The sequence below is a fragment of the Lygodium microphyllum genome, chromosome 7 (genome assembly GCF_053477565.2).
Source record: "Lygodium microphyllum isolate KBCC chromosome 7, Lygodium_microphyllum_v1.1.10, whole genome shotgun sequence".
NCBI classification, from domain to species: Eukaryota; Viridiplantae; Streptophyta; class Polypodiopsida; order Schizaeales; family Lygodiaceae; genus Lygodium; species Lygodium microphyllum.
Window position 1 is genome coordinate 132,421,670 of NC_141141.1, and position 144,179 is coordinate 132,565,848.

Here is a 144,179-nt window from a genome sequence, read left to right on the forward strand (position 1 = left end):
ATCGACTTCCTTCACACATTGGGTCTCCATCTCGGCAGCCATAGAACCGATCTCCTGAGCTTCCGACACTCCCCAGCTTCCCGAGCTCCCTCCCGGCATTGTTGGACTTCTTCAGGGCCTTGCCCTTGAGGTATTGCATCAGAGTTTGAAGGGTTTTACTTCAGTTCTCAATTTTAAACAGGTGGAAGAAGAGGGGCAGCCATCATTTGAAGCTTCCCCGGGTAGCCCGTCAGTAGTTCCCCCTTGTGCTCCATTAGTTTGAGCCCACTCAAGGCTGCTTGGAGCACTACCAGTGCCTACCTACCCTCCCCATTTGCCTTCCCCAGCACACGTGGCAGTCCAGGCCTGCTCTGAGATCACGCAGGCTGCGCCCTGCTGTGGCAACACTTTACACACGTGGCATTCCTCTTCCTCCAGCTCCACTTCCTCCTAGAGCTCATTGGGCACTCAATAACCACTTTGGCCTTGCTCTATGCCCTTTGATACTGATCTATGGCACTTAACCTTTGACCTTTGAGCTCCACATTTTTAGATAGGCTAAAAATCACAGGTCTACATGCTGTAAAATAGGGCAGCCCCCTGCTTCTCATGCCTGAGATCAGTGGTGATGGTCCGATGATGCCCCTTTTGAGCTCGGTAAATGCCTATATGGTTGGGGATGCTGTGCCATTGTTTGGATAGGCTTTTGGAGCTGGATTGAGCCCTTGTTTGCTCAGATTTTTACTGTTATACAGTGTTGGAAACAGGGCAGCCACACTTGGCATTGGCATTTGATGCTTATACTCTACTCCGGTTACCTTGTTTGATGCCCATATGCGGCCTACATGATGCCTAGTGCCTTGGGAATGTATGCACATGATTATGCCATGATTTTGGCCTGAAATATTGGCTGAAATTTCTCAGTTTTGATAGTCAAACTTGGCTGTAATAATAGTGGGCTGAAGGTACTTTGGATGCTTTGTCACTTACCTATTACCGGATGTATGCTTTGGGATTTGCCATCATGTATCTGACATTTGGGGACGACTTTGAGCTCATGTTTGAATCTATGGAATGTATTTGAGCTACGCATAAGCTCCATCTTGGTTGGCATTCACTGGCATTTGGACCGACTTGGCATGCTCTTGGACCGCTTATGCCTCATGTCTATGCTTGACAGTTAGGCTTCATACATTACATGCTTTGGTTTGTGATATATGCCGCTTGGTTCTTCTATGCTTTACCGACATTGGGAGCTTTGCCTTGGATGTATTTGAACATTTCCAACTCAGTTTGATCATTTACTTGGTTGCTATCAGATGTCATTGACTTGACAGAGATCTTACTTTGGAATTATGTATTGCTCCTTGATTGCTTCCATCAGTTGCTTCATGTATGTCATGCTCTTGGGATGCGTATGACGCATTGACTTGGTCATTTGTCACTGGTACTTTGTCTTGGGTTGCTTGAGCCCTTGAGCTCGTTTGTACGCCTTTTGTGCCAGTGGGAGCATCTTGCATGCTTACTTGACCTTGAGCAAAGATTACATGCTATTGGAGCAGTCTATGTCATTGAGCAGTTACAGATGTATTAAGACTTTGGGATTATACTCCGACAATTGGATGTTTCATTGAGTATATGTCTTGGTTCACAGGATGCTTATGAGCCGAGTCTCAGTTTTGGATCCACTTTCTTTTGCGCAGACACCTAGTTGTGTTAGGTTTTGGCAGTTGCAGGTACATTTTGTCTAGATTGTCTGGGGGTGTGCCTCTTACTGGCAGATGCTATTTGACATCTCTCGGTGTTATGCTCATGTAATTTCACTGTCATTTGGCTTTGCTTTGTCCTCTTTATGCCGGCTTTGGACCTAGCATTGTTTAGTTGACATTAGATCCAGTTTTGGGACAGTTTGCTCTCATTATTGCAGTTCTGAAATCTATTACAGCAAGCATTTATTGGTGGACTGAGCAGTATTTTTTATGCTGAAATATCCTGATTTGGTGTACCGCACCTAGTACTAAGTGGGCAGCATCTTTTGGCACACTTTTCTCGCCATTTGAAGCTCATTTCAGTGGATTTTGGGCATTTTCTGCAGTAAAACAGCCAGCAGTTTTACATTGTCTGTGCATTTTCACCCTGCATTATGGCGTCCTCTTCGACTGATAATGCCATATCTAACATCACAAAGTTGGATGGTACCAACTACTCTTATTGGAAGAGTCAAATTTGGCAGGTCTTGGTGTAGAAATCTCAGATTAAGCCACTTCGGTTGAGCGGGGAGTAGCCTGAAACTATGGACAATGACGACTGGCTTGAACTTGATGAGCTATGCAAGTCCACGATTGTATTGTCTCTCACTGAATAGGTACATTATAATGTATTTGAGGAAGCACAGAGTGCATGGGATCTATGGAATAAGATCAAGAATCTTTATGATAAGAAAAGTCTGGCGAGTCAGATGTACTGGTTGAAGCAGCTTATGGATCTGCACATGAAGGATAATGCGAGTATGTCTGCTCACTTGAGCCAGTTCCATGCTATACTGAAGAACTTGACTTCGTAGGATATCACCTTTGGAGAGGAAGTAACTCCTCTTTTCTTGCTTGGGACTCTGAATGAGTCATGGGATGTATTCCGCACTGCCCTATGTGCCTCTAGTGCTACTCTGAAATTGAATGATGTTGAGAGTGCTCTTCTGCAGGAAGAGGTTAATCGCAAAAACTTGGATGCCTCTCATGTTTCACATGCTTTGACAGTTAGAGGTAGGAATGACAAGAATGATCGTGGTCATGGCCGTGGCCGTGACTCACAGAAGGGTCGGTCTAAATCTTGTGGAAAGTCGCGTAGTAAGTCGCGTGGGCGCAGCGCTAATGTCACTTGTCATCATTGTGGGAAAAAGGGCCATATCAGACCACAGTGTCATGAGTTGTGCAATGAGAAGCGCAAGGACAAGGGGAAAGAGAAAGTGCAGGAGAAGTCCTCTGATCGCAGCATAGTACCTGCGAAGTCCAGCGTCAAGATTGAGGAAATTAATGTCACGCAGACCGAGGATTCCGATGGTGGTGATGAGTTCATACTTGCAGCTAGTTCTTCTGATGCCTCACACTTGACTGAGACACCTAGTATGTATGCACAGTGCTGGTTATTGGATTCAGGCGCGTCCTTCCATGTGACGCCTTACCGTGAGTGGTTTCACTCTTATCGTACTGTATCTGGATCAGTCAGACTTGGAGATGACAGGTCTCTTGATATTGTGGGCTGTGGAGATATTTAGTTGCAATTTTCCACTGGCAATTCCTTTTTGCTCAGGGATGTACGTCATGTACCTGCGCTTACGCGCAGTCTTATGTCTGCAGGACAGTTGGATGATGCAGGGTTTCATGTTTGTTTTGGGGATTCTGCCTGGAAGATTACCAGAGGAAAACTTGTGCTTGCTAAAGGCGCCAAGGCTGGCAGCCTCTATCCTCTTGTTGTATCTGGGTCTTCTATAGACCATGTTTTGGCAATGGGTTCTATCCCACATGTATTACTTTGGCATGTCCGTTTGGGGCATATGTCTTTGAAGGGAATGAAAATGTTATCTGGTTTGCAGTATCTTCCGCCTTTGGACTATGCACGTTTTGACTCGTGTGATCATTGTCTTTATGGTAAGAAGAATAGGTCTACGCATAAGAAATCGGGTAGGCCATGCATGAGTGAGCCCTTGGCTTTGGTGCATTCAGATGTTTATGGGCCCATGCCGTGTATGTCTATGGGTGGCGCGAAGTACTTTGTTACCTTCATTGATAATTTTTCTAGGAAAGTGTGGGCTTATCCCATAAAGCAAAAGTCCGATGTCTTGGCAGTCTTTTAGCGTTGGCTTGCTCTTGTTGAGAACCAGACTGGGTATAGGCTGAAATGCCTTAGGACTGCCAATGGGGGAGAATATGTCTCACATGCTTTTGAGCAGTTTTGTGATGACAAGGGTATTAAGCAATAAATGATTTAAATCACATCACTACAATAATAACTTATCACATGATTTAAACAATAAATGATTACAAAAGATACTTGCTTATTTGAGACCAAAGTATATGAGACCAAAGTATATGATTATAAGTATATATGATTATAAAAGCTAGTTACTAGCTCAAATGTTTATATCAAGTAGATGAATCCAAAAGTCACTCCATTTCAAGCATTTTCTAGCATTAGGTTTTTACAATCTTGGGTCAATATCATGAGGACATGAAATTTTGACTTAATGATCTTTGGACACTTGTTGTGCACATGCAAGGTGCGCATGTGAGATTAAGATGAATGTGTGTTACAATGATAAACAATCCTAGGTTGAGTAGTGGGGGACATTGGTAGAAAATGTTGTGTACAAGTGCTAGTGGGGTACTTAAGATAGATATTGGTTAGGGACATTAAATAGCCTCTTTGAAATGACTTTTGGTGTCATCGAGGTTAGAGATTTGATTCATTTAATGTCTATAACTATGGTCTATGGAAAGTTTCAACATTTTCAAGTTCAAAGAGGTTAGGATTCTAAATTTTAGACTAGGTATGGCCCTGGAGAGCATGTATGACAAAGAGACCTAATTTTAGGGTTGAAAACCATAAATTCATCTCTCTTACTTTTTCTCTCTTATCCTAGTTAGATGTATATGCAATCTAGCAATGGAAAGTAGAGGTTTAAGCCTTGGATTTGAAGCCGTTGTGTTGCTAATTGGGAACTTGTTAATCCCAATGTGAAACCAATAAGGTTAGGATAGTCATGGTAACATCAAGATGTGTGCATGTACCCCTTAGCAATTGAGGAAGCTTGCTGATTTGCAGGCAATTAAAAGAGGATTCAATTTGGGCTTCCTTGGGATGTACCTTTCCAACATTGTACCTCAGGGGGACATTTTGTAGTCACCCAAGTGCCTATCCTAGTTAGCATTATCTAGATTCCTTAGCATTTTTAGAGTTAGTTGATTGGACACGCTTTAGATCTATCTCACAATGAAGCATCATGACTTCAACCCATGAGAATCGATATGAGGTTCCTATGACTTTGGGTCTCTAATAGCAATCTAGCACTTAGTCAATGAAAGGTCACTTTGCAACTAAACATGGATGAGAGAAGACTATCACCACACTTGGTTCAAAGAGGGTGAGAGATAAGGGGGACCTAAGCATTGACCCCTCTAGCTCAACATCCTAGCTCCTTGAAATGATACTAGTCGAGTTCTCAAACTAGATCCTAGATACTCAAGTGTTCAAACCTTTTTCTAAAACTTTATTTGGGTCTTCTTTATGTCTTTAGAAACTTCTCTTCACTACTAGGAACTTTGAGCACCCTTTGCAGGCAAAGGCCAAAAGCTTCCTTGGCCTCCGCAAAATTAGTGGTGTTGGTTTTTATGGGTGGAGAATTCCTCATTTGTGTCATCCACTATATCTTTTTGATCTTGATAACACTTTGCAATAAGTCTGATGCACAAGTCTTCCTGATCCGTGTGAATTTCTAGATATTATTGAGTATCAAGAATTCCTTTCCTAGAAAGGATATGAAGCGGAGATTTTCCAAACTGAGAACTCAATAGCCATTGTAATTTTTCATAGCTCCCCGTATTTTTGTAGGTTAGCCAATTTTGGGCTTTCAATGACAAGCTCCCTTGACATTGCCTCCTCCACCTGAGTAGCAAGGATTTCCTCATTTTGGTAGCTTTGTTGGATTTGAGGGTTCCTCCTAGTAAGCCAAAAAGCTAACAAGTCTAGAGTAAAATTCATAAAAGTTACAACTCTATATATGGTGTGGGCAATCCAACGCCTTCTTGCACTCCTTAGGAAGTTGCTGCAACCTTTTTCTTTACAATTCTTCTTTGGTTGTATATCTTTCCTTGTAAGGGATAATGTATGAAGATTTTTGAATCTTCAACAATTGCTTTTCATGCCACCAGGGACTTGAAGGCCTTGTACTCATCTTCATTAAAATCCATGTTTGCCAAAACGACTTCCTTTATGTTGAGTGTTGAAATGACTTGTTTTTTGGCTGTTTTTTGTTGTTTTTGAGAGCTGAATGGTTGATTTTATGGGATGATTGGTTGATTTGGAAGTGGTTTGAGAGTGTTTTAGATGATATTGATTGTGTTTTGGAAGATCATGATGCTTGTTGATGGTTCTGTGATGTTCTGATAGGTTCTGAATGGTTCTGTATACCTTCTGTTTTGTTCTGTTTTGGTCTATTTTGTTCTGATTGTCTTCTGTAAGGAGGGATGAAGTATTGATTAATGAAGAATGAGATATTGTGAAAACTTAGTGAATGGTTTGTGAGAGTTTGGAATGGTTTGAGAATGAGTGATGTGGTTTTGATGACCTTCTGTAACCTTCTGTAGGTCTTCTGTAGAGCTTCTGCTTCTGTTCTGTCTCTGTTCTGTTCTGTACTGTAGCTGTTCTGGTACTGTTCTGTAGACTGTTCTGTATGCTTCTGTAAGTGTTCTGTGGAATGTATGTGTGACTTTGGGGAAAGTTTTCTAGCCTTGGAAAGAGGTGAATACAAGTGCAAAAGAGCTGAAGGAAGTGGAAGAAGTAGCTGCTGAAGACTCAAGTGAAGACTAGAGTGAAGTGACAGTAGTGAGCTGTGAAGAGACACTGTAGTGGCTCTGGTGACCCTTCATATCAGACATACCTCTTGGAAGGGGTATCCACGACCTAAGAAGGATTATTGAGAGTGAATTTTGAGAGATTGTAGTGAGGATATGATGTATTATTGATGGAGTGTGTGAGACAGAGTCAGAGATAGCCAATTCTACTCAAACAGAGTGATTGTATATGAGAGATTGAGAGAGAAGACTATGAAGATATTGAAGATGAATACTATGTGATGTATTTCCATTCAAAGATGGTGTATTTCTTTGATTTCTTTGTTTTATTGATGGATTTTATGAGGATGTTGAAGAATATGGTTGATTCTATCAAAACCGTGGAAGATTTACATGATGCTGCATGAAGATTTGTTGTGCCTAGTGTTCTTTTCTTCATTGTGATCATATGAAACATGATAAACAAGCTTGTTGATGTTACAAGATAGATTTTCTTGCAAGAGAATTCCCTTTTCCTTGGTGTTCCTCTCGGGGCTCCACTTTATATTGAATGGAGCATTGAAAATCTCTCTCACATTTTCAAAGAATGTACTTTTCCCAAAATTTATATAGAGAATTGAATATATTCTTAGCAAGAGTTTCATTTACACAACAGAAAGTTCTTCTACAAAAATGTCCTCCATTTCTTGATTTTCAAGCTTTGATACAGGAAATACTCTTATCTTCCTCTCCAACACTGGTTGTGGTCTGGTTATCCTTTGCAACAGTCACAATTGGCTTCTTTCCTTCAAAATTTGGACTTAAGAATTAGTTGTGCCTACTCACCAATGTCAACATCATCAAACTCTCCAAAAACAAGTTTATTTTTCTTCTTGGCCTCTATTTACACTCTTTAAAAAGGAGAGAGGAGGAAAATTTCCATCGTCAAGGCTTGTCCAAAATATGCAAAACCAACACGGACCTTATGATATGCAAATTGGGTCCCCAAAGTGGCCAAAATGCTCAAATGCATGCTGTAGGGTTTGGCTACATAACATTAAAGGATGAATGCCATAAGCCTTTCTTGTATTTTTTATTTAACTTAACATCTCAAACCAATTGAAAATATGATCAAAGCCACTTCAAAATGCAATGGAAGGGCATGAATCACAAGAGGAATCTACAACAATAACAAAATTAACACATTGAACCGATGATGAGATGCAGACCCTACTATGTATAAAAAGGGGTTTCTAATAATGGCAGAATCCCCCTTTTGCGTTGCTAATTAGAGAAGGGTGAATGGACCTAGCTATGCATGCAGGTAGTGTTGCATCAAAGTTTGGGTTGTTTTGGTCTCGATAACGGCATAGTACAAACAAGCCACAAACCACATTTTATGCTAAGAGGAAGTGTTTGCTCATGTGGCAACCATACATGACTTGCAAAGGCTCGGGAGAGAGATGCATGAATTAAATGCCAATCTGGGCTTTGATAGTCTACAAATTGTGAGACCGCAAGGAGATATTGAAGTGTTGTGAGATTGGACTCACCTACTATAGCATGGACCCCTCAACTCTCTTCGCAAACAATGGCAAGACTACCACCATGTAATAATGGTTGCTTTTATCTAGCTCAATTCTATAATTGTGAGGACCCAGTCATTATTTTCTAATTTTATTATTAATTGTAAATGTACACTTTTGTAACTTTCAGGATCCAAAGGTGTCTTATAATAGATTAAAAGCACCTTCTATAATATTAGATTGATGACTATTGAATGCATGCAAAAAATTGTCAAGGTGAAGAGAACTTTAAAGAGTTGCAAAGTGTTTTTAAAGGTCAAAACACTTTATACATATCGAAGCACTTTCTTAACTACAAGAACTACTTTGTATAATAAAATCCTTTTAAATATAGAAAAAGTGCTTCTAGATATCTCAAAAGTTCTTTATCATGTCCATAATATCAGTTGGATGTCCTTTGAATCTTAAAGTGCTTTCTGAAATGTTTTTAGTGATACAAAAGTATTTCCGAATTGTTTAGGGTGAGAGTGATCCAAAAGCACTTTTCAAGCTCTTAAAAGTGATTTTTTTGCAACATCTACTTTGAATCTTAATGTGCTTTTAAAAATGTTTTCAGTGATTTAAAAGTGCTTTTCAAAATATTTAAAGTGTTTTTTCAAGTTCATAGTGTAGTTGGTTGCTTTATGGCATTTACTTTACAAGAACTACTAAAAATAATTGGTTTATTGTATTTTCTTATAGAAATTGTATAAAATGGATGTTGCTAATGTTGATGATGTAGCTCAATATTTCAAGTTTGTAGAGGCCATGTTGGATCAGGTGAGGAGAAGTGTGGTGCTAACCATTGCTCCCACCTCATAGGTCCAGGATGCTTCTAGTGCTAATGCTCATTTGGGTGGAATATGTTTCGAGTGTGGATTTGTTCTAGATGCGGCATATGCCGTTGGGATGTACATGCTTGCATGGATGTAGAAGTGCCACCCATTATGTTTTTCTAGCTTGTGTATGTCTAGAGAGACTTATATGCACCAAAATTGTGCCCAGTAATACCACAAATTACAAAAGCATAGGTCCCTACGATTGGTAAGGAATTTATATCAGTGGATGATTATCCACTTATTGAATCCACAGAGCGGGACCTAGGTACGTGCTTGCAATCCCATTGATTTTCTCTATCCACATCGCCTAGCTTGACCTCCGAGAAAACCCTATTCACATTGTTGTTAGAAAAGCTTGCCCTCAAGAAAGTAACAAAATCCGAAGCACATTTGAGCACACATCCATTTTGTTTCTATTGTTCATGTGTCAACTCTCATGTTATCACAACGTCTCCACCATGCTCTCCCTTTTCATATCCCGAGCATGGATAACTCCATAACATCTCTAGACTAGTCATAGCAAAGTATCTTGCTACACCACGAACATAGGTTTATATGTATCAATATTGTCATAATATTGGTGTGTATATTGTATTTCATTTTCTTCTTTGAACAACACAAGTTGAATAAATGGAAAATTTCCACATCTCTCAATAACAAAAACTGAGACTACGGGCTTCAACAAGGAAGCTGCTTATCCTAATCTAAGAGACCACTCAAAGATATCGAGTCTATGAAGCAAGTAGTATCCCTTTCTTGAAGAGATGTATAATGACTTCTAGAAAGATTATGCACTTTAGACATTTGTTTAGTATATTAATCAATGGTTTCCACTAGTTGTTTGTATACCCATCTAACACAATCATGAAACCATATGAAGAAATAAAATACAACATGATGACTTTGTGGTACTTTAGCTCCCTAGCATTATGTAGCTATGTGCAATGTCATTCTTCATTACTTTTTAGGTTTCCATTTCTTAGCATGTTTTTGATAGAGGTTTGGTAAACATGTATATGCAATGTATGTAACTCTCCATTGCTTGCTAGGTTTTCCATTTCTTAGTATGTTTTTCATAGAGGTTTGGTGAACATGCAAGTCTACTTAAAGAATAAGTTTATTGAGTGGAGATACTAAATTTAAACCTACCCTAAAATATCTAGTTAAAATATTAACTCTCTTTATCATTTTATTTATTTATGTTTCTATAATTTAACTTTTAGTTTATATGTATTGCTTTGTGGATTTAACTCCTTTTGTTTAGTAGATAATGCATTTTCTTTGAATCTTTATTTTTCAATAGAAAATTTAGGTACCTTGAGGATATATTCATAGTTTCTTAATAGTGTACCAAAATAGCTCAATTTGACATTGATTAGCATCAATCGATCAATAGCAATTGTTCATTGGCATGCACGTGCATGTGTGTGCGCGCACACACACACACACACACATACCATGTGTCTGTATATAAATTACAATTTTACTAAAAATAAATAAATAAAGCGAAGGTTTTGGAGTGGTGACAAGTAGCTCGCCGCTTGATGCCCCTCCAAAACCTTCCAATAATATATACTAGCCACTCCATGCCTAGATTCTCTTAGTGCTTTGCATCGGTTTTATGCTAACGCTTCATATTGGTGTTAGTAACAATTAGGGCACTTAACGTCCTAAAGCTCACTTCGTGCCACAAGAGAGTTTACACTAAGGTTTCATATTTTTGTTCTCTCTCTCTCTCTCTCTCTCTCTCTCTCTCTCTCTCTCTCTCTCTCTCTCTCTACATTAGTCTTTTCAAAGTCAACTATTCATAAAATATATTTATATATAGATATACACATAAATATAAACCATGCATATAAAGACAAAGACAAATATCAATAATGCATATTTATATTTATATTTTAAATGTGCATACATATAAACATAAACTATATATATATAAACATATAATTAATTTAGGTATCAATATACATATATACATACTAAAATATATAATATAGCTATGCGATATTATACATATGTACACATCCCCTAGATACATTATATATATGTATTATCTATAGCCATTGATAATGTATACACATACATGTATGCGTGCACTGTAATATTTTATTATGTAAATATAATAAAGTAACATGTGTAATTTTAAATAATGTATTAATATTACTATTTAATAGTATTGAATATAGCATCATTTACGTTAATAATTACATCAATTATTTTTATTAATAGTATTATAATTATATTACATACATAATAACACACACACACACACACACACACACACACACGTATATGATGTTAATCATGCATAATTCGATCTTGCAATATAATACTACATTGATTACACAACGTATAGTAATCATATATCATATATATATTACATATATATTATATAGTTATATCGTATATCGTATATATTCTCGAACACACACACACACACACACAAAATTCTCTCTCTCTCTCTCTCTCTCTCTCTCTCTCTCTCTCTCTCTCTCTCTCTCTCTCTCTCATTTTTCCAATATCTGTTCCCCCTCTATGTATGTGTGCATGTGCATTGTGTGTGTATGCATGTTTTTATAGTACATGTATATTTGTGGGCATTTTAATAATATGTACACATTTCATGCACATGTTCAACCATTAAAATATATCATTTCATCTCATCCCATATATTCAAATAGAAAAAAGTCATGAGAGAGAGAGAGACACACACACACGCACGCACACATCATCATGCTATCCTTCAAAAAAAGTCTTTATTTCTTGAATACTAAACCTCTCTCTAGCTAGAGAGAGAGAGAGAGAGAGAGAGAGAGCTAAGTACAACTTTTCAAATACTCATCTTTTCCCATTTTATTATCATTTCCCTTTAGGGTATATGCTTAATATACAATGGTGTAATGACAAGGTGGTACAAGTCCCAAACAATTACCCATTGTTAACTTTGATGTAGTGGTCCACTTAACCTTGAATTGTGTGGATATCTTGGTTTTCAAGAATTATTTTAGAAAATGAAAGAAAAAGGTCTCTCTCTCTCACACAAAAAGGGTGCCCTTGTTATCATATCACCCTTCGAAAAGACCATGTTTATTTCTTGAATATCAAATGTCTCCTCCTTATGCCACATGGGGTTGAGAACCTTACAATTGATTCAAGATCTCTAAGGCAAAGCTCTAAATAATATAAAGAATAGATTAGAGATTTGTGTATCCATATCAAGTGACTAGTAATGGTAGTAGTTAGGCAACCCTTATGCTAGGGCATCCTAAAACTATAAGCAGATTTCACCCCTAACCAATCCCAACCTAAGTATCAATCTTATATTTGATTGTGTAATTCACCAAATTGCTTTATTTTCCTTTGTCTTTGAGTTTAATCCCTATGCCTAAAGACAACGTTCATTCGTAAGAAAGATTCTCTTACATGATATATTAGTTCTAATTAGTGTTTAATCGAATTAGTGATCCCAATACTTGATGACATGTCATTGCACAACACCCCATATTTATTAAGCATGTTTCATATTTTATGTCGAATTTGTGGAGTTGTACCCATATGGTTCAACTTAATTGTTTAATAATTGATAGTATGATTTGTAATAATAAGTCCTCAACAAACCATGAGATAATCAAAGCAAAGCTTTGCAAAACCCCATGCTAATGAAAGCTCTATTCCAAACCATGACCTACATTAGGCATATAGTTAAGAGTTACATGATGCACTTGAATTGTTATAGAATATGGCAACTCATGGCCACCACCTATCATTGCAATGTTGTAGTATACTTGATGGTTTCTCGAAGAACAAGTCACACAATAATAGGTTCTGACTCTCAAAGAACAAGTTGGACATTGATAGATCATGACCCTTCCCATGTTATGAGGAAACCCCATAATTTAGACTCTTTGAAGTAGAGAATTGGCAAAGATTTTCGAGGGGGGATCTAAAACACGTTTACACTAGAGACATCATCAGATCCCGTACCCACCAAGAAATAGACCTAGAAAGATTAGTTTCTCAAATCAACAAATGATGGGTTTTATCCAACAAAAACTAGACGAGTAAGTTATGTATGTATGTATGTCCCATGCTATCAAGGGTATTGGTGCCCACGTGAAAAATCAACTTTAAACAATATGGACTAGACAAATAAGCTTATTTTGAGTTTGAACATTGGTGCATGTATCTTACTTGGAGTTGGGAGCAATCAAAACAAGTTGTTTATGTTCAACGTTGTACCTACAACTTGAACATACATCATACTTATGGATTGTATAGGTACATGGATTCTCTTTCAAAGTTTGGATTCTCTTTCAAAGTCTTGAGTTGAATTTTCAATGAGGAATTATATCAAGGGGAAGTGATTTGTATCTTGTCCTGGAGTTTTGTTCATGATTAGAATATTTCATAGAGTATCGCATTCATACATAGTATATTACGAGTTCCCGGACCTTGTTTAGTTCATTTAAAGAGAGAGGATACATTGAACATTTTGATTATATGATTTTCACACACAAACACACACACACACACCCCTCTGTGTGCGTGCGTGTACGTGTGTGTGTGTGCACGCACGTGTGCACATGGGTGTCTCATTGAGATCTAGGTAAACCATCCAACATTGATTTTACAATAGTTGAACCACCTTATTTCTCAAAATTCAAATAATATATTGCATCATCTTGATTGAGAGATTCAAAAGCGAATGGCAAGAGTAATTGACTTTTCAATGGTTGATCTTACTTCTCTTATTTCAAACAATAGATTGCATTGCTCAAATTGAGAGACATCCAAAAGTGAGTGGAAAGGATGATAATTTTTCTCTTCCTCCATCTTAAGATATTCTTGTTTGTTTTAGATCTGGAAAATCGGAACCATAGCATGTCACAAGAGCAGCAAGATTGAAGCCAACAAATCTCATTATTCCATGAGGTCAAGATACGAATTGATATTTTCATTGTAATGTGATTATGATTGAGATTGATAATGTCATTGTGCTCGAGATTGGGACAGCTTGGGATGTTAGAGTGGTTCAAGCTCCATTATTCTTGTAAGTGCTCCAAAGATTTGGAAACAAGGATTCATCAATCTTTTTGCATTGTTGTTTATTAACAACCTTCTTTCTAACCAAGTTGCATCTTCAATTGGAAGTGAGATTCTAAAATTTTCAAGTTTCGTGATATTTTCTCAAGGGCAAGGCACAAGTTTAAATCCCTATCACTTGTATTTTACTTCACCATGATAGCTTGGGATGGTAGAGTGGTTCAAGCTCCATTACTCTTGTAAGTGCTCCAAAGATTTGGAAACAAGGATTCATCCATCTTTTCACATTGTTGTTAACAACCTTCTTTCTAACAAAGTTGCATCTTCAATTGGAAGTGAGATTCTAAAATTTTCAAGTTCTGTGATATTTTCTCAAGGGCAAGGCACAAGTTTAAACCCCCTATCACTGGTATTTTACTTCACCATCTTCATCCATAGCCTAAATTGAGGCTATGTTTTCTTGTATAGAGCAACCACAAGTGATTATGATCTTGCTTATGATTCAAAGTGAGCTGTCACTTCTACATGAGATTTATGCAAGCAACCCTGGGACAACTCTCTAATGGTGAGACTCAGGTCTTTCTTGGACAATGACCTCCACATATAGACTATGGGGACTCCACATCAAAGATACTCCTAATTTTCTTTTGAGTCGTTACTCGAGCCGGTGTTAGACATCCACACACAATATTGGCATTCATGGATAAGCACCTAGTTTGGTATGCATAGTTTACATATGGATAGATACCCCTTGGATCTCAACCACATAGAGCTGAAAGGAGATCAAAGCAAAGATCAGCAAGGAACATAATCAAAGCACATGGACCACATCAATTTAGCCACTAGACACGAATATGGCATTCTATTAAGATTATTTTGTCCACTCAGTGCATGATGTGTACCATATTCTCTCACTACATGAATATGCATGCCTATCACATGCTTTGAGACTTATAGCCCCAGACCTGCACTTCATTCCACCAATTGTATGTGGACGGCCAAATATAAAGTAAGAGTGGCAAACCCAATAGACCATATGTGCCACTTACACCATGTAACAATTAAGAAGGACATCATTTGCAACTTAGTATGAAATGTGTAGGAGGATATCATCTACATATCCCAACGTAGTATGACACTTGTAGAAGTTCACCTCTTATGAGATGATTTGAGAGACCACCAGAGGAGGTGATCCTCAATCCAGCTTTGCAGATCAGACCCTAGTGCATGAAGCCTTGAAGATACTAGGGTAAGATTATTTACCATAGGAGTTGGACACCATGCCACCTAGAATCAAATACCACCTCCTTTATGTTCCAATTCCCAATGATAGACAATATAGAATAGTACCCATTTGACACCAAAGTAGCATCCCCTTTTTTTTGTGTACCCCTATATGGTCATAGGCACTAGCTTTCATTTTTTTTCATTTTGGAGATCTCTAGATAAGGCCCTCAACAGCAACCAAGATAGCATGGCAGATCCATGCCATTTTTAATTACCATAAGGATTAGGTGATGCTTGACCCAAACACCTTGCTCTCCACAGTATAGTGATTGTTGAGATAGATTATAGCATGCCATCCATCTAATACCAAAGTTATACCCCCTAGATAGTTTTAGGGCATATATTTTGGATCTTGGGTCATTTTGGCCCTTTCAAGATGTTACATATGTGTACATATACACAACATATACAGAGACAGACAGACAATAATTACAGGATGACATCCATCTACTATCAAAGTTACATCCTTGGATTATCATATGCCACATGTGTTGGGTCTTGCATGTGTGTCTACACATGCATTATGTTTCTATTTTTATATGTTAGGTTGTACAAAGAGAGAGAAAGAAAGAAACTCACATACTGATGCTGGCAAGCAAAATGAGAGTAAAACTGACCCATGGTATGTGATGTCATGGATAAACAAGAGGAAAAATCATGATGTTATGCTGGAGGGATATTGAGTCTTCTATAATATCATTTGATGAAGTGCATCCCCCGAGAATGTTTTGACTGTCATGAGAAATCATAGCCTGGATCCCTGGATCATCTTGATTCTCATGGGTGCTACTCAACTGGAGGATGAAGCCTCCTACCTTGCATAGCTTTGTGGCTCTAGTGGTAGTAACCTCAAAGGGTCTTGGTATTTGGGTGGAGCCCATACTAGTCCAACTTGTGCCAGTGGTGCTGTGAACTGAAAAAATCTTTCAAGTGTACATTGTCTAATATCCTGCAGACCCACTAATACCGTTGCTCTGGGCCCGGACAATGCATCTGGGGGCAGTATACTACAGAAGGAATTGGGAAAGCCTAGGCTCTTACCTACAGATCAAAAACACTTAAAAGCTTCAGAAATTCCACTACTCAGTGCAAAGGGCTTTAAATTAGGGCTAATCTTTGTCACATCTGGAGGACATGAAATGCATTCAATTTTTATTCAGCATCAGGTCTCCATGGTCATGCGGGCCATCTTTGAGGACTATCATTGTGGCAAGTTAGTTCCATGGTTTCTGCTAGTGTGGTCCTCAAAAGAGGTGAATGTTCCGCGGATGGAGGTCATCCGTTCCACCCCAATCGTACCTCCCTTATGATATCCTTCTCCTGTCATTGTAGCCTTAGTGGCATCCTGTGTTGATTTCTACCCGTCTTTGAGACCATTTGGTTGGTCAGACAGCCCTTGTAAATATTTCAATTCTTTTAATTCAAAATCAAAAAAGAGAGAGAGAGATCTTGGTAAACATGTGTTTTGTTAAAATAATCAGATCAGACTTCATCAACTGTGCTACTTGCATCTCTGTGTACAATCCATGGTTCGTTCAGGATCCTTACTTGTCATCAATTTTCGTTGACATATTTTAGTTGCCAATCACTGTGTTTTTATTGCAGCTTGAAGGAGATCATGGTGATTGCTATTTGTGATACAAAGGAAGAGGATACTGTTTGATACAAACATCTGTTGACTGCTTCAACAATATCTAAATCCTGACCTAATAACTTAAAATTTATGAGAAAGGTATGCATTGAAGATAACTGCATCCAAGCAAAAGAATGACATGCAGATACATGAGCATATAATTGCCTTGATGAGATTATCAGACATCATAATTAGACGATACAATGATTACTCCTAAGCAAGAGATGCTTTCATTTGCCACTTAGTGCATACACCTAAGCAAAGCATGTTGCAGGAGTCATTTGAACATGTCAAACCAGTATATTAGTCCACCTGAGTAAAGATGACTCTTTAGAGTGAGCTATCTCACTACCACAATTTTGCTATGTCACTTTTCTCTTTAGAGTAAGCTATCACCTTCTTTTCGCTTTCGAAAGAGCAGCCTCTCTCTCAGCTGCCTGTTTTGCTAGCCTTTCTTGTCTCTCTCTCTTCTTTTGATCGGCCTTTTCAGATTTGGAAGGCTTCTGCTGACAGAATGCCAAAAAAGGGAGTAAAAGATCAGTACAATAGCAGTAAACTAGCGTAATGCGGGTATTAATACAAGCAAAGTTTTACAGCTGACAATACTTCAGAGCTTGCATTATTTATCAGATATCCCAGCATTTGCCCATTCCAACTTGAGTTTGATCATGTGAAAATTAATCGCTGCATTACACACTAGAAAACAGAGATTATCACATTCAAACCTGAGCAACTTTGCTTTCCACTTGTTTTGCAGCTGCAACTGAAGTTCCTCCTTTTGTATCCTGACTGTGTGAGCCATCTCTCAATCGTCGTAGTGACTTCCCTGTTTCTTCTGCCTCAATATATGGACGAATTTTTTCATGCACCAATTCTTCACATTTTTTTAGCCTCCATTCACTTGCCCATGCTGCATCTAAAATCTCATCAACAAGTTTTTCTTCGGTATCCAAAAGGTTCCGCACATCTTGAACCCTTTTAGCAAGCTCCAGCTCTTCATCAGTCCAGTGAGATTTTAAAAGTGGCCTGTACTTCTCCTGCAATGTGACACTTGCTTAGCTGTTCCATGACTACCCAGACAGTGTTTCATCATACATGATACTACCACACAATACATAACACATACAGTCCATTCAGCTGGTCTTGGTGGCACTGGCAGGAGGGCCACTTCAGCCTCTAACTTTTTCCGAGCCTTGTAATAGGGCATATCCTGTACAATCACAGGATCATGCTTGGCTGCCTCTGGATTTATAAGATACAAAGCCTGCAAATTTTCACAGATGTTATGTCATTCACATGTAGGCTACGAGAATCTCAGAGTTGAAATGTCAATTTTGCATAGAATGCTAAACATCTTAACAGCCCCTGTTTATGCATGAAACTGTGCCTTGGAGATCATCATTTGAAAGCAGTACACAGACATAATGGCTCTATTCCAGATATTCTATGGCACCGGCCTCCTCCCTCCACCACAATGGAAAAAGCAAGTTCTTTTAAGCCTTGGCATTGAGACCAACAGAAGACTACACAGGGTTTCCTTTGCCTCTTTATATTTGCTTGGACGTACAAGTATACTATACCACCAAGACTCTGCTGCAGATCAAAAGGGACTGCTTCAATGGATCTCTGGGCCGGCTAACATGAGCTTGTGGTCCCTTCTTGTGCCATATTTCACTTTCAATAATGCTAGGAGTAATGACAGCATAAGAGTGGTCATAATTTGGAGCGGAATATGAAAATAGAAAAAAGGAATTACCTCCTGCAATTGCTCCCATCCTGGTCCTCTTTTGGCCACCTCCTCCCGAACAAGATCATACTCCAGAGCATTCTGAAACAGAAATAAAATCAGAAAATAACTTTTTTAACAATGCTACCTCATACATTTCCATTATCTTCTGTTGAGGCCAAAATAAAACTCCCAAAATAAGGCTTTTCAATAGCACCTGGTAGCTTGTCATTATCCTCTGTTTTGCATCCTCATCATACTTGAAACCACCTTCAAGTTCATCTCGTTCAAAAAGATAGAAGGCTGCCAAATCAGGGTCTCTAACAGTCTTATGTATGTCCTGCAAGCGCATTCAAGGACATTAACACATGCATCCAATCTTCAGTGATAGTAGCTACATAAAGAATATCAAGATAAATTATCTTGATTTGCTGTTCCACCTGCAAGGGGGGATGTGTTTTCTGATATGCATCCCAGGTTTTCCAAGGAGCATCCATAACCTGCCGGAACAAAACCATCAGGCCATCTGCATTTCACAAAAACTATGCAGTGCTGCTTTCCTGTGACCTGTGTATGTATAGAATGCTGCTGTCCAAATGATGCTAAACTGGAATATAAATAAAGCAAATGGAAAAGAGAGCATACATTATTCAAGGAGAACCTGTTTCTCCAAGCATCACCTTTACACTCTGTGCATTTCATGACCCCCTGCCAGGTAATCAACATACTTTGAACATTAACTTGGTTCCACTGTTGTCCTCACTGAGGAAAAAGGAAAAATAAATTCTTCTTGAAGACAATGCAAACATAATGGTGTAACAAATGCTATAGGGTTTCTGTATCTACCCTCTTGCCAGGCCATGCATATTATCAGAAGTATGAAAAAACCAGCTATCTCCCATAAAGCTTCCAAATCAAAATCAAGTATGATGTGAAAAAGAACTTAGAATCTTAGATATGACTCTTACATAGGTCAAAATTACATTGGTTGTACTCACATTGCTTCCATGCACAGCTACACATATTCAGCTTATATTGAAATATCAACCATACTCTTATTCTTGCACATCTACAAACACAAAATGCATATCCTAAAGACATTATTCTAGAAGATTTTATGGGAATACTTGCTGAATATTTTCTATAGAAGGGTATCATCAACAAACCACTTTCTCATCCCAATATATCCCTTTTACTATTGCTTTCATCACCAGCTTCCCATCACTCACAACTATCGCCATCATCTGTCCCTGTTCAGCACACATCAGCGCCCTGCTGTCAGCCATCCCTGCATGCTTAAGACAAGGATAACTACCACTACTGCCAATCACCATCATCTGCTGCTGGTAGTCATCACATCAGGCGTTTTTGCTGCTAGTCCAACATCCAAACCTACATTTTGCATTCCTATCCTGGCACTTTACATCCACATCCCTAGGTACTCCTCCCTAGACAGCTGCACTGTGCAGCATCCTATTGCCACACTGCCAGTGTAGCATACCTCGCACTGCTGGTGTAGCATACCTCAGTGCTACATTTCAGCCTCAACATCCTCCCGCAGTCAAAGAGCTGCAGAGTTTTCAGTCTGCATTGCCTTCCTCAGCCTCAGCCACATCCTTTGCTCCAAGGGCTGCTGCATTTGGCTGCATTTTGCTGCCCTTCTTGGCTGGTTGGTTGACATCAGAACCCATCAAAGTACAACACACTCCTTCAAGATCCTTCAATCCACTCAATTGAGAGAGAATTGCAGACAGCCCTTCACTCCTTGAGCATCCTTTATATCACACTTCATACACTCAAATTCATTGAGTTCATTTATTCATTTAGTTCATTCTCATTCCAATCTCACATCGTTCTATTTCAATCATCCTGATTTGTACAGTATGCTCTTTATTAGCCCTAGGATTTGTGGAGATACATCAGGTTTTACAAAAGAAAGCACAGAGTGTACGATCACATCTAAAACACAGTGAACTCGAACAGTAAAACAAAAGCCCCAAAATGCAAAATGAAGATAAATGAATAATGAATGAAAATGTACAGAATGCTCAAAAGGAGACACTGTCCAACAGCCGGTGGCTCTCGTGGGGGCAAACTGAGGGAGGTGTTGATGTGTGTCATCCACCGCAGTCGGATCTAGAGTGCAGTAACCATTAGTCAAAGTATAGTCTGATGAATAAAAGTGCTGAAAACACAAAACCAACCTGCTGCAAATGATGATGATGTCAACAAGCTAGGGCAAAACACAACATGTAGAAGTCGCCAAGCTGAAGGGAGACAGCTGGAGATAAGCACAGTACTAGACTGCATGGAGATAGTAGCAACTAGGACAAAATGCAGCCTGAAGAAGTCATCAAGATGAAGACAACAGCAATGGATGGCCATCGTAGGAGTTGGAGGTGATGGGAGCTGCCAACTGGAGTGAAATGCAAGCTGGTGAGTCGCCAAACTAATGACACCAGCTGATGTTCACCACCGCACAATCTAGATGAGGCGCCTAATGGATCAAGGCTAAGAAGAACTAGGGTAACCTAGAAAACAAGGGATAGTGCAAGTGGCTGGGTAACCTCCTATTTATAGATGTGGAGGCGCCCACCAACGTTTGGGTGTTTGCTTATGGGGCATAGAAAGTTTGTTAATTTTTTAGATTTGGGGATGTTTTAATGAGCTAATCAAGGTTTAGTATATAATGCACCTTCTTTAGCTTTACATAGATCTCATGATGCTATAAATTCCAACTCTTTGGGATTATTTCCTCATATGGTATAAAGGATAGGCGCTCTTGTAATTGGAGTTGTCTAGGACATCTAGGGTTTTCAAGAACACACAAACTAATGTTTCATGCATTGGATTTTTCCATCACAGAGAATAGGTCACACTCTGGAGTGTCTGTAGAACATTTCATGAGGCTTATTCCCCCTCCTCCACATATTCTCCATCTTCTTAGGCCCAACTCCCAATTGACACATCCAAACCTAGGTCGAAAGAAGCTGCATCTCAATAGAGGTAATATATACAGTTCAGTTTGGACGAGTCATATCCTTCCTATGTTGCTCCCAATGTGGGAAAATGTGTTATAAGTCTCCTAGGAGACCCATACCCATGCCAAGATGATAAAGGTGGCTCTAAGCCACTCAATCAATTATACTTGCAGCTTCTGAAAGTATATATTGTACTTTCATTTGAGCATGGTTTTGGTGCTTCACAATCTTAAATCCCACATCAATGGCATCTCCTATGAGTTATGCTAGGGTTTGCATCAAGAAAACATAGAATGTGCGAACATGACTAAAACACAATAACTCAAACAATAATGCAATAAATGCAAATCCTAAATGCAAAATGCAAATTCAAAACTCAAAATACAAAAAACACAAACACAAACAAAGAGAGAAGAGAACTCTAAAGTGAATGAATCAATGCAATAAATGAATGTAAGAGTGTACAAAATGCTCAAGGGTAGAGTAGCAAATGATGTTGGAGAGGGTGACATCCACTAGAGATGGTATTGAGACCACTAATGGGAGCTTTCGAAGTGTGGCAATGTGCAAAACGCTAATCACCAAGGTAGTAGACAGTTAGGTGATAGTAGGAGGTGTTTGATGATGAAAGGAGCAGCAAATCTGCAAAACATGGCAACTGATGGAGTATCGAATGACATGTCGGGGCTTGCACTACAAAACGCAGCCGACTGATGCCAAGCAAATGTCTAGACAGCAAGGCAGCCTCCCTAATTAGTAAACATAGCAGTTTGGAGAGGCCGATGATGTCATCAGCAACTGGGTGTGATGGGTGGCAGCATTGGACAGGTTGCCAATGGCTGATGATGACGTGGCAGCAATCTGGAGTAGCCCAATAGCCATGGAAAGAAGGCTGATGGCTCAAATCTACACGTGGAAGTGAAACCTCCACACAAGGATAGGCTGAATGGTGGGCATCCTATCTATTTATAGATGCAAAAGGATCCTCCCAAATTAGGGTTTTGCATATGGACACAGAAACTCTCTATAGAATCACTCCTCATTTAATGAAACTCTTGGTAATTCACATGTTTTGGAACTGTTTTAAAGAGCTAATCGATATGTAATGAATTTTTAGCTCAACAACCCCTCTCACGCCCAAAACTAGAACCAAAAAAGGGATTGGAAGAAAAAGCTCAAGTCCATTTTTACCCCAAGGCATCCCACCCAAAAGCAACCAAAGCATTGGACAAAGGGTGCACATCAGCTACCCAATGGCCTACCACAACTACACAAGCGATGGTTATATTACCAAGAGAGTCCAAGTGATCACCCCAAGAGGCTAAGGCATTGGATAAAGGATGCTCCCAGTGGCCTACCAGGGCCTACAAAGGCGGATAGAACAACATTGAACTTTTTCCTTTTTAGTTTTTTTTTTTTTTTTTTTTAAAATCTTTTGTTGGAGAATAGATATGATTTGCAACCTTTCAAGTAACTATGCCCCGTGGGAAGAATGAAAAGGGATGGTAAGACCCAACACATTATAAAACAAACAAGATAACCCAACCACTCAAGGGTGTTGATAACAACAGAAAGGGGGATGAAGTATGGTGAGGTGGTGCTAAGGTGGTGAAGAACCATTGGTGGACACAACTCAAGATCCGCCCAAGTGTGCTCTACACAATGAGATGTACAATAATGTGCTATATGATGAGAATGCACATGTAGAAGGTGTCACTTAGACAATGTCGATCGTAGGAAAATTGTTCACTTACCCAAGCACCCTTAATGATGAGGATGCAATGCAAAGGGGAGATACAACATGGGAGAGAGGCCGATGTCGAAGACAAGTGCCGAATCATTTAGAATATCAAGAAAGAAAGTGTAGGAATCCCCTCTCAACCCTGGATGTGGAGGCTGAAGGAGAAAGAGGAGCCTAATGTTGGTCTTTGTGTGGTACTAATGAGGATGAAGAACCCTCACTAGAAAAGCAAAGTAGAAGTCACTGTTATGATAGCATCATGGAGATGCTGTACAATTTGCCTCAAGAGGTGAAGCCTCTATCCTAGTAGAAGAGCAAATCTCCAAGGAATATGAAACCACAAAAGAAACGGTACGCATCCAATGTCTCCAGCTCACACAGAACCAATGCAAACCTATATGTTAGCCCTATACTGAAATACAAAGACCATACAAGAGAGATCAAAATCTGTAAAACAAAGGTTAGAAGTGAGATGCTCCAAAGGAAAAAAAAAAAAAAAAAACCTAAATGAAGGAACAATTAATTGTGTGTGTATGTGTGTGTATGTATAGTGAGTGTAGCAAAAGACTAAAGACTAGAGGAATGCTAGACTAGCCTATTGAGCTAAAAATACATTAGCTTGACTAAAACAACCCCAAAACACGCTTAGTTAATGAAGAAACCTTCTTATTTCAAAAAGAAATGCGATCCTAGAGAGTTATTGTTTCCCACATGCAAACCCCTAATTTAAGTGATCCAAACTTAATATAATGGGCATGCAACCCACCACTCTCCCTTAATCTCGTTTTTGCAGGTTTTAGGAGCCGTATCTCTGCTACCCACACCCTGTTCGCAGAGAATATCACGGTCAAAGCTTCCCATAGTCAACTGCTATCACTTGGAGCTTGATTTCAGCCTCCATCTCCTTCATCCATTGCTAGTGACTACATCTGGAGGTTGTTCTACTATTGGCAACTGCTCTACACTGCGTTATGTTGTTTTCACCTGTCACACAGCTGCACACATCCTTTTGGAGGCTGTGTTTACAGTTTGGAACTACCCCCCAACATTCTCTCTCCTCCCTAGGTCGTGTTTACAATCTGGAGGAGCTAGCACCCTATCTGTGGCTGCCGCCCTGACTTTCTCTCTCCTCTCTCTACTGTGTTTGCATCCTACAATTGTCGCCTAGATTGTCTCTCTCCTCAAGTACCTGCGTTTTAGTCTCTCTCTCCTTACTACTTGTTTGCATTAGATCCCACCTTCCTGGTTGTGTTTGCCATTGTTCGATACACGGAAGCGACCTTGTTGCGTTTCAAGATCCATTCAGAGTACAACATACTCTCCAGCTCATTACCTCTGCCTTGATCCCAGAGATAGGAGAGTTCGAGGTTCAATATTTACTACATAGTGTGTTTGCTACATGAGCATTGTATATTTAGTAGTCATTGTGTTGACTGTCTTTGAGTTACCCTAATCCTAACTATGTTCTATGTTTATCAATTTGTGCTTTGTCGTACGATTGGTTTTGTGTTTTTTGCATTTAGAGCATTTCTTCACATGGCATTAGAGCTGGATACTCTCTAAGAAACCTTGGCCTTTGATTGGAAAGCTCATTCTCGAAAGCAAGAGTAATGAGAAAGACATGTATTTCTTTATGAACTCAAAACTAGATAAAAAGTTGAAAGAAGAACTTGTAAGTATTCCATCCCTTCCTTTTCCTTCAAATGATTTTATTTCTTATGGTCAATTTCGAGTAGGTGCATCTCCATCCAATGCATTTAATGGACAAAGGAACCAATCATGTTTTCCACAACAACATCCGTCACAAATCCATTTGGGCTCCCATTCATCCCTCCCTCATCTACTGCACCTTCATTTCCACTTCCATTAAGTGCACCACATTTATCATCACACACCACATAAGGGGGTTCTGCACATTTAGGCACAACCTGTAGGACCTCTACATACCCATTTCCGAGTGGTGTATCTCTGACGAAGGCTCCACCTCCCACACACACTCTTTCGAGTTATCCCTCTAGGAGTGCATCCTAAACATACTCAAGTGTGGATCATTTGGTATCGCAATTTGCCTCTATGGTATTACCTAGTGGACCATCCGGTCCTTATGTTCTGTCCAACTGACATTTGGGCACGGCTATCGTGTCCCAGTGCTTCCACCTCCACCTATGGTATCCTATGGACTTATGTGTTTGGTACCTCCGCAACAATCAACACTCATTGGACATCAGCAACCTATTTCTATCTATCCACCATTATCCCTTCCTTCTCCTTATCCACTACCACCACCACCAACTTATCATCCATACTACCCCACCTATCCATCTTCATAGACACCTCATGGTTCTAGCTCCTCATCTGCCAAGCATGCTTCTAATGACAAGACTCGTTTCAACGGGTCAAACTACACCACTTGGTCCAATTTGATGAGGCATGTCTTAGACTCTCAAAACCTATGGGATTTAGTACAGGGGTTGAAACCCCAACATGATCCCGCACTTGTCCCATATGAGGTCGTCCACTCATGGAAAACTCATAATGCCTTTGCTAATGTCAAGCTTATGTAGAGCTTATTGCCTTAGTTCCACTCTTAGCTTCAACATCCCGACTTAGCATCCGAGCGTTGGGCACACTTGATTGACCACTATGCAGCTTCGCATCAATTTGGATCATGAGCTCCAAACTTTTAAAATCATAGACAAGGATGACTTGAAAGTAAAGTTGGCTAAGTATCGGCATCTCCTCACTGAGTTCTCAACCACTAGGTCTCCTAAGTCCTCTAATAATTAGGTTACTCTATTTCTTAACAAGATGCCAAGAAAATATTTCCATTTTGTACAACAAGTGACTTCACAACCTTAGATGCAGACATTTTATGAGTTCGAGTGTCAGCTATTGCATTATGCACCGTCATTCGATCAATTTCATAATACATCCTCAATAGAGGGGCTCTAATTGCATCTTCTCAGAGGGGGCAACAAGGCAAGGGCAAACAAAACTCAAATGAAAATCAAAACAAGATTAGTAAATTCCAAGGAGCCACTCAATCTACTCTTAAACCTAGATGGCTAAATATACCTAAGAAAAATAGATATTGTCAACATTGTCAAAAGGCTGGCCATTATAATGATGAGTGTCGATCTAAGGCATGAGACACACAACCAAAATCCAAGAATCAGACCCCCCCACATCCGTCGGGTAACCCCCAACAGGGGAAGTAGGGTGGTGGCAACCCCCAACAAAAGCAGTGGTGAGGCCAAAGACCCACATTGCCACCGATCAACCATAATAGTCGATGAACTACTTCGTAAACTACTCAACTCCAGACAGCTTGCCTGATTGGTCTGCAAAGACCCACATCGTCTCCTTAGAGACAGTGGATGCGAGTCTCATTCACATCTATGTACTGCCTCCTGGTGACGCACCTACAGAGACCCACTCATCACAGTCGAGCACCTCAGCACTTATTTGGCTTGTGGACAATGGAGCTAACCATCAAATCAGTCCTATAGCAAACATTTTCATTTCTTGCACCCCTACAGCCGAGAGTATCTACATAGAAAATAGCTCTCCTATCAAGATTTAGACCCAAGATCGGATCAATTTTCCCACTAACCAGGGTCAAATCTCGCCTCATTGGATGATGTCTATCATGTCTCCTAGCTTGGGGTAAATTTGTTGTCCATTCAGTAGCTTTGCCAGTTGGGCAAGCAATTTTCTTCACCGCGATCACAATCAAGGTCCTAGACTCTCAGATTGATCTAGTGATTGCTTGCAGTAAGGCACGGCCTAATGGCCTTTACCACATTATACATTTTCTTACCAAGACAATTGGATGGTTGAGGGCCTTCCACTCCTAAAACTATCTCGAGATGTCTATAAAGCATGTCAACTAGGTAAGAATTATTGTACATCCTTTCCTCAACAACCTATCACTCGTACTGCGAAACCCCTTAGGCTCATTCATATAGATCTTTGTGGTCCCACATCCACTACCACCTTAAATAGCACAATATACTTCTTTTTTACTGTGGATGATTTCTCTAGATACATATGGATGTACTTCTTGAAGCACATGTCAAATGCCTTCACTTATTTAGTGCTTGGGTGATACTGGTCCATAACCAAACTGGTCATCATGTGGGTCCTATGAGGAGTGATTATGGTGGCAAGTTTACCTCCCATGAGTTTTTTGAGTTTCTATAGGAGCAGGACATTACACCCCAACTCACCTCTACCAACTCCCCCCCACACAGAATGGAGTTATAGAGCATAGGAACCGGACAATCATGAATATGGCATGCTCTATGCTATTCACAACAAATAGAGCTATTCACAACAAAGCTCCTTGAGTATCTTTTGAGGCTATCAACACTTTGATGTACATCCTTAACCAATATCCAACTTCAACGGTCCCTAAAAAGACTCCGTACGAGGCATTTTTCAACTCTCGACCTATTATTTCTCACTTCAATATTTTCAGTAGTTGTATCTATACGCACACTCTGAATGACAAGAAAGGAAAGCTCACCCCTCAAGCAAATCTCTTGATCTTTGTGGGCTATTCTTCCAAAGCGAAAGCCTACTCTTTGTTTGATTCTCGAACGAACAAGGTGATCGTTAGGAGGGATGTCATTTTTAATGAGGGACATAGTATAGTCTTCTACACTAAACTCTTCGTCCTCCCCTCCATTCACATCATTTGAGATCATGCCTCTTGAGCCAAGTCTACTACCCGCTCATGATCTTCCTACAGATACTTCGGCTCCCAAGTCTCCTCTGGGAGACCCATTACCTTGCTGGTATCAACAGATCATGCAAGATTCGGGGATCCTTTCACCACATTCCACTTCAAAGGGCCCTAGAAGGTTTGCTCAGCTTGCCCCTCAAGCTTCATATGCATCGTTGTTTACAGTTGATTACATTGCGCATTCTGGACCAAACAGTTGTTGGCAAGAGGCTCTCCAAGGCCCTCTCTGGCATGAGACCATGGAGAAGGAACAGGATAGTATTGATCGAAACGGGACCTGGACATTAGTGAATCATCCGCATCACAAGCCGGTCATCAGAACAAAGTGGATTTTTAGGACCAAGCTAAAGGTTGATGGTACTTTAGACAAATACAAGGCTTCCCTTGTAGTGCAAGGTTTCAGGCAAAAGCATAGTATTGACTATGAAGAAACCTTCGCACCTACCGCTCAATTGGAATCATTTCATATGTTGATTGTGCTCATAGATTGGCTTGGGTACACCCTCCTCTACTTCTTCCCTCTTACTACTCCTTCCAGTTTGAGAGGAGGAGGTTTCCTTCTCTTAATAGTGACATTGATTATGCTTACAAATTTTCACTTTCACATGTTTATTTTGTATTGTACATTATGGACATTTTAAACTTCATCTGCACTGTCAGAATGACAAGATTGTAAAAAAACGCTTGGACAAGTAAACAATTCCCCTGCGAGGGCATTGATATCATTGCATCACATTCTGCATGAGCATAAAACCCTGTACTTTCCTTTGCATTTCCCTATACATTGACAATCTGTTCATGTAAGCATCCATCCGTGCACATTTATCTCTTTTCAATCCCCCTTGGAGTGATCGCCTTCAGATCCACCATACTCGTGGCATTGCACATGGCAATCTCCAAAGGCAATTTTTCCCTATACTTGCATGTTGGCTTTGCTTGTCTTGCTTGCTCTGCCGCCATCGTGCTTGTCTCTCCACATATTCTCCACATGATTGGCACACACATACACTCCCTTAGAAATCCCTAAGCACTTATCATAGTAGTATGTGGACTTATTTTGCCTGTTTTATGAAGGTAGTGGAGCTATCCATCCCTATTTTCCGTTCTTCAGGAGGGCATAGTGACTCAATAGGACAGACGCTAATTTGAAAGCCTCACTTAATGCTAAATATTGTGAACAAAATAAAACAAAGCTCTTTTTTCTAAATCCATTGTTGTTTCCATCTGCCTTTGGAAGACTTGGTAGGCCCTGGGACAACCGATGAGCACCCTTGGTCCAATGTTGTAGCCTCTCTGAGGTGATCGCTTGGAATCTCTTGTAAGATAACCATTGCCTTTGCAAACTTGGTAGGTCACTAGGCAATCAACGTGCACCCTTTGCCCGATGCCCTAGCTGCTTTGGGGTGAAACACCTACAGCATACCTATAAAAATGCTTCCTCCTTATGGCTCAGTTTTAGGCCCAAGTGGAGATGTTGAGCTAGAAATGTATTAGCCTGATTTAAATAGCCTCAAATCATGCTTAATCAATGAAAAAACCTTCTTATTTTAAAAAGAAACGCGATCCTAGAGAGTTACTATGTTCCACATGCAAATCCCACCACTCTCCCTTAATATTGTTTTTGCACGTTTCAAGAGCCATATCTATGTTGCCCACACTCCATTCGTAGAGGACATCGCAGTCATAGCCTTCCACAATCATCTACTATCACCTGGCGCCTGACTTCAAATATCCATCTCCTTTATCCATTGCTGGCAACTGCATTTGGAGACTCTTTTACTACTGGAGAAACTGCTCTACACTGACGTTCTGTTGTTTTCACCTATTGCAAGCTGTACACATCCTTTTGGCGGTTGCATTTACAATCCCGATCTGCCACCCTAACATTCTCTCTCCTCCCCAAGTTGTGTTTACAGTTTGGAGCTGCTACCCTGACATTCTCTCTTCTCCCTAGGCTGCATTTACTGTCTATGGCTGCCACCTTGGCTTTCTCTCTCCTCTCTTTGCTGCGTTTGCATCTTACAACTATAGCCCAAATTTTCTCTCCTCAGGTACTTGCAAGCTGCGTTTTTAGTCTTTCTCTCTCCTCACTGCTTATTTGCATGAGATCCAATCTTCTTGGTTGTGTTTGTTGTTGTTCGATACATGGAGGTTGCCCTGCTGCGTTTCAAGATCTGTTCGGAGTATAACACACTCTCCAGCTCACTATCTCTGCCTTAATCCCAAAGATACGAGAGTTCGAGGTTCAATATTCCGTATAGTGTGTTTGCTACATCAACATTGTATATTTAGTAGTCATTCACTCATTATTTATTTTGTTCACAATCTCTAAGTCCTAACTGTGTTTTGTGTTTATCAATCTCTGCTTTGTCGTACAATTGGTTTTGTATTTTCTGCATTTAGAGCATTTCTTCACATAGCCTAGGGTGACTAAAGGGACCTAGAGAATGCTAGCCTAAGGGTGTGGCCACCAACATGTATGGCAATCAACAGGTCGCTGCCAATGAAACGCATGATGAGGTGGGAAAGTGTGCCTAGGGTGGGATGTAGGAGGAGACCATGGAATGCATAAAAATAGTACAATGAGTGAGGAACCAGTAGGGCAATCAACTAATCATTCTGTGGTATTGAAAGATATAGGCTATTGAGGCTGTCCATGTGCCACATGTTCAATGGTAACTGTGCCAAAAGGCCACATGGGGCAGCAGCAAGAGACATAGCCCCATTGGACTATCCAACACGAGTGGAGGCAGTCGCAATGGTTTGCTATGGTTTCTTAGGTGGAAGACCATGGACCTTGATACAACACTCCTCGTCCACGTGGCCTAATCTCTGGTGGTGTGTACAAAACCTATTCTTTTAGGTAGTTACTGCCAAATAGGCTTAGTTTCTTTGGTTACGTCTAAGGAAGGGATGTCACCCTTGTTTTAAGTTCTTGCATCCTCCAGATTTCCCTTGCAAAGAAGAGACAACTAAACCCCTCTCTAAGAAAAGAATGCGGAGAGAACTTCTTATGGACTTGATCGTGCAGCCTCACGAAACACAAGAACTAACATTCAAACTCATAGAAGGTTGGCAATCGAGACAACAAGATGATATGCTAGATGAAGTGAAAATACTTTTCAAGAAGCTTGTCGTATTTAGAATGTGGGGAGGACTTCTTGTGGACTTAATCATGCAACCTTACAAAATGTAAGAACCAACTTTCGAAGTCGTAGAAGGTTGGCAATCGAGACAATGAGATGATGTGCTGAATGAAGTGAAAATACTTTCAAAAAGCTTGTTAAAAAAGAATGTAACTTGATTGTCATCTGACTTTAGTAAGCCAGTAGTGGCAAACTCAATGAGTAATTGCCAATATTCAGGCAAGTTGACTTTCAATCATCCCCTTCCTTCATGGAAAATTCTTGAAGCTCAATGTCAAGATTGGTACATTGAGTGCGATCTCGCACCTCATAGCTATCAATGAGATCACTCCAATGCTTAGATACAAGGGGAAAATGTTGTAACTCGTAGTGAAACTCAAGAAGCAGCTCTTGCATTAACTCAACATTGGCCCTAGCATTGCAAGCTCTCCATTGACGGATGTGATTAAGGCGAGTCAGTTGAGAATCCAGCATAGACTCTAGACCAACGACTAGGTCCCAAAGACCCTAGAATTCAAGCACTTCTTACATGAAGTTCAACCAAGTGGTGAAATTCAACCCATTAAAACAAGCCTTATGAAGGCATCTCCTTGGTCTCTAACAGCCGTATTCTCTCTAACAATGGTTGGAATAGACTTCCACCAATCCCTAAAAACGTTTTTTCCACTTGCATGGGCAAGTTTTGTTGCCAAGTGGCAGCCATTGAATCCCATTTTCCAACATTATCCATCTTAGTATATTAATTTTGAAAATTAATTTAATAATTATTCTAGTGCTCAAAAAATCAATTTCACCAACCAATAATTAAATTAGCTAGGCCAATTTGTTTTCCAAGTATCCTTGAGTAATTGTTGACCCTTAGACTAGCATTAATTACTTAACTAATGCCTAGTTTCTAATGTCACTGCTAACATTTGTGACCAATAAATTCGTCTAGGCCAAAATCTGATAGCAAGAACTACCTAATACCTATCAAACATAACGTATTACAACTTTTATCTTTGGCACCCACTACATCCTCGAGGTCCTTGGCCTATTACCATAAAATAACAGCCATGTGCATCACATATGCTAAATAACCTTGCATATTTGATTACTATCTTAATCAAATGTTATCTGCAAGATTAGAGCATCTCAAAATTTCATGTCCCCATGACAAGGTGAGTAGGGTGGATAAGATAGGGGAGTGGAGCATACTTGAAAATGAATCCCACAATGCCCACCATGCATGCATAAAGTATACACAATGGATCCAAAAGTGGGAATGGACTAACTAGGCATGGACAGGGTGACCATATGAGTAGCCCATGGAGGAGGGATAGGGACAGATGGGACGGAGGATGGAAATCCTTGCATAGGAGTCACCCATGGAGTATATGATAGCACATCATAAGCAAAGGATGTAAATCTGTGTGCCTAAGGGGCTAATAATAGGTGAGGAGGTGAGTATCCAAGGGAAGTGAGAAGGGTACCTATTACCATCATCCCACGTTAAACAAATCTGCTCACTTGCGGGTGTGGGTAAGGCACAATGTTAAAGGGTGGCATTTCCCCTTACAATGTACTAGGATGCAAAGTGGCATTCACCTGAGAATAGGTAACATGGGATATAGAGAAAGAGAAGGAAATAGAAACATAGATGGAAGACCCAACTCACAAAATGCAAAAGAAAGAGATTGGGGAGATATGGATGGAGTGGGAGGAAAGTGTGAGAGAGAAGTGCCAACTCCATGTGCCAAAAAAACAAATGATACAAAGCCAAGTATACATGTAGATGTATATCTACATTTAGAGCCTCCTCAATTAAAATTGACATACTGAAAATTATCTAGATCTTGCATACCAAAATGAGAAACAGAAGAGGATTTCAATTCATAATACTCAAAGGGGTGACAGCAAGAGGTGCTTGATGATGAAGGGAGCAGAAAATATCTGCAAAACACAATAGTTGATGGAGAGTTAGATGATGTGTTGGGGTCTACACTACAAAACACAGCTTGAGCAAATGTCTAGACAACAAGATGGCCTCCCTAATCAGCAAACACAGCAGTTTAGAGGGGCTCATGGTCTCACCAGCACCTAGGAGTGATAGGCGGCATCAATGAATAAGTCGCCAAGGGATGATGATGAAGTGGCAGCAATCTAGAGGGGCTGGACAGCCACGGAAACAAGGCTGATAGTTGAAATCTGCACATGGAAGTGAGAAACCTACACACAAGGATAGGCTGAATAGTGGGCAACCTATCTATTTATAGATACGGAAGGATCTTTCCAAATTAGGGTTTTGCATGTGCAACCTAGAAACTCTCTAGAACTACTCCTCCTTCAATGAAACTTTTCTCATTTACATGTTTTGGGGCTGTTTTAAAGAGCTAATCAATACGTAATGATTTTTAGCTCAACGTCTCCTACTCCAAGTTTCCCTCCATCTCCTCATACAAGTTCTTCTGCATCTTCTCAAAATTAGCCCCATTTCCTACTACATGTACAGTTAAGTTAGATTTAGGTCCTAGTTCAACTTATATCTACTCTCAAGTGAGTATTACTTTGGACTTTTCTACTTTGTTTGCCAGGAACACCACTCATGCAGTAAGTAACCACAATCCTAGATCTCAAGTCATGAAAGCTTGTGTGCTCATAGCCTCATGCACCTCTAATCCATCCTCATGAGAGTACCACTATGATTCATGGTACTATCATGCTAGGAATCCCACTCAAACATATTGCACCATCCCATGAAGCAAAATATAGGAATTTTCCTATTAAGCTTTTCCAACCCCTTCCACACCTGGCCACTTAGTTTGGACAATTAATAGCTACTTCCATTGTGAAACTAGCCTTCCTTCTCAAATAGGGTGGTAAAACTTGATCAAGCACTTAATTATAGCAATTAATAACAAGCATCAACTGAAATACACACATTATCTTAACAATCTTGGACACAAGACATCCTAGTGGCCCCAAAACTAGCACTCTTTTCAGTATTTCTTTAACTTTGATTGCTGATAAAATGAGTACAGACTAAGATTTCACAATTGCCTTTGCTCTTCCAAAATCCCCTTGTTGTAATAACAACCAAGTAATTTGAGCCAATTCCCCCTTGATTTATGACTTGCACAAATGGAGCTACCAACTAGCCAAGTGCTGCCCCAATTTACAACGGATGGATTGGCATTTGAAATCCCTATCAATTCCACGAATTTCAGGTGCTGATTTCAGTGTAGGATATATTCTCCTGTTGATACGGGTCCCAAGGTGGCTATCAAACCCTAATTTTTGCAAAATTTTGGGTTTACAGCAAAAATCCTCTTGTTGTCCACCAAATATGGCTGAGATCTACTCCAAATGGTTGAGATTTGCTGAGAAAACCTGAGAATGGGCTAGAGAAGGTGCGAGAATACTAAAGAGAGAGAGAGAGAGAGAGAGAGAGAGAGAGAGGAAACTCACGAATCCTTTGCAAAGAAACCCTTCAAAATGGTTGTTGCCTCTCAAAAACTGCTTCAAGAGCGATCGCCTATTGCCATAGATGCCAAGAATTGTAATTGCCAACCATCAACTACTATTGCCAACTCGTGTAGACTCCAAAATTGTTATCACCTACATCAAATGGGTTGATTGCTATTGTTCCAACCTCCAGAAGGTCACCCACTGCAGGAAAATCAAACCAGCAACCTATTCTCTCTCTCTCTCCCCTTCAGCTTGAATGAATTGAATCCATCTCTCCAAGCACCAAAAAAAAAAATTTCAATATTGCATGGGCATTTTTGCCAAGTGGCAGCCTTCTTAACCCATTTTCCAGCATTATCCAACCATTTAATTACTTTTAAAATTAAATAATTCTAAGAATTAATTTCATTCGTTTTGACCCTACCCAAAATTAAATGTGCCCATCCATAATTAAATTGGCTAGGCCATTTGCAACCTAGAGTTGTCCCCAACCTTTGTTGACCTTTAGACTGGCATTGAGTAATTAATTAATTTATGCTAGTCCCTAGTGTCACTATTGGCACTTATTGGACAAACAACTATCCTAGGGTCAAAACTAACACCAACTGACACCCAAAGCCCAACTAGCACAACTTATCATAACTTTTGTCTTTGACACCCATTGCATCCTCGAGGTCCTTGACCTGTTACCGTGAAATAATTGCCACCTACATCACATGTGCTAAACAACCTCGCACATTTGATTAATAACTTAATCAAATGTTATCTACAAGATTAAAGCATCTCAAAATTTCATGTCGCCGTAACACATTGCATATCCTTCTCTAATCCCTCTCACATAGTGGCCATTCTGAGCCAATTCTTTAGTGTACTCCATTCCTAAACCCAAGACACTTCCTTATATAACAACCATCAAGAAAATCAATTTTGTACTTATTGTTGGAAACCTAGGCAAATTGATGGCCAACGTCATTTAAAGGCCAAGGATACCTTACCCCAATCTCAAAATTCTAAATACAATCCCATATCAACTCCATCCTACAACGGTAGTGCTACTCCACGGACTCGCAAAAAGGATGTTGAGTCTAGTCCTAAGCATACATCCCAACGAGGTAGCAAGGTTCCTCCACCTCTAGTGGCCAAGGAGATCGCACGATCTCTTCACCTTGATGACCATCCTTACTAATGAGTTATGGCTAATGTGGTTTTTGGACAATCCCCAAATTAGAGCCTTATAGCTTGTCTCACTAGATTGCCAAAAATCAACCTTCTAAGACACCTTTCCAAAATTAATACTTGCTTAGGCTAGGAAAATAAGGCTAATCTCCCCAAGGTTAATAAGGCTAGTATCTTTACAGTTTAGCCTAATATCTAGGCATGTGCTAAGGCTAAGTTCATTTCTAGGAGCTCTTTACTTCTTCTATACCATTACCCTTAGTTTGAGCTTCATTCTTAACCTTGCATTAGACTACCTCTCAATATAAAGCAATAGTAACATGCTAGGCTTATATTTCACTACAAGACTAACCATTCAAGCTCTAATGGTTCCAACTAGGCTAGAGATACAATGTTTTGTCCTTCCTTGTGTTGAGCTAAAAATTCATTATATGCTGATTAGCCATGTTAAACAGCCCCAAAACATGCTCAATAAATTAAATTACAAAATTTTCATTAAAAAGAAATGCGTTCCTAGAGCCTGTTTGTGTCCCATAAGCCAAACCCTATTTTGGGAGGACCCATCCATCTATAAATAGACAAGCTATCCTCCACTCAGCCCTAATCCTATTTTGCAGATTGCCAGCACCTATCTTTGCTATCTAGACCCCATTCATAAAGGATATCACAATTCGAGCTTTTGTTTTTGGCTGATCCACAGTGCCTTGCTATCCAATCCCCCGACACTAATTCTAGCCTATTGCCATCACCTAGTTGGCTATGTTTACTATTGTACTTGTCTTCCAAGCTTGCGTTTGTGGTTGAGCAAGAAACAGCCCCTATGGCCACTTCTAATTTTTTAAAGCTGAGTGCATGGAAAACTTCATAGCTATAGTTGAGTGTGTTCGAGTTACATGCATCTTGGCTGATTTCGATATTGGAGAATCATCTACACATCACCAACTTCACTAATAGTCAAAGTGCATTGGCAACTACATGGAATCCGATGTTCCATGCATGTACCAGCACACTAAGGTGCACTATCATTATGTTAGAGAGAGACTTTCCTATAGGAGAGATCAACTTGATCTATGAGCACCATACTAGCATTTCACAGTTCACACCTACCATACAACTGCCATGTTATCATTGACTACTGCATTTTCATGCTACAGCTATCACCTGCGTGTCCCTAGCAAAAATCCACAATTCTGCTATGCCATCACACATGTGACCCTTCTGTTCACAGACAAAGCATTTACTTGCATCCCTTAATTCCCTCCGTTGTGCAACTATTTTCCAACCCTTTCCTTACTATTTCGACCTCTTTTCAACTTGATTTTCAAATCTGCCCCTTTTCTTAGCCCTTGAAAACTTCTTATTCGTCTTTTCATCCATTCCTTTGAAAGCACGTTATCATTGATTGCTGTGTTTTGGTGCTGTAGTTGTCGCCTGCACTTCCCTGACGAAAATCCACTATTTTGTTGTTCATCAAATACTAATCTGACCTTCTGAGTTGTGTTTGCTGCTACCTACTATCTCTAGAGGCTATACCCTAACTGTGTTTCTTTATTAGTCTATGCATTTTTCATACAATTGAGCTTGTATTTTGTAGTCAAGCATTTCTAAACACCTTGGTGGCTCCATGTTCTCTCCTAGTTTACCCCTATTTCTTCACCCAACACAAAGCCTACCCTTCCAAGACTGAGTTTTGGGCACACTGAGGCTTCCTTGGAGGTCATTTCTTCCAATTGAGTGCTTAGAATCTATAACTCATTCTTGGCACCTCAACCAATACAATCCACCTTCCCCTTTGGCATCAACATGATGAGGAGAGGGGGCTCTAGCTCTTTGTCCTTTAACATGAACATGATGTTAAGAGGGGTGTGCTCCTTCATTCTACATTCAAAGATAAGTTTGTCTTCTTTTGGCTTCAAAATCAGCATCCTTTTCTATATGTCAAATGCTTTATAATTGTAAAAAGACACTTGGATAAGTGAACAATTTCCTTGCAAGGACATTAATCAATTGACAACCATATTGCATTAGCGTTCCCATTTTCCAATCTCTCTTGAATTGCATTGTGTTTGTGTGAAAATCCAAACTGGGCAAGCCATAACCTACTATTTGAAAAGACTTGTGTGCACTATGTAGCACGCATCCCAAACATGCTAGTGTTCACCATGCAGCATTCTTTCCTTGCTCCTTCACTATAACCGTTGAAGTGTGGCTTTGCAATATAATTTCCTTTATATACACTTAAAAAGTTTGTATATGTGAGCCACTAAAAAAAACATTACCATGGCTCGAGGTCTTGTCACAACTTGGGGATATCCTAAGGCCAATCCTTGGTTTTCTTGTGAGACTCTTAAGCCACCTATAAGTTGCCATTCATTAATCGTATTTTTCCAACATTTTTTCAAATCTCAAAATAATGCCAAAAACGATTAATTCATTTAGCAATAGAGTCTAGAAATTTTGGTGGGACAATTGTCTTAGAAAGTTTCATACAAGGCAATGGTCACTCATGACTTTCGTTTTAATCTTGCATTTTCCAATCTTTGTACCTCTTCCTATTGCCTAAATTCTCATCACCAATATATCCTCACTCATAGCTCTCTCTCTCTCTCTCTCTCTTCTTGGCAAGGATGGTGAATGACCTAACTTATCACAAATTATAGCAAGCAATAAATTCACACATTTGGAAATGCACACTTTACCACTTAATCTTGGATAGTCCACACCCAATTAGGCACATGCAATACTTCTTTAATTTTATGTTGCATTGGATTGAAATACAGATATAAACTAATCTCCTTCAATCCCCAATACAATGGCTACCATAAATGACCAACAATACTAGGATTCAATTTGCCCCTTAATTGTCCCACAATCGGAGTACAATTTGATATCCAATCTCTCACATGCCAGCCAAAACAAATGGAGAATGGGCTTAACCCTCATATCAACAATGCAATTCTTTGTCTTTACATCAAATATACAGTCTTCACTAATTGGGCACTTATCCTAAGGTGGTTGAGAAACCCTAATCACTACTATAATTTAGGGTTTTATAAGCAATTTCTTCAATTACACAATGTTCAAATCTGCTGCTGCCTTGCTGGAAACAGCTGATTAATTGCAATCTACCCCTTGCATTAGAAGTGCAGACCATCGCTTCAAATATTTCCCTTCAACAAGGTGGCCGCCTTTCGAATCTTAGAGGATTCGGCAATGAAAATGCCTCCCGAACACTGCATCAAATTGCTGAATGAAAGTAAAAGCTTCCAACCTATCTTGTGCACCACTAAAGGCCTCAAACTTCACCCCCTTTCCACCCTCATCACAATCCTTTGCTGCCCCTTTGGAAGTCAAGTTATCATACACTACCTGCTACAAAAAGGGAGCACTTGCTACATTTGCATCATGAGAAACACCATATGAAGCATTTGCATGACCAACATTCATTCCTCAATCCCCATATATACCAGGTGAAACCAACCTTCCTCTTCAGAGAGGGTAGTAATACTTGATTTAACAATAATTACGGCAAGTAAACAAATCACATAAGCTGAAATGCACAATTTACTACTAAAATCTTGGATAGTGGATAGCCTATTGGCCCAAGATGGAGCCCCTTATAGTATTTCTTTATCTATAATTGCAGATGGATGGGAGCACAACTCAGATTCTCTAATCTTCTCTGCTACTCCAAGTGCCACTTGTTGTTATAGATAACCAACAAGCCTTCAAACCAATTTTCCCCTTGGTTTGCTCTAGGATTGGGCCTTCAACCTGCTCCTTGCGAGACAACTTTAGCACCAAATTCGCTATTGGCTAGCTAGCCTCTTGAATCCTCTCGAAACTCTTCAACTTCAGCTACTGGAATTCAAGTCTCATACCCTCAATTCTGAGCACACATCCCGAGGCACATGTCAAACCATCTCCACCTTCTGATAACTCAATTGGCTAGAATATACTGAGGAAAGTTGAGAAATGGTTGAAAAATGAGAGAAATTGCTGTAGAGAGAAAAATTTAAGGTTTTCTTTGAGAAAAACTCTTCCAAACTGCTGCTACCTAGATTAGACGGACCCAACCTCATGTACTCTATAGCCTAGAAGCCCAAAATTGATCTATTGTTGCCAACCTGGTATAGTACCAAAAGGATACTATAAAATACCAAATGCTTCTGTGTACCAAATTGTTATTGTACATTATCAAAAAGATCTAGTACTCCAATACATTCCCTAGAACAGTACCAAAAGGGTACTATAAAGATTCAAATTGGTATAGCACGGTACCAAATGGGGGTATCAAATGGCTTCAATACTCTTGGATTTCCTATAATAGTGCCAAATACTTCTATGAAGTTCGAAATTGGTACTTTGTAGTATCAAATGGATCAAGTACTCTGTTATATTTCATAGCACAACACAAGCAAGGACAAACCATGGGTGGCAACCAAAAGCCTAGATGGCACACTAAAGTTGGAAGGTTGTTGCAAGGAATGTCAATGCCAACAGGACTAGTAGCAACAAGGAGGCATTGATGGAGACAAGCACAGCATGCTACTGCTTGGAATGGCAGCACCCTAGGTGGTATCGTTGCTTCACATTAACATGCAATTGACAACATCTCGAGCCAAATAGAAATTTCAAATGGCAATGACAATAGCAACACAAGGATGTGCAACCATCAATGACCAATCATCGAAGTGGATGGAATGGGAATCAGCATGGAGGCAATGGCTCCAATGGCAACTGGTGTGGCTGTCAATGGCAATGGCTGCATGGGAGGTGGTCAAGAGAAAAAGCTATGGTATAGCCACTCAGATACCGCTATTGGCCTAGGAGTGGAGTAATTTTGTGTGATAGTGAGAGAAAGAGTGAGACACACGTGCGCGCACATGCAAATATATAAAATAATTATCACAAATGAAGGAAAATGTACTATTGAATGAATGAAGGTACAATGCATAAACCACAATGAGTAATGCCACAATGTGCTAGGACTGCACAAAATGTTCTTTTATAGACAACCCTAACCCTTGAATGACTTAATGGTCATATACCAATGTAAACATTATGAAGAACATGAGAATGACAATGCTTTGAACTATCCAAATGGATCGATTATCACCATGAAATTAAAAAGATGGAGAGAGAGAGAGAGAGAGAGAGAGAGAGAGTGAAAAGGTGAGAGAGAAAGAGAGATGACACCATAATGAGAGGGGAACTGAACCCTCCCCCTTTACAGAATTCTATTCAAATAAAGCATGGGCACAAGGTGCATGAACCATGTATTATGGGGCTGATTTGCTACAAACCTGAATATTTGGATTTTAAAACCCTAATCTCTGCATACACCGGGCAGCAAGCTGATTTTCTTCTTTTATGCTTGAATTCAATTACTTTGAGTAGAAAGAGCTTTGTGGATGATAGAGCTCACAACATATATGGCTGAATTTCAGTGGTAGAGCTTGTTGAAATTAAGAGAGAGGCCTTCAATATGCAAGCATGAGACTTGGATGCTTAAAAATGGAGGGTGGAGACTATAAAAGACAAGTTTTTGCTGAAAATGACAAGTGTAGGAAAATCCTAACCCTAGAGACACTAGGAGAACATCTCCCAATAAGAAGTTTTCTCTCCAAACAAATAAGTGATAAAATCAATGGCTGGGTCTGTAGGTGGGTGTGTGTGCCTGAGTGCACACACAAGTTACACTTATTAGCTTTTCACATCTCCACTTGATTTGCCAAAAGGAAATCATTGTATACCATTACTAGTCATAAACCCTTTGTCATAATGAAGCATAATGTTCTCGTATATCTTTTGGGTAAGGTGACCTTCCTAGCAAGGTAGCTTACTTAAGGAAGTTTCCTAGCTAGGCTATAGGGAAACACTTCTTATAGTAGGTGCATAAACATTACTTCAGACATAATTGTGGTAAAGGATAAAGTTTGCCTAGCTTCAATCGGGTTGAACTATGGGTGTGGCCCAACTTTAATCAGGTTGAACTATGGGTGCACATGCATGGCCTCTTTCTCAGCTACATTCACTCCCATGCACTGGTATAAACCCACAAAAGACAAACACGAGCTCCCAGCAAGGTAAGATCATATGTGCGAGAGGATGATTTGGCTCCATATAAATCAGCTGTATAAGGGTGACATTTGATTCTCAAGTGACACTAATGGAGTGACTCGTGAATTCCCTCCATGGCCTGCAACTAGCCAACTACTAGTAGATAAGTGGTGTATATTTTTTGTGGGAGGGAAGGGTTGTGAAAATTTCCACTAGATTGTGTCCCTGAAATCTTGCCATACCAAGGAATGGATGAAAATCGGACCATAACACCTACTATAATGTCATGCAAGTTTCAGAAACTCAAAGTACCTTGAATAGCCTTGCAACAAGGATAATGCTATGGTTATAATTCACATTTTTACAAGTTTAAAAATATTAGAGCCAACTTAAAATGCAATAAAGCATCCCTACCCACCCTTCCATTACACATTGGACACTTTTTGCGAGGCAAAGGATACCCAGCATTGTAGCCTTCTGGATAATGTATTATTTCTTCCTTGCCATCAATAACAGCATTTGCCAGGCTTTCAACCAACCTGCTTTTAGACCTGCATTGCAAAATTAAATATCACTACTGGACCCTCTGACTTTTAAGTTTTACCTTAATGTGATTAATGCAAAGCTGAAACGTTTTGGGAACATCCTGGACATCAGCAGTAAATTAGAGTGTGAATACTTCAAAAAGCCTTACATCTCCTTATGACAGTAGTATCACATACAAAGAGCTACATAAGCTTTAGCTTGTCATTTTTCTGAATTTACATAAGTAATATAAAGAAAAAGTGTGAATCAGAGGAACTGCACAAAAAGTTTGAACTATAGTCTTAACACATCATCTCAGTCCCTAAAATATTCAAAAAGTTTGTTTCCAGCCATGCACAAAAAGTTTGAAATATAGACTTAACACATTATTTCAGTCTCTAAAAAGATTCAGAAGTTTGTTGCCTGCCATTGTACTTCAGGTATTTGAATTTCACACCCTGATCACAAATGGAGTATGGAGATAACATGATCATTCATGACAACCGTGGAGTTGCTAAAAACTTGAAGATAAGCCACATAGATGGTTTTAATATTGAAAACAAATATGCAGATTCTGACCACATGACATTCTAGACACCTTCTGAAAGCTTTGATTGTTGCTATAGCCCACCATCTGCATGACCTTCTCCCACATGTACACAAGTTTTCTGACAGTCTCTGAAACCTCATGCTATCCCTTTTTGGTCAAAACTGTTCATAGGATTCAGCAAACTGCCTGTGAAGTAGTTTATTCTGTACTCACTTGAGGCCAAGAGTGTGATTTTCCATGTAAGTTTGTTGAAGATCATGCCACATTTTTCCAGGCATAGCCTTTTTCACTGCTAATAAAATTTCAATTGCAAGTAGTGTTTTGACTTCTGGAGCCACTTAAACTGATTGGCTAAAATCCATCAATTTTGTTGGGGACTGCTTGATTTTACTTGCATGGAGAGAACCTGTGCTGCCAAATAATTGGGCTATCAAAGTGAAATCGTAAGATCGTCAAAGAAACCTGTTGGAATTTTGGGATCTATACCGAGCCTGTAGATAAGTTCACCTCTGCATGATATATTCTGATACTCATTTCAAACAGCAAAGAACTCAACTCATAGAGGCAGAAAAGAGAGAGATGCTAAATCTGGTCAGAGATATGTAAATGTGTCGTCCCTAAGACATAAGCACACCTATGCATCCAATGATGAAAGAAAGTACAATGTGAAAAGGTCAGGCACTGCTGTGAACAGCAGTGAATTATAAACTAAAACAGTGCTACTTTAGGACTGAACCATAATCTCTATCTCCAATGTCAAAACTAGACAATATAACTGTCAGAATTGACTGTAATTAAGTCTTATGAATCATGAGTTCCTATACTCCACTCTCTGTGAATAGCCTGCCTTGGACACAGTCCCCCATCCCCCTCTCTAACCCTCTTTGAGAATTCTGCCTTCCTCAGATAACATTTTGAGCACTCTTAGCAAGCCTTTGCCAAATAGTGACCCCCATGGAATCCTCCATATTTGCCAAGAACTGCAACAGCATCATTCTAACCTCCATTATGTTGATGAAAAGAGAAAAAGATGCCAACTTTCGGGTGCTAGGTTGCGGTTTCAACACCAACTGCTAGTCCTTTTTACTCATGCAACAAAGCTGGGGAAACATCATTAACTATGCGTGTATATTCTTTAACACTGCCAGTGGAACTGATGTGATGCTGCCATATGGCCTGCCAGATCCTGCTGACAAACTGGCTGCCCTGCCAGCCACCATCAATGTGGTGAGAAGGAGCCTATGCTGGTCACAAAACCCTATTATAAAGCCTACCAAGCCCTAGGGAGATTTACTTTCTCCAAATCCCAACCCTGAAGCATTTCATACTTGTTACCCAACCACACTCATTCCAAATGACCAATAGAACTTGGTTCCTGAGTATATAATATAAACACGGCTCTAAATCCAATAAGGTACATATCACAAAAGCTATAGAACGTCACTATGTTCCTGCTGAATAATGGCCAATGAAGAAAGCATAAAAATTAACAAATACGAAGATTCTTATTTTGCAGATGAACCATCATGGTTCTCATCTGCTAGCAAGTAGAGCCATACTCTGTGAGTGAAGATGTGCTATATTGAACATTGCCTGATCCAAGACACATTGTACATTGTAGGCATTCCCAACCATTGCAAGTCCTACATTCCCTGCAAAATTTACAATTATTTAGTATTAGGAATAGAATTCTGATTATCAATATATGGGGCTGCTTTGACAGTTAAATCGTCTGAAAGAATTAAACAAACAAATATGCTCAAAAGATCTAACAAAAAGAGCACACTTGATTTTTTCTATCATGCGCCTCTTGTACCTGTATGTAAATTGCACAAAAAGTATTTAAGCAAAGATGTTATTGCTCAATATCTTAGCCTTCAGGGACTAACAGCATCTTTTCTAGCCACTTTATTCTTAGTAAAATATGTACTTGAGGGAATCCCTCACATTTTTGCGAACATCTAATTCAGCCGGACAGTGAATTCAGTAAATTAAATCCACACACAACTGGAGCTAGATTGCTCCTACACCACACATGCCACTTGTCACTTTTGGCATTTCTTTAGATTACTACTGAATGCTTCAAATTAGTTACAAATGGCTGAGTTTCCAACAATTTCTCACAGCACAACTGATCCACTTAGATGTTAATCTCCAACAAACTTTAGATTGTGCAAGAATTCACATGAACACTTCCGCCTGCCAAACCCTAGAAATGACAGCCAGCACTTAAGCCCAAATTCACAAAGCATTTACTTTCACAACTGTCCTACACATTCCCCATGCAATCACACACTATTCTTCTCACAAACATAAGGAGTTCTTGTAACATAGTTGTGATAAGAGAATCTCTTTCTTTGCAAAAAAGTTGTCTAGAAAGTGCACAAGGCTCAAGATCTCTTGATATGGAGTCCTGGAGTTGTCCACTTCATTCTGCAAGCTAAGAGAAGAAGAAAGGCTACTGCTCCAACCTCCACCTCTGTTATTCTTGTATTCTCCATATCCAAGAGAGAGAAAACTGCAGCAAACTGATCTTCACAATCAAGATCTACATGGGCTGCTAAGAGGGCAGAAGAAGGGCTGCAAATGGCAACACATGCCTTATTAAATGCATTAATCTCCCTCTCATGCCAGAGATGCATTAATGGGAATGGAGCTGCTTGTTTCTTTAACAAAAGGGGGCTGCTTGGCCATTAATCCTTATTCATTGCATCAAACTTTTAGCATGCCTCATTTCTAACATCCAAAATTTTCACATTGCGCCTGGTTCCGAATACCCTATCACAATACCACATAGCTTGTACACTTGTCCAATGCATGCCTGCCGTCAAATCTTTTATTGCTAGCACAATGATCATCATGATTCATGCCAAGAGTTAGGGGATGCTAGATTTAGACTTCATTGAATTTTAAAATCTTGCTTAAGTCCAATTAAAATATTAAGTTCATTTCTCATTCTCATTCTAATTACATATCCCCCTCCTGGAACATTGCAAGCAACTCTAATTGCATGCAATTTAGATCCAGCACGTGTAATGACCGATACATGTTTCCAAGTAACCAAGTATATTGTTGTTACCCATGTATTGCCAATGTACGATTGTCCAACATGTTAGTCACTATACTAATAAACAACCAACCACTTGTAGAAATACACAGCTATCAAAATGATACTCATTGCACTAGTAAATAACCAAGCGTAATTGAAGGAACAACAGTGTCTACTAGGTTGAGAATAGAAGGAACTTGTATGGAATCTAAGAGATCTCCAAACAATCTTCGGATACGTGAGAATATCTGTACCAAGTAGAAGCACCACCCCCCACTTGAGCATCAACCAATAATTTAGAACTACACTATGTTGAGATTGACTAAGCCCAAGCTCCAATTGAAAAGCATCAAAGTAAAGCTATAACAAATGGGGTATTTTTACCAAATCATCCTTCCACATTCATTTCTTATCAAGTGGTGCATAGCTCTAAGACTTCACAAAATAGCGACGGGAAACTTTACCCTTGACCTTCCTTTCCTTATGTGCCAAATCTTCTCGAGAATCAAGATATTATTAACTTTCTCAAGCTCTAGCTACACCTCACTAGTGGTATATGTAGGCACATCACTACGAAAAGATCAAGACTCACATGAAAAACATTGTGAATCTTCCAATGATCATATATATTCAAGCTTTAAGCCACCTCATTGGTCCTTTGCAACACTTGAAAGGGTCCATAATACCTCGTATTCAGTTTAGAAAAAGGATGCTCCTTACTCTTCATTTGCTTTAACTTGGCCTTTTCAAAGCATAACAAGACCCAATCATCCCTTGCAAAAGTCAAAGCTCTACGATGATGGTCAACTACCTTCTTTTTCTTTGCTCAAGTCTTTTGGAGAGCTAACTTTACTTTGGCATAAGCTTCATCCATACTCTCAACATATCCGTTGGCCTCAAAGATGTTACACATTGTATACAAAATGCGTAAGACTTTCTTCCCCCCTTCCATAATCTCAAACAACGTCATGTCAATGGAAATATACTATGATGTTATAAGCATACTTCACAAGTGAAAAATATTATTCCTCATTTGATATTATGCTCAGACACATAGCATCTCAAAACATCTAAGATAGTAGCATTTGCCTCTTTAGACTACACATCTATCTGTAGATGAAAAGCACATGAGAAATTTAGGGTCATTATCACAAGGACGTGACTTTTTAACTTAATCCTCTTTGGACACCTAACTTGGGACACTTGACTTGTGCACAACTATAGTGGGCATGTGAGATTTAGTTGAATGTATGTGACAGTGACAAGGTAATGCTAGCTTGGGCAGTGGGAGATGATGGCAAAAGTTATTAAGGATAGGTGCTAATGGAGATTTTGGGACAAATCTTGGTCGAGGACATTCAATTTTCCCTTGGAAATGACTTTTGATGTCATGAGTTTAGATATTTAAATGATTTAATATCTTAAACTAAGGTCCGTGTAAAGTTTCAATACTTTTAGATTAAAAGAGGTTACGAATTTAAAATTGAGACTGGACAATATTTAATTGTCGTTTTAATAGGGGCAAGGGCCAAAGGTCTATTCGGCTCAATTTTGCATGTGGAGGCTATAGTGAAAATGGGAATTTTTCAAAGGTCAAGAATTTTTGGCTGCATGCAAAGTGTATCTTCCATGTTGAGCTCTCTCTCCCATTTTGGTTTGGTTTCTAGGCCATGCAAGGCTGAAGAAGGTTGTGGAGATCAGGTTTGGGACAATATAAAGCAGCAATGCATATTTTGGAGCAACTAACAGCTCTGAATCTAATTTTGGATGATTGAATAGCCAAAAAACCCTATTTTCTGCAAAACAACCAAATCTGCAGCACTTTCTTGGACTGGAGAAAAAGGGTGACTGCTGTGCAAGCTTCTCTCTCATGAGAAAGCTGGAGAATTCTCTCTAATCTACTACCTCTCTCTTGCTCCTCAACGAATCTAAATTTTCCCAACCTTAATTTGCAGTTACAGATCTCATTTCAGCAGAAATTAGGGTTCACCAGCTGTCTTGAATGCATGCCAGCAAATGTCAACCATGCATGAACATTTGTCACTGCAAATTTGAAGATCAACAGCAAATTTGAAGAGATTTGATCATCTACAGCAAGGTGACCTGCATGCAGCTATTGAAGACTCAATTTGGCTCCTCAAGCATTCAGAATTAAGGGGCAATTTAGGATTAATGATCTTGGTTGTATTTTAGGCTGGGAATTGATGCTGGTCACTGTTTTAGGGCTGAAAATCAGAGATTTCTCTCATATTACTTCTCTCTCATCTTCGTTAGATGCATGTGCAATTTGACACTGGAAATCGGAGTTTTCATCCTTGGATTTGAGCCTCGTGTTGGAATAGGGATTTGCTGATTTCATTCTAAAACCAACAAGGTTTATGGTTTGCATGGTTACGTTGGAATGTGTCCATGCATGCCTCGGTGATTGAGGAAGGTTGTTGACATAAATTTAGCCAATACACAACAGAATGGGTCAAATTTTAGAGGTCTACAAGAGGACTGATTTGCATGAAATAGAAAAGGATTCAACTTGAGCTTTCCTACTGGCGGAATCAAGGGGCCAATTGGATTTTAGGGTTGTTAATTACAAGGAACAACAAGTTATTCCAAATGATGTAGAGAATTGGCTCAGTCAATAGAGAAAGAGGGGGTCTTATCATCTTGGAGAGTGTAGCTCTCAAATCCGAGGCAAAGCCCAACTCTTTTGGAGGATTTGAGCCAAGACTCAATTGTACTGCAAGGATTGGAATTAATGTGGAAATAAATACACGAGGGGCATCAGCGTTTTGGGACCAATTGGGTGTTGGCTCATCTCAATTTCTTGAGGGCAATCTAGCCCAAAGTGGTAAAGTAGTGAATTTTCAATTTATTATTTAGTTTATGAATTTGTTACTTGCTGTATATTGTTGTAAATCAGTATTATTCAGGGTTCCACCACCCTTCCGTAAAAAGGAAGGCTAGTTTCAATCGTACTATGAGAGGACACAATGGAAGCAAATCAAGCTAGAGAGGACAGGTTCAACATCCAGGGATAAATAGAGATAGTGATGTCTACTCTTCCCCCGTTCCTCTTCTTACCTATAGAAGAGGTTACAAGTTCCTCCCTGACAAATAAATTCATAGGTATTAAGGGATCATGTTGCCTATCCCAAAGGTTTGATAAAACTCCTTGATGTAGAAAATTTGCACATGACACAACAATACACTAAGATGGGGGTAAGAGCAACTTCAAATCTTTTTTTGTAATCATGGAGTTTTTCAATCAAGCTTCTAGTGCTCTCATAATTGGCACAAGCCCTAGGATTTTTTGGTGTTTGACACTAGACACTGGACTAGAGACGACTTGAGGCCTTTGCCGCACCGTAGTGAGTTATTTTGGATGTCATATTAAAATTCACTATCTCAAAGCAACATCTAGCACCTTCTTCTCTTGAGCATTAGGTAGAGGCTCCTTTTTTGGAGCACCATGAGACATTATATAGTAGGGAGAGCCGTGGTTGCCAATCACATTCCCCTTACGACCATGCAATACATCACTTCTGTTGAGAATAAAGGCTTCGTGCCTTTTAAATGTGCTCGGGTGTGAACACACCCTTAGCACTTGTACTTACACATATATATCTATCTAAAAACCTAAAGGTACACTCTCGTCATTGTACCTGAAAGCGTGCTCACTCTCTACGCTGCTCTCACGCACACTCTCTGTTTCTCCCTGTGCGTAGCGACAGTCTGTCTCGATCTCCGTGCCTCTCCCTCACTACAAATTGGTATCAGAGCCAATGGCTCACGCAAGCTGTTGAGGGGTAGATCAACAGGCGCAACACTCTCGTGTAATAGTCTTGTGGACTGTTGAGAGGAGCAGGCAACACAGAGTCTTGTGTAACAGTCTTGTGGACTGTTGAGGAGCAAGCGACAAGTGGCGAGTAGACGAACAGACGGTCGAGCTGCGTGACAGGTGATGAGGCGGCCTGAACGCGACACCAAACGGTCTTCGTGACAGGTGACGGGGCAAGGGACTGGTCAGGGGTCCAGTGTGCACCACGACGACAGCAAGCATAACGCGACGAGGCTACAAGGGGACAGCAGGCGTAACACGACAGGCGACAGGTCATCCCGTCACACGAATAGGGCAAAAGGTCAACAGACCCTGTCACATTTCTATTTTTTCTTTTTTCTTTTTAGAAAAAAATGAAATTCTATCCCTTTCTTGACAAGATTTCGTGCGCGCAAGCACAAAATCTCAGATTTGTGCAAAATTGGCCTAGAAATTTGGGGCTTTTCTCGAATTTGGGAATCTCAACACAAAATTGGACAATCTAACTTAGAAATTGCAAAGTCGGAGCACATTTGCCCGGGAATGTTGGGGTTTTTCACATTTTAGTGAAATTCTTTCAATTTCACTGAAATTAGTGAACGCAGGACTTGGAAAATTTAGGGATTTGTCTAGATTTTATGCGAGCAAGATGTAACAGTGATATCTGTCTTGGAAATTGCAGGAATTTGTGGCATTTTGTCCCCGACATTTGGGGTTTTTAATGTACATGCGCAAATTGGGCTGAAATTTAATCAATTTCTCGACATTGATGCACATTGGACCCCGTGCAATTTGGGGCTTTTGCAGTTTGGGCAAAATTTGTGCAGCATTTGGTCATTTTATGTACATGCAAGTTGAATTCCACGCAATTTGGACATCAACACTTAGTAAAATTTGGGGATTTTGCTGAAATTGCTCTATTTTGGCAAAACTGGCATGTCCTATGCATAATAGAGGAAATGCAGATGTGTGTTTGATGCTTTGAGCACAAAATTTTGGGGCCTTTGACCATTCATGTCAAATTTGATGCCCGTGGGTACATGTACAACAGAAATTGCGGCTGAAATTTTGGGATTCCTCATGTAATGTGATGCACATGCCCTTGGAACAGCTGTAATCAGTTGGATAATGCTGTAGCACATGGTTTGGTGCTTCTGAAAATTTAATTACAGATCTGAAATCTGTGCTTCTACGTGGTCATTTATTGCAGATTGGTACTTGTTTGTACCTTGGTCACTTGAATGACAGTTTGGGCCTGCATTTGCTAGTCTTTTTGTCACATTTGGGCTGAAAATCATGGCTGGCAGCAATGACAGCAATAATCTGATGCACATGAAGAAGCTTGGAGGCGCACATAACTTTGCAGTTTGGCAAAAGCAGTGCTACAATATCCTATTACAAAAGAAACACGCAAAGCCGATCAAAACCAAAGGGGCAAAGCCCACTGACATGGATCAAGACGATTGGGATGAGTTAAATGAGCTTGCACGCTCAACCATAGAGCTATCGATTTCTGATGCCTGGCTCTTCAACATTGAAGTTTTGGATTCTGCATATGCTATATGGACTAGACTGGAAGAACCGTATGCACAAAAGAGTGCTGCAAGCAAAGTGAATTGGTTGAAAAAGCTTATGGATTTGCGTATGAAAGTGGATATAGCAATGTCTACTCACTTGAGTGAGTTTAACTCCATTTTCAACCAGCTGGTTGCCTTGAAGTTCATGATTGATGAGGAATTTAAGGCTACTTCCTTGCTTTGCACTCTACCAGAGAGTTGGGATACATTTAGGACTGCTATGAGCAATTCTAATGTAATCCTTTTGTATGCTGATGTACAGAGTGCTCTACTTATAGAAGAGATGAATCGGCAGAACAATGCATCCAGTAAGTCTTCTAGTGCTTTGCAACTAGGGGCAAATCACAGCAAAAGGGCAAATATAATGGCAAGGGACGTAGTAAATCACGTGGCAAAGATGTTGAATGCCATCATTGTGGTAAGAAGGGTCACTTTAAATGTGACTGCTACAAATGGAAGAAAGAGAAAGGAAAAGGTAAGAAGACAAATGATAGGAAGAAAGAGAAGAAGGACAGTCAGCCTAAGAAGAGCAGTGTAAAAATTGAAGAGGTGAATGTAGTTGCTCATGACAGTGACAGTGGGAGTGATGTACTCTTTATCTCTTCACACTTTGGTGCACATGCTTTACTTGCAGATACAGATGATGACATGCATACCTGGATTCTTGATTCCGGTGCTTCCTTTCATGTCACCCCTCAACATGGGGTGACATGAAAGGAAGCACCAGGTGCTTCCTTTCCGCCTATACAGGGGGTCGACATGGTGTTGTCCATCTTGGGGACAACTATGCATGTGAGATTGCAAGTACTGGCAGTGTGCAGTTACAGTTTCAGCATGGCTCTGTCTTTACACTTCAGCATGTACGGCATGTACCTCAGCTCAAAAATAGCTTAATTAGCACAAGGCAGCTAGATGATGATGGTTTTCATACCACCTTTGGTGATGGAAATGAAAGATCTGTAAGGGATCAAGAGTGATTGCCAGAGGTTGCAAGAGCAATACTTTGTATCCACTTCATGTATCTAGTATGCGTGGCCATGTTGTTGCCATGACCGAGCAGCCAAGCGTTTCTTTGTGGCATAGCCGGTTGGAACACATGAGTCAAATAGGAATGAAAGTACTTTCTCATTTGGGTTACTTGCCTTGTCTTCGTTATGCTGATTTTGAGCATTGTGATCATTGCATTTATGGCAAACATGCACAGACGTCTCATAAAAAGTCTCTTTCTTTGAAATCTTCTCCTCTAGAGTTAGTACATTCGGATATATATCAAATGCCAAGATTATCTTTAGGGGAAAAGAAATATTTTGTCACCTTTGTCAATGATGCTACACGCAAAGTATGGGTTTACCCTATTCGTAGCAAGGATGAAGTGCTTGATAAGTTTAAAAAATTCTTGAAATTGGCTGAAAATCAAACAGATAAGACACTTAAGTGTCTTCGCTCTAACAATAGTGGGGAATATATGTCCAAGGCCTTTCAGGCATTTTGTGGCAGCAAAGGGATAAAGAGGGAGCTCACTGCCCCTCATAATCCGCCCCAAAATGGAGTTGCAGAGCGTATGAATCGAACCATACAGGTTAAGGTCTGTACAATGCTGTCTCATGCTACATTGCCCTATGGTTTTTGGACAGAGGCTGTTATGACAGCCGTTCAATTAATTAATCGGTCACCAAACACGTCTTTGGGAGGGGGAGTTCCCCAAGAAGCGTGGTCGGGCAAGCCACCTTCATATGCTCATCTGAAAGTGTTTGTTGTTTGCGAGGCTTTTGTGCACATTCGTAAAGAAAAACACAACAAACTTGAGCCAAAGTCCTGTAAATGCATTTTCCTAGATTATGGCGACGAGGGTGAAATGGGGTATAGATTGTGGGATCTCGAGAAAAGGAAAGTAGTACGCAGCAATGACGTTATCTTTTGAGAAGATCGCATGCACAAACAGCCCGAAAAGACTGAGGAGATCCGTAGGGTTGTATTCCGGGAAGAAATACCTTTTGGACAGCAAAATGTGCCCACTGTACAGCAGCAAATACTTGCTGTAAATGAACCTGTAAATGCAGGAAATGATGCTGGAAATGATCAACCAGCTATTGCCCATGAAAATGAGCCATTAGTTGTGCAGGAACAGCCAGGACAACAAGCTGTTAATGTTGATTTGCAGGCTAAAATGCCAAGACAGCATGCTGAAAATGGAAATTTGCAGGAACAACCAGTAAACAATGAACATTGGGTTAAGAGATCGTCTAGGGCTACTAGACAACCTGACAGGTTTGTTCCTGGTGCAATTAATGTGGCCGATTATGTCATGTTAACAGACTATGGTGAACTGTCTTGCTTCAAGGAAGCAATGGACAGACAGAACAGCAAGAAATGGTATAAAGCCATGCTGTCAGAGATGGAATCTCTTGAAAAAAATGGCACTTGGGACTTGGTGCAGTTGCCTAAAGGACAAAAAACCTTCCATGCAAATGGGTTTACAAAATGAAGGTCACTTCTGGTTCCTCACCAAAGTACAAAGCAAGATTGGTTGCAAAGGGGTACAAGCAGCAGCATGGAATTGACTTTAATAAGACTTTCTCTCCTGTAGTCAAGATGACTACATTGAGAACCATTTTGGGCTTGGTTGCAGTTGAGGATATGGAGCTCATACAAATGGATGTAAAGACTGTGTTTTTACATGGTGATCTGCATGAAGACATATATACGCAGCAGCCTAAAGGGTTTGTTGAACAAGGGAAGGAAAAAATTGTATGTAAACTCAAAAGGAGTTTGTATGGGCTGAAACAAGCACCAAGAGAATGGTATCATAAGTTTGATACATTCATGCAGTCCCAAGCTTTTCATAGAAGTCAAGTGGATCACTACTTGTACACCAAGAAGGCAGTAGATGACAGCCTGATTGTCTTGGTTTTGTATGTTGATGACATGCTGATTGCTGGCAAGGATACTCATGCCTTGGATTCATTAAAGTAAAGTCTTCATGGCAGCTTTGACAAGGATCTTGGTGATGCAAATCACATTCTTGGCATGCGAATACTCAGAGATAGATCGAAAGGCTTACTCTATCTATCTCAGCAAGAGTATATCTCCAAAGTTTTGCAACATTTCAATATGGAGGGGGGGGAAACAATTGGGATTCAGCATTGGGATGCAGTGAAAGGTATTATGAGATACCTCAAAGGCACAAAGGAGTTGTGCATCTACTTTGGAAAGCAAAAGGCATCTATTGTTGGCTTTACAGATGTAGACTATGCTGGTCATGCGGACTGTAGGAAGTCCACTTCTGGGTATGTGTTTACTTTCACAGGAGGAGCAGTCTCTTGGATCTCCAGGCTACAAAAGTGTGTTGCATTGTCTACTACAGAGGCACAGTATGTGGCTGCCACTAAGGCATACAAGGAGGCTTTATGGCTTTCACGTCTAGTGGGAGAGCTTGGCATCACAGAGTTACCTATTCTCCATTGTGATAGTCAGAGTGCTATCATGCTAGCATGGAATCCTGTCTTTCATGCAAAGACAAAGCACATACAGGTGAAGTACCACTTCATTAAAGATGTACTTGACAGCAAAAGCATTGAGCTTGTCAAAGTGCATACAGATGATAACCTTGCAGACCTTCTCACAAAGGGTCTTCCGGTAGAGCGGTTTGCTCATTGCGACAGATGATGGGAGTTGGATAGATATATGTATTTCAGCTTTGTACATACCTAGACTTAGCTGATTCTTTTCTCCTCTTAAGGCATATTGCCTTTAGGTGGAGGTTGTTGGGAATAAAGGCCTCGTGCCTTTTAAATGTGCTCGGGTGTGAACACACCCTTAGCACTTGTACTTACACATATATATCTATCTAAAAACCTAAAGGTACACTCTCATCATTGTACCTGAAATCTGCTCTCACGCACTCTCTCTGTTTCTTCCTGCACGTAACGACAGTCTGTCTCAATCTCCGTGCCTCTCCCTCACTACAACTTCCTATTGGGCATCTCCAAGTTATGCATTGGCCATGTGAAATGTCTTACAAGAATTCATACTTGGTGAAGAGGAGACACAAGCCTAGCCAACACAAAGGTGGCTTCAAACATTGTCATCTAACCTAGATTCAGAGGTGGTTTGGGGTTCATTGACCAAATAACTAGAGTAAAGGCTTATTGGTTAACTCATTGGTCGGGGCTTCTTTCAAGCATGGAGCCTTAGAAGAAGCTACTATTATGGAGGTTACCATCCATTACAACGACACTTAGAGGACCATGGCAGCCTGGCCTTCACTCGATTTTTCAGAGATTAACTCTACAAATATAGAAGGATTTTTAAGTTTAGATTTGCAGCTACCATCATCAAAGCCTAGAGGTTTATTTCATTTGGCCTTCATTAGTTAGCACCAACCAAGGTTGAAGAGAAGATGAGGTAGTCTCTTCTCTTGAAGCATCACTTGAGATCATAGTTTGGCCAAACCCTTAAGACAAAAGGCCCATCTTTACTTGGAGAGATTATTCTTGCAAGTTTCCTTCACAGTCAAAGAGTGGTTTGTTTTTCTAAATTTAAAGCAAGAGATGTCGGGACAAAGGCAACAAGACCTTAAGAGGTACCAAAGTCTAGTAGACAAAATGACAAAGGAGATTCCTCCCGAGTGGAGCACAGATATAGGCACCTCTCAAACTTGGATAGGTCTCTTCTCCAAATGTGACTGGCAAAGATAAGATTTTCACTTCCATAATCAAGGATGACATCCAACTTCAAATAAAGAACTTGGATTAGGCACATAGTTCAAAGGTTGCTCTCAACAGAGCATTAAAGAAGTGGTACATTATGATAGGATATGGTACCTTGACCCAAAACTAGCTACTTGCTCGATGGAGGAATGGAGACATCGGGCCTACCAAAGGAGACATCTGTGTAGATTGTTGTGGGACCCAAGAGAATAGGTTTGGAGAAACTCATTCCTTGATAGTGTTGGAAAATGACATCCAACTATGGAGGCATAGTTGCACTCGTACGTAGTATGAACTGGTTCGTACTATACAGTTCGTACCGTACCGTACCGTACGAATTCGTACCAAAAAACAAGCACATTTTTTTTTCTTTTTTTCTTTTTGTTGCTGCGTGGTTGTTGTTGGTGGTGGTGGTTTGGGTTGTTGACTGTTGTTGTTGTGGTGGTGGTGGTGGTGATTTTGTAGCCTTGATCGATCAACCAAGAAAGGGGGTGGAAGCTTGATTGGACTCCTCATACATGTTTTGTTATGATTTATCCTAGAGCCAAAGGCCATACATAAGGTATTCAAGCAGTTTCAAACGTTTCTAATTGATGTCCCATCATTTTTCACAATATGTTAGTGTCATCGATAAATAAATTCAGCACCATTTGAGAATCATCAAGTAGCTTAATCCTATTGATTTTACCTTTGTTCACAGCTCATTTTGCACTACCCAACCCAAAGCATTAGTATACATTGCTAATAAAACTAGGCCAGAGGATAGCTTGGCCTAATGTACCTTCTAAGAGTACACGAATTAGTGAATGTACCATCGGTAGCTACTTTAGCCTTAGCAATGCCAAACAAAACCATAACAAAATTCATAAATCTTTTACCAAAACCTTTGGTGGTTTGTTTGGTAACTGTTGGTCTCACAGGTCATTTTGGCCTCTTGTAGATGTTAATAAAGCATCTCATGTCATTTCATCTCTCTCTCTATCTCGCTCTCTCTCTCTCTCTCTCTCTCTCTCTCTCTCTCTCTCTCTCTCTCAAGCATACATGCCTCTTATTTGTATGATCATTCATGTATAATGTATCCACTCCTATGTATGTACTTGTAGGTTGTAGCGCATGTTGCACATGCGGCATATGCCATAGAGAATTTTGGCATGTTACCCTCAAGTATTCATCTTATTTACTCCAATAGCATTGCTATTTAGACTTTAAACATCTGTTCTATCATCTATAGTTCACAATAATGAAGTTAATATTTTTTTTCATACTAATATCATACCGTACTTTATAAAATCTTAAGGTACCATTTAGTACCATATTTTATCGTACTGTATCATACCGTACTTTTCGTACCTGATAACTATGTATGGAGGAGAGAAAAGAAAGACAATGAGAGTGTGCTGAAGCAAAAGAGTAGAGTGTACTTGCTGAACTGAAAGAATGAGAATGAAATATACAAGATAGGTCTAAAATAGACCTAGCCCAATCTCAACTAGAGTTAACTAACTGTCTAACTCTTAAGAGTGGTGACATAATGTATAACTTTAGTTGTGTTTACACTAAGAACTAAAAAAGAACTAAAGACTAAAACACTGGGCACTTCCCATAGAATTGGCAAATTCTAACACCCCCCTACAATGCCAATGTAGTAAAGTATAGGAATGATCAATCACCAAAGGGTAGTAAATTTAAGGACTTGCAAAAAGCCTCAGACTTCTCACAAGGTAGCAAGGTTGTCAATTGCGAAAGGTACGGTACGGTACGAAAAAATGCAGTACTAATTGTTAGTACCTTAGAATTTTATAAGGTATGGAACGATATAAGAACAAAAAAAAAAACAAAAACTTGGTTATTTTGGATTACAGATAATAGAACACATATTTAGAGCTAAAATAGCAATCTCACTTGAGTTAATATGATGACTATGTGAGGGTAACAAGACAAAACCTCATACGCAACATGCATAACACGCTACTAGAAGACAAATGGGAGTGTATACATAATACATCATACAACTAAGTAAAGTGTAGGGTAGATGGACAAAGAGGCTCTTTATTCTTTTGTGTGTGTGTGTGTGTGTGTGTGTGTGTGTGTGTAACTCCGCACTTTTTGGAGAAAGAGAGAGAGAGAGAGAGAGAGAGAGAGAGAGGCTGTAACCAGCCTTTCTCCTTGGATAGGGTGATAAATCCTGATTAAGCACTATTTACAGCAATTAACAATTTCACAAAACTAAAATGCATACTTACCATATAATCTTGGACATTGGACACCCTCTTGGCCCCAAAACCGACGCCCCTTTCGGTATTTCTTTAACTTAGTTGAAGAAGAAGTTGATGTACGATCGGATTCTCCCAATCTCTTTTGGTATTCCAACTTTCCTTGCTATTCAAAATGAACAACAAGTCTTCAATCTAATTTACCCCTTAATTCGAGCAATCAATTGGCCTTTACCCGCTTTGATGGAGATGCAAAATGCCCCAAATGGTCTCTCCACTTCAATTTGACTAAAAACAACTTCAGCCCTATTGAATCCAAGTCTTGGAGCTTCTAATTTTTTATACACTTGCCGAGGTTGTTGCTAAACCCTAATTTCTACCTGCACATTAGAGTTTACAACAAAGAAATCTGAAATATCTCAACCTCTGGTAATCTCAATGCTATAATCTTTGGAGCAAGGCTACATGTAGAAAGGCTGGGAGATGAGGGAGAATGTTGAGTAGAGAGAAAATTCAGACTTTCTTCACGAAGAACTGAAGAAAATCTGTCATTTATTGCTTTTGCACTATCTCAACAGCTTGTAGATGCAAAGAACTCAAGAAAATCATTCATTTATTGTTGTTGCCCTGTCTCAACAGCATGTAGATGGTGTCACCTATTGTTGATTGGTCTTCTCCTGTCCCTAGCTGCCTCAGAAGGTTCTCTAATGGCTGCAAATCAAACCAATAGCCTCTCCTCCCTCTCTCTTGCAAGCTAAATACCCTAGAAATGCCTATCTCCAGCCTCTAAAGACGTTTTTCAATCTTGCATGGGCATTTTTTACAAGTGACAGCCTTCCCAAGTGGCTTTTCCAACATTATCCATAATTAAATATTAATTTTTAATCTTTAGATACTAAAAATTAATATAATAATAATTTCAATGCCCTAAAAAATAATCTAACTGGCCAATAATTAAATTGGCTAGGCAACTTCCATTCCTGAGTATCTGTGCACCATCTTTAACCATCAGATTGGCGTTAGGTACAATTAAACACCACTTCTCTAGTGTCACCAACTAACACTTATGGCAAAATAAATTACCCAAGCGAACAACTAGCATCAAATACCACCAAGTACATGTGCGGCAACTTATAGCAACTTTTGCCTATAACATTCTGTAATTTCCTTGAGTCCCGAGCTTGTAAATTCACTCTAACCCCAATTACGCCTTACATGTGCAACATTTGCTTAACCATGTGATTAAAAATTAATCCACATGTTAAGTGAGGTTTCAAAAATACATGTCCTCATGACAGCCCTTCCCCTTAAAATCCTTGCAATCATCCTCGATTGCATTGCCAAATGCATCAAAAGAAAATTAGTGAATTGAAAATTTCACAAGGCATCATAGTTAACACAACATTGCGCATTGTTACTCAACCATTCCATATGCCCAACACATGCTAAAAATTACAAGTCAATCATAACATAGCATAAGACTCATAAAGAATCTTAAAAACATTGCCAGATTATCATGTGACATGTCTATTTCTCATGAGCTCAACTCATCTAGCAAAACCATACCAAAGCATAAACCACTGAAAACTGAACATAATCTAATCATAAACTAATAACTTACTTATTTGAGAACTGATCACAAATTGCTACAAATGTAACCCTAAACTTATCACAAACTCATTGCAAAAATTGACCAGCAATCAATGCAAAACTGATCCCAAAAGTGACCATAAACGGTTTTCAAACTAATCAAAAACCGAGCTGAAACTGATTCAAATTTTTGTCTCAAAATGGAGGCAAAATTCATACCAAATTGATCATAAGTTAATGCAAAAGTATAGTTCCAGTGTCCGGGTAAAACTCATACTTATCTGCATATACCTCACAGTGACTAGTACACTAAGTAGTGACCTCATGGCAAACATATTGTTAGCGCACTAACTTGGATGCATGCTAAATACATCGGAGTTTCACTACATACGAGAGTTATTCATTACTAGAGGAGTGGAAGTGCTACATCTCTCTTCACCATCACGCAATACTCTTGACTGTTGCTCTGTTGAATCTGACAAGCCCGAACAACTAAAGTCGGCTCTATCTGAAAGGCATCTAGGTAAAGATGCAACAATTGAGGATGGTCTAATAAGCCATCCTCTTCCATCCATTTGGCATCCATTAGTGAATAATTCTAAAATTTCACGAAGTATCTCCTGGAAACTTTACCTTTGACATTTCTTTCCTTATGCGTCAAAATCTACTCGGGTACCAAAATCTCATCCAACTCCTCAACCTCAAGCTGAATTTCAACAGACATATCCTCTAACATATCACCATGATAAGGCCTCAACAAACTGACATGAAAGGCATTGTGTATCCACCAATGTGAAGGTAATTTCAACCGATATGCCACATCGCTAATCTTCTCCAACACCTGGAAGGGCCCATAGTATCTCATACTCAACTTCGGATACAATCTTTGAAACCAGCCTTCCTTCTTGGAATTGGTGGTGATAACCTGATTTAAGAGTTTATTACAGCAATAAATAAATGCATATAAAATGAAATACACACTTTACCATAACATTCTTGGACAGTAGATACCCTGTTGGCCCCAAAATTGACGCCCCTTGCGGTATTTCTTTAGCTTTCATTCAATTGGAAGGAGTACAACTTGAGATTCTTCAATCTCCTCCTACTAACCAATTGTTCTTACTATCATAAATGACCAGCAGGCCTTTTGGGTCATCTGCCCCTTGATTCACCCAAGACTTCTCCAATTTGACCCTTGGCTGGCCAAATGCTGCCCCAAATCAATTCGGGATGGGCTGGCTCTAGAAATCCCTTGATAATCTTCAATTATCAGCTGCTGATTTCAATCCCTTGAGCCTTCAATCTCTGGCACGGATCCCAAGGTGGCTGCTAAACCCTAATATCTGCTGTAAATTAGGGTTTACTGCAGAAATTACAGAGCAGCCCACCAAAAATGGCTGAAATCTCCTCCAAATGGCTGAGAATTGCTGATAATGGCTGAGCATAGGCTGAAGGAGATGAGAGAATGCTGTAGAGAGAGAAAATTCTAAGATTTGTCGCGAAGAACTGATCAAAATCAGCTGCTTCCCTGCTATACCAGCCCTAAATGGATGCACCAACAACAATAGGAGCATCAGAGACTGTGATCTTCAGGAGAAAGTGCATCAGCAGTAATTGTCAGCTTCCCAAGGTCAAGAATAAGCAATCTCCATCACCAAAATGGTCTCCAATGGCTGGGAATTGACCCCAAAAGCTAGCCGCAACAGTCCAACAGCTCCAAAATGAAAAAACAAGATTTCCCTCTCCCTTCAGCCCTATTTAGCCTTTCCCCCACTTGCGTGGGAAAGTTTTGCCAAGTGGCAGCTTTCTTAATCCATTTTCAGCAATTTCCAGCAATTTAATTAATTTTCAGAATTAATTGATTCTGAAAATTAATTCAGCCCTTAATCCATGCCCAGAAAATTGACCTTGCCCATCCAAAAATTAATTGGCTAGGCCATTTGCAACCCAAAGTGATCCCATGCATTAATTGACCCTTGAACAAGCATTAATCCATTAATTAATGCCTAGTCCCTAGTGTCACCACTGACACTTAATGCCAATTAATGGTCCTAAGGGCAAACTGACACCATAATTCACCTAGAATCTAACAAGTGTAACTTGTTACAACTTTTGCCTTTGACACCCATCTTTTTCACAGGGTCCTTCGGCCTTCAACTGTGAAAAAGTAGCTTGCACCTCACATGTGCAACACATGTACATCTTTTAATTGCACATTTAATTAATCCTTTAATCAAATGTCAATTAGACATAAGCAAAGCATCAAATTTTCACATCCTCGTGACAATCTTTATCTTGCTTTCATCTTTTTCAGCCTTGCCTTTTCAAAACACAACAATACATAATCACCTCTGGAAACTGCAAAGCACGTCTGTGGCAATCAACTACCCTCTTTTGCTTTTGTTGCAATCTCTGAAGTGCATATTTTATCTTTGCATAGGCTACATCCAAGTTTTCCACGTAACAATCAACCTCAAAGATCTTATCCTTCGTCTGCAGAATAGGTAGTACCTTCTTGCCACCCTCAACCACCTCAAATGGAGCTTTACCCGTAGAACTATGCATTGTGTTGTAAACAAACTCAACCGAGGGTAAATATTGCTCCCACTCTATCTTGTGATCTGAAACATAGCATCCCAAAAGACCTAACACTCTAGAATTTCCTGCCTCAGACTAACCATCTGTCTACGGATGAAAGGATGATGAGAATTTCAGCATGGTACCCATATTCTCAAACAACCCCTTCCAAAATAAACTGATCATCTGAGGATCTCAATCACTAATGATCGACTCTGATATACCATGATACTTAAAGATCTGCTGCAAAAACAATCATGCCATATGATCAGTCTTTATTTTCTTCCTCACCAAAATGAAATGGGCTTGTTTGCTAAACCAACAAATGATACTCCATATCCCATCATTCCCTGTAGGTGTCTTAGGAAGCTCAAAAATAAAGTCCATTGCAATACTCTGCTAAGGCCTACCTAGAATAGACAAGGGCTGCAACAAACCCGGCATTTTTTGGCTATCTAGCATACAATGCATGTCTTAATAAACTATTCTACATCATGCCTCAAAGCTAGTCAATACAAGAAATACTCCACAACCTTGACTGTGGCATTAATACCTCTATGTCCTGCATACAGAACAGCATGACTTTAAGTGATAACTCTAGGCCTTAACTCCTTTGTGACACACAATCATTCATGTATCACCAAAAATCCATCTCTTAGCACAAAGTGTTCATGCCTTGGGCCATTGCAAAGCTAATCATAAACATTAGCAAAGTTCGAATCAGCAACATATTGCTCTTTCATGCATCCAACTCAATGTGATAAACTATGCTGATAGCAGAAATTTGTGGCTTATGTGACAGTGCATCAGCCACAACATCCTTTTTACCATCTAGCTTATTCCAAGCTGTCATGATATCCACCTCAAAGATACTTATCAACCAATTCAATGCAAACATTTGCTTGAATTGTACCCACGTCCATCATTGTAATGCATTTTCTTTCAAGAACTTAGCTGCCTTTCGAATCTTCGAGGACTCCGTGAAGTTCCCTCCTGAATAGGCTACATCAAACTGCTGAATGAAAGTCAAAGCTTTCAGCCTATCTTGTACACCACTGAAGGACTCAAACTTCACTGCTTTTCCAACCTCATCGTAGTCTTTTGTTGCCCCTTTGGGTGTCAAGTTGTCATACATTGGTTACTGCAAAAAGGGTGCATTTGCTGAATTTACATCAAAACCAACACCAAACGGAGCACTTGCATGGACAGCATTCATTCCTTGAGTCCCATAAGTATTCGGGGGTGCAGATACAGTACCAAACATGCTACTTTGTGCCCCAGGCATCAAGCCAATGCTGCCATACATAGGGTTTTGCATATTTCCACAGCCATACCCGAATACATTGGCCCTTGCACACCATGCATTGGTTGTTGCATACCATAGGGATTAGTGCCATACATTCTTGTATGTGGTCCTTGTCCAAACATAGCATGAAAAATCGTGCTTTCACAAAAATATCTTGGCTGCCACATCATAGCATGCATGCCTGGCTATCCAAAATCCATTGGATTGGCACTTCCGTGATGTCCTTGCATTTGCATTCCTTGCCTTGTAGTACCAACTGTTTTATTTCATTAGCATCTTTGTGAGCTTCAAATGAAGGGTTTGGCATTATCTTCAGTGCATCTTGCTGTCCTGAAGATGTAGAAGACGTCTTCTTCTTCTTGCCTTTGCTGTCCTTCTTTGGAGCACTCAAAATTGGAGTAAATTGAGGATTTTTTGCCAATTCAATAAAGAGATTTGTTGTTGTCCTCATCAAATTCCTAAACTGGTTATCAAATTCCTCTTCACTTTGCTGGCCATGCATCTTGCCCAACAGCAACATTTTCAGCTGGTTGTCCATGGTCTAAGCCTTGTCCAAGGTCTTTCCTTCATTCCCATGTGAATGTTTATACTGAGAGGCATCATCGCTACTTGAAGACATATTACTGTAATTTCTCAACTGAGAGTAAAAATCAGCACTAGCACAAAGCTTTGGCTTGCAATTAGGTGTCTCGAGCCCACCAAATCAAGGGATTGAGTGGTATCCCGGCAATGGAACCATGTAACCAGCCTTTCTCCTCAGATAGAGTGGTAAAAAACCTAATTAAGCACTATTTACAGCAATTAACAATTTCACAAAACTAAAATACATACTTTATCATATAACCTTGGACATTGGACACCCTGTTGGCCCCAAAATCGACGCCCCTTTCGGTATTTATTTAACTTAATTAAAGAAGAAGTTGATGTACAATGGGATTCTCCCAATCCCTTTTGGTATTACCACCAAGTACCTGTGCGGCTTAACTTATAGCAACTTTTTCTTATGACATTCCGTGATTTCCTCGGGTCCCAGGCTCGTAAATTTACTCTAACCCCAATTACGCCTCACATGTGCAACATTTACTTAACCATGTGATTAAAAATTAATCCACATGTTGAGTGAGGTTTCAAAAATACATGTCCTCGTGACAAATGCACTTGGAATTGCATATTCATCTTGAAAGTTGGGACAGAGAGTGAGAGAGGCTTAAAATTATGATAATAAACATAAGGCTTGGGAGTTAAAAGATATTCTGTGGCCTAATCTTCATAGGCCAAAAATAGCTTGTTTTTTTGTACAAATTGGTACAAATACGTACCGTACAAAACGAACTAGCCCATACGTAGTACAAATGCAACTATGCAAGGTAGTTCCTTGGTTCCAATGAGCAATATATCATCTACATAAAGAATGATCATCAACAAGTCTCCCCCTTTATTCTTAATGTATAGAGTGGGAGCAATTGGGCTGATTTTGAACCCTTTGCTAGCCAAATATACATCAATTTTAGAGCACCATGCCCAAAGAGCCTATTTGGGACCATAAAGAACTTTGTTTAGCTTGCATACCATGTGCTCTTTCCCCTTCACCACAAACCTGGAGGTTGTGACACATAAACATCCTCATGCAAATCCCCATTCAAGAATGTTGTCTTAATGTCCAACTGATGTATCTTTTGACCATAATTTGCAACCATAACAATTACACATCTCACCGTACTCATACGTGATGTAGGGTCAAAAGTCTCTTCATAATCTATGCCCTTCTAATGTGCATAGCCTTTCGCTACCAACCATGCTTTATACTTGTCAATGGTACCATCAACCTTGCATTTGAGTTTAAAAACCCATTTTGTGCCAGTGGCCTTCTTGCCAAGTAGTAAACCCACAAGATCCTATGTAGAGTTAGTGGCAATAGAGTCTAACTCATCTTGCATGGCCTACATCCAATGTACATCTTGCTGAGATTCGTCCAAGGAAGTAGGCTCATCATCATCCAACAGTGACCTCATAAATACATGTTCATCACAATCATCTACTTCCGTAAAATCAGCCAAATGGGCTCCTGTTGCATCATGTGTTGCATGTCTAGCATCCCTTCTAGCATGTTGAGCTAAAGAAGCATCCATTTTACTCTCCTAGAGAGTTTGTAACAGCCATCTCAGGACTATTTTTATTGCATTTACAACCGCCCGTTCATGTTGTATTGCATCTTACCTTGCATGTGGCAAACCATCATCAATACCCTGCTATTCAGGTGCATATGGTGCAGCAACAACTTATTGTAATATGTTTGTCCGGCCATTTACAGCAAGCACAAACTCCAAAGAAAGTGGCAAGAGACCCTCAAAAGACATCACCAATGTCATGGAAGAGTTTGTAATAGCCATCTCAGGACTATTTTTGTTGCATTTACAGCAGCCCTTTCATGTTGTATTGCATCTTACCCTGTATGTGGCACACAATCATCAATACCTTGCTATTCAGGTGCATATGTTGCAACAACAACTTCTTGTATTATGTTTGTCTGGCCATTTACAGAAAGCACAAACTCTAAAGAAAGTGGCAAGAGACCCTCAAAAGACATCACCAATATCATGGGTGGCTAGCATTTGAAACTAATCATGTGAAAATGCAGCATTTTTAGCAAATATGACATCCCTACTGACAAAAACTTTCTTTGTGCGTGGGTCATACAAGCGGCAGCCCTTGCTTTCCGAACTGTAACAAGTAAATATGCATTTTACAGCCTTGTCATCAAGCTTCCCACGAAGCTCTTTTGAAACATGTGCATAGGCTGTGCGACCAAACACCCAAAGGTAGTCGACCTTGGGTTTCTTGCCATGCCAAGCTTCAAACGGGGTGATTGTCTTTAGTGCCTTAGTGGGTGCACGATTCAACATATGATTTGCACACTAAAGGCCTTCTAACCAAAATTTATGAGACAATCCCTTGCTTTTGAGTATAAGGCGAGTCATCTCCATAAGAGTGTGATTCTTCCTTTCAGTAACACCATTCTACTTACGAGTCATTCTAACATTGGCTTGACGCATAATGCCATGATCAAGCAAATATGCCTCAAAAGCATGAGACATGTACTCCCCCCCTCTCTATCCGTGCAAAGTGTCTGCACTTTCAAGCCAGTTTCAGCCTCAAGCTTTGCAACAAGATGTTTAAAATGCAAAAACACATCAAATTTTGCTTTCGGCCCATACACCCATGTATACCAAGAGTAGTCATCAATAAATGTAACAAAGTAAAGATGACCTCCAAGTGCACATGTCCTCATGGGACCACAAACATCAAAGTGAATAAGCTGCAATTTCTGGACAGCACACACTGCACCATCCTTTTTTAAGGCAAATCTATGCATCTTGCCCAAAATACATCCCTCGCATGCATGAGGAGGTGGAGTCTCCACTGGAGGCAATGCATCTACCATATGACACCTATGAAGGGTCATCAAACTCCGAAAACACATATGTCCATAGCGGGCATGCCATAGCTCCGCATTTTGTATAGCAGAGGCAATAGAGTAGTGACTGCCAAAGCATCATGAGAGTGTGCACCATGGGTATCCAACAAAAACAAACCCTATATAGGGTCCCAAATAGCCTGAGTGTATAATACATCTCCCTATCTCTAACAATGTATTTGTCATCCTCAAATATGACCCGAAAGCCATGTTTGTAAAAAAAAGAGATAGACAACAAGTTCTTTGTAATGCCAGGCACAAACAAGACATCTAGAAGGATAGAGTCAGAACCATTTGCAGCAATAATAGTGACTGTCCCGATGCCACAAACATCATAATTGCTATTGTTCACACATGTAACACGCTTCCTAGCAAGGGCTGAATGCAAAGAGGAAAACAAACACTTCCTAGAAGTGATGTGATTTGAAGCTCCACTATCAAAATACTACGTTTGTTGCGTTTCAGCAGCATTAAATGCTGAATCAGCCACTGAAGAATCATAACTGCAAGTTAGAAATGCATAGTCCTTCTCCGCAAAGTTGGCTAAAGCATCACCATCAGTAGATTTGCTGGTTGATGTCTCTTGGACAGCCAAACCAGCGTCCTTTTTCTTCTCTTTGGCTAATCTCTTACGCCATTCATCAATATAGTGACCTGGCTTCTTGTAATTATGACATTTTCCCTTCTTTTTAGACTTTTCTTGTAATTATGGCTTCTTGTAATTATGACATTTTCCCTTCTTTTTAGACTTTTCTATTTCTTGGACAGCCTTATTTGATGGTTGTCCAGCATCACCCTTTTGCTGATTTATTGCATTTTGCTTGACTTTTCCTTTGCCTTTGAACTTGAAAAGCATAGCCACATCTCCTAAATGCAATGCAACTTTCTTCTGAATCTGTTCCTCTTGCAACAAGAGACCTTCTAACTCCACAAATGTAAGAAGCTGCTCCCCCCCCCCCAAAAAGACAACATCAAAGAGGTCTGAAACCAAGATACGACTCTGGAAGAGAGATCAATGTGATGTTCACCAATTAAGCATCCTGAATGATTTCATCCACATTGAGCAGCTCCTCACGCAAATCCTATATGTGAGTAAGGTGATCTGTCATACTATCACCCTCATCCATATTCACATTGGCCAACTCTCTATGGAGATAAGATATTCCGACCTTGTTACATGCTACAAATATATGCTTACAGCCCATGATAATTTTGAGGCCTTACAAGACCGGATGTGTGGAATGATCGATCTCTTTACTAACAAGACAATCAAAGAAAGTGAATGTGCATCTTTGGAGTCCCATCTCCTCTTATCCTCGGTAGGAGGGGGAGGAGAGGAGGCAGCACCAACAGCCTGTCCTCTAGCGTCACGTTGAGGTGTTTGAGGTGCAATACCTCCTGATCATTGCAAATCACCTGTAACATAGTACCACAAGTCCTTCGCGACAAAAAGGTTGTGGACCGTAAAACGCCACAACATGTAGTTTGATCCATGAAGTTTGTCCTCTTGAGTGAGGATACCAAGGATGTTGCTCTAATCATTAGTCCCCTAACGTGCTATGCTATCAATAATGGATAAAAATCCGCAGCCAAATACTTCTCTGCTGAAGTATAGATTGTTCTACTCAGAGTACCAAAAATCCCCTCAAGATTATGCAACAAGTATCAAACTGTCACACAAATGTCAAAGTGTGCCTAAATTTGACCCAAATCAACACTCAGGCAAAAAATAACAGCAATGCACTATTGCACCACGCCTACCTCAAAATGCGTACCCTCAAAAGTACAAACTAAAACAACTAAATGCAAATTCTTACCAAAATTTACTAAATTTTCCCAAAAGTCTCTACTCAATCTAACTATAACAACAATTAAATGTTGTTGTACTCCTTGTTTGCTACCTTGGAACGCATGACAAGCAAAAGCTCCAAAATTTTTTCTAAAATTTTAAAGAAATTGAAGAAATTTGTACCTTACAGTTTGAATTTCTGCTGTAATGTCACCTTGGGGTGCGTGCCAACAACAAACAACAGCTAGAATCTGCCTCATGATGCATGCCACAACCTCTAGGACAGAAAGGCCTAAATTTCTTGCACAAATGTCAATGAAATTTTGCAATGTCGGCGTTTCCAATGAAGATTCGCACGTGGAACTGTAAATCGGGCAAAAGCCCCAAAATTTTGGCAGGAATGTCAAAGAAATTGTGAAATTTTGAGCGACATGAGCTGAGATTCGGAAAGAGATGGCCAAAATGGATGGGAAATTGCAGAAATCTCAAAAAAAAACCCAATCTGAAAATTAGGGTTTTTGCACTTTTCAGAGTTTGCGAAAAATCGCAAGTAGGTCTGAGAATATGGTGTGCACAAGGGAGAAAATAAGGAGGAGAGCTAAAAACAGCAGCAGTTCCTCCAAAACAATAGCTCCTCGGGCTGCGTGTAGGCTGCATATAGGAGTGCGCATAGGACTGCGCACAAGGCTGTGCGCAGGCTAGAAATAGCACAGCTTGTCCTTCTCTTCCTCAGGCAAAGAGCTAGCTCATAGCAACAGGACCTTAGGTGGGGCGGCACTGGCTGACGGTGGCTAAGCCAAATCCAAACATAGAACCTACTCTGATACCAAATGTTGAAAAATGACAATCAACTATGGAGGAGAGAAAAGAGAGACAATGAGAGTGTGTTGAAGCAAAAGAGTAGTGTATACTTGCTGAACAGAAAGAATGAGAAAGAAAGGTACAAGATAGGTCTAAGATAGACCTAGCTCTAACTCAACTAGAGTTAACCGACTCTAACTCTAACTCTAAGAGTGGTGACACAACTTATAACTTTAGTTGTGTTCACACTAAGAAATGAAAAAGAACTAAAGACTAAATAACATTGGGTACTACCCATAGAATTGGCAAATTCTAACAGATAGACCTTGACATGCCTAGACCACTAGGTTCGAAACAGGATATAGATGAGCAAAATCAAAGCAAAGTTAGCAACCACTCAGCAGCAGTACACAAACAACATCTCTATGCCTCTCTTGACAAATTTTTGAAAGAGATGTTGGAATCTTAGGATGGTCTTTCATGGCACAATTGAGACCATGGTAGCTACCTAAGGAGCAATAGCTTGGGTCCCAAACAAAAGCCCAACATATGGATATAAGGATTTTCAAGAGAGCCACTAACTACTTAACCATTGGCCAGCACTTAAGCAAGATTCCCACACCAAACTACTTGCAAACATAATGGACTAATTAACCGTGGACAGCCGACACTTAATTTCCAGCAATTAATTCATGGCTAGAAATAAATAATTTTATTTTCCTTGCCCATGTAATGGCCTCTATCCATCTACATTTAATGTGCTAACTGCTTTGAACTTGAAAGCTATTCTAACTTTCATTAACCTTAGTCCAAACATTATATGTTTATTTTTCCCTTGCCCACATGACACCACAAGTCATTTTTTAGGGCCCATTTAATGTCCTAGACCAAGACAGTAACTAGGCACCCACATTTACCTACCCAAAACAACTTGTAACAACTTTTACCAATGTTCCCCCCTACCCAGCTTGGATTTTTGAACTATCCTTGCACCTAAACTAACTTGCACTTCACAAGTACACCTCACATGTGCACAACTTATGTCAAAGCAAAGAGATAAAAGTACACATCCTTGTGACAACTCTCTATGGGCAACGAGAGTGTGTGTGCGCGCAATGAGAAAACAAGATGATTTTATGCAAACATGGACTCTAGCAATTCCCTTCGATTAGCACCACATATGGTCTAGCATTATAGCCAACCAAATTGGTTATTCACTCAAACATTGTTTAGCAGCCTCTTACAAGAGTTTTTTTGTACTTGGCACTTAACCCCCAAGGGAAATTCCTTTGAGGTGTCGTTAATAAAGTTTTCTTTTTATACACAATACAAAGTCCACATAGTTTGTTCTCCATCTATATGAATGGAAACCAAACAAAAAGGGCTTAGACTGATGCAGATGTAATGATGGGGAGGCTTTAATAGCGTGATAAAGAATATCACAAACAGAATGCAATGCTTTTTGGGGCACTAGCCCATGTTTTTTGGTAGACCATGTGGCCATCCTGCACCAGCAATATGAACTGTCAGACAGCTTCCAAAGATTATAAGTAGAAACTACCACATGGACTGCCCTCCCTAGCCCCACAATTAACATGTAACAGACTGAAGCTAAATGGAATACATAACCTTTATGATTGTGGTTCATACTGACAAATGCAGGATGGTGGTGAATCCCAAAATAGCTTTATCCGTGTGTGGTGTAAGATTATTGAACATTTACTTTCACCTTACCTCCCATTTTGATTAGAATTTGCCAATTCTAGGCAATGCCCATGTAATTTGTGTGGTGTTTTGTTGTTGCTGCCATCTCCACAACCATTGCTATCCAACATCACTGGCACCCCAGCCTAGTCCGCTAGCCACCGGTGCTCAGTCATTGCTGCCTATACAGCCAATGTGCCACCCTACCAACGCTGCCCTACGACGCATCTAGGGCGCCACCAACACCCTGCCCAAACTGCCAAAGGGGCTGCCTACGCCTATTATGCCCACCATCTATCAACATTGCTGCCTAGGAGCACTCCTAAAACGCTGCTTGAGCCTATCTCATCCCGCCACTACAACTGGCTGTGTCATTTCCTACGGCTCTTCCGCCTCCACTTGCGCCTAGTCCGCCCAACGTGTGATGCACTACTGCCAACATCCCTGCCTCCTACACCTGCGTTGCATCTCCGCCAATGCCACCTATGTTGTGCCTACTACACCTAGTCAACTACCTACGCCTCATCCTCCTCCGCTAGCTGCGCCGCCTTGACAACACCTCCCACAACTCAACTCCACCCGTCCAAGGTCCTGAGCTATACATGCGCATCTCGAGGCACCCAAAATTTGGGGCTTTTGCTTGAATCGGCTCTCTACACACGGTTTGACACCGAGAATGCCAACATTGCATAATTTCTTTCAGATTTGTGAAACAAATTTGGGGCGGCTCCAACACACATTATGAGGAGGATTACAATGCTGATTACTGTCGGCACGCATCCCAAGACATTTCAGCAAAAATTCAAACTGTAAGGTATAAATTTCTTCAATTTCTTTAAATTTTGGAAATAAATTTAAGCGTTTTGCCCGACACACATTCCAAGGTAGGAAACAGGCGTTACAACAGCATTGAGTTGTTATGCCAATCAAATTTGATAGTGAATTTGGGGGATTTTCAGTAAATTTGAGAAGGCTCAACAAAATTGCAATATATTGTCTATTTGGGCACACATTTTGAGACAAGTGTGATACATCAATGCACCGCTGTAAATTGTAGGCTAAGTACTGATTTGTGCAACCTTGTACACATTTGTCAAGAATTGTAACAGTTTGGTACTTGCATTCTAATCCCGTGTGGGGATTTTTGGTACTCAACAGAGTACATTCTATACTTCAGCGTGAAGTATTGGGCTGCTAATTTTTGTGCATCGTTGCCAGCATGGCACGTTAAGGGCATAATGACCAAAGCAGCATCCTTGGTATCCTCACTCAGAAAGACAAGCTTGATAGCACCAACTACCCTTTGTGGAATTTTATATTGCGTAATCTTCTTATGCCGAAAGATTTGTCAAACTATGTATAGATCACTAGTGACACCTCAAACACCTCAATGTAATGCTAGAGGACACTCTACTAGTGTTGTTGTTGTAGCAACCCCTCCCCCCTTCCTATAGAGGATCACAATGGAGGTCGGACTCCAAGGATGCACAGGCCCTCTCTTTGATTGCCTTGTTAGTAAATAGAGCTATTATTCCACATATTCAATCTTGTAGAATCTCAAAAGCTACTTAGGATGTGCTAGAATGTATGTTTACAACACGTATTGAAGCCAAGATATCTTGCCTGTCTCTATCTGAGTCTTTGTATTTCAGTCTTGGTCGTACATGCTGTGTTTCCTCAATGCAAACCCTAGCATATCTTCATAGATGGCACATTTACTCTCTCCAATATGGCATTGCTGCCTTTTTCACTCATCATTCTTCACAGAACTGCTGCAACCCCACACTTTGAACAATGTAGCAAGCTCTCATGCCACTTCCAGGTCAGATGGTTTCTTCCCTCTTCATCAACACACATTTCTTGGGGAAAAACTGGATGCCTACAATGAACTAGCACAGTGTAATGAAAGATTGCACAATCCTGGCCTGCCTTTTGATCATTCTATCGGCATATTTGAAGAACACCATAAGACAAACCAATACAAACCTTTTACATTCATCAACATTTGCCATATCGTGCATGGCACATTAAACTGAGTTTCTGTGGCCAGTATATCAATCCATTCACTTTACTCGAAAATATGTTTTTACATGGTTTGCCAGCAATTCACCAGGCATATTCAGTGCAGCTACAATCAGTATGCTACAGCCTTGGTTCTCAGCATGCTACAGCCTTTGTTCTGTCCTCGGTAAGCAAGGTCAATATCCAATAGCTTTGGATGGTGCACAATGACAATTGATGAGATTACAGTTAAGCTTCCGAATGAAAACTTCTTCATGAAAACATTTGAAAAACAGGCCATATTTTGCATTTGCTGCTCCATTATCAATTTAAAAATCACAGACAGGCAGTTGTAATATTGTTCATTCAAAACAGATTACCTTGTCCCATAGACCTTGGAGGCCAGCTCCAAAGTAACTGATGCGGTGCCAGCTGCTGCTACTCCCTGCAGTGAAGAGCTACTTGCGAAATCAAAAATAATGTAATAAGTCTTTAATTCAATATATCAATAACAGCATGCTCCTGCTGCATAAATGGTCGGTGTGACAACAAACAATTTGCTTAGATAGACTACTAGTTAGTAACTGCAGGACACTTATTTCTAGATGGCGCACACAGTTACCATTTTGGTAACCCTCACCGGTGTTATACACATCAATGACACCAACAATCAAGTGCTTGAAAGCCACTGAATAGATGATAAGAAACTAGACAAAAGTAAGCCCAGCCACGAATCGAGATTGGAGCTCATAACGATTCTTTAAAATACTCTATCCCTTCACTCTATATCACAAGACAAAGCATGTTGATTGGTGACTTCACTGCTTAATTACAGCATTTGGCACTTAAAAATTCACAAAACCCATACCCTGGTTTAATAACTGAATTACAATAGAGACAAACACAGCCTGGTCCTATAACAGCTGTATACTAATTGAATGTCTGAGACTCAACCCCCAAAAACGTTTTCTCGCTTTGCATGGGCATTTTTGCTAAGTGGCAGCCTTCTAAATCCATTTTTCAACATTATCCAACCATTTAATTAATTTTCAAAGTTAAATCATCCTGAAAATTAATCTCAGCCCTTCTAACCCTGCCCAAAATTAAAAGATGAAAACCATGATGACCATGGGTAGTCCAAAGCAAGTAAACACTAATCGTTTTAGTTAGGTCAAGTTTAAATTTGTTGTTTTCAATTTTTTACTTAACAATTTAGTATTTATAATCTTATGTGCATTGTGTAGGTGAATGTTGATGCATTCAAGTTGCCGGGCGACACTCTTCCAAGCGTACACCAAGAGGTTGATGAGAAGGAGGAGCTAATCTTTGAGGAGCTCTATAAAGAGCTCATAGCAGCAGGCACTCATGACACTCACTATCAGCAGTCAGCGTGCTTGTGGGCGAGGAGTTCAACCAATTCGAGGAGTTCAAGTTGCAACAATTGCTAGCAAGGGCATGGTCATTTGACGCCCTCTAAGATCGACAAGGAGTTGTTTGAGTGGTTTGCAGACATATGTAAGGCTGGCCTCTAGTAGCTCTCATCTTGTGCCTGATGATGACATCCCCCCCTTGCCTACAGTTACACAACCATTGCCTAGGGAGCCATCATTTGATGATGATGGTAACCTCATCAATGAGGATGAGTATGAGAGTGTCTCATCATCCGATACCAAGGGGTCATCTTCAGACTCTCTTGATGAGCACTCTAATGATGATAATGATTATGATGTATATGTCTCGTTGATGATTGTATCCAAATTGGCACATTTCACTCCTGACTTGAGTCTGTCATGACTCATCTGCTGACTCTTGACTCCTGTGACAGTTATATCATGTGTAATCATTGATCATTGATCTTATTTTGTAATGGCATTGCTTTAGCCTATTATCACTTTAAATATGTGTCTTATTATTTATGTTTTTTTTAATTAATTTTTTTTCAGACTTTTTTTTGCAAGTAAAATGTGGCTGATTATATTACTTAAAAAAATGATTACAACGGAGTGCTCATGCTCAACAGACTAGATGGAGCTGATGCAAAATCACAAATACATCATGTATACAAGCCTCTCAAGGCGGTCTGGGGAGTGGATGCAAGAAGCCATGGGGAGGGGGGGGTATATCACCAACTGGGGCTGCCTGCTTGCATCACGAAAAATAGGTCTTGGCTGCCCCAAGTGTGCATGAAACGACAGCAGAGCTCCTGACTCACCCTGGACTCACCTTGCACCTGATCCCATCGCCCACGGAGGGAGTGGATGATGGAGGTCCAGAGCTTTGCTAATGTCGCCTGTGCTGAAAGTCTCTCTCCGCCGAAAGCCTCCTGACACCGAGCCTTCCAAATATACCATCCAATAAGACTCCCTATGATCTCCCATACCTCCGAGCGGTCTGCTGTGGGCTCCAGTACCTGGCAGATGGGTAGAGCCTCCAGACCCACCACTGCGCACGACCCTGCCTCAATAATGAATATCGTGTCTTGCATCCTGGCCTCGTACAAAAGGTGACGGCCCTAGCTGACTGCCTGCAAACAGAAAGCTCCCCATAAGATACATCCATGGCTGGGTGCTATATGGCAAAGGATGCGGCATGCTCCTCTCCACACGAGTTGCGCCTCCTCACAAGACCAAAGGCAGTGCTTTGGGGTTTCCAAGGGCTGCTGTGTGCAGCGCTTACAACCTCCCTCCTGCATCTGGGCAAGCCAACTTCCCACCGCCAAGCTTCCATGTGCCACCAACCATAAGAAATACGACACCCTCCTCGGCCTCCAACTATCCCATAGGCAGCGCCAAAAGGTCCGTTAAAAAGGCTCCATGATGTTGTGCTCCGCTCAATGCCTGCTGCGCGATTGTGCCCAATCCATATCCTCTTGCATTAGTACATGTCTGCCAATCCTGGCAGTGTATTCTTAAGAAACCTGAGTGCCTTCTTGGCAACCACAGTGGCCGGCCGTAGCCACTCTCCTGGATCCCACTCCAGCTCATCAAGTGGTCTACCCTCCCAAATCCAAAGGCGCCACTCCATGAGCTCCTTCCAAAAAACATAGGGGTCCAATCGCTATGTCTTCCCCTGAAGGCCCACCACTCAAATCCTCCTCCACGAAAGAGCGGCTATCCCCTCATCCTGTTGCCCTCTGTCAAGGGCCAAACGTCCCCCCTCCTATACGGCAAAGAAAGTCCCATGTGGGGCACCGCCCACTCTACCTGCCACCTGTAGAGAGATGCCTACTGGTGAAAACCAAGCTGCCCATACCTCCCCAGGCTCAATCAGCTCTCATATCAGGGGAGCAAGCCACTCCAAAGGTATTGTTGCATCTATCTCCCTTCTCAACTCCACTTCTCTCTGGCAACATGATACACGCTGTAGCACCTCCTCGTCCGCCATCCTGTACACCTCCCGCCATGTCCTGATGCTATGAGCCAAGCCCGCCTCCCAACCAGCCCACCGGATGTGGGGGCGCTCGCCAATTAGTGCCCCTTCTCGATCTTTGACCTGGGGCTTCCAGATCACCAGCTAACGGTCTATCTCCTCCTAGCAGCCTGGGGGACTCTAGATTAGGGCCTTACGGAGGCCCTGCCACACGCGGAGTAAGCTGCGTAAGAAAGGTGATCTTGGGGGGGGGGATTTGGGCTGACGTGAAGATCCATCTCAAGGACAGCCTCCACTCACCGCCAAGCCTCGGTCTACAATCCTGAAGACCCTCATGCAATAGGACCTTCCAGGTTTGCCCTCCTGGTGTGAGGTCGTGGACTACTAGCTTGTCCAAGAGGACCATATTCTAATACTTCGGGTCTATGATCCCAAGCCCTCCCTCTGATCGATGCCATATGATGGTCGCCCATGCCACCTTGGCCTTGGAGTCCCTGGAACCATCTGACCCTGACCAAAGAAAGTTCTGCACTAGGCGGCGGAGCTGCACTACGCATAATGAGGAGAAGCACCAACACGAGGCGATGCACTAGGCCGTCGCTAGGAGTACCTGGTTGACCACCAAGGCTCAGCCGGCTAGTGAGAGGCGAGCTGTACTCCAGTAGGTCAGTTTCCTCCGAATAGAATCAAGGACAGGAAGAAATTGCTAGGCAAGAGTGATATCGAGTTCCACCTGGAACCTTAGGTACCGAACGATCTGCCCTCTGCTCACCCATCTAAATCCCAGGTGGACGCCCCACTCCGTGCTAGAGTCTGGGTCTATGAGGAAACCAACCGACTTTCGCTAGTTGATTTTCCCTCCCGCTGCAAAATAGAACACGTCAAGAGCCAGCCTCACTCTCTCCAGCATCAACTCATCGTCCTCTATGTAGAGTGTTGTGTCATCTGCATACTCTAAGTCCAACAACTTAGTCTCCTCTCTAACTAGAAGTCAGAGGCCGCATAATCTGCTTACACGTGACTTGAGAAAGTGAGACATCGCCTCTACAAAGAGTAGAAACAGGTATGGGGCCAGGGGGCACCCCTGTCGAACCAATCTCTCCATTCGAAACTCCTCCCCTTGCTTTCCGCCTATGAGAATCCTGTTGGTGGCCAATCTGTAAAGAGCCGAGACCCCGCGAATCCAAATATGGGGAAATCCCAACCTCACCATGGTGCCCTCTAGGAAATCCCAGTCCACCCTATCATAAGCTTTCTCGAAGTCCAAGAGTAGTACGGCCAGTCTCTTCCCACTGCGCTGAACCCACTCTGTCGCCTCAAAGAAGGTAAATGCATTGTCAAGGATGCTCCTATCCAAGCCAAAGCCTATCTGTGTGTCATGGATGATGTCTGGAAGCACCGGGCATTGTCCCCTACCAATCATCTTTGCCAGTGCCTTATAGGGGCCACTAACAATAAGATGATCGGTCTCCACTGGGAAAGCTTCAACCGGTCTCCCCCTTTGGGGAAAACACTTATAAGGCCTGCCGAAAGACTCCCTGACATCTCTCCTAAAGTGAAAATCTCCTAGAAGGCCATCAATAGGGGGTGATGAAAAAGGCCTTAGATAGATCATTCTCCCCCGGGCATTTCTGCCCATCTTGTGTATGGAAGGCCTCCTCTAGTTCCTTCTCTGTGAAGGGAGCTAGGAGGGAGCGTCCCATCTCCTCGGTGATGAGACACGGGATGTGATCCCAGACCTGCTGTCTACATCTCTGTCCTCTAGATGAAGTTGTCTCCTACTGAAAGAGGCGTGTGTAATAGTCAATGGCAATCTCCATCACCTCATCTGGGCTAGAACGAGTCCTCCCATACTGATCCTGAAGGCTGCATATCTGCTCTCATGCGGTGCGAGGCTGGTGCACCTTCTGGAAGAACTCCCTGCACATCGTGTCCCCCTTCCACGCCTAGAAGGCTACTAAGGTTCGAAAAGAGAACTCCGAGTGCTTGTCCTCTAGGCCAGCAATGGCTGCTCGCGCGCATAGCTCCTGTGTGTGCAGGGTGGGATCCAATGGTGCCTCCTGTAATAATCTCTGCGTGGCTGCAAGGTCCCGTTGGAGTGCGCTCTCCTTCTCCCACCTCTACTGCCTAGCCTGTGTGGCTGCTTCTTGGCAGATTCTGCTCAACTCGGCTAGGACCTTTGCAACCTCCTCTGCTATCCGGTCCCTCCTGTCCCACTCTCTGGTCCAAATATACTCTTTTGTCTCATCACCTCCTTCCTTGTATAGATCAAATCAAGGATCCGACAGGATCGTGTGTCTAGGGCGGATGCTGGGGAATCAAGTGTCAGGAGAACCGGGCAATGATCGGACAACGCGGTGCCTGCCAACTGCTCAATCTAGCCTCCACGAGAGCCTCCCCACTCTCTCACATAAAACCTGTCCAACCGCTCCAACAGGGCTCCACCTAGCCGCCTATATCCCCAAGAGAAGTCCAACGAACTCTCCCTCCTATGGAAAGCAGAATCTCTCCATGCATCGCATGCTCCTACTACTATCAAAAAGGCCTCCCATGCCTCCTGCTCCTCCCCAACCATGCCTTGGTAGTTTTTGCCTCTGCCTTGCTAGTCCTCCAAGGCCTCCCGGTTGTTGAAGTCTTCTCCAACGATCCAGGAGTCCATCTCTAGGAGTCCATCCGCGATCTCCACCCAGAACCTACTGCGTGCCTTAATCTTCGTAGGGGCATAGACATTAAGGACTCCAAGGCACGAGTCCTCAATATCCAATCTGATCCGTAGAACCCTCCCTGCCAATATCGTCCCGTGGTCTCGTACACAAGCGGTGAGACTTGGGCCAATAGAGGTGCATACGCCTCCGCTCCTGCCGTGGGCACCTATGGCGTGGTCCCAGTAAGTGTGCTCCTGTAGAAGTAAGATGTGGATCAGTCCGGCAAGGGCTAGATGCAGCTCCTGCAGAATAATCAACTTCCTAGAATCACGTGCTCCACTGTAGTGGAGACTATTCACATTCCAAGATGCAAGGTGCAAGCTCATGGGGAAACCTGTGACTGACCGAACAGCCATCTCTTCGGTGTGGAGGCTGCTGATGAGGAGGAGAAGCTATGAGGCATGCAAGTACGCTTTGCCAATGGTCTGGACGGCAAGCTCCAGTCCCCCATAGTGGCCCTTGGCCGGACCATAGGGGTTATAGATGCTCCAGGTGGTACTATCAATGCATCTATCAACCATGCTAAGAGTCGTGACTCTGTACACTGGTAGAAATGGGCCGCCTGTGCCAAGGGTCACTCAATCACATCCCTCGGAGCTCTCCACTGTGGAGGAGCTCGCAAGATAATGCTCAAGTGTGGAACCTCAGCACTAGCCCACCAGTTAATGTCCATCATGCAACCAGACCACTGTTGTGCAAACAGTGCTAGTCCTTCTTCTCCCATCCACTGGGAGATGTGGTTCGCTACCTGACTCTTCCTCTACTTGTGTAGCCGTCCACTCCCCTGAGTGAAAGGACTGAAGAAAAAAGGCGTAGTTTGGTCCGTCCAGTGGTGCTAGTAGATGGACCTTGCCCCTCCTTGACTTACGAACCACAAAGATCCCCACCTCTAGAGGTAGTGGGAACTCTCCGCGTTCCGCAACTCTCAGGTAGAACCATGGGCTAGTGCGGAAGAACTCCTATCGCAACAGTTGTGCCTGTCTCGAGAAAGTGTGACGGGCGGCAAAGGCGGATGAGCTGGTGGCTGTATGGGAGGGGAAAGACTGCTGGTGCGAGGAGGATGTAGGGGTGTATGGCTCACCACCTCCTGTGGGAGGGGGGGGGGCGGAAGGGGGGGGGGGGAACACCTGTACCGGGAGCAGATCAGGAGGGATGCTTGGTAGGGAAGGTGGGGGGGGGGGGAGGAGGATCGAGGGATGGTGGGATGGACGGAGGTGCATGGCGGGTGTGTGGGGGGGTTTGTGGCCTTGAAAAGGGGGGTTGTGGGCCAGGGTCAGTTGGGAGGAGGGGGAGATGGGTAGTGGTGGGTGTGGGGGCTGTGGGATCTCAGGTGAGGTAGTCTGATATGACCCCCTTTGTGGACGCATATGGTGAACCGATAAGTAACTCACGAGCTACGTCTGCCAAACTGAGCCTGACCATGAAGATCCCTTGGCCCATTAGGACCGCCTCCACGATCTGCGTTGTGCCAATGCGTAGTGTGGAGTGAAGCCAGTCCCGAAGCTGGGCCCTGGCTAGGGAATGTCCTACTACTTGACCATAAATCGTTGTTTCCTTTAGCTCCGGCTCCTTAGCTCGGACGGCTAAGAGCTGCTCCTCTTCGAGAGCACGACACACAAGGTGTTTGACTGGGAGGCACTCGCTGAGTGCGCCGACGTCTGACCAGAGGTTTCCTTTGCGGGACCCTTCTGAGAAAACTACCAATCACGTCGCAGTACTACTTGAGGGAAAAGTTGTTGTAGAAAAGGGAGCAACTGGAGGGTGGGGGGAACAATGGCGAGAGGGGGAAGGCTGCTTTTTTTGGCAGTTGGGGAGGGGAGGGGAAGGGGGGGAGGGGGTTTTGGATACCATGGACGGGACCACGATTGCAAACGGAGGCAGCACGCCGAGGGAAGTCTGGATCAGAGGTTAGCCTGGCAAGGAAAGCAGATATGGATGCATTGAAAGCTAATACAAATGCACGCATTGTGGCCAAGGACATGGAGATTGCTAAACTCAAAAGGCAGTTAGAGTCATGTAAGAATGAATTAGGGATATACAAGTCAATGATGGATGCACAATCAACAATGCCAGACCAACCAGAATTAAAGAAAGAGGTGGAAAGTTTAAAAAAAGACATGTACACATGGGTGAATGTGGTAGAGGAAGCTCAAAAGAAAGTAGAAAATGTTCAGCAAACAGTGAACGAAAATGCACAATGGATTGAGGTAGTCAAAAGAACAAAGGGATGCCTCAGAACAAAGTAGAAATGATGAACGCGACACTAGAGGAGGAAGCAAACATGCAAGGAATATCTTTCCTTGTCTTCTGCAGAAAAAGAAGAGAGATTATTTAGCCAAACTAGACTCGGAGATGTATCAGCTCTTTTTGAGCAGAGACAACAAGGAGGCATGGAGGAAATTTCATGGAAGACAACCCCCAATTCAGTTGACATCACCTATGGTATGGCATGAACATGCTAGGGCACTGTATGATGTCCCATCAAAAGAGCAGATACCCTGTCCATCAAACTATAGGCCAACACAATGTGGTTTTTTTATGGAAAAGATAGTGAGATATGCCATTTGGAGGTTGAAGAATGGGCGAGCACATGATCAAGATGGCCTTGTGGCAAAGCATTTTGCACATGCATGTTATGCATTGGCCCCTATCTTGGCAAATCTCTTCAATAGATCTGTATGTGAGGGGTCTCCAGTAAGTTGGTGTGACCACACAATAGTGCCGATTTTTAAGAGTGGAGATCCTTTGGTCGCTAACAACTACTGTATTATTATGATTGGCCATATGCTAGCAAAGATATATGCCTCTATTGTGGAGCGTGAGTTGAGTTGGTGGGCTGAAACAAAGAAAATACGGACTGCGGGACAAGCTGGCTTCCGCTGCAGATGCAACACGCTAGACCATATATTCACGCTAAGGGCCTTGATTGAGAAGGGACGATCATGGAAACAAAAAATCTATTGATGTTTTGTGGATTTTCGCAAGGTTTTTGATATTGTACCACATGCAAGACTCATGCAAAGGTTGCGAGCTATTGGGGTCCCACAGGATATGCAGGGGTGTATTTATGCAGTGTATGAAACTGTAACAGGGAGAGTACGAGTGCATGGAGGTAAAACAGACTCAATGTCTAGCACAGTTGGTGTAAAGCGAGGCTGTCCCGTCTCTCCTTTGCTGTTTGGACTGTACATTGATGAGATTTCTGATTACATACAAAGATGAGGTGGTATGGGAGCAAGCTTGGCTAGGGTACTGATACCAATTTTGTTATATACAAACAATATGGTGCTTATCTCAAATTCACCTGAGGGACTACAACGACATCTGGATGCATTGCATGTGTTCTATGAAGATAAAGGTCACAAGGTTAATCTTGGAAAGACTAAAATTATGGTCTTTAACACCTTGACAGCTTGGATGACACGTTCAGAGCATCACTTTATGTATGATGGTCAACCTATGAAAATGGTTAGACAATATGTATACCTTGGGGTCACTTTCAAAGGGCCACAATTTTCATGGAAGGAAACTTAAGAGGCTAGGCTTGCACGGCATATGCAGCTTTGGGTACCCTAGAGCAGCAGTGTGCACAAATACAGTTTCAAGAGCCTCGTACCAAATTGTGGTTTTTTGACACTTTAGTTATGCCCACACTACTCTATGGGGCAGCCATTTGGGGCCCAAGCCTTTATCATACTTGATAGATGCCACTTATGGACTGTGATGGACCGGAAGCACAACATTATGATGGTTGGGAACATATGGAAAGACCGCTGGTCATGATGATAGCACGTATGATAAGGGCAAAAGCCTCGGTACCACAAGAGATCATCCGAGCAGGATTGGACGATGCACCCATGGTTGTTGAGGCATTATTCCAAGCAATTACTTTCCTCCTGAGGATATGGCAGCTCCCTAAATACTGATACCCTAGACTAGCCCTGGAGTCTTCAAGACAGCTCGCAACAGAGGGAGATAGACAGTGTTGGTATGCACATATGAGCACGTGGCTGAACTTACATGGCATGAGTACAGATAAACTGCCACCATTCAATTACAGCCTTGATTTCCCTACTTTGAGTCTCAGTCATGCATAGCTGAATAGTGTGATTAGAGCACATATCACTAAAGTGGAGACAGGAAGGACTTGGTCCAAGCCCCCTTTCCCATTAGGCATGAAAATGGCACAATACCAATGCCACTTCTTGCAACTCTCTCACGATGGTTTCATAGTGAGGCCGAGATACATGGATGCTCAACTCTCCCATGAACTCCGAGTTGCTATTGGTCAAATTCGCACCTCATCACATCAGTCGTTCATTGAGACAAGTCGATGGAGCCATATTGCAGCCAATGAGAGGATGTGTCGGCTTTGTGGATGGGAGCCAAAAACAGAGGAGCACTACATCTGAAAATGTACTATATACTATGATATCCGAGGCCACTATCATTGCCTCTTTAAGGAGGGCTTTGGACCAGTAAGACGGGTGATGGACTGAGGACCAAAGATGTTTAGGTCTTTTCTTATTGGAGCTCTGGCGGCACAGAGCAGTATTGTTACGGGATAGGAGACGACCCCAGCCTCATCCACCCCTCCAAAGAGCAGTTACAGACTTTTTCAGTGTGTTGAATCCCCGGTCGCTGCCACCCCAAACACTACATCTCCTACTGATAGGCATCATTGAGGGACATCATCAGGCGGTATCATAGTTGACAGAGCTACAACATTACGCAAAGCACGACGCCCTAGAGTACCTACTCGGCGACATAGGCATGCCCATATGCGTCACATTAGCATCACGATTGCTCGTTACAAATGCAGATTGGCACGCTAACTCAATCGGAGGTAGCTTGCAGATTCTTGATGGATTCCATAGACTGAAGAGGAGATACTCTATACTCTTTTAATCTTTTTAAACCTAGTTTTTTCAGCTTTTTCAGATTTTTCAGTTTTCCATACTTCTCATCCCAATCCACCATGTAGACCTACACATTTATCTCTATCTCTTCTTCTCTGATGAGAGATGATGATACCAATTGTATTGGTTATGGTCTCATAGGCCATTTTGGCCTTTTAGAGACGTTAATAGATCTTATCTCTTATCTCTCTCTCTCTCCCATTCCAGAATAATTACAGCTCTCTCTCTCTCTCTCTCTCTCTCTCTCTCTCTCTCTCTCAGCTTTGTTTTTACAGCACACACTCTCTCTCTCTCTCAACAAGCTTAGAGCCTCAGATTTTACTATTTACAGCTATCAGCCTTTTCTTTTACTATTACAGCTCTCTCTCTCTCTCTCTCTCTCTCTCTCTCTCTCTCTCTCTCAGCTTTGTTTTTACAGCACACACTCTCTCTCTCTCTCAACAAGCTTAGAGCCTCAGATTTTACTATTTACAGCTATCAGCCTTTTCTTTTACTATTACAGCTCTCTCTCTCTCTCTCTCTCTCTCTCTCTCTCTCTCTCAAACAGCTCTGTTTTCACAGTAATCTCTCTCTCTCTCTCAAAACAAGCTGAGTCTCATGGAGGGTTAACTAATGCTTTTGATTCCTGAATTTGTAGAAGTCATGGCTTCCTCAGAATCAAAGCGTTCGGGCAATAAGCGATCTCAGCCTAGTTGTTGGGACGAGATCGAGAAAGTGGACCATTATGCATCAAAGGAAGATGCAAAGAAATGGAAATGCAAAAGGTGTAAGCAATTGAAAACAAGAGGATCCAATCGTGTGAAGCAACACTTATGTCATGTTGACATCGGAGGCCCAAATAAATTTCTACCCAAATACCACACCCAAAATGTGAAGGCAGCTCTTGGCAAAGTACCGAAGTAAAGAAGACAAAGCATGTGCAAGGAAAAAGCAGCAATTGATGCATCTTTTTTTTGTGGACAAGCTAATGATATAGTCATAGCCATGCATGGGGGACTTGGAACTTTTGCATTCTCACAATCCCATCATGGAAAATGCAGCAAGCAACAAACCTTGGGAACAGCTTGGGATCCTCATAAAAAGTACAGGGTGGATGCAGCTGTGGCAAGGTTTTTCTACCATGATCATGTTGCATTCAATGATATAAGATCTCCCTACTTCCTTGAGATGGTTCAAGAGATTGCAAAGTATAGTCCTACCTATGAGCCTCCATCATATGAGACACTATGTACCACTTTGTTGCAAAAGGAAAAGGATGCAATTGAATGTGCTTTGGCAACTGTGCAAGAAAGTTGGGTGAATAATGGTGTCTCTTTGATAGCAAATGGATGGAGTGATACTTAAAAACGGTCCATCCATGGGATGGTTGATTATTCCCGAGGAAAGATGCAATTCATTTCCTCACATGATGCCTCAAGTACAGGAAAAAGTACAAACCAACTTGTGAAGGAATGGGCAGAAGTTGAAAAAGTTGGGGCTGAAAATGTAATCCAATTTATTGTTGATGGTGAGGCATGCAACAAATAGGGCAGCAAGTATGAGACTTAAGGAGAGATATTTGCACATCACATTCAGCCCATGCTTTGCTCATTGTTTGAGCAATTTGTTGAAAGACATTGGTAGCTTTGTCATGGATTGATCCCTTCATCCAAAAGGGCAAGGATATAATCAGTTTCATCCAAAGCCATCAATTCATCCTTAGTGAGTTCCGCAAGAGATCACCTAAAAAAGATCTCTTAAAGTACTCTAAGACGCGCTTTGGCTAAAACTTTCTTATGACAAAGAGACTTGAGAAGGTAAGCTTACCCCTGAAGCAATTGGTGGTAAGTAATGAGTGGATGGGATGGGCTACTTCTAGATCAAGGGCTGGTATAGCAGTGGAGAACATCATACAAGAACATGCATGTTGGAATGAATTGAAAAGCATCAATATTGTCATGAAGCCAATCATGTGATTGATGCGAATTGCAGATGGACGAGATTCATGCATTGGAAAGGTCTATGAGGGGGCAAATCGCATGATTGAGAAGCTAGGACATCTTGGTTTGGATGATGCAAAGTATCAAGAAGTCCAAGATTTATGTGAGGCAAGATGGAATGCTTATCACTCACCTATGCATGCAGCAGCATATGTATTAGATCCAAAGTTCCAAGGGTGTGGTCAAGACAAGGATAAAGAGGTAATGCAAGGTTGGAACATAGTGCTTTCTAGGTTGGTTCCCATTGATACTAAGAGAAAATTGGTGAAAGATCAGCTTGGTTTTTATAGAAACAAGTTAGGAAGGTTTGGGTCAGCTAATGCACAAATAGATCAGTTTAAGATTGGGGGCTGCCTTGTGGTGGGAAGATTATGGGGCACGTACACCTAAGCTTCAAACACTGGGAGTGCGGATTTTGTCTCAAGGTGCAAGTGTTAGCAGATATTAGTCAGCTCATGGTGTGAGTCTGTGTGCAGAGGCTGGGCATTTTATGTAGCATTTTATGCAGTATTTTATGGCACATTTTTGTGGCCATTTATGATGTATTATTTAGCATTTGTTGCTGGCCGACCAGCATTAAATGCTGGCCGACTTGCATTTTATGCTCCCCACTTTTGTGGCTATTTATAGGGCTCCTCCTCCACAGTCTTTAGTACTTCAGCCATCAGTGGAGATCCTTCTGGGAGAGAGGAGCCGGTGCTGAGGAGCCCACGCAGCCAGTGACTCACCGTTGTATGCTGCTGTCTCGTGTTCGATATGGATTCCATTTCCCGAGCATACATCTGAGTTCTCATCTGTCTACTGTGTTCATTCTTTCTTTCTTTCTTCTGTCTTGTGTTTCAGCATTTATTTCAGCATATTCTTTACGCTTCCATTGCTGCACCACTTCTGACATGGTATCAGAGCTCAGGCTGCAACCTATTTGTGCTGTGTTTTCTTGCTGTTTTCAGGATTTACACCCTTCTTGCTGATCAGGCGGCTGTCCTTCCTGCTGGCGACTGCTGATTTGCTGCTGGCGACAGTGTTTCAGCATTTGCGTTTTGCGTTTTTCTGGACAGATTTGCGTTTACTGCTGTTCCACTCTTTGCTGCCCGTGTTTTCTTCATCAACCTGCTGGCAACAGTCTTTAGCCCCTATTTCTTCAGTTTGCAGCCTGCGTTTTGCTGTTTACAGCATTATTTTTGCCTGTTTTTCTGATTATTCAGGCCGTTTTTGCTGTTTTTGGCAGTTTTAACCTGATTTTTTCACTTTGTGCAGCAGCTTTTGGCTTATTTTGGTCAGCCTTTGAGTTATATTGCATGTGAACTCACTTTTTTTGGTGTTTTTGGTTGCGTTTTGGCTGTGCTCACTCTCCAAACGACCTTCTTTTCTTCTACTTCTCTTTTCTACCTCCTCCAAATGGCCCCTCCGTGCACCTCAAGTGAAGATAAGTTACATGGACCTGATTATCTCACATGGAGTGCTGTCATGAAAGCTTGGTTTGTGCAGAAGCGGCTATGGTACCTCGTCTGTGGAGCTCTTGCTCGACCTCTCCGTCCTTTTCCTCTTCCTGAAGACTTTGATGAGGACAACCATGAGGAAGCGGTGCTCACATGGGACTCGGACGATGCCCGTGCTTACTCGGCGTTGCTTCGGTGTATTTCTAAAGCGGTCTTACCGGCGGTTACCTCCTGTAGGACATCTCCTGAAGTATGGCAGAAGTTGCAGCAGATGTACGAGGCACCTTCCACCATGCGGGCCGTCACACTTTATGGCCAGCTCCAGCAGATGAAGTTTGAGCCGAAAGATACTATTCAGTCTTTTCTTCTTCGTGTTACGCAGGTACAGGACCAGCTTCGGCACATGCAATCTGCTCTTCCCGAGGTGCATCTTGTCGGGACGGTCCTCTACAAGCTCCCCCCGGAGTTTGATGGAGTGGCCAATGCTTTGCGGGCGCAGACATCATCGTCTCCTGTCAGTTTTACACATATGACCTCGATGCTTCTTGAGCATGAGGCATCCTTGAGATTACAGGGGCGGCTTCCGGCACCTTATGGAGGTGAGGCTTATGTAGCTTCAGAGAGGGGTGGCGGGAAGAAGAAGTCGAAGGCCCAGTGTTACCACTGTGGCAAGAAGGGACATTTGCGGAAGGACTGCAAGAAGTTAGCGGCTTCCAGGAAGAAGGAGCAGAAGACGAAGCAGGATGGTGACTCTACCGATGAGTCCTCTCCTTCATCAGCCTCCGACTCCGATCCTCCGACCAAGGAGAAGTCCAAGGCGCGGAAGGGATCCTCTTCTTCGGATCGCAGGAAGGGCTTGGTGGCCCCTTCCTCGGCTGCTTTCTAGTGGTGGTGATGAGTTCATCCCTCACGACTCCTCGGTGCCAGAGAGGGAGTGTGAGCGGGTGTTCGTGGGGCTGCAATGCCTCATCTATATTTTGATACAGGTGCACAGGTTCCAGAGAGGGACGTCCCTGACGCATCGACGGTATCTGGCAGTGAAATCCTAGAGACTGGTGTTGATTTCTGGGTTCATGATGAGCTGTTCTTCTGGACAGAGAGCGAGAGGCTTTCGTCTGGAGCTCACATGAGGGGACACTTTGGTGGTTTGGCCAAAGGCGGGAACTCCATGGTCACATGTTCAGAGACATGTTTGGCAGATTGGCTTTGTATGTCCTGAGTGACATAGGTGACATTACACAGAGAGCTGCTATGAGTCTTCTCTATTTTCAGGTGTTGTTGGTATGATCGACATCGACATCAGATACTCTCCGAGGCTTCTTGGTGGTGGGCTGGCCACTCACCGCTTGGACATCCATGGTCCTTCTGGTGTTTCTTTGTTGTGTAGTTTATGATTCTCCATCATTGTACTATTTCATTGTATCCGATCACACATGATCTGAGAGAGGGTGTTAGCAAATATTAGTCAGCTCATGGTGTGAGTCTGTGTGCAGAGGCTGGGCATTTTATGTAGCATTTTATGCAGTATTTTATGGCACATTTTTGTGGCCATTTATGATGTATTATTTAGCATTTGTTGCTGGCCGACCAGCATTAAATGCTGGCCGACTTGCATTTTATGCTCCCCACTTTTGTGGCTATTTATAGGGCTCCTCCTCCACAGTCTTTAGTACTTCAGCCATCAGTGGAGATCCTTCTGGGAGAGAGGAGCCGGTGCTGAGGAGCCCACGCAGCCAGTGACTCACCGTTGTATGCTGCTGTCTCGTGTTCGATATGGATTCCATTTCCCGAGCATACATCTGAGTTCTCATCTGTCTACTGTGTTCATTCTTTCTTTCTTTCTTCTGTCTTGTGTTTCAGCATTTATTTCAGCATATTCTTTACGCTTCCATTGCTGCACCACTTCTGACAGCAAGCTCGTCTCCCATTGATTGGCTTTCTTACACAATGTGGATGATAGTCTTTTGGAGTCTTGCTGCTAGTGGCAGCCATGTATGATCCAATGGTTACTTTGAGAGACTTCCAAATTCCAAGCTCCCATATTTTGTCAACTATACTTGTTACTTGATGCTTCTTGACTCTTTTATGTAGTATAATCCTAGATTATCATCTATTTTGGATCTTATAAGTTATGTGCCATTTCAATGTAACCATCCTTTCATCTATAAAAAAGACTATCATGTTTTGTAATTTGTGCATGTGTTTTTCAAAGAGCTTTTGTGAAATATATAAATAAATAGTTTAAAATATATAAATCATATATATAGTACAAGTCATTCATGTTCCCCTTGGGGCTTCATTCTTGTTCCCTTAGAACCCCGCATTCCCGTTCCCGTTCCATTGCTACTATGCATTGTAGACAAGTCTGTTGACCTTGTCAAGATCTCAACTAGCCAGAATCCGGCAGACTTGCTCACGAAAAGCCTCTCTACAAAGCACTTTGCCTTCCTTAGGAGATTGATAGGCTTTGGATGAGATGATATCTTTCCTCATACTGTTGTATCTATGTATATCTTATACTGTCTTTTCTTTTTTTCTTTTCACTCCTCACTGAGGCAGATTCGCCTTTAAGTGGAAGGTTGTTGGGAGTAAAGGCGCCTCTATCTAGCCGCCCATGTATTACTACACTGACAATACCCGCGCCTACACATTGCAGGCGCCCATCACTGTCACTCCATTCTTTATTCTTTCAATGGCATTTGAATAAAGAGAAGACCGGTCACACATTGTGACTGTTGGAGTTTCCACATTGTGCGTGTCTCTCTCTCTCTTGCTCTTGCTCCTTCCACCATAGCTCTTGCTCCCGCTCGTGCTTCCACTTCAAGGCTCACCTCCCTTCAATTGTGATGTACACATGGCAGGTGACTTGGATACTCACAAGTCTACTAGCAGGTACATATTTACCTTGACTGGTGGGGCAGTTTCTTGGTGCTCTGGATTGCAAAAGATAGTAGCACTTTCTACCACTGAGACTGAATATATTTCAGCCACTGAAGCTTCGAAAGAAGTTGTTTGGTTTGGTCATTTGGTCAAGGATTTTGGGCTGCCTACCAAAACGCCTATACTTCGATGTGATAGCCATAGTGTTGTATGCTTGGCTAAGAATGCCATGCTTCATTCATGTACCAAAAATATTGATATTCGGTATCATTTTATCAAACAAGTTCTTGATGATGGTCTAATCACACTGACTAAGATCAAAACATAGGATAATCCTATAGATGTTCTCACTAAAAGTCTTGCAAAGGCTCAACATGAGCATTGCATTCGGCGAGTGTTGGTTAGTTAAAGGTTCGCTTAGGACCTTTAAGTGGGAGGTTGTTGGGTGTAAAGGCCCTTACGCTACTCTCGTGTGTATATTACTTTACACATGTGAACACACACTTGCGGGTGTAAGTGTATTGTACCCTAAGTATAAATACATTCTTCTATTCTTTGTGTGTACCACACTCATACACACCTATCCATTGACTCTCACTCTCACTCACTGTTCACTCAACTACTGCTGCACCTTGATCCACGAGCATATTCTATTTGCTTCCACTCACACTCTTCACAGCTATCATATGTAGTGGATCTCAGATGTATTCAGCATGCATCCAAGGTATTGTATTGACCATATTCAGTATACTAGTCACTATGAGATATATGCATATAAGTATGGGTTTAACCGCCGCTGAAACTACACTTTTGCATCAATTACAGATCAGTTTATAATCAATTTGGGATCACATTTCCATTCAGTTTGAGATCAGTTTGGGCTCAGTTTGTGATTGGTTTTCAGATCAACATATGATCAATTTATGCTCAATTATCAATGGTTTTCAGCTAGTTCTATGGATAGCAGCATGTTTAGTGAATGCCATTGACAGTTCAGCCATGATTTATGTGCAATTTATGCTTTACTATGGTTCTTTAGTTGGAACAATTAAGAAACATGAGAAATGGATACATCCGATGAGTTTCTGGTAACAATTTTGGAGTATTTTTCAATTTTAAGCTATGTTTATGCTGGTTTGAAATTTTCAGCAAGTGTGGGGCATGTGGCATGGTTAAACAGCAGTGGTCAATGTTGTGTTAATTATGATGCCTTATGGAAATTCATGGAAATTCCAATCCAATATACTTTTGCTTTGACACATTACAGTGCAACTAAGGACGATTGCAAGGATTTTAAAGGGGGGATTTGTCATGGGGACATGAAATTTTTCGATGTTTTACTAATGCTAGAGACATTTGATTAATTTAATAATCAAATATGCAATGTTGTGATGCACATGTGGTGTGCAAGCAAATATTTCATGGTAACACACCAAGGATCCCAAGGAAGCAATGGGTGTCAAAGGCAAAAGTTGTGACAAATTATGCCAACGGGTTTTGGGTGACAATTGGTGTCAGTTTGGGCCTAGGACAATTAATTGGCCAATAAGTGTCATTGGTGATACTAGGGACTAAGCATTAGTTAATTAATTAATGCATATCCAAGGGTCGATTAAGGCTTGGCACAATTTGGGGTTGCAAATGGCCTAGCAAATTAAATTGTAGATAGGCATATCTAATATTGGCCAAGGTCAGGACTCTGATTAATTTTCAAAATTGATTAATTTTCAAAATTAATTAATTTTGAAAACTAATTAAATGGCTGAAATTTGCTAGAAAACAGGATTAGAAGACTGCTACTTGGCAAAAATACCCATGCAAGGGGGGAGAAGGCTGTTTGGGGGCTAGAGAGACTAATTCAATCCATTCAAATTGTGTGTGTGTGTGTGTGTGTGTGTGTGTGTGTGTGTGTGTGTGTGAGAGAGAGAGAGAGAGAGAGAGAAGAGACAGGTTGCTGATCAAAATTCCCTGCTGCAGAGACCTCCCTGAGGCTGGTGACTGCAGCAAATGACCCATCAAGAGCAAGCAAAAGCATTTATGGCACCTCCAACAGCATGTGACATCATTTAATGTAGATGACAACATTTTGAGGCTCCTCACACAGCAAGCAACAGCACTTTGGGCAATTTCTTACAGGGCAACAGCCACGTTCAGGGGTTTCCTGTGAAGAAACTCAAGAATTTCTCTCTCTACAACTTTCTCTCACCTTCTCCAACTTGTGCTCAGCCATTCTCAACAAATCTCAACCAGTTGGAGATCTATTTTGGTGGATAGCAAAGGAATTTCTGCCGTACACCGTAATTTGCAACATAAATTAGGGTTTAGCAAACACCTTGGGACCCGTGCCAACAATTAGAGGCATAAGAATTACCTGAGATTTCAGATGCCAGCCCATCCCATTTGATTTGGGTAGCATTTAGCCAGTCAGTGTTAAAATGTATGTGTGGTGCTAGAGGCACATGTAACTAAATCTCATAAGCAAGGGGTGAGGTGTATGTCCAAGCTAGAAAGTGTTGAGCAGATTTCTTGAGCTGAGAGTGAAGATGCAAAGAGTTGAGAGAGAGCAGTGGTGTGAGAGAGTGAGCATGACACTTGATGTTCAGTACAAAGACTAGTGTACCACTTTTAGGTTTTGAATATATATATAAAGTACAACAAGTGAAGGGTGCATTCACACCCACACACCCGAACTCAGTAGAAAAAGGCATGGTGAGCCTTTATTCCCAACAACCTCCCACCTAAAGGAAACATGCCTGAAGGTAGAGGAAAGAATCAGCTAAGTCTATGTATGTACAAAGTCGAAAAACACATATACTATCCAACCCCCATCATCTGGCGGCAATGAGCAAACCGCTCGGTTGAAAGACCCTCCATAAGAAGGTCTGCAGGATTATCATCTATCTGTACCTTGACAAGCTCAATGCCTTTGCTATCAAGTACATCCCTGATAAAGTGATATTTCACCTATATGTACTACTTTTCTTTCCTCAGGATCCCATAATCTATACCCCATTTCACCTTCATCACCATATCCTATACCCCATTTCACCTTCATCACCATATCCTAGGAAAATACATTTACAGGACTTTGGCTCAAGTTTGCTGCGTTCTTCTTTGTGTATGTGCACAAATGTCTCACAGCCAAACACTTTCAAGTGTGCATACGAAGGTGGTTTACCCGACCACACTTCTTGAGGGCTTCCCCCTCACCCCCCCAAAGACTTGTTTAGTGACCGATAAATCAAGTGTACGGCTGTCATAACAGTCTCTGCCCAAAAACCATGGGATAAAGCAACATGTGACAGCATTGTACGGACCTTGTCTTGAATGGTCCTATTCATACGACCTGCAACACCATTTTGGGGTGGATTATGAGGAGCAGTAAGTTCCCTTTTATTCCCTTTGCTATCACAAAAGTCTTTAAAGACTTTGGACACATATTCCCCACCATTGTCAGAGCGAAGGCATTTTAATGTCTTGCTGGTCTGATTTTCAGCAAGTGCCACGAATTTTTTTAATTTATCCAAGGCCTCGTCTTTCGTACAGATAGGATAGACCCAAACTTTGTGTGTGGCATCATCAACGAAGGTAATGAAATACTTCTTCCCCCCTTAAGATAATCCTCGCATTTGACATACATCTGAATGTACTAACTCTAAGGGTGAAGACTTTAGAGAAAGAGATTTTTTGTGTGATGTTTGAGCATGTTTACCATAAATACAATGATCACACTGTTCAAAATCAGCATACCTCAAAGACGGTAAATAACCCAAACGAGAGAGCACTTTCATTCCAGATTGACTCATGTGTCCCAACCGGCTATGCCACAAAGAGACACTTGGCTGCTCAGTTATGGTGACAACATGGTCACGCACACTAGATACATGCAAAGGATACAAAGTATCACTTTTGGACCCCTTGGCAACAATGCGGGAACCTTTACAATTTTTCCAATTGCTATCCCCAAAGGTGGTGTGATAGCCTTCATCATCTAGTTGCCCTGTGCCTATCAAGCTCTTCTTGAGCTGAGGTACATGTCTCACATTATGCAAAACAACACAGAGCCATGCTGAAATTCCAGTTTCACACTACCAATGCCTGCAATTTTACATGCATAGTTATCCCCTAAGTGAACAACACCACATACACCACCATTATAGTCAGAGAACCACTCATGGTGTGGTGTGACATGAAAGGACACACCTAAATCAAGTATCCAAGCGTGCATATCATCCTCAGAATCTGCAATCAATGCATGTGCATCCAAAAAAGAAGCAAAGTACATCACCATCACTGTCATTATCATAAGTAACTACATTAATTTCTTTTATTTTTACATTGTTCTTTTTGGTAGGCTAGGTGTCCTTATTTTCAGCCTTGTTGGCTTCATTGTTTTTGTTTTTGCCCTTCTCTTTCTTCAGTTGAAAGTAGTCCCTTTTGTAGTGCCCTTTTTTGCCACAATGATGGCACTCCACATTCTTTCCACGAGATTTGCTGTGTGCTCTATTTTCAAAACTACTCTTATGCTGAAATCTACCTCTAGTGTATAATGCATTTGAAGACTTGTTTGCTGAGTTATTCCACCTATTGAGTTCTTCCATCAACAAAGAACTCTCCACATCAGAGTATAACAGCTAAGCATTCGAATTACTCAAAATTGTCCTGAAAGTATCCTGCATAGCAAGAAAGTAGCTTTGAACTCTTCATCAATATGGAAATCCAAAGCAATCAGCTGACTGAAAATTGAGTTAAACTCATTCAAATGTACAGACATGGCTGTACCCTCCATGCGAAAATCCATTAGTTTTTTCAGCCAATAAACCTTGCTAGCTGCACTTTTCTAAGCATACAATTTTTCAAGCCTTTGCCACATTGCATATGCTGAATTCAGCTTCTCAATGTTGAAGAGCAAGTTGTCTGACACTGAGAGCTCAATGGTAGAGCGAGCAAGCTCATCTAAGTCATCCACCTCGTCTTGTTCCATGTCTGTTGGTTTGATTCCCTTTGTTTTGATGGGATTTACATAATTCTTCTACACCAAGACATTATAGCATTGTTTTTGCCAAATTGCAAAATTATGTGCACCCTCGAGCTTCTTAATGTGCAAAAGATTACTGCTGTCACTGTTTCCAGCCATAATTTGCAGTCCCAAATTGACTAACCAGTCACCAAAGGCAAACCCAAATGTGACACAAGTGACCACAGTACACGAGTACCAACCAACAATGAAAATCCCAAGATTGCAGAAATTCAGATCTGCAAATAGATTTTCAGAATTAAAAAATGTTGTTTGTTGCACTCCTCAAGCAATTTCTTACACATTTAGAGACCAAGCCACCAGTTACATGTGAAATCCCCAAAATTGCACTGCAATTTCTACTCCAAAGGCATTCCCGAGCACAAATTTGACAATTTGGATCAAAAGCCCCAAATTTTTAGAGGATAATCCATTCAGATAGCATCAATTCAAGTACTCAAGTGCATATAACAGGCAATTCTTGCACAAATTGATGAAATTCTGCAAAAGCCCCAAATTTCTCGGGTCTGGTGTGCACAAATTTCACTGAAATTGAAGAAATTTCACTGAAATGTGAAAAAGCCCCAAAATTTCACGGGCAAATATGCACCAATTTTGCAATTTCTGAGTCAGATTGTCCACTTCTGCATTAAAGTCCCCAAATCCGGGAAAAGCCCCAATTTTCCAGGAGCAAATGTACACAAATTTGTATTCTGTGCTTCTATGTACAAACATCCGATAGAGAAGGGAGAGGAAACTCGAAAAAAAAAATCAGATTTAAAAAAACGTTGACTGTCAAATTGGATTCGTGACCCGCCTAGTCACGGATGACCTGTGAACACATCCATCCCGTCTGCTCGCAGCTCGTCCCATCTGCCGCTGGTTCTCGTCGCATGCAGGTCCCGCATGACCTGCCATGGACCTGTCCCCTAGGCCTAGTCGCCTGCAACGTGCGACCTGCCGATTGGTGTCTCCTACAGCCTACAACCTGCCAATTACTGCCCGTCGAGCCCATCTACAACTCCTACGACACCTACCCGTTCCACGTCTAGCACCTGAAGCTCCTACTTGCATGTGCCTCCTACTTGCCTATCACGTGGCCTGACGCTCATCACTGGCTTCGAGAAGAGTGAACAACTTGTGCTCTGATACCAGTTTGTTGTGTAAATTTCCTGAGCTGAGAGTGAAGGTGCAAAGAGTTGAGAGAGAGCAGTAGTGTGAGAGAGTGAGCACGACACTTGATGTTCGGTACAAAGACTAGTGTACCACTTTTAGGTTTTGAATATACATATAAAGTACAACAAGTGAAGGGTGCATTCACACCCACACACCTGAACTCGGTAGAAAAAGACACAATGAGCCTTTATTCCCAACAGAAAGCTATAAAACAATGTGCTTGCTTCACTATCAATCAATCAACTCCCTTTCATGGTATCATGGTCTCAATCTTGTTCTCCTTCTTTCCCCTATAATCTCTTCTTCTCTTCTTGCTCAACCATGTTTTGTAACATAGTACCAGAGCCTCGTTCCTAGAGGTTGTGAGATTGTAGGAGCTTCCATAGCCGTGATTTAAGGTTCCGAAATCCAAGCATTGGAGGTGCTGCTGTCCACAAAGCCATTAGAGTGAAGGTTGGAGGTTGGAAGTGCCAAGCTCATTAAGAAGACAAGAAGGCCATCATCCATTGAGGTACATGTTTCCATTAAGCTCATTTTTGGTTCAACTTAAAGGCTTCTATCATCAAAAGGAAGAAAAAGGTCAGCCATTGAAGCATTGTCCAAGGTCTATCTTGTCAAGTCTTTTGTGTGGTTGCCAATCAAGGGGTGAGTTTAAACCCCTAGCTTAAGAGGGCTGCTTAAGGGCCCCACTTACGGGGCATGCTTGCATAGACAGAGGGCTTAAAGGCCCTACTTCGCATTCTAAACACACACAGAAGAAAAAGAGAAGAAGAAAAGAAGGGAATATTGGGTGAGCTTGGAGCTCCATGATCAGTCCCAAGCTGCCAGGAAGACGGCTTTATCCCAGTCAATCAATTTAACGCACGTATGGGGCCCGGCCACATTTATGCCATTTTCTAACAGTGGTAGCTCCCAGTTGATTACTTTCCTCTCCTTCTTCTTCTTAACCTTATCTCCTAAGGTTATTAAACCTTAAAATCAAAAAACCCCCTTTCACACCTCTCCTCCTTCCTTGAACTAGTTTTTTTGGCTTAAGCCTTGTTCACACCTAAACCGGTTTAAGTTTAAACCTCTTTCACAATGGGTTCAATTCAAACTGGTTTATTTAAAGGCCTAATCACACCGCAACTACATTAGGCCATTGGTTAAAAAGGTGGTTCCAACAAATCGGAAACTATATACTGCAAAACCTCAAAAGTGTGGGTCTTATTTGAGATTTCCTTTATTAAAAATCTTTTTGATCTTCATTGTAAAATCTCAAAAGATCCGTTGTAATCGGAGTTAGACATTGTCGTGTGAGTCACCAGTAAGACCTCTCTATTTCCAAAATGTCAGAAATAGAAGCAATTGAAACCAACCTTCCTTCTCGGAGAGGGTGATAATTCCCTGATCAAGTACTTAATTACAACAATCAATAAATAAACATAAATTGAAATGCTCACTCAATCTTAATAATCTTAGACATTGGACACCCTGTTGGCCCCAAAACTGGCACCCCTTTCGGTGTTTCTTTAAATCCAATTGCCAAAGGATTGATTACAAGCTAAGATTCCACAATCTCCTTGGCTCATCCAAAAGCTCGTTGCTTTTTCAACAATCAGCAAACAAATTGGGTAATTTGCCCCTTGATTTTCACCCAAGATTTGCTCTAATTGGACCCCAATTGACCAAATGCTGACCCAAATTTATAATGGATGGCTTGGCATTTGAAATCCCTGTCAGTAATACAAACTGCACGTGCTAATTTCAATGTATGATGCCTTCTATTGATGGCATGTGTTCCAAGGTGACTGCTAAACCCTAATTTCTGTAAAAATTTAAGCTTTATGCAGCAGATTGTCCATCAAATCTAACTGACATCTTCTTCAAATTGCTGAGAAATGTTGAGATCTCCAGAGAATGGGCTGGAATAGATGAGAGAATGCCAGAGAGAGAAAAGTCAGAGTTTCCACATGAGAAAACCCCTAGATCTGTCTACATCCTACACCAATCAGCATTTAATGATATCACATGTTGTTGCTTGGAGCCTCCAGAATATTGTTGCCTACTACTAAATGTTGTTACCTGTTGTATTGACGAAGGTCTTCCTATTGTCGTCAGCTCCAAAATGGCTCCTATCTGCTATCCTAGCCTCCAATGGTTGTGTTCTCTATAAAAAAATTGAACCAGCAACCCCTTCTCTCTCTCTCTCTCTCTCTCTCTCTCTCTCTCTCTCTCTCTCTCTCTGTGGCTCCAAACCTCCTTGAATGGCTAGAGATCTAGCCCAAAAAACGGTTTTCTATTTTGCATGGGCCTTTATGCCATGTGGTAGCCTTCTAAGCCCATTTTCAACATTATCCAACCATTAACTTAATTTTCAGAATTGTTTAATTCTAAATATTAATTTCAACCCTTATGACCTTGCCCAAAATTAAATGTGTCCATCCACATTTAAATTGGCTACACTATTTGCAACTTAGAGTGGTTCCCAATCTCTATTGACCCTTAGGCTAGTATTAATTAGTTAACTAATACTAGTCCCTAGTGTCACCAATAACACTTACACACAAATAACTATCCTAGGATCAAAACTAACACTAACTGACCCCAAAGCCCAACTGGCATAACTTATCACAACTTTTGCCTTTGTCACCCACTGCATGCTCAAGGTCCTTGGCATATTACCATGAAATAACTGCCATGTGCATCACATGTGCTAAACAACCTTGCACATTAGATTAGTGACTTAATCAAATGTTATCGGTAAGATTAAAGCATCTCACAATTTCGCATCTCTGTGTGACAGATTGAAACCAATCTTCCTCCTTGGATAGGGTGTTATTAACCTAATTTAACACTAATTACCGCAAGTAATTAATTCACATAAACTAAAAATACAAAGGTTACCACTTAATCTTGGACATTGAATAGCCTATTGACCCCTAAACTAGTGTCCCTTGCAGTATTTGTTTATCTTGAATTGCAATCTAGATGGAATAAAATGAGATTCCCTAAATCTCCTTCACTCTCCTATTGCCTCTTGCTTCGAACCAATTTGCCCCTTGGTTTGCTTGGGGATTATCCTTCACCTTGCTCCTTGAAAGACAAATTCAACCTCAAATCTAATATTTATTGGCTGGGCTCTTGAATCTCCCTGAAATCCCTCAATTTCAATTGCTCGAATTCAAGTCCTAGGCCCTCAATTTTGAGCACACATCCCAAGGTAGCTATCAAACACTAATCTCTATTGTAAATTAGGGTTTATTAGCAAAGATTTTCCAATATCTCCACCTCTTTAACTTAAATGGCTAGATTTTGCTAAGATAACTTGAGAGATGGCTAGGGGATGAGAGAGAATGTTGTAGAGAGATTTCAGAGTTTCATCGCAAGAAACATTGAAAAACTACTATTGCCCTGCTCAAACAGCCATGGAAGCTATTACCTACAGCTTAGAACCACCAAAAAGACTACTACCCCTCCTACATGCTGTCGTCTGTACCAAAAGGACCTTGGGTTGCTGTCATTTGCTCCGGGAGGGCTCCAAACTACTGTCACTTGTTGTAGGAATGGTCCTTGGTGGCTGCAAATCACATCAGCATAATCTCCTTGCTCTTTAACAACCTCCTTCTCTCTCAAATGGTTGGAATAGACTTCCACTTGTCCCAAAAACTTTTTTTCCACTAATTTTACTTGCCTCAAAACCTCCACTAGATTTTAGGCCTTTCTTCCTCTTAAGCATTGCGATGCTTTACACTTTCACATTGCTGCAATTTCAACTTAACTAATATGCAACATTACATCCAGTTGGCTAGCCCCTCATGTGCACTTGACATGCTAGGAGCACCAAATGCATTAGGCAGCATTCTTATTTGCATACTTTGGACCATTGCAATGTGACTTTGCATGGGAATTTGCATACTACCAGCCATACCAAGATACATTTTTCCATACATTGTATGCATTAATAGCTGCATTTTCCTCATGACCAGCACTATATGGAGCATTTGCATGACCAGCATTGATACCATGACTCCCAAACACAATGGCCATATATATGTATTGCCAAACTTGTCACTTTGTGCCTCAACATCATACCAACATTGATCTACATGGGGTTATGCATAATATCAGCCATACTCAAATACATTGGGCCTTGTACACCATGCATCAATTACTGCATATCATAAGGAGTTGTGTCATACATCCCTGTATGCAGTCCCTCACCTAGCATAGCATGGAAACTAGTGTCACCACGAAAGTATCTTGGCTACCCCATCATTGCATGCATGCCCTACTATCCACAAAACATTGGATTGGCACTTCCAAGTTAGCCTTGCATATGCATCAATTGCCCCACTAGCATCATTTACTTATACTCACTACCTAGGTTTGGAACATCATGTTGTTGTAGTGGCTCTTCCTTCGGTGCATCTTACTATCTCGAAGCTCTTGAAAACGATTTTCTCTTGCTGCCCTTGCTGCCCCTTTTAAGGGGTACAAAAAGCCCATGAACATAGAATCATTTGCCAATTGCATAAACATTTCAACTGTTGTCCTTAGCTGATCTGTAAACTCGTCGTGAAATTCCTCTTCCTCTCGATGGTCATCATCTTCAAGAGACCCTAAAGGACCCACCTCTTGTCCAATTCCCTCATTCTCAACTTATTGCCCATGCTCCATGCCTTGTCCAAGATCAAGCATTGTATTTTTTCCAACACTGTGGATTTTCAGATCGAGAGGCATCGTCCCTGCTTGAGCCTTGATCCCATCTCACTATCAAAAGACATTTTTACTATAATGCTCAAATAACAAGCACGCCTAAGGATGAAGGACCCCCCAGTGTGATGTGAGAATACATATGTGGTGCACTTAATGGAGGCTGAAAAAAAGGTGCAATGGAACTAGTGGGTGGGATGTGTGGGAGATTAAATTGATTTGTCATTTGAGGAGTTGTGGAAAATGTGTTAGGTTCCTTTTATCCATTAAATGCAAATGAAGAAATAAATGAATCACTAAAATCACATTGACCATGAGATGTAAAAGTGGAAGGAATAGATGAAGAAGGAGCACTCACCATAGATTCTTACAATTTTAGTTTACCTTTTCTTGATTTCAAAAAGAAAAATCAGTCCTCTTCAAGGCTTATGAACCAATACTTGGTATGAAGCATTTCTTCATCCTAAGCATCGCCAATATTTTACGGAAAAGAGGAAATAAAACCATAAGATTAAAAAGTAGTAGCTTGCGTACCTCACAAGGGAGTGAATGAAGGTGGAAAATAAAATGGTTTATACTGCGTGTCAGTTTCTACGTAAGGGCAATCAGTCCTTTATGGAGCTTCCGTCCTTCTTGCAAAATCATTAGAATAATGCACCAAATCTAAAGGAAAAAACCCAAATTTACCTTCCATCTGCTATTGAGCTCGATATATGAGGATGAGATCGTATTCAGCTCTCGTAAAGTCTCGTATGGTCTATGAACTCCATGGTAGTCCAAGGTCTCTCCAGCCATGTCAGATGAAGGAACAAGCTAAGAGGCCCACTCCTTTGTGTGACTCAATGTGCTAGGCTTAGGAGCACCATGGTGATGTGGTGAAGTTATATTTGAAGTCATCTTGCCCTCCTGTTGTTCTTGCTTCTTACAAAAGGCTTTCAAATCAAAGGCCGAGGTTTCATGGAAGAGAACGTTGCTCTAATACCATGTGAAGAAATATCCTAATGCAAAACATAAATGAAAGCATACAACAAAGCATAAACTCAAAAGAACACAATTAGGGTTAGGGTAACTCAGAGACAATGAACACAATGAATCCGAATGAATGACTTAATATTAAATATGCAATTCTCATACAGCAAACAAACTGTGCAAGAATGAAAATTGTACCTCAAACTCTCATGTCTAGAGTACCAAGGCAAAGATACTGAGTGGGAGAGTGTGTCGTACTCTTGACGAATCCCGAAACATAGCAAAGGCAACCTCCGAGAGTTGAAAACTAGGAAACACAACTATGAAAACTAGATCTGACGAAAATGCAGACAAGCAATGAGGAAAGAGAAAGACTAAAAATACAAGTATTTGAGAAGAGAGAAAAACTAGGCGATAGCTATAGACTAAAGGCGGCTATCCAGGAAATGTAGGCGACACTTGGAGAGAGAAACTCAACAAACGCAAATGTCTGAAGGATGGCAACATCTCTAGCAGGTAACTTCAGTAATAATAAATGCAAGCTCCCCAAGACTAGTCGACAGCTCCTGATGATAGCAACAGCCAAAAGATGGAGACGAAGGCTAGAATCAAGCACCAAATGATAGCAAACAACAAGGAGAAGCTCTGACCGCAATGTCCCCCATGAACGGAATGTAGGCAACAGAGATACAGCTCCTGAGACCTACAAATACGAGATTAGGCTGAATGGAGGGCAGCCTGTCTATTTATAGAACATTTAAAGACCTCGTACCGCGCACCATTTTAAAACTCTCTCAAACCATACACCAATTCAAGGTTTTTATTAATTAAGCATTTTTGGGGCTGTTTAAATGGCTAATTCATCATGTAATGCTTATGTTAGCTCAACACTTACGTATCCGTTGTTGTATTCTTTTCACTACACTGTGTTTACTGTTGATCTTTTCTCTATGTGCTTTCCTTACTGCTTGAACTCTTGACACTATTCTGAATCTATATACTTGGCACAAATATATCCCTCCAAATCCCTTACCTTTGTTCATCTTCTCTATATCTATCCTCTCATGGCTCCTCCGAACTCTTCTATCGATACTCAACATGCAACCATTACTTACTCATCTACAAGTGTTTCATTGGAGACTTGCTACCTTCAAATTCAGATTTTGGTGAGGATACTTTCTCTTGGTGCTTCAAATGTTCCAACTTCAGAGAGGGGTGCCATATGAAAGAAGTAGTCTTGTTGCTATTATTATGCCAAGAAGTAACGTCTTTGGAAGGATTGCATGACATTAGCCCCTTTGCGGAATGATAAAGGGCAAACAATGACGAAGGGTGACAACTCTATTGATAAGTCTTCATCATCTATTGGTCTAGGTTTATGCTCTAGCCATGTGGTCCCCATGCTAGCTACAGGTACCTACCTTCCACCTCGCTAGTACAAGTGATGCAAGTTATCCCTCACAACTCTCTAGTGCCAAAGAGGGAGTGCGAGAGGGTGTCGATCAAAGTCTAGCAATTTGAAATCCTAAAGTTAGGATTGACATTCAAGTTCATGTGATGAGCTGTTTGAAACAGAGAAAGGTTGGCTCCTAGGCCAAGTTCACACGAGGAGACACATTGGCAGTCTGACCAAAGGCAAGAAATCCATGATCATTTATGCACTGTGACATTGGTGACAGGATGGTCGCATATGCTACATCAGAGGCATTGTTGATAGAAATAGAGAGCTACTATGATTCTTCTCTAGTTTTAGAAGCTAGTACTATCGACATCAACATCAAGTTCTCTCTAAGGCACCTTGGTGATGGCTTGCAAAACACACACTACTTGGGTATACATGGTCCTATCTATGTGTCATTGTCGTATGCACTTTGATAAGTTATTCTCATTGTATACTGTATTGTACAACCAAGATAATCTCGAAACATTTTAGCCCTAAAACATTGTGCTTTACCCCCAAAACATTTCACCTTTGGCAAGTCCCAAGTGAAACACCAAGTGAAACCGTTGAATAATGTATACAATATAGTTTTCTTTAAAAGCAATCAATTCCAACTTACACATTAATATCATGCATATCCTTTCATGTAAACAAGCAATCTTTTTTTGGATGGTACCTTATATGGTGTGTGCAAAAACCCTCAAAAAAGCAAGGAGAAACAATTTTTTTCAAAATACAAATCATGTTTTAGTCGGCCATTTTACTAAAGGCATTTCACAATTCAATGCCAACGAAACACATTTCACAATTACCATGATTGTGCCAAGTTACCCATGATTGTGAGAGAGGATGTTAGTTGATATGTCAATTCATGTGTAAGTCTATGGATTTCACAATTACAATGATTGTGCTAGATCTCCCATGATTTGAGAGAGGGTGTTAGCAAATATGTCAATTTATGTGTAAGTCTATGCATGTATCTATGGACTTGGCATTTACCTTTTCCAGTGATGTGGCCCCAAGATTATTTGGGCATGATTTTGTGGCCAACTTAGTTTTCTTGGTCTTTATTTGTTGGCCAACCAATTCAAGTTGGAGGGTCTATTTATAGGCCAAGTACTCCCTCCTTTCACTTCATTGTGTATACTTTTACAGCAGGTTCTGTTGGAGAGAGAAAGCTGGTGCCAATGTCCACACAACCAGTGACCCATGTTGCTTCTATATTGTCTCATGTCTTGGTATATGGATTCCATTTCTCAAGCATCTCTCTCAGTTTTCTTTGTAATATTTCGCTTTTCTCTTCTTTCTTATGTTACGCAGTCTATTACAGTGATGTCCTATGCTTCCATTATTGCATCCATTTCTAACAAACATGTACACCGATCCTAGTTATGTAGGCCAAGAAACTCTACAACTTCTTGGCAATTGTGTGTGTCATGCCAAAGCCACTCTCCAAGATCCCAATTGAACTCATCTAGAGGCCGACTCACCCAAATCCAAAGGCGGCACTCCTGGCACCCACCAACCCAAGGTACATAAGGATCCAAACAGTTCATGGAACACAAACACCTCTATCCTAAATGTGAGCAAGGGTTTTTCCTCATTACTTTTGATGCCTTCTTTGAGGATATGCTAAAAGAACTCAAATGTGACATTCCAATTCACTATATCAAGACACTTTTATGTTGCTTAGCCAACCAGATGCATAATGTCACCTAGCTGGCTAGAAAACCCCTTTTTGCAATAACCTAAAAACACACCAGCTTGATCCTAGAAACAGCCACATTGGATGGCAAGGCAGGGAGAAATTTGTGATCTCCTTCGATCTAGCTTGATTAGCAATAATTCACCTAGTTCTACAAGCTATAATTATCACTATCATGAATCAAATTACGGTATTACACGTTTATTTCTTGCTATATGTCAAGACTGATTATGGTAACCCCATACTCATCTTCACATAGTAATTCAATATTTTAGAGAATCCTCTTTAATAGGTTTTCTCCTCCCTTGCAAGAAAGACATGGCCAAATTGTGTGTATCAAAGTATGCTGGTTGAATGAAGAAACAAGATAGCATGGCGAGATTTCTGTGTGTCATGAGCCATTCCTGAATCCAAAAGACGAATGCAAAAGGAATGAAGAAAGGAAGTACCGCGACAGCTAAGGATGCAGCAGAAACGGCCAGCCTTGGCAGGCCAAAGCCTCGAAGGGCGTTGTCTCGCAGGTCATAGGCTGCGTCGTGCGCTGCTTCCCGAATCACAGCCCCTGCCTCGCGTAGCACCCTGCTCGCCGCTCCGAAGAACTTGTCCATGACCTGCTGTCACTGCTCTCTACCCACGCCAACCCATTCATTCATTCATCCTCATAAATCGAGATTAGACTAATGCCAGAGTTGTTATCTTCCTTTTCCAACAAAGGAAATTTTACCAAAAGGCCTACATCTCGATTGGGGGGGCCGGGGGACGGGGCGAACCAACCAAGATATCCCTCAAGTTTTTTACACGTGCAGCTCCAAATCGTTTTTTGGTTATCTTTTTTCTCCTTTTTGAAATTAAAAATATTTCTTTCATACTCTCTCTCCAATAAAATTTGTGCTTATTAGATTTTGGCAAACTGAATATTGTGATTACTGAGCCTATTTCTAATTGAACAAGAATAGAGAGAGTACTTGCATTTTATTTGCATAGCTCTCTCTCTCTCTCTCTCTCTCTCTCTCTTTCTCTCTCTCTCTCAAAATCATCTAAGTGCTTACCATCCTCCAGCTTGAGGCTGCCACACACTCCTACTGGCCACACGTCCATGAGTGGAAGGGTTTGATATATGAATTCAAAAAGTAAGGACAGATATATGAATTCAGCTCTATATGTCCACAAGTGGAAGGCACACGTGGAGCAGTAAGGGGACTAAAATGAATGGTATGGGTGAGGATGGCATGATTCAGGAACTAACAGAAAGAAAGTTCTAGTGGTTGCAAAGGTTGAACCTCCATGTCCTCCCAAGGTGGTATCTCTTGATCTCTAGTAATTATGTATAATGTAACTATAATAGTAATGATGATTTATGAAATGAGTCTATTCACATAAAAAAGGTATGTAATTAGCATAACATCCTCAAAAGCCCTTAAAACACATATGTCTTCTTCACAAGCCTATCAGAAATAAGACCTGTGTTCAAGCCTATAAGAAATTAGGCACGTACTCAAACGTTAAGGCATACTATGAGAAGAGAGATAGAGAGAGAGTGCGTGTGTGTGTGTGCGCGCGCGCATGTGTGTGTGTGTGTTTTTTTTTTCAAGCATATTAGAAATTAGACCTGCGTTTAAACCTTATGATATACTAGGAGACGAGAGAATGTGTTTATGCAAATGTGCATGTGCATGTCAAGGATCAGTTCACAAGTGTTACTATTGTGTCACAAGTCTATCTTTTCCATCATAGGAATATATATGAGAGTATTTGCATATAAATAGAACATGTATGAAACCAAGATAGAGATCTTCTAATATCTCTCCATCTTTACCTAGGTTGGGAACGATAAAGCTTTCAATAGCAAGGTTCTCAATTAGTTAGTTATATGTCTAAAGCATCTATTATCTAGAAACATTTATATGGCATTTCTCTAAAATTTATTAGGGCCATTAGGATCAATATTTTCCTCTATTCTGGAGTTATATAAGTAGAAGTGATTAAGTAACAAAAATGAAAAAAACATCATGATATGAATATTTTTTCAAAACATAGTAATAAACTTCTATGCTCATAAAGTTTAAACTTCATCATATAAGTGTTGGGGATAAAGGTGCCTTTGCCCAATCGCCGTGTATTTTAAAGATCTCACCATTGTTATCTATAAAAATATATGTTTTGTATGCTCGTCAAGCGTGGCCAAGTGGTAAGGCAAGGGGGTTTGATTTTGTCATTCGAAGGTTCATCTTTTTCAATGGTTTATACACTATATCACTAAACTCAATTGCAAAAAATAAAAAAATAAAAAAATATTTGACATTATATTATTAATGGAATTATGACTGATTATTTAAAAGACCTTATTGAAATTTACTTTTTTTATTTTTTTGTTTAATATTGCATTTCTTTTCCTATTCATATGGGATTTGACTTTTAGATTTCTATACTGACAATATCCACATCGTGTATTAGTTACACGCACACCTGTATACTTCAAGTGGTGGGTGCCCATCACTGTCACTTGATTCTTTATTCCTTCAATGACATTTTAATAAAGGGAAGGCTGATCGCACATTGTGACTATTGGAGTTTCCACATCTTGTGTGTGTCTCTCTCTCTTACTCTTGCTTCTTCCACCATACCTCTTACTTCCCCTCTATGCTTCCACTTTAGGGCTCACTCCCTTCAACTAGTATCAAAGCCATCTTCCCTGAGAGCTCGAGCTCGACCCGGCAATGTTTCTGCTTGTGGAGAATACCTTCAATTCACAACTTTAATGGCAACCATGGCTCAGCATGGAGAGGTATGAGTTGCTACATTTCTCATTCTCGGTAATCAAAGGTTTATTGAGGTTTGTTCCAAGCCATCTCCTAGACATGTTCAACAATATTTTGGTGCCCAGTTGTGGGCAAGAAGGTAGCCAACAAGACCCACAAATCAACGTGATTTGTGCCAGTTTGTTGGCCTAAATCTCGGCTTAGTCCTATCACTCCTCTAGCTCCCATATGGTACTCTGACACTCCCCGCTACTAGTTACTTGAGTTTTTGGCTAGAGAACCTTTAATTCAAAACAAATGGAATCAAAATGGGAACTAGCGTGTTAACACGAGCTCCCAACCTCCATTTATTGCTATCATATACATCAGACCTGCTATTATACAGATCTAAACAGAGTTTTCTCACACATTGGAGCTTGTATATGCTTCTAGGGATGCCCATATGCTTATATATCGATGTCAAATACTTGGGGGTTGATATGGCATTGATGTAAGATGCCATTGGACTAATTTGAGCACTCATTTGCTTAGTTTTATAGAGGTTTTTTTTACTACTATAATAAGCAATGCTAAATACTATTTTATCAAAGACCTTGTATGCCTATTGTTGTTGGATGCTTCCCACGCACTTGAGATGCTACACTAGGGTATACAATTGATCTTACATGCTTGGTTACACTCTTTACACGCTCTTGAGTTGAGGTTGGAGCTTTGATTCTTAACATTGGTTATCATTCACTATTATAAATGGTCATTTGATGTTACAATAAGCGCTTTGCAAGTAACTTGGATCCAATGCTCTCGAATACATGATACTTGGATCTTGGATGTATGGATGCCTTCCATATGATGTTTTGAGCTTTGTTTGCTCATCTAGCATTTGACTTTTGTTTCACTGGGAGTCGTTACATTGACACTTGGATATTACATTGAGCATTTGGATATGCAGTTGAGCTTGAGGATCTTATAGTGAGACCGTGGGACTTGATGACATGTACATGCACTCGTCATGCTTTATGTACGCAGTTGATGCTTAGTGGGCCAATTTGACATTGCTTTTGGGCCAGCACTTATCTCTATCTTTGTCTCATGATGTTGTCAGTGATATATGCATTTGGGTTGGCTATGTATTGAGCTTCTGTTACATTGCTTAGTTCATTGTGCCTTTGGTTGGTCTCTTTTGTTACCTAGGAGACCTACTCTATGCATGATGGTTATGCCTATGGGATGTATCTCAATGACACATTGATCCTTTGACAGTTTTTTCTCTGTGCTAGGGGCATATACACTTACTGTTAGTAGTACAAATACCCACAATATCTCTCAAAGTTTTGAAATTTATCGAAATATCCCTCATATCTAGAAAATTTCCCAATAAATATTGTGTCTTTGATCAAAATTCCCAATAAACCTCTTCTATTTGTTCAAAATTCCACAATGTACTCTCAATATCTCTCTCATAAATTTACCACAATGATGTAATGCCTCACGAGTCAGATCTTCCAAGATTTTATTAGATAAGATAATCATGTTTTTTCATGCTATTATACAATGTACACAAATGGGATTTACCCAAGGTAGGTTCTTGGTATAGAAAATAAGGGACTGTGAAATTTTCTAAGCAATTTGGGAAAAGTATATAGACAATGATATTTTGGTAATTTGTCGAATTAAAGGGTAGTTTGGGAATTTCCACAAACTATGAGTGCACTTTGGTAAAATTTTCCTTTTAAAAACTTGTGATGCAAAGGATAGTGTATTTATGCAAAGTACTTATAACATCAAAATTATGTGACTCGTGACTTAACAGAGCAACAACATTGGATATTTGGGACCGGGCCACTCGCAAAATCTCAATTTGTCTTAGAATGCATCTCTCAAATGAGGGCTGACATGTGGATGTGGATCAAGTGAGATGTATCTCAGGAAAGTGCCATACTTTTTGGTGATTGGAATATGACAACAACTCTTGAGGATTACTCACCTAGCTTTGGAAACATGATTGAGAAGGAAAGAGAATCATGGAATGACCTCATCTTGATGCAACATGGAGAGGAGCACGGCTGGATTACTTTTATCTCTCCCATGGTGCAAAGTGGCTCTCTCCTCCTGACTTGAGATATCAAGTATTGACTGAATATTTAGATTCAAACCATACACCAATTATCATGACATTGAAAATGATCCACTTTGGAAGTGTTAGTAAATGCCCACCTTTGTTTAGGTTCAACACCAACTTCTTGACTAGCCCAACATTTGTAGCTGAAGGCAATAGGGTATGACTTAATTTCCATCCTTTCTCTTCCTCTCCATTAGCATGTTGAGAATATCACATCAAAGAGATCATGAAGTTTTGCAAGTAGCATGGTAGGATGTTAGCTGACAGTTGGTGTAGGCAAGGTGTTGTTGTTGAGCAACTTAGGAGTTTGCTCTACTAGGTGGGTTTACTCTCTCTTCGGAGGATCCTATCCTACTTCTCCTTTTGTAAGAGACTGAGGGTTTTCTTAGAAATCAAGAAAACTATAGCCTAGCTAGCCTTAAGGTGTGATAGAGAACTAATTCTCCAATCATCCAAGAAGCTTCCACTTCCACATATCTTAGTGCCTTGAAGAGGAAGCAAAAGAGAGAGACCATTGCCATGATTGAGGATGATGATGGGAGCAGATACTATGATGATGCTTCTATCTCAAAGGTATTCAAGAGGCATTTTTCCTCCATTGTTAGTGTCCCCTTTGCTCCCACTAATGAATGGAGGTCTAGCATGGAAATTTTTCTTCAATATATGGATAGCTTTGTGGGGCATAATGTGGTGCTATCAGTGTCTTGCCCCTTCTCTAAGGATGAACCATCTTATGTGCTGAAATACTTGAAAGTAAGGGAAGGCACCAAGCCCAAAGGGATTCCCCACTAAGTTCTACATCGGAAATTGGCAATCTTGTGCTGAGAATCTATGTAATCGTGTTCAATCATGTCAGAAGAACTGGTGTCATGTCGAGGGTTGCTAATGAGGGAATCATTAAGCTCATTCCAAAAGCTATTGAGAGGAAAAAGCCTTCCCATCAGAGATCATTGACAATGTTGAATATTCCATACAAGCTCATGGCTAAAGCTTGTGCCTTAAAGATCAAGCATGTCCTTGGTCAACACATCCACTGTAGATAGCATGGCTTTATATATGGGAGGAATATACAAGATGCCACAATTAACATCTTGTTTGGGACTGACCATGTGCTCTCTCTGAAGGACAACTATATACTCCTCAATATGGACTTGGAAAAAACTTATGATCAAGTATGTTAGGAGTTTGTGATGGCCACTCTAGAGAAGGTAGGTTTTGGGCACCTCTTTAGTCAAATGATCAGGCCCTTGTTCACCCAATGCTTTTGCTACAATCTCTATTAATGCATATGTTATCTCCAACTTCTACCTACAGTGCAGTATTTGGCAAGGCTGCCCCATTGCTCCTCCCTTCTTTGCAGTGGTGACCCATCCTCTACTATATTGCATTGAGCATGCTATTAGGGCATCGACCATTAGGCTCCTAGTTCTGCTTGATGGACAATATTTATGTACTCAAACATTTGCTGCTGATGATAACTCAAACATTGTCCATGTTGATCCTCTATCTATAAGCACCTTGTTAAGTATTTATGATGAGTTATCCTACTTATTTGGCTCTAAGGTTAGTAGCCAAAAATTTGAGCTTTTATATCTTTCTTGGGAAGATTGTCCTAATTGGTTGGAAATATTTGGAATTAGAGAGATTCCTAAGGGACATGTAATTAGGTACTTGGAGTTCTTGTTGGGGTTAACATAACTCTCAAGGCCTCCTTTGAGTGGTATGTTAATAAGATTTAAGACAAGATATCTAATAGGCTGCCTTTTACCTCTATATTTGCTGGAGCAATTGTTCTCTTGTAGATGGTGTTATCTCCAATGACAATATTTGTGGCTTCAATATTTCTGTTTGCTAAGGCTAATTGGGTGAAGATTGAAGCACTTTTTTAGGAGGGTGTTATGGTCCTTTGGAGAAATCAAAGAGTGTTTTGCTATTCCTTGGGAGCAAGTGACATTTACTAGGGGAAGAGGGAGGTATTGGTCTCGAATTACTAAAAGACAAGGCTCAAAGACTGACCATCACATTGCTCAAGTGGATTGAGGAAGGACAACCCTAGTCGATGATTATTATAAGTTGGATCACTAACTCCAAAGTCTTTAGAGCTATGTGGCATGGAGTGAAGTGGTATGATGTTTTACTAGCACCCATTCGATTGGGCTTGCAGGAATCTATTGTTGTTAGTAGACTTATTGCAATGGCTTGGAAAGAGTTGTCCTCTAGTTTCAATTGGCAAGGAACCCCTATTGGCATGGAGGATACATCCTTGTATACGAGTATTTGGCTCAATCCACATGCTTTTGTGGACAAATTCTTCCTTGTAAGGCATAACACCAAGCTCTATTTCAATATGTAGACTAAAGGTTTGGGATGTTGATATGACATATGGGATCCTTTCTCTTTGTCCTTCTCTTGCAATGTTAGCACACTGTCACTTAATTTGGGCTAAATAGAAAGGAGGATGATTGGTTGTAGGATGTACTATGCAAGGTGTTAACCCTCAAACGAACAAGGTGGAAAATCGGGAAAATCTACAAGCAGAAGATAGAGCCAAGGCAAAAGTGGAATGGAGAATGAAGGCACGCTAGCAAAAATCGGGAAACACAAGAAGTGTGAAGAAGTTCTAAATCAAGGAGAGGCACTCAAGAAAAAGCACAAGTCAATACTGTTGTAAAAGAGCGCAAGGCGCATTGTGATTTATTTTAAGAGCGTCGAGCTCTGACCTGTGCAAATTGTAAATGTAGATGGGCAGTAGAAAGGAAGCTAGGAAGATAGGAGAACAATGGAAAAAATGGCAGGCTATGGCCGGCCATGTAAAAAGGGGATGACCGCCCAAATAAGATTTAGGGCTTTGTATATAAAGTTCAAAAGAGGAATGCAAGCTCATTCTTTGGCGTGTGGCAAAGTGGACTCTTCTTCTTCTCTCCTTCTCTTCTCTTTGCTTACTTGTGTGCGCTTGAGGGAGGGAGTGTGAGAGTATGAGGGAGTGAGTGTGTGAGGGTGAGGGATCAAGGAGGTGAAGCTCTCCACTGTCCTTTCTCTTCTCTTCTCTTCTCTCCTCTTGTTTCGTGTGTGGCTATGGAGGATGGAGCTTGGAGGTGGAGGCTTGAGGATGCTTGAGCTTGCATTAAGAATCATGGAGCTATCGGAGTACTTGAGAGAGGAAGCAACTCAATCGGTCATCAAGGTAAGCTCGCTACACTCATAGAGAGGGATAGCGCATCGGCTATGTGAGAGGTAGCCATTAGTGCTCGCTTGGAATGATTGAACAATAAGCGGTACATGGGTCTTGGCAGTTGAATTAGAGAGCTCCCAAAATTTTGGTTTCGTTGCCAGGACCATGGATTCAAGCTTGAGCGTTTGCGCACTTCAAATCGAGCATCAAAGTAAGGGTTTCACCCTCGAACTAGAGCTTGAGATAGATAGGAGGTTTTGGGTTTTGATCTGTGCTACAAGTAAGTATTTCTGGTTTTTGATGATTGGTTGAGTAGGAGAAATCCATGCAGTATCCTGCTTTTGATTTTTGTTGCATTTAGAGTAGGATAGGTAGGAGAAATCAGAGAGGGAAGCTTGAAGTTCACTACTATAAGATAGTCCTGAATAGGGCAATAACAGGGGGAAAATGAAAACAAAAGAGTGCTCAGAGGTGTCAGAGTTGAAGGTTGAGTGATTGGGAAGGATAAGGTGCAGGCCAATGAGGGCTTAAGGTCCTGGGTGACCAAGGAAAACCTCATTTACAGTTCTAGCTTTGTGTGAGAGAAAGAGAGAGAACTTGCAAGTCCAAGTCTGCATCAGATCTATTGGAGCATATCGGGATTTTCAATGACATTCAGGTATGGAAGGCATTTGGTCTACACTCCTCCTTGATTCCTGGAAGTTCTGGTAGCTACTAGCAACATCTACATTTAGATTTTTGGACAAATAAGTGATCGACATGCGTTTTGGTCGGCGGAATCGGACGCCCCCCCACAATGTTCGATTCTCAGAGTCAAACCGAGTACCTGTCTGATTCCCAGAGTCGGACCACTCGAACAGCCCTACCTAGTCCAATTGGACATCCTCTCTAATTGTGACAATTGGACCCGAACCTGTCGGATCCCCAGAATTGGACACCGGTAAACCGGACATAGCTTGAGTGAGAGAATATGGAAATTTGACAAACCCTGACTAATGAGAAGCATGACCCGCATTGAAAGAACCCATTGAACACCTCACACATAATTACAAACCTAGAGATTGTGGTGGAATGGTTTGAAAGTGTGTTCGGTGTTGTGGGCTAAGCACCGGAGCTACGCGCATGTTGTTTTTTAACTCACTTTGAATTCCACCACTGAAAGCTCAATTAAGGAAAGCTAAAAGCCCGATTTTGCATAGTGCATAGAAAATAGCACACACACACAGAGTGAGGGTAAGTTGAGGGTTGATTGTAAGTAACAATGAACACACCTAGACCTAAGGACTTGAAGGAACCCACCAATAAGAGACGACTCAAAGACATGGAAGGGATATCGAATCCCCAAAGGTAGGACCAAGTAGAGAACACAGCCAAAAATCTGAACGCAACAAGGACAGACAATATCACGGAAGTGGATCTGCTCGGCCTTATCAACTTGATCGACAACTTGGCAGAATAGGAAGTCCTAGACATGCAAGGAGGCAGCTCACGCCGTAGAGGCAACGAGGAGCTTAACCTATGAGATGTTCCTAAGGTTGTCCAACATTTAGTGAGCCAATACGACGCTCAAACCCAACTAGAACACCATGGTAGGCCAGTAGAGGACATCATAACAAACCTAGAGGAAGAGAGAAAACTGGCCCACGGGGCTCTACAAGACCTGGTTGCGCATACAACTAGGATCAACAAACCAAGAACTTGCACTAGAGCTTAGAAATGCGAGAGATCCAGAGAGTACTAGCCTTAGCGGGCAGGAATCGATTAGAGAGCGAGAGAGCGCTAGAAGGAGATCTCACACTGAGTGAGCTCCTGACAAAGCGGCTGCCAGATAACACGGCCGCAGAACAAAGTGCTGCAGCATTGGCAACATCACTAATGACGGGGTTGGGAGTCAACCAAGGCTCTAAGAGTCAATCGAAAATCCATGTGGTAGCGAAGCAATTGGACAAATACCAAGCTACTGATGACCCATATAGCTTCGTGGAGCAGTTTGAGCAAATATGCAAAGCCAACGGCCTCCTGATCCTTCTCAACACTCCCAAGCCTTTGGATTGTGCTTAGGCAACAAGGGTTGGACCTGGTGTACACAAGTCTGGATGCTGTGGAGCGTGCCGATTTCAATGGCCTGAAAAATCTCTTCATTAAGAGATTTTCTGAACTTGGATACTTTGATAACCTGTTAGTGCGGTTTATGAATGTCAAGTAGAAAGAGAGAGAGGACATTCAAGATTATGTGACCCACGTAAGAAGCCTCTTCAAGAGAATTCCCTTGGGTGAGAGACCAACTGAAAGGGCGGTATCCACGATATTTATCAATGGAATACGAGGGGGTGAGGAGCTCTATAAGCCTTGGCTAGCAACTCAAGCTTGTAGTAAGACACACTGGCAAGGGTCTTTGAAGAAGCTATTAGAGTGGATGAACAGCTCAAGGAAAGAGGCTCCAGAGGCTCGAATCAGAAAGAGTCCAGTGCTAGGAGTTTCGAGAGAGTCTCAATGCTAAGTGAGAGAATAGACTCAAGAAATCAAGACAAAGGGAAGGGCACTGAGTCGGGACAAGAGTTAGCAGAGATTAGGATGGACATAGTCAAACTACAGGAGATGATGAGATGACCAATGCACCCATACGACCACATAGCCCACATGTCGGCGCCTCAGACAGTTGAAAAGGAAAGTGCTAAGGTTAGGGAGTACCCCAACCCAAAGCGCCAACTCGAAGCCATTAAGAAGGTGAAATAATGGATAAGGGAGTCCTAGGAGCACCTAAAGGACCATGAGCCCATACTGGAGAATGAGATCGATGATCTCTCAAGCATAGGCACCCCAATGTCAGAGAGAGAACCAGGGAGAGAGAAAGAGGAGAGAGAAAGATTGTAGAGGAGAGAGAAAGACTACAGAGAGAGAGAATAAGAGTGACAAGGAGAGAGAAAGAATAGATTTAGAGAGAGAAAGACATGAAAGATGAAGAAGCCATGGAAGCTTAGAGTAAGGAGGGAGAGAAAGATTGTAAAATGTATTGATTTGTCAAAAGATGTGGAAAATTACAACTTCTCTCCTTATATACCAATGTCTATGTGACATGGCATATTATTAACATTCTAACTATTCCCAGCTTCTTACAATCCATCCCTTCCCAAAAGTTTTTTGTCCTAAAAAATAAACCTACAAAGAACTAAAGAAGAGATGGATAGAACAGAGTACTACTCTGTTTTACAGCTTTACAAATGGGAAATGAATGAAGAATTATCATTACAAGGGCTGAATTTGAAGAACGGAAAGAGGACCCAACTATATACATGATTTGAAGAACTTCAGAAGCAAATGGAGCCATAGAATCTTCAACAAATAGTTCCAGAAGAAAGTAGATAACTTGCTGAATAAACAGTCCCTGCTGGACTAAATCTGCCATAACTTTTGATAGAAGTGTCCAAATGAGATGTACCACATATCAAAACGAAGCTCTTGAAGAGTACTTTAAGCTCATGTAGATAGCTCAATTCTGAAAATGAAGTACAACAAAAACTGTTCTAAAACAGCGTGCTGTCCTGAACCAGTTTGCATCAATACTAGCTCCATAAACAATAGACTTCAGCCACCAAAGTATCCCTCAAGTATGGATACTCATCCAATATTGAATCAGGTCTCCAAGAAGCCTCTTCACAGGGTAAACCTCTCCATTTAATCAAATATTCCACAATAGAACGTGATCGAAGCTTCTTTTCATGCTGACCTATAACAGCCTCTGGGATGTACTGAACAAGACCATCTTCATCAATAGGTGGCAGCTCATCAACTAAATCCACTGGATCACCATAATAGGGCTTGAGCTGACTAACATGGAAGACGTTATGAATATTTGTAGAAGAGGGAAGCTCTAATCTGTATGCCAAATCTCCAATCCGCTTAAGGATCCTGTAAAGGCCATAAAATCTGTGGGCAAGCTTATTACTGGATCCATCTTTCAATGTAGAGTACTTAGATTTGGGCACCTTCAACAAAACTAGCTCTCCTTCCTGGAACTCTAAAGGCCTCCTCTTCTCATCAGCATACATCTTCATCTGATCTTGAGCCTTCCTTAGATTCATCTTGCATTGCTGAAGAAGAGTCTGCATTCTTTCCAACTCTTCCTTCCCATGAGGGTTGATCTTTTCATTAAAAATGACTGTGGGTAAGGGCACCTTGTAACCATACAAAGCCTCAAAGGGTGAAACTCCTATGCTCGCATGAGTGGAATTGTTATAAGCAAACTCAGCAAGGTGTAACCAAGAATCCCATGAGGTTTGGACATCATAGCAAAAATGGCGAAGATAAGTCTCCAACCATTTATTAACTCTCTCTGTCTGTCCATCAGTTTGGGGATGATAAGCCGTAGATGGAGCCAACTTAGTACCCATAGATGCAAATACCGCTTGCCAAAAATTACTCATAAACTTTGAGTCCCTATCATGGACAATCACCTGCGGTAATCCATGTAATCTGAAAATATGCTCCATAAACTGGTTGGCCACTTGAGAAGCAGTAAACTGAATTTTTGTTGGGATAAAATGAGCTGCTTTGGTGAGTCTGTCAACCACCACATAAATACTATTCCACCCCTTCTTGGTAGTAGGTAAGCCAGTGATAAAGTCCATAGTAATATGAGTCCATTTACCCGTAGGAATAGGCAATGGCTGCAGCAAACCTCCTGGCTTATGGGTGCTATCCTTATTTTGCTGACAAGGCATACACTTCATAACGAAGTCCTTGACATCTTTCCACAGTCCTTTCCAATAAAAGCTCTTGCTGATCCTGTCATAAGTCTTGAAAACTCCCAAATGTCCAGCTAAAGGGGAAGAATGTAACTCCTCCATAATTTTCCACTTGAAAGAAGAAGTAGAGGGAATAACAATCTTGCCCTTCCACCAAATAAGACCATTTTTAAGCTGGTAATGTGAGTTTTCTTCCATAAGACCTTGCTGTAATTTCTGAAAGAGTTGGCTGAATTCCTCATCTAAAAGATAGACCTCCTGTAATTCTTCAATCCAATCACTATGTAGTTCCGTCATGGCTGACACTTTGCAGGCCCACATACGAGAAAGAGAATCAGCCACTATGTTATCTTTGCCCCTTGTATGAGTGATGTCAAAGTCATAATTTTGTAATGTTGCTACCCATCGTCATTGCTTTGGAGTGAGATTTGACTGAGTAAGGAAATACTTGAGGACCCGATGATCACTATGTACTCTGAATCGGCTGCCATATAAGTAATGGTGCCATTTATTGATTGCATGCAGAATAGCCAACATTTCCTGGTCATAAACATTCATGGCCATCTCCTTATCAGTAAGCTTATGGCTTTCAAATGCAATTACTCCATGCTCCTGAAGGAAAACAGCCCCAATGCCACGGCCACTAGCATCACACTGTATAGTAAACTCTTTAGAGAAATCCGGGCATACAAGAATAGGAGCAGAGGTAAGTAATTCCTTTAACTGGTTGAAGCTGCTATTTGCAAAAGCATCCCAAAAGAAAGCCTCTTTCTTCAACCTGTCAATTAAAGGGGCTGCAATTGCCGCATAATGCTTTATAAATCTGTGATAGAATGAAGATAGACCAAGAAATCCTCTAAGAGAGGTAGTAGTAGTAGGCGTTGGCCAATCTTTTATGCATTGCACCTTCTTGGGATCAGCCTGTATTCCTTTTTCACTGACTATATGTCCCAAGTATTCCACTTCAGTCTGCATGAAAGAACACTTCTTCTCCTTAGCAAAAAGCCTATGATGTCTCAACACATCAAAAACCTTCCTCATATGCGATAAATGATCATGTAAAGTCTTGCTATAGATCAAAATATCGTCAAAGAACACCAGGACAAACTGAAAGAGGAAAGGTTGCAGAATCTTATTCATCAGGCTTTGAAAGGTAGCTGGAGCGTTTGTAAGGCCGAATGGCATCACCAAGAAATGGTAGAGCCCATGATCAGTCCTAAAAGTAGTCTTGACTTCATCACCCTCTCTCATGCGAATCTGATGATACCCTGATCTCAAATCAATTTTCGTGAAAAATCGAGCCCTCTTAAGCTCATCAAGCAAATCATCTATCTTGGGTATAGGATACCTGTTCTTCACTGTTATCTTATTGAGATCCCTGTAGTCAATGCACATTCTGAAAGATCTATCTTTCATTTTGACTAATAGGACTGGGGATGCATAAGGTGAAGAACTTGGTTCAATGAATCCCATTTCAAGAAGCTCTTTGATTTGCTTGGCTACTTCCTCTCATTCACATTTTGATAGTCTGTAAGGTGGCTTATTGATTGTCTTTGAGTTGGGTTCCAAATCAATGGGGTGATCCACCGCTCTCTTAGGAGGCAATGAAGTAGGTACTTCAAATAAATCACTATACTCCTCAAGAAGAGCTGTCAAGGCTGGATGGTTTGCTGAATTATTGGGCTGATCCTGTGTTTCTTTGTTCAAATGCAATACAAATATCTGTGAGCGCTTCTTGTACTCTTTCTTGAGTTGTTGAATGGTGATAAGCTGAAAATCAGATCTACTAGGGATTCCCTGTAAACGGATGGGCTATCCATTGGAGAAAAACTCTATATATAACTGTGAGAAATCCATAGTAATCCTGCCTAAGGTCATCAACCAATCACAACCAAGTACAATATCTATGGGTCCCATTTCCAAAGTGATCAGGTTTACTTTGACTTCAAAATTTTCAGCCATCTGCAAAGAAACCTGTGGGCAAATTTGTGTGCTGGTTTCCTCTTCACCATTAGCCACTTGTACTTGAATGGGCTGCTGTAAGTCGGTGGGAACACAATTCAACTTGTACATAATAGATTTATTGACAAAACTGTGAGTACTGCCACTATCTATCAAGATGAACACTGGCTTTCCACATATGCTTCCCTTCATACAAAGTGTATTAGGGCTCTTAGATCCCGTCCAAGCATCCATAGAGATAGAACAATTAGTGGCAGCAGGCAACTCATTACAAAATCCACCAGGATCAAATGGAATATCACCGCCTGGATCAAAAGAAAAAGAGTCAGATGGATCATAAAAGTACTCCTGTCCACCATCATCCTCGAAATCTTCATTTTCAACATTGATTGTGACTGCATTAGCTTCATCTATGTCATTTTCAAAGTCCTCAAGAACTAGCATACTCTGAAACTTTGGCTTGGCATTTTTGTATACACACTTTGAAGCATGGTCAGGAGTATACTTTTCTCCACACTTGAAGCATAAGTCTTTGTCCTTTCTTTCCTTGTAAAGATCCATGGGAATATTTTTGGAATTTGTATTGGCTGAAGTGGACTTAGGCTTATTGTCACCTTGCTTAAATTCAACCTTTGGATTGTTTGCTGTCCTGAAATTGCTTTGAAGCCTAGAAGCATTAAATGGAGGATAAGTTGGTATCTGTAAGCTCCCACTAGGCATATGATTGCTACCATAATTGTTACCAACTTGCCCTTGCTTTAAAACAGTCCTTGGCTGTCCATAACTTGGCTGAAATGAAGACTCTTTCCTATACTTTCTTCCATAGCGCTTTGCAAGCTCAATAGCCTTGAAAAGTGAAGTAGGATTCTGTGCCATAACATCACCTGACAAGGATGGTTCTAAACCATACATAAACTTGTGTAACTTGGCCTCATCACTGATGTTTTCCACATACATGGTCAAGTTGAGGAATTGGTTTGTATATTCTCTTACACTTAGGCCCCTTTGTTCCAAACCATACCATCTTCGTTCTAACTTCTCTTTTTCAAGAGGTGAAACAAAGACTTCAGCCATAAGTGCCTTGAAAGCTTCTCAATTCTCAATAAGTACATTCTCTTTTTTGATATACCTCCACCAAGTGTGGGCAAATCCTTCTAAGTACAAGGAGGCAAAATGTATCTTCATATCATCAGTTTTAGAAAATATGTCAAAATAGGACTCCATCTTAGAGGTCCATTCCTCTAATTCTGATGGTGAAGATGACTGGCCATTGAATTTGGATAAAACAAATTTGTCCTTGAATTCTCTATCATGAAAGGATTGCTGTCCCAAAACTGGCTGATCAGGATTTCTAAGTACTGAACCCCCAAATTGAGACTGAAATCTTCCAACAGGTGGCTGAGAATTACCATGTAATCTTCCTGTTGGTAAGGCACCCCTGGAATTCTGAGTATGCAGTCCAAAAGTTTGAGTATTGGCTCCATTCAAACTGCCCAAATAGTCATCATGTCTTTGTGAAGCTTCACCTACTTCATACTGACTATTTGGAATGCCTCTTCTTCCAATGATCCCATCTCCATAACCATTTTGGTTGGATGGCTGAAGTGGGACTGAAGGGTCACTGTTTGAACAAGCCTTCTCATTGGCTTCTTTTGATCCCGTTTGCAACGGCATTAATTGAGAAAATTTTGCCATAAGTTGAGCATTGGATTCTACTAATTTATCAATGGAAGCCTTGGTTTGGGTAGTTGAATCCATCAACTTATCAACGGTAGACTTTGTTTGACCATGAGATAAAATCGTTTGCTCCATTGTAGACTTCGTTTGACCAAATGATAAAATCATCTGCTCCATTGCTGACAAAATAGCCTCATGACGTTCCTTATGTCTTAGTTCATGGGCACACAAAGTATCATTGAGTATACTGATTTCTCCTTGTTATTGAGGCTCTTCAGGGTTCTCTTGAAGTGTGCTTTCCATCATGGAATCCCTGATTTGTTATGCATAATCCTCCTGGACCTTATTTTTGCCTTTATGTCTTGCCATACTAGTGCAGTCCTGCAGTACCCCCGTCAGTAAAACGGCTATAACTTTGGCTAGAAAACTCCGATTGCAGAAAATTTTTGTGCGAATCGAAGCTAACAATGCCCTCTTCGAGATGAGCTATAGCATGCTATAACGGGTTTAGGACAGAAAATTCTGCAACTGAATTTCAGAGTCTGAACTGTCCAGTCCTGCACCCTGTTTAGACCTGTAAGTGCCCTGTTTTGACCCTGTAATGCAAGAGAGTAACCTCAAATGGCTACCAAACCCTGCAAAGGGGTATATAGGACCTGTGGGTACCCTGTAGTACCTGCACCTGTGCTTCAGTAATGAAGGGTGTACCTGTATCCACCTGTAAATACCCTGTGGGTGACCTGTAAATTCCCTGTTTTACCCTGTTTTAGTCCAGTAGGTACTTGAGTCGTTGGAAAGTCTTTAATATTCAATCCTCCACTCACTGTACCTATGTGAGGGATAAAACGGCAAGACAGGCTCCCTACACGGGCTCCGAATCACCAGGAGGTGGGCAAAGTTCCCCTCGGGTCGGTTGGTTGCACCCCTTCGGGATCTTCGATAGTGAGGGAGGGTCACCTCTCTTTTGTCCCACTATCTCCCTCGGCATCCACCTTTTTCCTCGGTGGGAATATCAACATGGCAGAGGCTAGTGCGCTAAGCAATCAGCATGATATGCAATTCAAAAATATCCATTCAGCCTTTCATGAGATGTAATTGATTGAGATAAGAAAACTTGAGATGGGAGAAGGGTTTTACCTATGCAATTCAGTGACTCACTGATTGCTAGTACTTACCCTTTTACAATTTTCCAATTTAGGCAAAAGAGAATCAACCAATCAATTGGATTAGAGTAAACAAAGGCACCAATCAATGTATTCAGTCAATAAGATTCAAATGTTATGCTGAAATCTCAGATTGAGGCATTTAATTCACTGATTGAAGCTAATATGCATTAGGCAAGCATTGCATTCATGAATAGATGAATTCAAGCAAAGGTTGGCTGAGAATTTGATGAAAATTTTCAATACTTTAATCTCTCAGTCAAATGGCTTAAGCTCAGTAATTGGATTAATGAGAGAGATTAAAAATTGAAGAGAAATACCTTGACATGGCTGAAAATGACTTGCCAAATGCTTGATAAGGCTCCCGGTTGTCCAATGTTAGCAAAATAATCCATAAGGCTTGCTTATCTGATGGTTGAGACCAATCTTGAAGCTTCAAATGCTTGAAATTGAAGCATTAAACCCATTTCCCCCAAATTTTTGCTCCATAGAAGCTCTTGATCCTCAATCTTTAGCCATCCCCTGCTTAATCCTTGCAATTTGTTGAAGAATCCTTACTGAAATGATTCCACGGGCCAAAAGGATGAAGAATCTTCAAGAAATTGTCAAGAAATGGAAGCTTGGGCTGATGCTTTCATGGCTGCCCATGGACTGTTCACCTAGGGTTCAAGAGAAGCTAAAGAATCATGAATGGAGCTGAGTCTTTCCTTCTTGCTGAAGATTTCTCTTGCCAAGGACGAGGAAGAATGTCAAGAGCTGAAAATGAAGCAGGCTGAGCAGGGGCAGGGCTAGAATCAGCCTGAAATTTTTCGGGGCTGCTCTTGGCCTGAATGCTTGCTCACTCTTGAGCAATCTGGTGCTCAACTTGAAGCTCATGATGAATAGGTTCTATTCCAGGTGGTTGTTGGACAGGAAGATCAGAGATGAGAGAGATATGAACAGATCTTGGGGCTGAACCTCCATGGAACCTGCAGGAATTTCCAGGAAAGGGGAAAGAGAAACCCCTCTTTTCAAAGTAACCACAGTTTGTTCTCTAACTAAGCCCGGTTAACCATCCTTTACCTTAGTTACCTTCAATTTTGCATAAAATTTGGTAACGTCCAACCATTTAAGCCCTTATCCGCCATATCTAACCTTGGATATCTCCAGATGTAGTCATTTGCTAACTGTAGTTGTCCTGCAGCACTCCTCTAGTCACTGTCTTGTACCATTTTTGTCTGAAATTGGTTTTGAAATAGGAAAATAGGAGTGAAAATGGAAGAAAATAATGGATCAAAGACTGAAGCTCTGATACCACTTGTCAGAGAGAGAACCATGGAGAGAGAAAGAGGAGAGAGAAAGACTATAGAGGAGAGAGAAAGACTGCAGAGAGAGAGAATAAGAGTGACGAGGAGAGAGAAAGACTAGATTTAGAGAGAGAAAAACAGGAAAGATGAAGAAGCCATGGAAGCTTAGAGTAAGGAGGGAGAGAAAGATTGTAAAATGTATTGATTTGTCAAAAGATGTGGAAAATTACAACTTCTCTCCTTATATACCAATGTCTATGTGACATGGCATATTATTAACATTCTAACTATTCCCAGCTTCTTACACCCAATCTCTCCCCCACAATCAAAACCAAGAGAGGCAATGGAACCATAAGCTAAACTGCCTGGACAAAGGATAACTACCTCAAGCCAGCAAAATAATCAAGGCCATTGGTCAATAACCACAAACCTAGAAGAGAGGCGAGTGACTAGCAACCTCCTCAATACACTAGTGATCACTCTGGTAACTCTGAGCTTAGCATCCTACTTAGGCAACACCCAATGCTATGGCAGGGGCTTAAGCAATGGGTTGAATAACCAAATGAGCCAATTGCCACACAGACTGTGGCCTGAGCATGATGCAAAAACCCAAATACCGAGCTTGACTCTGCACTCCCTATCTAAATCCCTACATGTCAACGCCTTTTGGGAAGGCACGGAAATGCATGCAGTCTTGCCAGTCCTAGCACTAGGAGACATCACCAGAAAGGGGATTGTGGACATAGGGGGCAGGAGTGAGTGTACAAAGCCATGCGATACTCCAAACTTGGGGCAACCCACCAGTCGAGACTGTTAGATTTAACATCACAGTGGCAAATGGAATGAAGGTGAAGCCATTCAGAGTGTTAAAAAATTGGCTAGTAAAGATCACATGGATCTAGTTCTATGTTGACTTCATTGTCATGAAGGGAGTGGACTACGACATCCTGCTAGGCTGACCCTAGATGCGCAACGCGAGAGTCGTAGAAGACTGGGGCAATGGTCTTATCTTCTTAGGCAATCGAACATAAGCTGTGAGAGTAGAGATGGACACTTGGAAGACTACCCTAGTCAACTTAGACACCATCTCCACCATGCTGAAGGGTGATGGTCAAACTAGGGGATCCTATGGAGCCCTTACCAAGTATATCCCATGCCCGGAGGACGAACAAGACTAGATGCACATTCTGCCTACCATCGACTTACCGTTCTCAGATACTGAGGAGTATGAACAAGCCATCAAGGCAACTGATAAGTTCATAAACACACCTTCAGTACCAGTTTGCATGATGACCGGGAGTCTACATGGAAGACCCACTCATGTTGCATTCTGAGTGTCCCAAGCAATAGACGCAAGCTCCAGGGGGTCCTAGGATACTTAACCAACAAGTTGGTTGGCAATCTAGCGACGACCCTTAAGCCACTCCAAGATCTCCTGGATGAGCCTAAATGGCGATGGTCCAAGGTACACGATTTGAAATTGAATTACAATTGGGCCTTACTTCTCGACCAACAAGAAGGGAGTAGTCAGAATCAGGAGGTTCATGAGCAATCTAACGAAGATAGCTCTGATGACAAGTATGAGGATTGTTGTTCCTTCAGTAGTAGTGAGAGTGAAAAGGAAGTCGATATCCTAGAGTACGACATCGAGGGGCATGTAATCGAACAAATACAAGCAGACCCCAGACCACGCAAGTAGAGTGCACTTTGAGATGGAGTCAAACGTGAGGATTGCGATCGAACTTGGCTAGAGCACACAAGTGCAATCGATTGCGAGCGGGCAGGCCTAGTCCAACCAAGTGATACACCACTGTTGCAAACTGACTCGGCTTCAGAGCTACGACCTCTAGGAGAGACGCCCTCTTCTAGCAAAAACGAAGAGTTTGATTTCGAATCGGAAGTCAGCTTCAGATAGTGATCCTAAAATACCTCGACCTCCCAAGACTAGACGCACTAAGGGGAACCTACCTGTTCACCCTATGATGCTGACGATTAAGGGAGGAACGACAAATACTGAGCAAAGAAACACAGACAAAGGAACAACACAAACCGCAAGACCTACCAAAATGGCTCACAAAGTTCAAAAAGGGAGATAGGGTGGTGATCTTGCTGGGAGCCAAATGACAAGAACAAGAAAGCGAACCCATCAAGGGACCCATCAAGGTCAAGGAGGTCGATTTAACCAGGGAAGGGGAGACGCCGCGACCTGTCTTTATAGTCGACGACTTGGATGAGAAAGATGAGGCAAGTCTCATTACTCTCTTGCGAGAGTATGTAGACATCTTTTCTTGGTCCCTAGAAGAGATCAAAGAGGTAGACGCGAGTGTAGTGACTCACAACATACCATGACACCTAACACAACACCTGTCAAACAGCAACCGTATCCCATGAATCCAAAGCACGCTCACAGTGTTAAGGAAGAAATTGACAAATTGATGAGAGCGGGATTCATCTATAAAATTGAACACACGAATTGGGTCGCCCATAGTCATCGTCCTAAAGAAAAATGAAAAGAATCGAGTGTGTCAATTACAAGAAGGTAAATGCAGCTACAAAAAGAGATAATTATCCACTGTCGTACACGGAGCACATGTTAGAGAGAGTGGCTGGCGAAGAGGCCTATAGTTTCCTGGACAGCTTCTTGGGATACAATCAGGTATAAGTGCATCCTAGCAATAGGCATAAGATGGCATTCGCCATTGAATGGGGAGTCATTGCCTATATAGCCATGCCTTTTGGATTAACTAGCACACTAGCCACTTTCCAACGATTGATGTATACAATATTCAAAGACATACTGAGGAAGGAGTTAAAAGTCTTGTGCGTTCACTTTGCTTGGCAAGAACACTTAGGCAGGCTCCGAGCGGTCTTTGAATGATGTTGATTGTACGCCTCTCATTGAACCCCTTGAAATGTTAGTTCTGGGTGAAGCATGGATGTATCCTAGGACATGTGGTGTCAAAGAATGGCATTGCCATAGATTTTTCAAAGATCAAGGTCATTGTCGATCTTCCACCCCCGGTTGATTACAAGGGTGTTCAGTGCTTCTTAGGATATATCGGGTATTATCGATGGTTTGTGTTAAACTACGCATTGATTGCTAGACCTCTATATAAGCTATTGATTGTATTTGCATGGACTGCGGAGTGCCAATGCGCGTATGAGGAACTAAAAAAAGCTCTAATCACCTGCTCCGATACTATGAGCCCCAAATTGGACACTTACGTTCCATGTGCACATCGATGCTTCGAAATTCGCCGTATGAGCTATGTTGTGCCAACCTAGTGAACACAACCTGGATTATCCACTGAGCTTTGCTAGCATACAACTCACTAAGATTGAAATGAATTACTTGACAATGGAAAGAGAGGGCTTGGCCATAGTATTCGCCGTGAAGAAATTCCGACATTATCTTTTGGCTACGCCTTTTACTTTCTTTGTTGACTATCAAGTCTTGCTGTATCTGGTTAATAAACCATGTGCCACAGGATGCATTGCTAGACGGCTTCTTCTACTTTTGGAATTTGACTTCTCCATGTGGTAGTGCATAAAGGAAAGCAGCATTACATGGCTGACCATCTGTCTCATATCCCCACCATGGGAGAAGTAGTTGGACAAGGCATTGAGGATGAACTACTAGACGCACACCTATTCTGCTTGTCCAACAAAAAAAGATTTGTTTAAAGCTGACTTGACGCCATATTGGGCAGACGACATAGTTCAAGTGCTTTAGCACGGACTACCAGAAGGATTGATAAAAAAGGCCCGCATTAGGCAGCTTATTCTAAAAATCCAACCCTATCAATTGATAGCTGGCCAAGTTTAGAGGGCTGGGGCAAGACGGATTGCTGTGCAGATGCGTGTGTGAGCATGAGATGCATGACGTACTGATGGAGGCACATGGTGGAATTGCAAGAGGACATTTCAGTGGAGATACAACAGCCCGCAAGAGATGCTGCAGTCCCAGCTGTGGTGGCCTACCCTCTTTTGAGATGCTACGCGATTTGTGAAGCATTGTGATGAGTGCCAATGAACTAAAGTCCCTATTTGTAAAGATTTCATGGAGTTAACCCCAATTATCGCATGACAACCCTTTGAAAAATGGGGGATTGACTTCATCGGACCCATTAGTCTTGTAGCACAATATTCACAAGCTAAATACATCATTGTGGCCATCGACTATCTAACCAAATGGGCAGAAGCACGAGCTATGAGAAAGAATGACGCTAGGACTATAGCTAAGTTCCTATGGGAGCGAGTGATCTCACAATTCGGCTGCCCCATTGAATTAGTTCGCGACCAAGGCACAGACTTCATCAACGAAGTGATAGCTCAACTCCTGTTCTCCTTCCTAATCATCCATTGAAAATCCTCGCCTTACTACCCTCAAGCAAACGCTCAGTGCTTTGTCACAACTTTTGAGGATGATAGACAATGGCAAGCCAGACACTTTGTGCTTACTGTGGAAATTTAAAACTGGCTCTGATACCAATTTGTAGAGGCGAAGCGGAAGCAAATAGAGAGAGAGAGAGAGAGCTGTGAGCTAAGAGCAGACACGGTGATCAAGAAGTTTAATGACCCAGAGCTGAAGAGTGTTTGACAGTAATAAGAGTGAGAGTCAGTCATCGGATAGGTGTGTACCAGTGTGGTACACATAAAGAATGAAAGAATATATTTATAGTTAGGGTATTGTACACTTACACCCGTTAGGGTGAGTTCACATGTGTGAAGTAATATATACACGAGAGAGCGCGTCTCAACAAATAAAATCATGGTAAACGTACTGACCAAGGTCGTCTTTGCATCACGCAATGATTGGGATAATAGATTAATGGCAGTGTTGTGGGCCTATCGCATGGCTTACAAGATGGCGCTAGGACATACCCCCTTTGGATTGACATATGGTACAAAGGCAATCTTTCCCTTGGAATTCTTCGTACCAAGCCTCAAGATCACTGTTCAAGAAAGATGGGATGGGAAGGGGACATGGATAGAACGCTTGATTGAACTCAAGTGCTTAACGAAAACTGGGCTCTTGGCCACCCATGCACTCATATGCGAGAAGGCAAGATGCAAAAGCTGGTTTGACAAGCATGTCAGCAGTGCAGCTTCAAATGGGGTGACCTCGTACTGCTGTACTCAGTCAAGGGACATAAGCAAAAGTTGAAGTTTCAAGGGCTAGGGCCTTTTAAGATTCGAACCATCAACTGAACTGGCAACATTGAGCTGTAAACCCTAGGGGGTGAGGGCATAGGCTTCTTTAATGGAAATTGCATAAAGAAGTATTTCCCTCCCACGCACCCATCGCATGAGCCCCCAATGCTAGCACTCCCCATCCACGTACGAGTAGCCACTATCACTGAAATGGATGATGAGGATGAGGAAGCAGTACCACCAGCCTACCTATGCATGATGGCCACTACTAAACTCATGTGTACCATCAATGCATTGATCGATGAGGGAGCTGATTTTAACATCTTGACTCATGACCATTGGACCCAAATTGGCAAACCGTAGTTGCAACCTACTATTGCTAACCTCATCCCTTATATGGGGGCCAACCCTACACATTTTTGGAAAAGTTCAAGGTTGTAGTTTCTATCGAGACTGAAAGCATGCCAATAATCTTCTATGTGTTGCCCAACACTAAGAATGTAGGCACGGAATCACTGTTAGGAAGCATAGTTACAACTTTCAGCAAGGGTGGTATGACTCTTTCCAAGTCCACAAAGTCACCGGTAGAGAAACCCATCGCCAAGTCTTTGGAAGGGGGTTAGGACTTGTCACAACCTATCCAACCTTAAGACCAGAAGCCCACTAGAACCAACATTGAAGCCCATGAACCCCGGTTCAAATGGGTATCTAAACAGAGAGCGCAACCTAGGAATAGAAACCCGTAGCCTCGCAAGACTAAGGATCCGTACTCGAAACCTAGGAGGCCGAGACGAAACTATAAACATCGGCATATAGTCAAGCCACAATGGGTCCCCAAGGCCTTGTTGCAAGCGCAAGGCTACTATGCAGTAACACCTGGATTTGGCTTCCTAAAGCCCAAACATCCAAAGGCACTACTCAAACACCATCCTCAAGCTTGCCCACACGAAATGTCCCGTCAGAACCACTCAAACCACAAGCAACTCAAGCTGCAAAATCCATGGAGCCTCTAAATCCTAGCTTAGTAGGATATAATCCAATGTATCGGCCAAAACCGCAACCTGTCACTAATAAACCGACCCCATCTAGTCCCGGTGACACCCCCCCCAACCCTCAAACACACCAAGTAGTGTGTCACTTGCAGCCACAACCACACCTATCGAACATAAGGCCAAGCTACAAACTCGTGAGAAAAGCAAGCGACAACCACTAGCTACTGACCTCTCTAGCACTGTCAAATCTCAACAATTTGCCAAGCTTAGACCCCCTTATGAGACGTACTCAATTCTAGCCTTGGCCGCAGATTTAGCTGAAAATACTAGGGACGACTTGGTTGCTTGCCTTCGACGCTTGGATGCTACTTTCATGGCATTGGCTAAAAGCTACGATCGACTAGATCTAGGACTCTTGGAAGAACCTATAGTGACGAAAGTGCGAACACTCCCTTGCTCTTGGGAGGAGTCGGAATTCATACTCGTTAAAGCTTCCGAAGCAGCCACGGAGTTAATTGCAACTAAGGTAACCAAGGAACAAGCAATCAAACACAATGCCTCATCATGTCGTATAGTAAAAGTATGATCATGGCCCCACGACCCAAGAAATCGAGAAGTTGCAATGGCTTGCTAACAACAATTCCCTCTTCTTACAGAAATGGTACGCACTACGATTGCAATGGGAGCTAGAGGGATGACAAATAATGACTAACGTTGAACAAAGATGTCGTGCCACTACGCGGACACTGTGTGAAAACCTCTGGAATGTATCATCATCCGACTTCTTATTGATCAAGAGTCAATGTGATCTAAGTCATTAGTATTAGTATGACTTGCATGGATTATCCAGAAATACTAGATTTTTGGATAATTTAAGCCTATTTTTGATATTATTTATTATAAAAAAAATCTAAAAAAGTTAGAAAAGCTTCTAGATTAGGATGGTATGCAAAAAGCTAGCTGTTTTTTCAGTCAATTATGGGTTTTTCATAAAAAAGACAGATTGACGAAATTGCACGCGTCGCGATCATTGTAAACTGGCTGAAAACTGCACTTTGAATTGAAAGAAGAAGAAGCAATGATCTGGGAGATTCATGAGTAGGTGTCCTGAGGTTTTACCCCCTTTCAAAGTGAACGGAGCCATCAGATTTGGGTTCCGAGTAGCAGAGAAAGAGTTGTAATTTTGATGCATGTTTTGTTCTACGAAGAAGCTCCAGGAGATCTAATGCCTAGGGATTGCTTCTTAGTAGCGCAAAGATTCCAAGTTCTTTCAATACATATTGATTTAGTTCATTGTGCTTTATATTTGTCATGTTTACCTCTTGTATATTCTCTTTCTTCTCTTCCATCTCCTTGAAAGGTGAGAAGGATCGAAGCTTGCACGCAAGAGCTATGGTGGGAGAGCAAGAGCAAGAAAAAGAGAGACAAGAAATGGGAACTCCAACAATCACAATGTGTGACTGGGCCTTCCTTTATTCAAACTGTCACTAAAAGAATAAAGAATAAAGTGACAGTGACGGGTGCCCGCCACTTGCAGTGTGCAGTGGCGGTGACTATCAATGTAGTAATACACTGGCGGCTAGGCGGGGGCGCCTTTACCCCCAACAACCTCCCACTTAAAGGTGAATTTGCCCTAGTGAGGAGTGAAAAGAAAAAGAAAAAAGACAGTATAACATGTACACATGTACAACAGGATGAGGAAAGACGTAATCTCATCCCACGCCCATCAACCTCTTGAGGAAGGCAAAGCGCTCTGTAGAGAGGCTTTTCGTGAGCAGATCTGCAGGATTCTGGTCAGTCGAGATCTTGAAAAGATTAACAGACTTGTCCTCAATGACCCCATGTATGAAGTGATACCTCACCTCAATGTGTTTCGTCTTCACATGGAAGACCGGATTCTTGGCTAACTGAATAGCACTCATAGAATCCGAATGTAGTGTAGGGATAGCATCAATACCAAGGTCAGCAACCAAACGACCCAACCAAATGGCCTCCTTGCAAGCCTCAGTGGTATACTCGGCCTCTGTCATAGAAAGGGCCGTGCATTTCTCCATCCTGGACATCCAAGAAATAGCATCTCCAGCATATGTGAATATATAGCCGGAAGTGGACTTCCTACTATCTGCATGTCCTGCATAATTAGAGTTAGTGTACCCCACCATTCCTGTATCCTGGTTGCCATAGCATATGCACATTTCTGCAGTGCCCTTCAGGTACCTCATGATACCCTTCACGACATCCCAATGCTTCTTGCCAGGTGTAGCCATATAGCATGCCATAACACCAACTGCAAAGGCAATATCTGGACGAGTGGCTATCATGGCATACATAAGACTGCCCACTGCAGATGCATAGGGAATCTTGGCCATCTCGGCCCTCTGCTCATCTGTCTGCGGACAATCAGCCTGTGATACTTTCACATAAGAAGGCAATGGACAGCCAATAGGCTTTATGTCCTGCATGCGAAAGCGCTCAAGGACTTTATGAATGTACTCCCTTTGTGACAAGTAGAGGAGTCCCTGATGCATGTCACGTCTAATGCGCATACCAAGTATGTGAGCGGCCTGTCCCAGATCTTTCATCTCAAAGCTCTTTTTGATCTGAGCCTTAAGAGCATCTAGCTCATCATGAGCTTTCCCTACTATTAGCATATCATCCACATAGGGTACCAAAATCAATAAAGAACCATCACGGGCTTTCTTCTGTAAAGACACGGATCCATAGCACTCCTGCTGTAGCCCTATGGCTGCATAAAGGCATCAAATTTATGATACCACTGCCTAGGTGCTTGCTTCAAGCCATAAAGACTTTTCTTCAATTTGCACACTAGGTGCTCCCTGCTGGGTTCTGTAAAGCCCTTAGGCTGCTCCATATAAATCTCATCATGCAAGTCCCCATGTAAGAAAGCCGTCTTGACATCCATCTAGTATAAATCCAAGTCAAGCTGAGCAACCAAAGCCAAGACTAAGCGCAGGAGGGTGGTCATCTTAACCACAGGAGAAAATACCTCATCAAAGTCCACACCATGCTCTTGCTTAAAACCCTTTGCTACCAATCTAGCCTTGTATGCTGGCTTGGGGTGTCCAGGGGTACTTTTCAGCTTGTACATTCACTTGCATGGCAAAGCCTTCTTGCCCGTAGGCAAGGAAACCAAATCCCAAGTCTCATTCTTATGCAAGGAGTCTATCTCAGACTGCATAGCCCTCTCCCAGGAGTGACTATTACCCCTGCGCATAGCCTCATCATAAGTGAAAGGCTCTCCTGCATCTGTAACCAAGACATAATGCATCGAGGGCTGAAATCTATCAGGTGGACGTCTGTCTCTAGTAGACCGGCTCTGTTGCCTGCCCTGCTGCCTGTCCAACACCCTGACCATGAGCATCTACTACAGCTGTAGACTGTCCAATTGGCTATGTGAGAGCTCTCAGCTCCTCCTGAATATGACCTTGTGGATCTCAACAACTCTCTCAGGCTGCCGATGCATCTTGTCTTCATGGAAGACTACATCATGACTGCGGATGACTTTTCGCGCCTGCGGATCCTAGAGGCGGTAACCCATCTCGCCTGCATCCCCATAACAAAGGAAAATGCATTTGACACTTTTAGGATCCATCTTACTTCTCTTGTCCCTGGGCACATGGCAAAATGCCTCACATCCAAAGACACGGAGATGCGCATAAGAGGGAGTTTTCCAGTCCATACCTCCTCTGCAACCTGGAAATCCAAACCACTAGAAGATAATCTGTTTATGACATGCACAGCTATACTAACTGCCTCAGCCCAAAAGCTCTGTGGTAGGCATGCGTGGCTAAGCATACTACGTACACACTCCTGGATGGTTCTATTCATCCGCTCAGCTAAACCATTTTGGGGGGGTGTAGGGGGCGGTCAACTGACGCTTAATACCCCTCTCATCACATAACTGCTCAAAAGCACGTGAGTCATGCTCACCCCCATTATCTGTCCTTAGGCATTTTAGCCTATACCCAGACTGCTTCTCAACCAATGCAAGTCATCTTTGAAACACAACCAAGACATCAGATTTCAGCTTAATGGGACAAGCCCAAACTTTCCGTGAAAAATCATTTATGAAAGTAACAAAATACTTGGCACCACCCATAGACTAACAAGGCATGGGTCCATAGACATCCGAATTTACCAATGCCAAGGGCTCACTCATGTGTGGCCTACTAGACTTCTTATGCGTAGACCTAGTCTGCTTGCCATAAAGACAATGCTCACATGAATCAAAACATGCATAGTCAAGGGGCGGTAAGTACTGTAAACCAGAAAGCATTTTCATTCCCTTCAAAGACATATGGCCCAAACGGGCATGCCAAAGAGATACATGTGGGATAGAACCCACAGACAAAACATTATCAAGGGAAGAAGCTGATACAATCAAGGGATAGAGGCTACCAGCCTTGGCACCTCTCGCAATCACAAGTCTGCCACGAGTGATCTTCCATGTAGAGTCTCCAAAAGATACATGATAACCTGTGTCATCAAGCTGTCCAGCTAACATGAGACTGCGTGTCAAAGCAAGTACATGACGTACATCCTGCATAACAAAACAGTTGCCAAAAGGAAACTGCAACCTAATATCACCAATGCCCACAATATCAAGAGACCTGTCATCACCCAAGCGCATAGAACCCGAAACAGTACGGTATGAATGAAACCACTCTCGGCAAGGTGTCACATGAAAGGACACACCTGAGTCCAAGACCCAACACTGTGCATACATAGAGTGTATCTCTGTCATTTCCGAAGCACTAGAAGAAGCTGCGAGGATATAATCATCATCATCAACATCCTTAGGCTACATAACATTGATCTCTTCAATTTTAATACTGGACTTGCAGGCACTATGCTGTGATCAAAAGACTTATCCTGCACTTTGTCTTTCCCCTTATCTTTGCGCCTTTCATTGCATAGTTCATGGCATTGTGGCCTAATATGGCCCTTTTTTCCACAATGGTGACAAGTAACATATGCATTCCTGCCACGAGATTTGCTATGTGACTTCCCACGAGACTTGGACCAAGATTTCTGAGAATCCCGTCCACAGCCATTGCCACTACCATGCTTTCCATATCCATAATTCTTGCCTCTAACTGTCATAGCATGCGACATACGGGAGACATCCAAATTCTTACAGTTAACCTCTTCCTGCAGATGAGCACTCTCAACATTAGATAATTTCAAGATAGCAGTAGAGGCACATAATGCAGTGGGGAATACATCCCATGACTCATTAAGAGTACCAAGCAAGAAAATAGGAGTGACATCCTCTGCAAAAGTGATGTCCTGCGAAGTCAAGTTCTTGAGTATAGCATGGAACTGGCTCAAGTGAGCAGACATAGTCACATTCTCCTTCATACGCAGATCCATAAGCTGCTTCAGCCAATACATCTAACTCGCTGGACTTTTCTTGTCATAGAGATTCTTGATTTTATCCCACAATTGCTATGCACTCTGTTCTTCCTCAAAGACATTGTAATGAACCTGTTCTGTGAGAGATAATACAATAGTGGACTTGCATAACTCATCAAGCTCAAGCCATTCCTCTTCTGGCGTAGTTGCTGGCAGATGCCCGCTCAACCTCAAAGGTTTGATCTGTGATTTTTGCACCAATACTTGCCAAATTTGATTCTTCCAATAAGAGTAATTCGTACCATCAAGCTTAGTGATGTTGAAAATAGCATGTTCAGTGGACGAACTCGCCATAATGTAGGCTGGAAGACTGTAGACAGTTCAAAATTGCTTGCTGTTTACTGCAAAAAATGACAAAAAAATCACCAAAATTGAGAGAAAATGGCGAGAAAAGTGTAACCAAAGCTACTGCCCACCAAGTACTAGTGAAAGTACACCATTTGAATATTTTAGCATGAAAAATCCATGCCAGTCCATACATATATGCTTGCTATAATAAATTACAGATTTCAGTAAATGAGAGCCAACAGTGCCAAAATCGGATCCCAAGTCAATCAGATACTGCCAAGACCAAAGCCGGCATCATGCGGGCATAACATAGGCATATGACAGTCGATAAGCATGAATCCAACACCCAAACATGTCATACAAACATCTTCTAGTGAGTATGCACACCCCCCAATCAATGGGGCAAAGTGTTCTTGCCACTACCAAGATTTGGCATAAGTAGGTGTCAGCTCACAAAGAGAGGGACCCAAAGCAAAGAGTCAGCTCATAAGTATTAGAGGAACCAAGACATATGAACCATACATCATCTTGAAGGGTAAAAGATCCCAAATAGTCTTAAAAGCTCAAAGAGCATAGATCGCCTACTCAATGGCTGTCAAGCATCCAAAGACGCTCCCATTGGCACAAAAGCCATAAAGATCAAGCAACAAAGCTCAAACAAAGCATGCACAAGCACCAGTGTGACAAGTGTCCAAGATCAAGCATCAATGGTACATCCTGGACATGTAGGCGGTAGAACATCCATATGTAGCATCCATAAGCATGTAAGACATCAAGTACATCCTAAGATACAACTCTGGAAAGCCAATAAATAGCTCAAGTAAGCTCCGAGAATCCAAGGTCAAGCTAAGACCGAGCTCCAGTAGCAATAGGCTCCAAACAATGTAACTAACATGTAGTAATGGCATAGGCTAAGCATGTCAAGACCGGTCAGACATAAGCAACATATATGCCATAAGTACATCCAAGACGGAGCATCCAAATGCTTTGCAAAGCGAGCTCAAGCTCAACTAACGATCCCGAATCAAAACCAAGCTCTATGTCGAGCCCCAAGTGTCAATACATCACTATATATGCCCGAAGCATAGCCCGAAAAGCATAGGCATAAGCATACATGAGTAAAATGACTTCAGCCCAACTGTGTACAGCAGTGATTTAGTGTTCAAAACTGAGAATTTTAGCACCAAAATGAGCTCCAAATGGTTTCCAAACAATAGGGATACATTCCCCTAACATCCATGCATCAAACGGGACCAACCAGGCATCAAATGACAATGCCAAACAAGCTGTAGCATCAAATGTTAGTGTAACACTATCATAAATTGCATGTGGATTGTTATGATAGTCCCAAAATAGTGTTAAATCAGTCCCAAACAATGTCAGGTCTCAAACCATCAAAGCCAAGAATGAAGACATGTACTAATGACTTGAATGAAGCCCAAACAAGTGCCCAATGGCCAAAAAGCTGCCCGGGATGAAGACGAGATGGAGGACATACTCCTGTATGCTGACACAAACAGTGTGGGTTGGGTTGAAGGGGCTGTAATGCCATGTGGCTACAATGGCAAGTGTTAGAAGCTCTAGGGGGTGCCCAAGAAGGCACACAACAAGCCTCAAATGCCCAAATGCAAGGGGGAGCTAGATACAAGGTCCAAGGTTTGGAGCTATGACTGCCCTGTTTCAAGAGGGCTGAAAACTGAGGTAAACCCTATAAAGAGTGAAGTAATACCTTTGCGTGAATGCCTTGAGGGTGCCCAAAGGGGCCAGGAAGGTGCTCGGGAAGCCGGGGAGTGACAGGAGCTCGAAGGAGCCGGATATGGCTCTCGAGAAGGAGACCCAATGCGAGTGAAGAGTCGATGGGAAGGAGATCCAATGTGAGTGGGCAGTCGATGGGAAGCTGAGAATGCCATGAGCTAAGCTTAAGAGTCGGGAAGTCGAGTTCTGATACTAGTTGAAAGGTGAGAAGGATCGAAGCTTGCATGCGAGAGCTATGACAGGAGAGCAAGAGCAAGAAAAAGAGAGACAAGAAATGGGAACTCCAACAGTCACAATGTGTGATCGGGCCTTCCTTTATTCAAACTGTCACTAAAAGAATAAAGAATAAAGTGACGGTGACAGGTGCCTACCACCTGCAGTGTGCAGTGGCGGTGACTGTCAATGTAGTAATACACGGGCGGCTAGGCGGAGGCGCCTTTATCCCCAACACTCCTATCTCTACTTCCTTCTACCTATGATCCCCGATAGATTTGACCTTTCGACAAAAACCCCTCTGACATTGGAGAACCCGACATGAAAGGTCGTCAGAAGGAGGAAAGACAAGATGGGAGAATCTTCGAATACAATCTCCAATGATGTTTTGCAATAGTTGGTGCAAAATATGAATATGCTTATGCAGGTACAACAACAATAGGAGGTGATGCAAACTTCTGCTCAAATAGAAAGTGTTGTGATGAATTCTTTGCAAGCAATTGAGCATGAGGTGAAGTTATTCAATGGCAGGAATGTATCTGCATATATACATACCTATGCTCAAAAGATGGAATTCTTTGGGATGGCTCAATCTGCATGGAGCCAGTATTTTGTACATGTTACTGTTCATGAACTGAAAGCACGGATTACTGTATTATACTTGTAGGATCCTGACTGGGTAGCCTTCAAGAAGACACTTAGGGAAGAATTTTACATTGAGGACACCGGTTTGATTACGTGCAAGACTTTTCAGGAGTGGGTTTTACAACCTAATAAGGGTCTTGTGGCTACAGAATTGTTAAGAGAATTTGAAAGTCGATTTTAGTCATTAGATCTTGCAAAACAGCAAGCTCTTGCAAGTCAAAAAATTGAATTGTTTCTACAGGCATCTGATCTTGAGCTTCAAGAGAAGCTTGATGATTTGCTGGAGGATCAGACTACAGAGACATGTTTGAAAATAGAGTGGAGACATGTCAAGGAAGTTGTTATTGCACTTGTGAAGAAGCATAGGAGAAGAGAAAGATTGCACGTCTCTAGCTTGCCCACTGTTATGGGCAAGACAATTGATGTATCCAATAAGCCACCTAAGTCTGTGGCTAACCCTATGGTTGTACCTGCTATTGTTCCCTTTGTTAGGGAAGATGTCTTAGATGAATTGGCCAAAGGCATGTAGGATCTTCAATTGAAGGTTGCACAATTGGATGAAAAAGGACAAGAGGAAAGGGAACGGGCAGCAGTCCCTAAGCCAAGAAAAAGATGTATGTGGTGTGACAGTTTGCAGCATGAGAGAAAGGATTGTGCTGCCTATCAGGAAGCCTTGGCACAACAGCTCATCTGTTGGAAAGATGGCAAGATCCATGCACAAGAAATGGGATTGCCTCTTGCTTTGAATTTCAAAAAGGGAGGTATGCAGAAGTTGTTGGAAGGCTTGGCAGTTCGAAATGCTTATGTAGCGGTATATGCTTCTACTTTTAGTCTACGATTGGATAGAATGCATGACCAAGTGATGGTTGGTCCAAAGGTTGAAATATGGACACATGCTTTACATGCAGCTGAAAAGACAAAGGTCACTGATAGTGAAATGTCTCATTCAAGGCAAGACATTCGTGGCATAACTGATTGGGAATCTCCGGTAGATGCATATTCAGTATATGCATATTTAGCAAAGGTGCAAAACACGGATGTACTTGTGGAAGAAAAACAAAAAAGAGATGAAGATATTACAGGGACATCTAAAAGAATGACAAGAAGAAGTGTGGATCATCAGCCTAAAGTTGCAAATTAGCCACCTCCCGAGCATGTTATGGAAGAGGTCAGTCAGGAGCAAAAACAAGATAACAAATAGGAGGGCAAAAAGAAGGGCAAGCTGCCAAGATATAAGTTGCAGTCTGACATTGAGATAGCCACAGATCTTAAGAAGGTTCTTGAAGAATGGATCCTAAACAGTCGGGAGGAATTCACCTTGGGAGAGGTGCTTAGCATTGCCAAGCAAGAATTTCATGATGAGATCATTGACACAATTAAGAGGAAGCGTTAGTTTCTTGGTGATACCACTAATACATTGCTGCAATTTGAAGAGAAAATTGGTTTGTTGGGTATTCGGGCTGAATATGAGCGTGAAGTAAGTACTGGATTATCTATGCAGGATGCTACTAATCAGTGGACAACATGTGGAAAAGAGAAAAAAGTGGCTAAAAATGCATTATCTTGTAGCAATATGCATGGTGGAGTAAGGCAGATGCAACAATATGGGGAAGAGACTCTAGGATTTATTCCTTGAAGTCACTACACAGGAAATCATTGGGCTAGGGCTACCACTGAAATGGTAGTGAAAATAGGAGAATGTGAAACTTCTTGTGTTGCTTTACTTGACCATGGGTCTAAGGTAAATGTAATTGAGCATGAATTGTATGAAAATGGTGCATGGCCTGTTGACACTGATTATGGTTGGTGTATGAGGACTGCAAATAATTCTTCGGAAGAGCTTTATGCTACATGTCCTAATGTAAAAGTGACAACTGGTGATGTACAAGAAGAGAAACACTTCTTTGTGCAAGATAATTCCTCATATGCAGTGATTTTGGGACAGCCCTATATTACAGGAGTGCATATGGAAACAAAAGTGCTTGATGATGGTTCTGCTTATGCAAGAGTTAGAAGCAAGGATGGGAAGAAAGCAGTCCAATTTCTTACTATTTGTGTTAATCATCCTAAAAATTGGGATATGCTTCGAGAGTCTCCTTTGGCTCCAAATGCAAGGGAATTCAAAGACTTGGATTTTCATTAAGCACTGCTGTAATGGGGGGCTATAATAGTGTTGTTCAAAGGGTGTACTTGCCTCTTGATGAAATGAAGCATGTATTTCCTATTGGTTATTCTCAGTTTACAGCAAACAGTTCATATTTTTTTAAGCCTATGGAAGCTATGTGTAAGGCTGAACGCATATCTATGAAATGGGCTACTAAGGAATTAAGAGCGTTGGGGTTGTTAGCTGAAAATGATGGCATTTCATGCATATTTTATGGGTTGAATGTTAATGACACTATGGCTGAAATTTTAGCAATTATACATGCAAAAAATGAGGCTGAAAACAGAGTGTTGTCAGTATGTTCTTTGGATATGTATGATGTTATAGCATTGTTTGCTCAGTAGGAAGGATTACAATGGGTTGAAGCACTTGTGGAGACAAAGTATAAGACAGTTGACAAAAAGGTGAAACCAATTGCTTTGCCACTTCCACCAGAGAGTAAGGGTTTGTATGAAAAAGTGTCAAGGCAGCCAAGCTTATGGGATCCTAAAGATATAGGTCATCAGTTTACATCTGAAACATTACAAGAATTGAAAGTTGGTGCAAAAGGGTTTCTTTTGCCTACTGAGAGAGATTGTTTTATGCAGATGTTGGCTAGACATGGAAAGGCATTTGTATTTTAGCCAAGTGAAATAGGTTGTGTGGATCCAAATGTTGTCTCTCCTATGGTCATATTTACTATGCCACATGTACCATGGAACTTGAGGCCTATTCTAGTGCCTAAATCTTACTTGCCAAAGCTGATGGATTTGCTAAATCAAAAGATTCGCATGAAGATCTTGGAGCCTTCTTCAGCCCCGTACTCAAATCGTTGGTTTATTGTGCCCAAAAAGAATGGGGCTTTGAGATTTATTCAAGACATGCAACTGGTCAATAAAGTGACCATAAGAAATGTGGGTGCAGGTCCTGTGGTTGATGAATTTGTAGAGGCTTTTGCAAGCAGAGCAATCTATTCTTTGGGTGATCTTTACTCGGGGTATGATCAGTTTCAGCTTGTAATTGAAAGCAAGGATATCTCAACCATGAAGACTTCCTTGGGGTTAGTACGGATGTGTACTCTCCCATAGGGTGCAACAAACTCAATGGCACACATGACAAATGCTATGAATAGGGTACTCAAGGATTTTATACCACAATTGACTATGCCCTTCTTGGATGATGTTCCAATCAAAGGGTGTGCAGTGGATGAATAGAATGAAGAGATGGATGCTCATGGATGCAGACAGTTTGTTGCAGACCATATTTGTTGGGTATTTTACTCACGCCTTACTTATGCCTACGCTCATATGGGAGTGTCGGTGATCAGTAGGACACTGGGGCACTTTTTACTCTCGGTAGGAGAGGTTTTTTCCCCCAGAGTTATGGTCTTATTATCGTATGTACTTATGTGCTTATGTTACACACATTTAGGCACTTAGTGTGTGTCGGGTGTGAACACCCCCCTACAACCCTAAGGTTTAAGGGTTGTACTTTGTACTTTTCAGATTACACTCATTCAGTCTATTCTCTTGGGTGTCGTGCTTCAACTCTGTCTCTCACTCTCACACTGTCTACTGAATCCCAGTTGTACCTTGATCCTCTGTTCTCACATTTGGTATCAGAGCTTAGCTCTGAACTCAGCTTCTGCAGCACACGCCAGTCCTGCTCCAGCGTCAGACGTCACGTCAGCACAGGTACAACCTGTCGTTAGTTCTGTCAGCAGTTAGGCGCTGTTCCACAGAGCTGCCTCAGCATAGTACAGCTCGTCACCAGCCTCCACCAGTACCCTGCCCGTCAGCAGTCGTCCACGTCAGCAGTCGTAGTCGTCCGTCAGCAGCTCGCGAGTAGCACCAGCAATCCGCCTCGATACGCCAGGGCCCGTTTCCTGCAAACGTCCGTCAGCAGCTCGCGAGTCTCGCGACCAATTTCGTGCAGGCGGAGTCAACGCCTGCTCGCGACGTGCTTCACGCTGCCTGCCCTGTCTACGCGCAGCCCGCCTGCCCATCACGACTCGTCAGCCAATCAGACGACCTGCTCCCGCCTGCCCGCAAGTCTACGTCACGTCAGCAGCTCGCGACGTGCTTCACGCCCATGTAAAATTTTTAAAATTATTGTTATTCCAGCCCAGAATAAATTTCTGGAAGCGGCGGTTCACACACGGTTGGCACAGATCTACTGGAAAAGTAAATTTCATGCAAATTTCTGGACTGAATGGTCAGAAATTTTGGGGCTTTTGTGTATTTGGAGGGCAGATGCATTTAAACTGCTGATACAGTCACAGAACGACTGTTTTTGACAGAGATTTTCGCAAAATTTTGGGGATTTATTCATAACAGTGTTGCACTGCACTGTTTGCACCTTGGAAAGCGTGCAGGAAAGGACAGTTTTCTGACAGAGTACGCCCTTGCACATCAATTGCAGAAAATTATTTGCTGCAATTTCTGGAAATTTGCAGATTTCCAGTTCAAACTGCTTTGACATTGCTCATATTGTCTTTGGAAATTTGTCATCATGGCAAATCAGGGAGGTGATGTTTTTACGTACGTATCCAAAGAGGACAGACTGGACGGAAACAACTATTCCCTTTGGTCATTTATGATGAAAAATGTATTAGTGGCCAAGAATTTATGGGATTATGTTAGTGGAGAGGAAACTCAGCCGGGAGTTGTAGCTCTCGCTACACCTCCTCCCCATGGCGCACATGGACAACGGGGACCTTAGCCCGCTCCACCTCAGCCACTTCCTCCAAGAACTGCAGCTCAAAAAGCTTGG

At 41.5% G+C, this 144,179-nt stretch overlaps 1 protein-coding gene across 2 annotated transcripts; it reads right to left on the reverse strand.

The window, feature by feature from the left end:
* Window positions 1–17,018: 17,018 nt before the first annotated feature.
* Window positions 17,019–106,623, reverse strand: EMB2737 (embryo defective 2737). Of its 2 annotated transcripts, XM_087681958.1 has the most exons (11): window positions 106,348–106,621; window positions 73,985–74,049; window positions 44,559–44,651; window positions 42,343–42,475; window positions 19,269–19,331; window positions 19,064–19,123; window positions 18,841–18,963; window positions 18,654–18,725; window positions 18,024–18,161; window positions 17,623–17,934; window positions 17,019–17,400 (listed from the first exon to the last, which is right to left on the reverse strand). In XM_087681958.1, the coding sequence occupies exons 1-11, from the start codon at window positions 106,504–106,506 to the stop codon at window positions 17,290–17,292; spliced, it is 1,329 nt and encodes a 442-aa protein (XP_087538084.1). In that variant the 5' UTR covers window positions 106,507–106,621; the 3' UTR covers window positions 17,019–17,289. The 2 variants fall into 2 exon arrangements, with proteins under 2 accessions (XP_087538084.1, XP_087538085.1); XM_087681959.1 differs by lacking the exon at window positions 44,559–44,651 and having other exon boundaries at window positions 106,348–106,623.
* Window positions 106,624–144,179: the final 37,556 nt, after the last annotated feature.

Bases quoted from the DNA above. Each gene is read 5' to 3' on its own strand.
- EMB2737 (XM_087681958.1), bottom strand. From the start codon at position 106,506: ATGGACAAGTTCTTCGGAGCGGCGAGCAGGGTGCTACGCGAGGCAGGG. The intron at 44,652-73,984 runs GTAATCTGTTTT...TAAATTTTGCAG, and splicing joins TCCAAGGTCTATGGGACAAG to GGAATGTAGGACTTGCAATG. The intron at 19,332-42,342 runs GTGGGTAGGGAT...ATTACCTGGCAG, and splicing joins GTCCAATGTGTAATGGAAGG to GGGGTCATGAAATGCACAGA.